Source organism: Dermacentor albipictus, chromosome 5 (genome assembly GCF_038994185.2).
Source record: "Dermacentor albipictus isolate Rhodes 1998 colony chromosome 5, USDA_Dalb.pri_finalv2, whole genome shotgun sequence".
Taxonomy (NCBI): Eukaryota; Metazoa; Arthropoda; class Arachnida; order Ixodida; family Ixodidae; genus Dermacentor; species Dermacentor albipictus.
The window spans coordinates 127,377,688-127,521,245 of NC_091825.1; the positions used below are offsets into that span (position 1 = coordinate 127,377,688).

Genomic DNA, 143,558 nt, shown 5'->3' on the forward strand with positions numbered 1-143,558 from the left:
GTTGTAACCCTGGAGCTAAATTACTCAACGAGATGGTCGTTACTGCTTCGAGAAATTGAAATGCCTAATTGAATCAACACATTTCTACTAATTAACTTATGTTACAGCACATGTTGCAATTTACCGATTGTAGCCAACGAGCTTGCATGCATGCAATTCTGGGTACTACACTTTTGATATATTGAAAGCTTCTGATGAAGTACACTGGTGTTCGTAACTGTTCTGCTTCAATGCATGAATCTGCATTTCCTTTAAAAAGTAGGTGGAACAACAGTGCATTTTTACTGCTAGTATAACTGTGCATATCTTGAAACCGATGCTATCTTCAATATTCATTCCAAATGCTAAATTACATTCTGGGGTTTTACATCCCAGAACGGTGTTGCGATTACGAGGGATGCCGTGGCGAGGGACTCGGGATTAATCTTGACCACCCGAGGTTCTTTAACGTGCCCCCAGTGCATGGTACCATGGGCACTTTTGCATTTCACCGCCATCGAAATGCCGCCGCCGTATCCGGGGTTTGATCCCGCAGCCTTGTGCTTTGTAGTGCAACACCATAACCGCTAAGCTACCGCGGCAGGTAATATCGATTCCAAGCTGATATGCCTTGTAAATTCACTAGCTGCAATTCGTAAACTGCAATATGTGCAGTAAACTAATTAGTAAAAACTTTGTGACATTTTGTTAGTCAACTCCACAAATGACTGCTCGCGGAAGCAATATCCACCTCATCGAGTAATATAGTGCATGTTTTAGGATTGTGCTATCTGCTACACGCAATATTTAAATATTTGGTCTAGCTAATTAAAAACCTACATAGTATATGAAGGAAAGATACGGGTCATGTAATTTGATGCAACACTTGGCCTCGTGCTTGTGTGTTCCAAAATATGACGCAACTATTACATGGGAGTTGTTGCGGATGCAAACCTATTTACTTTACCATGCAATGAGCGAATTGACAAGTTTGCAAGACCAGCAGGCACTGCGCATCCCTTGCGCTTGCGACGAAAATACAGTGTGTTGCCCACATGAAGCACGAAGGTGCGCCAACAATGTGCAAGCCTTACATCCACAAGTAGTAGTTGTAATATGTGAAGTTATTCCGTAGAAAGCATTGCAGATAACAGGATACTAATAAAAGAAACATACTGCACATTAAGCAGTTTTCTTGCCTAGGCCAAGCCTTTGGGTTTGACCAAACGTCGCGGCTATCGCTCCTCCGATGCACAGAGTGGAACAGATGGCAAACAGCTACAGTATTAGGTGGGCATCAAAATAATGAGACCACAAGCCAAAGAGAAAAGGCCAGCTTTATTACATAACATACATATACTCATATATATATATATATATTTATAAAGACGTGTCAAACAGTCTCGGCAGTCAGCCTCACGTGTTCCGAATCTTGCCGGGAACGTAATTGCGGTCAATCACTGGTTCCTGCAGAAACATGTGCAGGCAGCGCTCATTCTGAGCTAGTGGATGTCCAGCCACCCTGCATACAACCATCAAGAAACATCAGCAATTGCCTGACATACAGAGGAGTTGCTCCTAATGTACAGAGCTGAACAGGCAGCACTCCACAAGACCAGAAATTCCATTTCGGCTGCTTCAAGCGTTATGGGTGCACGCCATTTTCAAAAGTTACACGGGCAAGTCATGCTTGAAATACGGTCCACTTCCTTTAATTCAATCCTGATGGAAGCGACAAAATTGATAGAATTATCTTTCAGGTCAAATTCAAGAGACAGAAAAAAAAAATCAAAACGCACCATTCATGCATATCTGTATTTCATCGATTCAAACAATTGAGCAAAACAAACATGAATCTACTTTGTATGGGTTAAAAGTAGAAATTTAAAGCACACCTAATTTTTATAGGAAGAAAAATGTAGCATGCTTTTGATTCTGGCAATAAGAGAAAGATTAAACCAGCAAGCTTTATTGCCACAGAATGGAAATGTATTTACATCTAGTGTCCGTTGCCATCACTCAATGACAGCACTTTGTTGCTGTCTGTCAACCACAACAGGTCATCCTCTGTACCGTCCATAGTGCATGTGATATTCTGCATTTATCAGACGACTCCACAACAATCGCTGATGGGTGGAGGTGACTAGAATAACCACTTCACTAGTTAGTCTTGAAACCCATGCAATTCTCTAAGGCCAACAATATGTGACACAGCTTGTTGCTGCTAGCTTAGGACGTAACTTGTCTTTTGAATTAGCTTTCATAATCAAGCTGAAAGCAGTGCATCATGTCATACTACGTGAAAACTGTCACCATCTTGTGACGGAAATGGCAATGACGCTGGCTAGGGCGTGCTCTGAGATAGGCTGTTGCAAATGCAGTTTTGGTTTTGTATCTGATCGCATCACGCAGGTAATTTTCATACTAATTTTCTGTTATAAGAAAAGATCCGTGTTGAATAAAGTTAGTCATTCATTGGGAGCTATCATTTTCGCCTGAAGATCTTCCTAGGGCAGGTCAAAAATAGATGTTTTCAGTGGGAAATTACGCATGCTGAATGCGTACACTGTGCCCTAATACAGCCGAGAAAGATGCTGTCACTATTGCAGTCAAGCGTGTGCGTGCTGACCAATCAAGTTCAAGTTATTCAGTAAAAGCCAATTTCAGGATCGACATAATGAAACAGAGCTAGTAGAAATGTACGGGTGCTGGCTGGGACCTTCAGTCACGATAGCGTTTCCCCCAAAATTTCATTTACCGGGGCCGAATTACCAAAAGTCTACAGTCACCGTTTTTTTTTTTAATGGGGTTTTACGTGCCAAAACCACTTTCTGATTATGAGGCACGCCCTAGTGGAGGACTCCGGAAATTTCGACCACCTGGGGTTCTTTAACGTGCACCTAAATCTAAGTACACGGGTGTTTTCGCATTTCGCCCCCATCGAAATGCGGCCGCCGTGGCCGGGATTCGATCCCGTGACCTCGTGCTCAGTACAGTAACCGTTTATTAAGAGGCACCTAGCACACAATGTAGCTATTTAGTTATAAAGAACTTACGCACAAACTTCTGCTTGTTGCATTAATGCAGACAGATCTTAGTTGTAAAACGCAGATCTTCTCAATGCTACAGAAGACATCCATCTGTAGAGCTGCATTTGCAGCAGTTGTTGGCACATGCATGGAAATGTTTCCAAGAACCACAACAGCCTTACAAACTAAAAGAACTGGCACAAGTTCACAAAAATCTACAGATTACTTAAGACATGGTACAAATGCAGGAAATGAGAAACACAAGATAACTTCTGTCTGCAGCGTCAGGTGAGGAGAGTTAATTTTTTTCACGCCCTTGTCTTTTTTTACGTGCTGACATGCCAGGCAGGTGCACTTGTCATTTCTGATTAACTTGAATAGTGTTTGGTTACTAATGAAGCAGCTTGACTGATGTTTGCACTTCTGCCTGATGCCCAACCTTACAAAGCCGAGTGGAAGCTAACACAGATGAACTGACAACAGGTTCATGGTGTGCAGGTGGAACACTACCTCTTCCAAATCTCATCATTGAGTCATTAATTCATTCGCAGGTTTTAACATTCCAAAGAAACACAGGGGTTATGAATGACTAGTATTTTAATCTACCCGGAGTTCTTTAACATGCCTCCAAATTTCAGTACAAGAGTGTTCTTGCATTCTGCCACCACAGGAATGTGGCACAAACTTAATTCTGAAAATTATCAACCATGGTAAAACCATGTTTGACACCATAGGTGGGACAGTAGGCAATATGCCTGCAAACTAGTCTGTGCGACAAGCTATGTATTTAAAGGATGGCTATCTCTGTGCATTCCCGGTGGAAAAGGAAATGCTCTGATGCAAAATGTCAATCATCCCATCGGAACTTTGGTCCATGACAGCAATCAGTCACACCTCGATCATGCTTGTCCAACTGAACTTTTGTCAAGCCCGTAACTGTACCTGGCAAGCACTGTCTTGATTAGGTGACTAAAAGTACATTAATAGCCATATGTCTAACATGACCTGCATTGAAGCAGCCATGAAAGAGCATTATGCCCATAAGTTTGCTAACTAACGTGGCTGCCACACTGCTACAAAGACAACAGCTACGAAATGTTGCGAACTTCAAGCAATATAAAAAAAAGCACCAATGATAAAAAATTTGTTGCAATGTTGTTGTACCCAAAGGTGCATTAGCGGTTTTCTAACCAATTTCATATTGCAAAATATAGAACACTAACCAAGAATAGAAGACTACAAACAATACTTGTTAATTTTCATTACTTTTTTTTTTTTGAGAGGGAGGAAAGCCATATACGAGTGCCACACAGTGCATATTTGATCTCGATATAATTTCTGGATCGCGATTGGCTTTTTTGCGCAAGCTGCGAAAGGGAACTAATCGCTGTCGAGGAATTCAATCCTGATCAGCCTCGATCGAGACTGATAATGCACTGTGTGACACCAGTATTACTCTGCTGAGGAATACTGCAGTAGCTGCGCATTGCAAAGTGAACCTGTCATTGCCAGTCAGTATGCCAATGCTGCAAGAAGTGTCATGTTTAATGCTTCTGTTTTTACAGCTAATGTACTCTAAACGAGTTAGTGGAACTTACTGTTATAGCATGGTGTAAATATTCATGAATTAAATAGACACCAAAGATGAATATTAAAAGGGCACTGAAACGATTTTGTTGATATTGTACAAGCATACCAAGTCATTTCTGATCATTAGTAGGCAGGTCCTTCTGATCCATAAGTGGCACATTTAAGTGCTGCATATAAGCGCGCAACGGGAATACCGGACATGCTCGGTGCTGCAACAGAATGCTCTTAACATGTGCTACTTGGATAGCTCTAACTGGTTATCGACACCCAGGCGGCTAGTAGCGTGGTTGGAGAGCCTTTACGCGCTGGCTCCAAGAGACTGGAAGCAGACCTCACGATGTCACATGATGCAGAGCCAGTGAAGGTGGAGCTAAGCCCCAATCGCTCAGCGAATGAGTTGAGAAGAATCATAGCTAAGGAGGAGGGTAGCTTGCAATCGTCCGTAGCTCTCTTAATATGAGATTTCACTTAAATTGTGGCACTAATGTCTAAAAAATTTTTGCGAACCATCTCAGGGACCCTTCATGTTAAGCTAGATAGGTTGTTCGTCTAGAAGTACATCATCGTTTTTAGTATGCCAATATATACTGTATTAGCATAGAAAATTGACACCACTCGAAAGGTCCCACTCCTGCTCCTCAATTTCCACTTCCCACGTCAGAACAGACAAGTTGACGTAATATCTACGTGGCCTCCCTCAGCACCGCTCTGTGAATCAGCCAGTGCTCGCATTATATGAGGTGCCATAGTTCACAACAAGTGGCGCTACTCCAGTTTTTTCATTGCAGGACCTACAGAGTGGAAACGGAGACCACGAAGCATCTGATACTTCAATGTGCAAGCCTTTTCCCAACGCTGATAGATAGCACTACTCTTCCTCTTGCACTCAGCTTTGCACCTGCAAAGCCGAGCGCCTGTCGCCATATTGACTATGAAAGCCTGGCTCCAATTCTGGTGGCAGGCGATACAGCGGTGAAAATGTGGACTGTAATTTCGCAATTTCTTTTTTCGTCAATCGCTCGGCTTGGCTACAAGCTTTGTAATCATCCAATTCAAAGGGAACAGCCATATCAGCATCATTTGTCATTTTCTTGCTTACAAAGCGCTGTTCTCGCTATGAATAAAGAATTTGTTGTTACACAAGTCTAACCTTTTAATCTAGCTAGACAATAGTTGTCTTTAATGACTCTTTAAACGGAAGTACACCATAATGCAAGGTATAGCTTATAGAACAATGATAGTGAGGAAGACATGCAATGGACAATTTGCAAGATTTTGATGTTGAAACAATCTCTCTTGACTAAGAACTTTCATATATTTTAGGAAACAGAAGGAGGAATGCAATAACTGGACTGTTTCTTAATGGCTAGTGGTTCTTGCCTGTTTTGAGGACTGCACAAAGAAAGGGTGATGCCAAGTAACATTTTCTACGGCAAAACTCAGTCTTGGTTTTACAAGAGAAACATGAACAACTATGATTATAGCTGTGATATTGACCAGCATATTTGTATTTTTGCTTGCTTCCAGACTGTTGCACAGGAAATAAATATGTAGTCTATAGACTATTTGGTTGGAATAAAGCTTTGCAAGAAAGCCGACTTGAATCTTGCAAATCGTCCACTGATTGCTGCTAGCGGAGCAGTTGTTACATCACGGCTAAAATGTTGGCTTTTTTTTTAACATGTGACGCACAAAGCTGATGGTTGTTTCTGAAATAAACAGAGTAAACAAACTGCAGGGTGGCGACGACGTTATAGTGCTAAGTTCTTCAGCACAACACAGAAAGTAGGCCACACTGATAAAGCTTTGGTATCGCCATACACACAAAGAGGCTGCTAAACACACGGGCACAAGGCCCACATAGTATATCTCATTAATAAATGCTAGCAACAGGCCGGCACTAAAGAATTACAGTGCCAAGTTTCAAGTAGGGCTTAAGCTGCCCTTGTAGACAGCATTTTAACGCATTTCACAATTTCTTAAATGTGATTTGCTGTGTTTAGAGTACTACCGAAACCAATTACGTACTGGACACACACAAACGCCGCCGCGTTGACGCTTTCGATGTGGTATCTGCGAGTGATAAAACGTGGGGGGCGGGAATCGCCTGCCATTCGAGAGCGCGCCGTGAAAAAGAAATTCGCGCTGCTCACTTGTTGATGAATAGCTCGAGCCCCTTCTTGCGCTCCTCAATGAACTCCTCGTCAAAGATTCCTTCGTCGCTCCGAAAGGGCAGCTGCCGCTTCCACGCCTTGCCCGGCAGCGGAGGTACCACGATCTGCGCACAGCATAGCATCAATGCGACAGGAACAACGGAACTGCGTTTCCCACTCTCGACAGGCATGCGAGACGAGGGAAAACTGCATTCTTCAACTCGTCACTGAACCACCGGTGTGGGCCTGGTGACCCACGGGGCCAGTGCTCGCAATCGGCCTTCGCACCTTGCTGTCGCGCTCCAACTCGCTCCTCAGCCACTCGAAGTCGCTGTAGCGTCGCCGCACGGTCGATTCCTTGTTCTTGAAGACGGGAAGGTTGGTCTGTAAACGAGAACGACAATGTTGAGGCAGCCGACGTGAGGCCTAATCACCGTGGGGCGTTTCTGCTCACCCGCATGCGGACTTCGTAGTCAGTGTACCGCTTTCTGGCAACGCCGTGCGTCATCGGGTTACCGACGTCAATCTCCAGGTAGTTGGCCGGCGGGGCGTACGCATCGTCGAGGGTCTGCTTCTTGGTCTGCAGTCGCTTTGTAGCATCCTGCGGCGGCGCTGTGTCAGTCGCCATCGCACCCACCGTGCGCGGCCTCCACTGCGAGGCAGCTGCCTACTCTGCCGTTTCCGCTGGTGGTGCGCTGCTGCTGCTACCGCGAACGCTGCTAGTGCACAGGCGCACACACCACGCGTACGGTTTGCCTGACTTGCAATACACGTACCGTCCGCACGCTCTGGAAACTTCACAGATGTCGCTTCCGTAGCGTGCACCACCCGGTGCCGCCACAAGCGCCTGCACCGTAGAGTTTCCTACAATCAGTGTAATTAGTGTAGGAAAATCTATGCATTGCCCGAGCTAAATTGACACTGGGGCAATGAATTGTCTACGCCATAGAGTTTCCTACAAAATTTTTTGTAGGAAAGTCTATTGTCCACGCCACTTACAACATGAAAAAGAAAGGGGGGCGGAGGGGAACGGGAACTATAGATTGTACTAGAGCTGAAACCCATGCAGGTGTTTTATGCAGTGTGTCACACGGCGCAAAGTGGCCATGTAAGTTACTACTCCGTTTATGTTATCTACTCACATAGTCTACCCATTGTAGCTCATTCATAATTAGGCATCTTAAGCAAAGGAGGCATTGCTTAAACATCCGATAAGTCACGAGTCACGCCTTGGTACGCACAGATACATCTTGCGAAGTATTTCCTGTGCCGTACAGCCACCATAACCAAGAGCGCACTCGTTCATCTGCATCCGTCTCGTTTTCTCAACTACTCGCAGCGCGCGTCGCTGGGGCATTTCGCCATTGCGCCTGCATCTATATTTCTCGGCCTGTATCCTTCATAAACCAGCTTTGTTATTTATTTTGTCCCATTTCCACTATGCTCATTACTACAATGTTCAGAGCATACGCCAACGCAATCTCATCCCGTTGACATATATTCTCCATTCTTTAGTCGTCCCATTTTTATGCGAAGCATACTAGCCGCACAACCACGCTCTTCCTTGCTGCGCCGCGCGCGGCCGCGTAGCTACCATATGACGTCATAACAGCTGCAAAAGCGGAGGCTCAACTCGTGCGCTCGCTTGCGGCCGCGTAGCTACATAGCCGGGTCTCAGCTCGTGCGCTCGCCTGCATGAGTTGTTTCTTCGTCTAGCCGAACCAAATATAGCCAAGCAACAGCAGTTCACCAGGCTAAACAGTGGTTCAACAACTAAAATAAAGGCTAGTATGCTTCGCATCCTGGGCTTAACCTTAGCTAAGCCACAGCCATTTTTTCAAAGCGCCACCGGTCTTCGCCTCTCAGCATTTGCAAACTTGTACCTAATCGAGAAATTCATGCCAACCATTTTGGGCCTGGCTAATTTTCAATGTCTGTCCTCCTTGCCCATACCGGCGCGAGCGCGAACCCCCTCTAAACACCACTCACGTTCTCCTCAACGCACCAAACCCTCTCGTACACTCCGGCACGCGCGCTCGACCTCCTTTCCACTCACCTAGGAGTGGCAGAGGGGTTCGCGTTCCGATGCCTGCTACGGCCGCGTCGTCGCTTGGAAACAATCTGCAAGGATGTGACCGCAGTACACGTGCTAAACGACTATAGGGCGCACACATTGGCTACAATTACAACCCGACGCGAGTGGGAATCAGAAATCGGACTGACCGATCCCTAAGTGATCACGTATCCGTGAACTCGCTTCTGACGGGTCTGGACAGGGAGACGATCTTTACAATTAATACATGGCACCTGAGTTCCCTCTGCATGTGCTCCGCCCAGTCATGAACATGAATCTCAGTATGACCTCCAAATGGATATTTTACAATAAATCAACATATCAATAGCACATTGAATAAAAATATTGTGTAATTATTCATTGTTCTACAGCCACTACCCCTCTCCTCCCAACGTTGCACACCAGATTGCTTCTTCGCTCCCCTTGGCAGGTGCTCTCCGTGTCAGGCTTTGTAGTAAAGTATAGAAAAATAAACATTTACTGCATAAGTCAAGGGGAAAATGATATAAAGGTCTACTGCAGCAGCTTCCAATATCAGTGGGGTGTTAATGCCGATAGGTTAGTGGCGGCAATGGATACAAATGGCACATACTGTAAAGGTCACTTTCTGTCAGGACAATAGTGGAAAGCAGTATTGAACCGAGACATCAACGTGTCGGAATAGGGCTTTCGGTTCTCGCAGCCATTTGTAACAGCTTTATTATTTCATGGCTCTTACCGTTACAAAGAAGTTGCACTACACAGTGTTCGCCTTTGCTGTGTCCCTGTACAATTCCCATTGCCTGTCCATAAAACACTGATGTCTCAGTGGTCAGCTCAACGGGCTAGCATTTACACGAACTCAACAGGCCGATTCCAGCCTACTGAAGCCTACACTACTGAATTCTGATGCAGAGGGACATGGCAGCACCAGATTGTGTTCAATTGAACTACTGTAGATGCTTTGGGACTGGAACATGAACCAAAACATGCACGAATAAGGAATTCACATTTACAGGATAACACCTTTCATGGCACAGTGTCTGGTAGTTTTCTGCACCACTACCTGCATTGAAGTGCACTGTAGCATGCGCACAGATGCAAAAATGCAGTGTTACTTCTGCTTGTCAAACAAAGTAATTATCGGTGTGAGCAGGGGAGTTGACAGAACAGCTGTACACTAGTTTGAAAAGGTACTTATGTCTTCGGTTTTGTATGTCAAAGAATGAAAATGGCGACTATAGATATGCTAGTGTGTGTGTGTTGCACATGGTCGCTCTAGCTACAGTTTACATTAATAGATTTCAATACTTTCAGACTAAAGGAAATCTTCAATGCAGCTGTTTTGTGTGGCCTACATTACAATTAAAGCATGACATTTAGTCAACTTGCTTTGCCACCTCAAAAACATACTTGGTCAGACATAAATATACAGTGACTTGTTAAGTACCAGTACCTCCGGTACAGTGGTCAGTGCTGACAGTGCCAACACTGGTCTCAATGCACACGCACCACCAAGCAACAGCATTAGAATACAACAAGAAATGGAAATGCTGAGCCTCTGTCTATGCTAGAATACTATATGCAAAGGCAACATTGCTCAGCAGGTGAAGAAGTCAGTGCTTTCAAGAGGATTCGTATATCTTAAAAAACGAGGCAGTGGGGCCCCTTGCCACTCAGGTATGGTTTTTCTTTTTTAATCTGCAAGTATCAGCAGCATAAGAAAAGAAAAATGAGTAACAGCAATCACTCGCCCTCCGATGCATGGTCACTGATAAAATAAATAGTATACACAACTAAAAGTCAACAAATACAGAATCTGGTATTCAAATTGGTCTCCTTCACAGGAACAATAACCAGATTCACACTCCGCCACTGCACCGAGTTTCTCTTCATATATGGGACCTCACATTGTAGCCATCTCCTGAACCAGACTGAGGAGATGGCTTCCCAGGTCTTCATCCTGGAGAGTCCATGACACACATATTGCCCTACTCGCTGCATCATCTTCCTGTCCACCAACTTTGACCAGTGCTGAGGCAACAGCGATAGAGCCATCAGGCAGCAGCTGCACACCTGGTAATCGATCTCTGAGCCGCGTATACAGTGCATCAGCCAATGCAGCTCTTGGGGAGGCCACGGTAGTGGTAAATCGTATCTGGTGGCTCGTCAAACCTAGTTCCTGCATGGCCTGCCTTGAGTCCAGCAGCCGCACCCCACGATCGTGCATCACAAGAGCCCCATGGATAAGCTTGGGTCGCTTGCTGTCCGAGCCTAGGGCGTGCTTGAGTAATGGCACTGCTACATCAACAGGCACTGTGTCGGGCGTGTCAATAACTACAGTCTCGCCATTAGCTGGCATGGAGCAGTCGATAGAAAACTCTTGCCGGATCTTTTTGCGCAGGAAGTCCATCTTTCCTGCTTCACCATGGACCAGCAACACATTGGCTGGCTCGCACTGCTGGATGAGTTGCATAATGCCCTTAGCATCAGCATGTGCACTGAAGGACATGTACTGCACAGACATCTTGACCTCAACCACCTGCCGATTGTCCAGCTCTACCTTGCGTGCCCCACTGAGAATCTTGTGGCCCACAGTGCCTGCCACACAATATCCTGGCATAATGACCATGTTTCCCTCAAAGGGAGCCCACTTTTTAAATATTTGCAGTGAAAGCCCAGCATGCAACATCCCAGGGGTGGCAAACACTACCATGGGCCCTGGGTTGTCAATGAAGGCTCGATCAAAGGGCTTAATGTGCTTGAAATCGAACATGTTTCGCTGCACAAAGGTCTTGCGGATCTTCTGGTTTGTCCATGTGATAAACATCTTGTAGTAGTTGGTAGCCTTTTCAGTAAGCCCAACGGCGAAGTAGATCGGAACGCGAAGGTTCATTCGGTCCCAGTAAGTTTCAAGCAAGATGCAAAGTTCTTGGGCCCGACCTAAGGCAAACACAGGTATCAGTACCTTACCGCCTTTATCAATGCAGTCGTGTACTTTGGTCAAAAAGTCGCGCTCACGGCAACGCTTCGAGTCGCGGATAGTGGTGGCGTATGTTGACTCGGTGATGAGCAGGTCTGGCCGGCATTTATCCAACCAAGCTGCACCAAGATGTCTGTCGGGCGTCATGTTGTAATCGCCGGTGTAGACCACCGACTGAGAGCCCACTCGAATCCGGAACATCGCAGCTCCTAATACGTGTCCAGCGTAGTACGCTTTTATCTCCAGCTCATCGTCCACCTGAACTGCCTGATGCAGGTTCACAGCAACCACCTTGCGCATGCAGTCGCGGATCATAGCAGAGGTGAAGAAGTTGGTCTCGCCTTTGCGGTCGACGGTGATCTTACGGAAGTCTTCAAGCAAGATCGGACAGATGGCTTTAGTCGGGTGTGTCATGTAAACGGGACCCGAATAACCCACCATTTCGGTCATGTACGGCAGGGCACCGCAATGGTCCAGGTGGAAGTGGCTGATTATGACACAGTCTAGATGCTCGTTGAGGGGACCCTCTTGAGTGATGTAAGTGAAATCTGGGAACCGTCGCTCATCGTTGAAGCCCATGTGCATGCCGCAGTCCAACATCACGTTTTTGCCACCAATGCTGAGCAGAATGCAACTGCGCCCCACGTCCTGGCCAGCGCCTAGCGGAGTCACACTGATTTGAGGCATCTTCACCGGCGTTGTACGCTAGCTTAAGTATTTACACTTGTTTGACGGCGTACGACGGTGCTACGTGTATCCACACGAGGAATGAGCTAGCACAGGCTAGCATTTAAATTGCCATCAACGAGCGAGTTCGTCGTTCGCGTTGTAGCGTATTTACAAGAACCATGCGTCCTAGAATACATACTGTATGCATGGATGGATGTTATGAGCGTCCCCTTTGCAACGGGTCGGTGGGTTGCGCCACCAACCACTCCAGTGGCGAGATCATACACTCTAAGAACAGTTTACACCCTTTGGCTTGCCCCTTCTGCCACACAAAAATAATCGTCATCTGCCTTGATGCGTTTCCTTTCTTTATCGCTGCAAGCCCGGAACTTTCCAGTGACGAACGGCACGCGCGTTATCAGAAGGGGCACTCCAAAGGGTGTAAACTGTTCTATGCTAATAACGCGCGTGCCGTTCGTTACTGGAAAGTTCCGGGCTCGCATGCGATAAAGAAAGGAAATGCATCAAGGCAGATGACGATTATTTTTGTGTGGCAGAAGGGGCAAGCCAAAGGGTGTAAACTGTTCTTAGAGTGTAGAATAAAGCATACACTCTAAGAACAGTTTACACCCTTTGGCTTGCCCCTTCTGCCACACAAAAATAATCGTCATCTGCCTTGATGCGTTTCCTTTCTTTATCGCTGCGAGCCCGGAACTTTCCAGTAACGAACGGCACGCGCGTTATCAGCATAGAACAGTTTACACCCTTTGGGGTGCCTCTTCTGATAACGCGCGTGCCGTTCGTCACTGGAAAGTTCCGGGCTTGTATACAAGCTCGGAATCAGAAGAGGCACCCCAAAGGGTGTAAACTGTTCTATGCTGATGACGCGCGTGCCGTTCGTTACTGGAAAGTTCCGGGCTCGCAGCGATAAAGAAAGGAAACGCATCAAGGCAGATGACGATTATTTTTGTGTGGCAGAAGGGGCAAGCCAAAGGGTGTAAACTGTTCTTAGAGTGCAGGGTGGCTAGAAGCATAGAGTTTGTATACTCTATGGCTGCACTCTTAGAAAAATTTACACCCTTTGCGGCGTATCTTGTCCTACAACAATAATCGTCATCCATGCTGCCCGCGTTTCCTTTCTTTAACGCTGCGAGCCCTGTACTTCCCAGTCACGAACGGCACGCGCGTTATCAGTGTGACGCAGCATTCTTGACAGGAAAGTAGCGAGCGCCGAGTTTTCAGGAAAGGAAACGCAAGCAAGGCAGATGACGATTATTGTTGTGGGACAAATATACACCCCAAAGGGTGCAACCGTTTTAAGAGTGTAGAAGCTAGAAGCCACCCTAATAGCGGCGCTTGGTATTTGCGCGTATTTGACAATTTTTGCTTGCTCAACAATGGCCACTTGGTTTGTACAAAATAAATTTTTTACAGATAAGATGAAATTACTTTGTAACTGCGCAAATTGAACAGCCAATGACGTGAACCTAACCTGTTGTTTAAGCCTGTTAAAAATTAGCCACAAAATAAAAAAAACCAACAGACAATTTTGATTGTGATCATAACTATAATTTTATGAAGTTTTGGCACACCATGCACCAGTGCACAGATTCTTCGACGCAGTGGTCGGAGTCTGTCGCACGGAGTGTTCTGCGGACTATCTGGTAACATTGGCGGACGCGGAGGAAGCATAACAAAAATAGAAAAGCATGCCGCCTGTAGGAGTCAACAGCGAAAGTGGCTGCAACGGTGTGGAAAAACCTCGGCGTTCCGTAGTTGCGCGCGCCTAGGCAACTGCGGAAAAATGAGCGTGTTTTTGCGGGCAACGGACTGTGTCAGGGACGCAGCTGCCGAGCCTGAAGGCGCGTTCACCGTGTTCAAGGTGCAGAAAGGAATGCAACGTCTAATATGAGAGCCGACGCAGTTGTAGCATTCTCAACATCAGAGGATCACAGGCGTGCGACAGGTGACACAAGCTGCCATCAATGCTGTCTACGTGGCTGACGTGCTGCGCGCTGTGGGTCTGCGCCCACAGCAGCTCGCCCCCGCTGCTGCTGGTTCTGTCGCTTGATGGCTTCTGGTACAAGTACCGCTCTCTCTACAAGACACCGCACCTGGATCGGCTGGCTGCAGAAGGCGTGCAGGCCGAGTACCTGCGCAATGCGTACGTGACGAAGACCTTTCCAAACCACTTCACCATCGCTACGGGCCTTTACGAAGAGAGCCACGGTATCGTTGGTAACGTAATGTTCGACCCCGTGCTGAACGACACCTTCGACGAGTCGAGCCGCGATCCCAAGTGGTGGGACAACGGCCACTCCCTGCCCATCTGGGCGGCCAACCAGCTGCACGGTGGCCGCAGCGGCAGTATGATGTGGCCCGGCGGCGACGTGGCCATTCACGGCGTGACCGCGCACTACACGCAGAGCTACGACTCGTCGTTCAACTTCACCGACCGCGTCGACCGCGTCATCAGCTGGTTTCTGCATCCGCGGGAGCCGGCGAATTGCGTCTTTTTCTACTACGAGGAGCCAGATGCGACTGGTCACGAACACGGGCCGCTGTCGCCTGTCACGGGTGCGCGCGTCGAGCAAGTCGATGCCCTGGTGGGTGAGCTAGTGGCAGCGTTGAAGCGAGCGAAACTGTGGGACCGCATTCACCTGATCGTGGTCAGCGACCACGGCATGGCGCCTGTGACGCGGGTGTCTGCGCTGGATGAGGTGCTGCCGCCTGACTCCTTCCGTGCCTACGGCACGAGCCCCGTGTGGAACATACTTCCGGCACAGGGTCGCGAGCACGAGGTGTACACAAGGCTGTCGGAAGCGGCCGCGCGACTCCACATCCGAGTGTACAGGTCGAACGAGATTCCGCCCGAGTACCACTACCGACACAACGTGCGCATCCTTCCCATTCTGGCCGAAGCCGAACCAGGATGGGACTTGGTACTCTCGAAGACGTCGCAGAGAGAGAATCGCACCTGTAAGCACTGGGCGCACATAATTAGCCAGAATACTCGGGAAGTACATTCGTTATTGTCCTTAGCAGAAGGCCATCTCATGGTGTCGTACAGCTCGTGTACGCACCATATCACATTGTGGAAGCAAACCTCAGAAGCATTACGTCATTTCTATTGCACTTGCTTTGCTTTACATACAAGTGCGATGAAAAGCAATGGCTTAAATAGGAAGTGCCTCTTCATTTGAGCGATTATGGTATATAAGTCTCCCGCCATTTGAACCATTTGACAGTCACCAGTTTCAAACCCTCACAAGTGTTTTACTAACAAGCCTGTCTGCCGAAGTGGCACATTGCAAATTGCACTAGCAGTGCAGTCACTTCTAAAATGACAGCGAGCGTGTGTGCATTGACCAGTCAGGTAACATGGTTGAGCCACGAGTGCAGGCACTGCTTGGGTGAAAAGTTTCAGAGAGGATAGCCAACCTGAATCGAAAATGTCGTTCGTTTTTTAATGCGAAAGCATTATATGCCCCTTTACCAGAAAATCCAGCATTGTAGCTGGCGGCATAAAAAGTAAAGAGTAAAAACATATAAAAAATACTCGAATTGATGTCATGTTTCTCAGGGAGGTTCCTGTGAGCAAGGCAAATTAAAGCCTTTGAAAAGAAAACGAGGTAAATTTTTATCTGGGTGAGAATTGAACTCGAATTTCCGGGCTGCGAGACAAGCATGCTTCCCCGATGCCATGGCGGCTCCACGTTTCTGGTAGTCTAGAGGTGTACTTAGTGTGTGCATCATTGTGCACGTCATGTTGCAGCCATCTGGCTGACTAAACGTGTGGCCTAGTGCATGCGTCGGGTATGTGACGTGCACAGCTAATGTGTAGGAGGTGGCGCCATGTCGTGAGGGTATAAAATAAAAAGCGTTAAGGTCCACTTGAACGCCACTGAGTGGTCCTTCGAGTTATAAACTCCTCGCGGGCAAGCGAGAGTGTTGAGACGGGGCATTTTCATTTGACCTTACCGCGGCACAGTTAGAACACAGACGAGAGCTTGCGTGGACAAGGAATACGTGGAAAAAAACGTTTCACCAAAGGGACAATAACGCTTTCGCATTCCCACATGTAAGCAGTCTTAACTGTCTCTGCCGAATTTTTTATTTTGGTTTCGTTCCTTAGCGGGAAAAAAAAATGTAGCATTCAGTTAGGTTTCGGTTCATGCAAAAATTCAATTTTTTTCTGTTTTCGGTTCAGTTCCACTTTCATACCCTGGCACTGTGGCCTTTGAACATCAGTCCTTAACCTCTTGGTACGTATTTTGGCCAGGATTACTGCGAATTTATCAAACACGCTAAAATGGATGTGTCGACACTGTCAAAAGCATCATCCACATATCATTCATGTGGGTACCACTCAACGCCTGTGTCTAACCTGCACAAGAGGGAACAAAAGGAATGTCCTGTGTATTATGGTAGTAGCCGGATATCTCTGTCTAAAGGCACCTAGGCTGCTATGTCATGTCTTCTGAAATGTTCCTTCATAAGCTGGTCAACGTGCCATATTGAAACTGCTGCGTCTGCTGACTGTCTGTAAACATTTCTGCACAACATTGCTTCCAGACGGAAACCACGGCTACCGACCCAGCCTAGACTGGATGCGGCCACTGTTTATGGCTCGAGGCCCAGCGCTGAAGAAAGGTCAGCACGTGGGTCCACTGGCAAGCGTGCACCTCTATCCGCTCATGGGTCACCTGCTAGGCCTGCCGTCATGGCCGTCCAATGGGTCTTTGCATGCAGTGCGGCATATGTTCCAGCCGGCTCCTAGCAACCTGCCCCTTCTGCTGGCTGGTGCGTGCTTTCGCTTTTCTTATGTGTGCACAAGAATGGGTCAACAACTGTGATGCGTTTCATTCAGGATCACTTACGCCACGAAAAAGATAAATTAAACACTGCTCACCACATTGTTTGCCCATATTTGCTTGGTGAAAACTGGCACTGAACCACCAGCTAATGTACATGTACATGGGCACCAGGTCACAAGTACAGGGACCGGTATGTTGCTTTAATGGTGCTGTTAGTGAATGTTGACGTCCTGTTGTTTCACAGGCATGTACACCTTTTCCACATCCTTTTGCTTTTGCAATAGCGTACAGGCAGGCTGAAATGGGACACAGTCTGTTAAATGCAAGATAGTACCCCTTCCGTGTGTAATTACTTGAAATTGTGAGTTAGTGTTATGGTTTAGTGCACCACTAAAGGTGTCCTATCCTCAAAACTATTAATTGTCTGTGAATGGTCACAAACGTGAGCTGTTGTCACAAATATGATCTATGAGAAATGGGAGTTGGCCAGGGTGTAATTTGTTTTAGCTTTTCGGGTTTTGTAGTTGCAAAAGTGCATAAGCAGCATGTGAGCAGAATGTTATATTTATTTACATGCTCTTTTTTACATGCATACATACAGCACCTAAATGTAATTATGGTGTAGGGGGTGCAAAGAAAAAAAAAATAATTTAGTGCTTAGTGATTTTCCAGGCCAAACACATGCCGATATGAGCAGAAAGCGAACATGCATTACAAGGTGGGTACAAGTAATTCCCTTGCCTCTGTATTAAATGACAGCCAGAGGCCGTCGATTCCAATCTATGATGGCTTTTGGAAAGTGGTAGCACCCGGAAGAATAAATGACAATGAAGTACATGTACTTGGCTTGCAATTGAAGTAGGAAAGATAGGGCTAAATGGGCAGTTAGCTTGAAGCCGTTGAGATTTGATATATTATGCTAATTATCCTCCTGGCATAGTTCGCTTGGTAACGGTTTGGTTTAACTGAATGCGCCTTAATGCTTTCAACAGAAGTCTTGTCATCTGTGGTAAGCAGACACCATTTTTTCTATTTTTTTCGCTGTATATGCATGAAGATTCTTTTTTTTCTGGTGAACAGGGGACGTATTCTTGGAAGATCACTTTCAGTGATACTGCCACCTTCACGTGAATGACATAGTGCTAAGCCAACCAATAAGTGCGCATTGAAAATGATATCGTGGAAGGTGACTTTCAGAGAATACGTACCCTGATTGCATACATTGTACCAATCTTAACCCTTTCATTGTTAAGGTTCAGGGCAGCTTACAGTAATCTTACAGTAACAAGACTGTCCTAACAATCAGAAGCAAAGAAATATTTGCACCTTGACGTAATGAAATATTGAAGATAATGAAGTAAAATGTGCCTCACCGTTTCAGCATGTAACGAATACATGCTTATAATGAATATCAGATATAACAAAGGCATTTTCATGTTGAATGAAACTTTGTTACAACAAGGGTTGAATAACATTTAAAACATATTGCTTAAGCTTAATATACTTCTAATTTAAGTGTCACTACGAAAGCACTTATCATGCGTGAAGTGTATTACAAGAAACTGTGGGAACATTGATGTTGGGTGGCTGCAGACAGTCCCAGTAAGTGTTCATGTGGCAGATTCTGCTATTCTCTTGTTTTTGCCGTTAAAGGGACGCTAAAAAGTACCAATAAGTCAAGCTGGACTGATAAATAACACATTTGGAATATTGGAGAGATCAGTCTCACTATTAGCAGAAATGGGGTTAACTGAGGGGCCCGATTTTTATTAGTCATATCATAAGAAGCCGACAAACACTGACACCAAGGACAACATAGGGGAAATTACTTGTGCTTAATAAATTAAGTAAAGAAACGATAAATTAATGGAAATCAAAGTGGATGAAGAAACAACTTGCCGCAGGTGGGGAACGATCCCACAACCTTCGCATTACGCGGATGCAGAAAGGTTTGATATGCCAGAAAGAGCTAAGAAGCCACCTCGAAGTTCTTATGCCAGCTCTTTATAAAATTGCGGATCCAGCAATGCTTGTTCAGGATTGGTTAATTGTCTACCAAAGAAGAAGAATGGCATCATATTCAAAAAACACCAAAGCTCAACCTAACAACTTCTGCATAGTATCATGCATAGTAGTGGCCAATATGTGCAAATAATATCTTGGAATCCCCAATGTCATGCCAACAATCCTGCACTGCGATTTGGGCATGAATGTGCAAAACAAGGAAGTTTGACCTTCTCTCCACTAATAATCAACATTTCTGCATCAGAGAAATGCTAATAAAATATTGGGGAGTGGTGGGGGGGAGCAAAATTCTGTACCAGTCTGATTCAATTTGTAGTGCTGCTCTTTAGAGTCCATTTAATTAACTTCAGGCAAGTTTATGAAATGCTTGGATCTCCTGCAGGTACAGCAGTAAACAATGTGAGAAAGAGCACTGGATTCATTTTCTAGCATTGGTTAATCGTGACATGTGGATTCGAACCCTACATGTGATAATGTGCTTTGTAGCTTTACCATTGAATGTTTAGCCTCACTGTACATGCCAAGGAGATAAATTATGGAGTTTAACATCTCAAAGCCATACACAGGCCTTAGTGCCTGTGTGCTTTGGGTTCATTTCAACCGCCCGGGGTTCTTTAGCCCTTTAACTCCCAAGTTCTGCTGCAAGAAAGTGTACAATGTTTCCACGATATTTTTTTTATTGCAGCAAATCCTTGGGCAGTATATCTCGATTCGAAAATATATATTGCATGTGTCATTTACCTCCTATAGTATTCACCCAAAATATTAATCAAAGACTTCAGCTCTGGAAAAGGGACTTTCCCGCAGCATACGATTGGGGCTTGAGGGAAATTATCTGAACAGGTGATAGCAAAAGGGATCGAGAGCATGGAAGAATACCTTCGAGTACCGAAACTCAAATGCATAGCGAGAACCAAATGTGGCTTGTCTCTGGCAAGCCAAGCAGAAGACGTTGTGGCCTGGACAAGTACGGCTCATCCTTCGTGGCATTAGTACAAACAGCTAGGACAAGTATAGCTCGGGCTTGGCAGTTAATCGAAATTATGCGTTCTCTGCCGTATTGCTAGTGGGGGTAAACTACATTTTGGACAGCCAGAAGGCTTTGTTTCTGTACTAGGATCTGTATCCAAGCTAGTTGGTACAGCGGCATTTTAAAAGTGCAAATAAAACATGGGTAGCAGAAAGAATGAGGACATACAGAGTGCTACTTCCAACTAAATTTATTGCACTAGGAAACCTGTATTTATGCATTCACCATTCATAGCCACAGCGCATGTATCCGAAAACGTTCGATCTAGGTAATTGACCAACACCGTTGCCCATCGAGGCAATGCCCGAGCCGCGAAATTCACACAAATGTCTTATCGTCACATCCCCCTCCCTTCTTCTTTCTTGTGCAGCTGCCAGCGTGTTCCTGTGTACCACTGTGGGCCTGGTGGCGCTGGTTGTGTGCGGCCAGCCGCACAGCAATTCTAGCCAAGAAGATGAGGAGCCCCTGCTGCTGCTTTCTGCCTGAGGCTACCCTGCCCCGGCACATGTCTAGTCCAGCAACAATCCATTGTTGCCAGCACAGCCTCGTTTAAGGTGGGACGTGGCAGCTAAAATAATTTTGATTACCTACACACGAAATCTGGTGAAATTTGACACGAATGATTTCTTACAGAAGCGTTAGAATTGAGACTGGTCCTCTTGAGGACGCACTCCTATGCCCTTCGAGTTACCAGGTTCATTCAAGTTTTGAATACCTTGAATTTTGAACAGCACAGAAGATGACAAGGGCACAACCTTCACTTCTGTTGCGCTACTCAAAATTCCAGATCATCAACCAAAAAGCCCAAGTTCTGACATTATGAAGTTGCGAATATGACTTTGGCCAAGTTAACTGACTACATAAAATATTTATTTGTATGTTTATACCCACATTTTCATGCTTCGCAACAGTGTAAATGAACTCCCGAGGGCCACATGAAAAAAATTGAATTGGAAAATCAAGGATTTGGTAAAGCCACCAATCTTAATTGCCACGTCCCTCTCTTTGTGTGGCTTGCATTCACAGCATTAGTTCTCAGAGGAGCGCTTCGTTTGCTTGAGTTACCTTTGTGGTGTCAGAGTACAACGAATGTTCCCATCTATCATGGCACCGAGTCCTTGCAATTTTAGCTGAGGGTAGTACGAAGAAAGAAGACAGAAAGAAAAGAAAGGCATTGCTAAAAAGTGTCACCTTACCCGGTACATTGATCAGTTGAGTGCTGCGCTGCCTGAACTAGTTTGGGCTGCCAGCACAGACTGATTTCATGGAGCACTGCGAGTGTTTGTACATGGAGTCATTCACTGTCAAGGCAAACGTCTCATTAATATTCAAGGCAACATAACTTCAGCCTTTATTCTCTCCTTTAACAGAAGAAAGTGGCGGACTTTTCCCCATGCTTTGATGCAAGAAATTTTGTTGCTATCGCTGTTTGAATATTAGTGCAGTGTTTGCATTACAGTGAATGACCCTGTATGTGCTGGTGTCAGATACCACAACACGAGTATCGGTGACAGGTGAATCTGGTGAAGCTCATGTTGCAGAGACCTGCTTACATATCTGTACCATCACTAAAGCATTATCTGTGTTCGTTTTACTGAGCAGTACAGTTTAATGTGATTTTTTTTTTAATGCTGCGGCACAATTTTTTTTATACTGCAGCTCTTCACAGCAAATACCTGTTAACTTACAACGGTTTCCTTTCAAGGTGACTTCTTATTGTTTGCGCTTTTGTAGTGAAGGGCATTACTGTACTTTTTAACTTTTATCAACATTCTTTTGTCGCTTACTTTTGAAAAAAGTGTCCGGTGTCGCTCATTGCTCATAACTTTCTTAAGTATAGCTTCAAAGGAGATCTCAGGCCCGGTGCCTGCTTTGTTACATGTTGCACCTATTTTGCTAGATGTCATAGCAATGATACATGTGAGATGGCTGGGCCTAAGGCTGCTCAAGCTTGCCATCATCACCTCGAGATCTGTGACGACTCATTTGAAAATAAGGAGCTGCGAGGAAGCCAAGGCATGAATGATGGTAGCAATGCAAGAATAAGAGGCGATCCGCTGTCTGCAATGCGCAGTTTTCTAAAATTTTGCGCAGGTCTGAGTGGCATTATGAGCTGTGGGATGCGAGGATGAAATAGCTTTAACTGGACTCTCCTGATGCGTCTAAAATGTGGCGGGGCAGCACCAACTAACTGCATGATGTGTTGGATGACTGGATAGTGTTGCTGTGTGTTAGTGTGTGCATAAATCGTTTCAAATAACTTGTATTTTGTGGCCAAAGAAGTGGCTGATGACACTCGCTGTAGCCATGTTAGTCAAAGTATAGTGTTATTAGATTGCACATTATCTTCTCAGCCATACTCTATTCAAGCTGACAAGACTCAAAATTGATATTAGCAACTAAATTAGCCGACAGATCTGCTTCTCAGGTGCATCTTGAAGCTGTATTTCTCATGTTTATTTTTTTTAAATTCAATCTTATGAAAAGTGCTTGCTAACAGAACAGGTGCAAAATGTTGCGATCAGAAGTCTCGTGCGGAATGATGAAGTGTGTCTTATACATATACTTTGTTTAGGATTGTATATTTGTGGAGTACCAGATATGTCAGTGTGATTTACGTGTCCAGTTATGGTTATATAACACTTCTTGACTTCACTTCTGTGTGTCGTTTATTTTTAGGAAGGTCTGTCTGTTCTTTCTATATAAACTTTTTTCCTGTATAACTTTTGAGTTGACAGCAATGTTTCACAGATGTGGTGCAGACTGCTCATGTGCTAGATGTGGTGCAGACTGCTCATGTGCTCGTGAATGCGAGTCAACTTAATGTTTGAGCACCATTTCAAAAAGGCCATGGCATCATGTTTTCCAGCAAACCTTTAAATGCATCTTTTCTTTTATAACAAACGACTGCCGCGTAGAAATTGATGCAGGCTTGTGAACATTATGATGGCCTCGCATCACGTATATGTGTTGCATATTGTATGTATGCATTATTTATGCCATCCCTCAATTTTCAGTATGGTCATTTTTGTACAGCCTCATAGATGTCCATGTGCTTGAAGATGAGCACTTTTTGCCTATGTAAATACAGCAGCTGACTGCATGTAATGATTTCAGTGGCAGAGGATGGTAAGGCCAGTATCAATGTTACAGTACCATCTGCAGCTAAGAACTTTGTGAGAAACATGTTGGAGCTTTTGTTTTAAATCTAGAATTCTTAAACATTTTGGATCAGTTATATGCATACGAACCATGTTATTCATAAAGGGAATTATATAGTGCAATACAGTGCTTTCTAATGTCATGGCCCTTTTGATTAATGAGCCTTGATGCCCAGAAGTGGAAAGTCTCACTAAAGCAACTTGTTGATTTTGTGTTTTGTTAAGTTTTTGGTTGTCATTTGCTCAGAAATTTATTTTTAAAAGTTTGTTTCTACAGTCCAATTCAGTAGATGTCAGGAGAGGCAGAGGCCTGGCATGCACACAAATACCAGTTTGTCTGGTAGTTTTCTTAAGCAATTTTTTTCAGTTATACACTCATGCAGGGTGGCCCAGCAAATGTGTGCCACATTTTGAAAAAGTCAGGCCCTGCATATGAAATTGTTAGCAGCCACGTATAAATATGCTGCCAGTATCTTTTCTCCACATGGAGGGCATTGGATTTGTTATTTCTTAAATTGTGCACGTTTGCTGGGACATCCTGTAGAGATCTTAAAGTTGCACTTTTTTGCCACGCTGTTGGCTTTGTATTCCTGTTGTTTTATAAACACACGACAATATGGTATTGTTTTACAATGTTGTGATATTTATTAACAGAATGTGAATGTAAATTAAACAGCTGCATGCCATAAAAATAGTTCATGGCATTCACATCACTGTTTCGTGCACAGAATAAAATTGTTGAATTGCACTTGATGCCCAAGCTGAAATCGGAACACACTTTTTTTTTTTTTTCGTGGTAGCATTTTGAGCATACATACACCGCTATATTGATTTCAAGCTGCAAATGAACTGCAATACACAGGATTCAGATCTTTTGCCAAAATTTTATAGTTTCCAGCTATGTCAACACAATGTTTTAAAGTTCGACCTGAACATCTTGGGGAGATTCTCTCTGCTTGTTATGAACACATGCTGCATAAGTTCGTGTGCAAGTGTTTTCGCAGCTGCCATAGACACTTTTCATCAAGATGCAGGGTTTTATGCAAAAATAAATAGATGGAAACCTGCTGCTACTGTCAGTGAAAGCTGTCAGTACGACTGTTTACACAGAGTGGGAATGATGGAATGTACATGACCCTTAATAGGGGGAAAGCAACACTTTATCAACAGCTGTCACCTGAGTTGTGTTCTTGGTAGGGAGTACAAGTGGGTCATAGGTAAGGCCTCATGAGCTGGCTCCATGTGACTTCTGAACTCTTTGATGGCGATTTCGTAATTTGGAATGGTAAAGCACTAAATGAGACAAGCCAATGACAAGCTCTTGTTAACTAATCTTCATCCATGTCTAGTCACAGTAACATTTCAGATTATAGAAGCTCAGCTATCTCTTTTCATCATGTTGCTGATTCTGTCATTGTTAATTCATTGAGCATCAACTGCAAGTTTAATTTACTGTCTGAATGCAAGTACTCAACTGCTTTCTCAAAAAAAGCAAGTAATTTTCAATGTACAAGGAAGTTGTAAACAGGTGACATACAGCCAAAGCTCTACACAGTTTTGGCAGCACACACACCAAGCCACCAATTATTCCCACTGAAAATTCTAACATTTTCCTGCCATGAGGGAACGTTGCAATGGGAGCTCAGAGTAAAACAGCCTGATTTGGTAAGGTAACAAGTATGCTCTCAACCGTGGTAAGATCAATGTGCATCCCACCATTTCCACGGTAGTTGAAATGGTTGCTGTGTGAGAATGCCCTCTAGTTTAACTTATGTGAAATTCTGCACTTTAAAGACACTTAAATACTTTCGTTTGAGCACACACACAAAAAATATGACTAAAAAATACAAGGCTTCATTCGCATCGAGTTGTTGCGCAAGTTTTAAACATGCTATTAAAAAGGGAAGCTATGGCCCTGGAAAGTACTGTAGTTACCCCTTTAATTAACCAAACTTCTAACTAGTATGTGACACCATGCATCATTAATTGTTTTCCCAATTGTTTCTTGCATCTTTGATCGTCACTTCCCTTGCCACACTATCGGTAGCTGTGCCTTTTGCCCACTAAGCATGAGTGCACGAGTTTGTGAGTTCAGTTTGACTCTGGCCTAGGAGGCAGCATTCTAATGGGAACAAAATAGGAGAATGCACTTATATGTAGGTTTACATTAAGGAGCCCCAGATTCTCAAAACTAATCGGAGTCTTCTAAAAAATTATGGGGTTTTACATGCCAAAACCACTTTCCGATTATGAGGCACGCCATAGTGGGGGGACTACGGAAATTTCGGCCACCTGGGGTTTTTTAACGTGCACCTAAATTTAAGTACACAGGCGCTTTTGCATTTCACCCACATCGAAATGCGGCTGCCATGGCCGAGATTTGACAGAGCCTTCTACTATTGCATCTTTCATAACCCACGTTGCTTAGCAACATTACACACAATCAATCAATCAATCAATCAGTCAATTAAAGATCCTAGCCACTGCTTGTGCATTGTTTCACTAACCCAGAGGTATGACAAAGCTGCTTCTCACATTGTTTCATTTGCTTGTCCTCATGCAATTATCAACATCAACCCAATTAAGTCTACCAAAGGACAGTCCTGTCTTTTTCCAGCCTGGCCTACACTGAAAGATTTCCATGTTTCGTCACTTCGTCTAATCCTTTCTGGTGCCCGCGACTACATTTCTCTTCTCTTAACATCAATTGTTGGGCAACTAGACCACCAATTTCTTGCACTACCCATTATGTAGCCAACCCTGTTTCACTCCTTCCTGTTTAATATCCACTAGAACACAATCTATGCATGCCTCGTTCCTAAGACATGCTGCTGCATGTTAATCGCTTATTGTTCCACCTATTATTTTCTTCTCATTGAATATAATGATCATTAAAATAGCATGTAGGAATCTTATTTTACTTTGGTCTAAAGTTCTATTCAATGCGGTGACAATAATAAGAAGTTAACTCTTTGGCCAGTGAGTGTGACCTCCTACATGGCATATCCAAGAGCCCAACATTTCATGCAATTCAGTTCCCTTACCTCGACAAAATGAAAACGGTGTTTCATAGCCCTTGATAATATGTAAGCTGCTAGGCTATGCTATCAGCCCAACAGGGAATTGCAGGACTTGCTGAAGCATAGAGATTGTTCCGTTCTGCTTGCAGGGCAAAATACGTTACCAAGAGAGAACGGCTACGTTTTACAAGAAACATACACACAACAAAATGGAGCATGGTTAATTTGTTCTAAGCCAAGACTAGCACTTCCTGGCATGATCACAGCATATATGGGCTCACCTAAACAAATGCCCTGGATTGTTGAATGCGTCAAAGAGTTGTGTCCATTGCTCTGCAACACAATATTGCGACCAACCAGAGGGAACTGTCCAACCCAAATGTAAATGATGACTACCCTAGGTGCCCTAGACACATAAGACAAATGAGAAAGCACGCATGCACATTCATAACACATACACACGTGGCTGTCACAGTGACAGCGGTCTTCGATTATTAGAACTGGGGCATTCGAGACAAAAAGGCGGCATTTGCTTAATAAGGTTTGCACCAGTAGTGGGCATTAAAATTTGTGTGATAATGTCCAACACATCATATCGATTAATTAACCTTTGAAGTTGGCTAGAATGTAGAGCCTGACCATAACCACAAGCACCAGTATAAAGAATAACAGATTCATACTGTGTAATGAAATGCACCGCTGTTTCAGTTAAACATTTTGTACTTTGGAAAAGAAAAACAGTGCAGGAAAAATAGTAGGCAGAACACCAGTACAGCAGCAGTGGAATTCATGCTTGAGCAGCACTGTTCCCCCACGGTTTGTTGCAAGATTGCTTTTTCACTGCATGCGAGGTTCTAGAGACATTCTACCAGCCAGGAGGCTTCGTCAGCTGCCCTTCGTATAAAAGAAGCATTCAGGACTCTGCTGAAGAGTAGCCTGTCCCTGCTGCCGCAGTACATTCACACAGTATATATTGTCTACTGGACAAAACCAACGACTCGGAGTTTTAACATGCCACTCATACATTTCCTGTTCACCAATAGCTCATTTAGGCCTCCTAGGCCTCTAGTCGGCAGTCATCACAGTTTTTATCTGGTGCAAAAAACATGCCGGGGTCTCAAAACACATGGTCCACAGGCTGCGTGCCCCTCTATGTGCCCCGTGAGGCCCTCTGAAGTGTCCAACCTGCTTCACCTAACTTCCCTATGCACCAGATAACTATCTGACCTTACTATCTAGCCGATAGCCACTATATAATCCCTACATTGTACACGCCACAATGCGGCCTTTGAGGATCTCTGTACAATATGTATGGCCTCGTGTGTGACATGAGTTTGAAGCGCCCTGCAGTAGACTCCCAGACAACCTCTGTAGAACTAGATTCCCGATGACATTGATAATATTTGTAGAGTTTCTCAAGGGTACAATGCAGTTCTATCAATGTGAATTGCCAAGAAATGAATTTTTAAGGTGCCTTCAGATTGTTCTTGAATTGAGGCTACTGTACAGACTGGCGTGATTCACAACAACAGCATTGACCAACAAAGTACAAAGTGCACTTTTGGGGAAACACTTTCCGCAGGACTTAGATCAAGGCCAAGATTATTCATTTGCCTCTCCTTTGTTTGCAGTTATATCTACAGAAACAGCCAATCTTGCTCAGAAACAGGCAGCAAGGAATGAATAATGAATAACCTCAATCGTCACCAAGGAAAAAAGTGGCCCCTGACATGCTACTACTCGAGTGGTCAGTGCTTTCGCAATAACCTACATGCTGCACAAGACTGTACTTACTTGCTTGGACCACCGGCACCTTCTGCAAGGCCGCATTAACTTGGTGGCTGAAAGAGAACCACTAACAAACCACACTTTTAGGTAAATATCTGCAAAATAAATAGTTTCCACAGTGGGCAAGCTCCATGTAGCAGTGTGCCAAAACAGTATCTGTCTCTGCAGGCAAGCTTAACATGGCGGTATCACATGCCCTGTGGTCACGTGAATAAACAGCTGCCTGGGGGACGAGGAAACTTGCGGCACAAGATGCTTGTGCTAGTTGCCAGCATATGTTGATGTGACCGCTCCTATCATCTTGTAACCAGACTTCCAGTGTTGGCTACTTGTGATTTGACACGCTCTTTTTTTTTTAGTTTGTAGTTAACAGTACAAGTACTGGGCTGGAGGATCTTGTGCCAGTAACAGGCTGACTGTGCAAGGTAGCAGGTCATGACAGCGTACGGTAACGTGTCGGGAATGGAACGCAGGTGTTGTACCTGTTCAGATGACACACTGTTTTCCTTGCGCTTGTTTTCCATGCACGACTGAACATTCACCTCCTAGGGGCTGAGTGTAGCTTCACGATATTTCTGCTGTCAATGACTCGCAGTAATGATGTTGGCTTGGGCGCCTGAGGGGCTTTTTCCAGGTCCAGCAGTGCAAGATGGGTCTTGCGTTAGATGAGCATCAATTCTCTCCAGTCCACCTTCCTTCGTGCAATGGAAATATAGCACTGTAGTCTTCTGCACAAAGTGGATGTGAAATGTTCACTGTATCTGAAGCCAGTGGCATACAAGCTAACTTCAGATGTAAATTTATGGCAGACTCTCTTGCACGTGTGTACAGCGTGTCTAGCATCGTCAAGCATAGTGCACCACAATAAATCAAGAAGCATGGTGCAGTTTTCTTTAAGTAGTTCAGCTAGTGCAGGCAAATCAATGGGACAAGGAAATCTGGCAAGGAGCCGGAAGAGAAGGAAATCAGCACTAGGGCAGCACCCAGCCATCCGTACACCACAGCAGGGCGCAGAGCTGACTGGCCTCTCCCGTGGTTGCGCTTGGCAGGAAGCGAGCCAGCAGGCTGCGGTAGCCCCTCCCCAGGGCGGCCACACGCTCGCCCAAAGACAACACAGCGTCTACGGGTTCTTCAAAGGGCCGAAAGACGGTGAGAGGCCTCAGGGCGGTTGCCTCTGCAACCACCAGGCAGCCCCAGGCGGTGCCCACGTACAGAGCACCGCTGGCGTATGCCATGGCAGTCACCTGGCACCGGCCACGGCTTAAATGCTCTTCTATGCTCATGGACAGCAGGCTCTCGGAGCAGGGTGCAAGCTTGGAACAATCCAGCCGATGCAGAAGGGTGCGCGAACTGCATTCCCACTGGTACACCACGCAACCTACGTAGGCAACAATGCGCATGGCTAAATGACTCTTTGTATCAGTCACTGTAAGCTGTGCAATGGTGTAGTTTACTGTCGCAGCAGAACTGTGGCTTGGGCTAGTTGCTAGTAATAGAGATGCAATGGCAGGAAATAAACAAGGACACATGTAATGTCATTGCACCTATAGCAGTTACTGTACTTGCCTAAATGTAAGTGCCCATATTAATGGCATTACTTAGTATCTTCCGGGTGCCCATGTGCAACAAAAAAACCGTAAGTTTTTCGTGGTCAGTCCAGTGCACTCGGAGCTAGAGCTGCCTGTCAAAAACTAGTATGGCTTGTTCGAAAACATTTATTTTTGTGCAACTAAACAGTGGTGCCATCTGTCACCACTGCTGTGAAAGGTACATTCCATCATAGTGACAGATGGTGCTGCCATTTCGTTGTAGCAAAATCTTTATTTTTTGAGTGACACAGCTGTGAATGAGGCACACTTGGGTTTATTCTGAAGAAAACAGGCAATCAAGGCTCGCAAATGTGATAACACTCAGCCCAGTGCAAAATTCTATCTCTCTGCAACACTTCAGTGGAAATCAGCAAGTGGTTCAGCTGCAAGAGTCAAGTACATGCTGGTGGTCCTATTTGTGCAACACTCGGTAGAAACATGTCCTCTTTAAGCAACCGAACCTTCAGTTCTCTTTCAACATTTAATTGGTCAATTGCAACATGACTGTCTACAGAACTTTAACTCTTTCCTTACCAGCAGAAATGGGCTTAATTTTGGTGCTTTTATGTTTTAGCGTTCTATATTTATGATGTATTCTCTTTATATTATGATGTATATGGCAACATATACCACAATATAAATTTGTAGCCTAATCGTTGCAGCTTCTGCACTGCCTTTGTGCAAAATTGAAACGGGATTTGCTGATTCATTCAGTAAATAAGGGCATGTTGATGTAGTAAGCATTTGTTTATTGTTTTCTTGATACCCTCGACAATTCAACATTCGATTAATTTGGACATTTCTTTCGGACTTGTGGAATCCGAAACAAGGTTTTACTGTAATATGTGTCACATATGCTGTCGAAATGCTAATGGATAAAAGCAACTTATTGGCGGAAAAAATAAACTTGCATTTGATATTATTCAAGCACACTATTCAAAACAATGTGCTCTCCCGAACATGTGCTGATGTTTGAGGCATCTTTAAAGCAGCGTAATCATCGGCGCAAATTAGGCAACTTGAGAGAAGCTCCCAGGTTTTCACTGCCGTTGTCATATAAAAATGGTGTAACCGATTCAGCCAGAAGCTCAAATTTTGTGTTCTTTGATATCGAAAGCGCTAGGAGTACTGGAGGCTTGTTTCAGTGATACCTCCTGTCGAAAATTTATTTTTCAAGACCCCCCCAATATGCCAAAAATTGCGAAATCTGACCAAAAGTTAAAGTCAGTCTTCATTTCATACGGTGCATGGCGATGCTCATGGAAGCATTCTGACTGCAACATATAACAGTGTCGAAAAGCTGCCAATCTAATTGATTAACATTTTAGGACTGGTAAGGAAAAGGTTAATATTGTCCTAATATTTGAAAAATAATTTAGTATTGTGCATATGACTACTGCTATTGAGTGAGATGTACGAGCTTACCTAAAAGTGTGTCAGACATTCTGCAAAAGCATGAGCCTTTCCTAGAGCAAATTGTTTCCAGAAGCAGCTAATATACAGCACAGTGCTTTTATTTAATTACTTGTAGATTTGTATAGATTTGTAGACACAATATCTATAACTAACATGCTGTGAAGAGAAACAAAAGCAATCACAGAGACGTCAAACATTCAATTACCTGGGTATAGGTAGGACCAGGCGGTGTTGTTTTGGCCACAAAGCTGGGAGACTGTGCCGGTATCTGGGTGCTCCAGTGCCTCTCGACCAGAGACTGGTCCACTCTCGGGCACCAGGTAGATGGTAAGTATGCCCTCCAAACCACCGCACCAGAGCTCAGCTGCAGGCCTATGGAAAGGAAACACAGAGGAATGTTGACACTGCTTTACAAACATACTAGTACTCTTCACACTTTTTCCTTCATCATCATCATCATCATATTTTTGCCCACAGGAGAACAAAGGTCTCCCCCAGCAATGTCCATTTGTTCCTGTCTTGTGCCACCTGACCCCATCCTGTGCCTGCAAATTTCCTAACTTTCCTAACGAAGCCACCGCAAGAAGTCTCTCCAGCTTCCACAGCATTGACTGCTATGTATGGAATGGAGTATACAGATGTGCAATACTTTCAAAACAGTGCTGAGGTTTGCATATTATGGACAGTCCTTTGTAAAAGCATGCAATGATAGTTATTAAACCATCAATATCAGCTCAACTCTGTCAACCCTCAAGCACAATTCTGTTCTAACTTCAATGAAAAGAGCGTACTACACTGTGATAATAAGGTCCAGGTGACGAACACTTCAAGACACAAGAGCAATGTCATAACATTAGAAGACCTGCCAGTGTCAGTGTGACCACACGAAACATTGTCTCCACTGCAGAAGTCATATGACAGTGTCACTATCCATGTGCTCTCTTTTTGCTACCAACAGCGCCAGTTCCGAGGAGAGGGTGGGCAGAGGAGAGAGAGGAGAGAGAGAGGGCAAGTGCCCCTGCTAAAGAAAAGTTGCATTCTAGTGAGTCCCCTACATCTGCATCCTGTGGAAAACTGAAAAACAGCTCCGAAATCCATTTGCTGTGAGACAGGCAAACTCCTGCCGCCTCGAGTTTTGCGCCAACCATTTTCCCACTAGTACGGTCGCACTTTTATGCCGTTGCAAGCGTACCTGTCATCTGGCTGCGTGACACAGAGGCACAGTGGAGCAGCTTGCACGTCCAGCTCCTGCAGATTTTTAGTGACTTCATCGCACAGCCAGAGCCGAGAGCCAGCTGTCAAGGCAACGCGACCAGCTTGGGGAATGTGCTGCATGGCACGCACGGCAACCTCCTCGTCCCCTTCCTCCAGCAGGCTCACAGTGCACAGCTCTTGGCGGCTGTCCTGGCTGCAAAGTTTAGAAACATTTCACAGTCCATTTTGTAGGTGACCAGTTAAGCTGGTTCATGCTACTCTGGGTAAACCAGTTGAAAGAAGGCTAACTGACAGCCATGGTTCTAAGCTACATAGAGTGAAACACCACTCGATAAAGCAGAGCTCGGGGCAATTATTGATATCAATAAATTGTTAGAATGCAACCATAGATAGCAGGCTCATGCATTCACCTTTGACATGAATGAAGTTTTGCCTAATGATCGAAAACATCCCTGAAATCGTCTGAGGTTTTCAAGTGGAGTTTTACAGTGGTTATTTAGCTGATACATAGTACTACTACATGTACTACTACTACTGCTACTACAACTACTACTACTACTACTACTACTACTACTACTACTACTACTACTACTACTACTACTACTGCAATAACAATAAACACACTCAACAACCCAAAGTTTTTGGAGCTGTACAGAGGACAAAAATATGACCTCCATATAAACTGAAGCAAGCAATGCCAATGGAGTGAATGGCATGTGAGATTAGGTATACATTTTTGGGCACAGCCATAGAGCGAGGCATCTTTGCAGCCCAAGCCCTTTCTGTGCATCTTACAAAATGCCCCTTTGAACAACACCATCACTTTTCCTGCATCTCCAAAATTTATAAACTAGAAATATAATTGGGAGGTTTAACGCCCTTAAACTGCACAGTCGGTTATGAGGAACATTGTAGTGGAGGGCTCCGGATTAATTTTTACTAATTGGGACTTTATTTGAAGTGCACATAAATATAAGTACACAGCAATTCTAAATTTTGCCCCCATAGGAGTGCAGCCGGACTGGCCGGGAATCGAACCTGTGACCTCATGCTCAGCAGCAGACCATAGCCACTATAGCCGTAGCCATAGTCACCGCAGCGGGCTATATACAAAATGCCCTTTAACATAAGGTACCTAGAAGAGAGCCTTCACAGTACTACTAGCAGTGCAGAAAGTAGCGCATTAGTTACAGAATGAGACAGCTGACTTGCCTGTAGATCTGCACTCTTGCCTGCGAGCTGCCCAACCAGACGTCATTGTTGACAACACACAGGCAGGTGATAGCTGGCACAGATAGCACCTGGAGAAAAAATGAAAATTATTTTACTTGTCGCTCATTCTCAATACCTTTACGGCTGCCTCAAGGCAACGTGACTGCTGCAGCTGAAATCTGAGCCTGCATTATAGTCTAAAATTGTCATCAAAATCTTATCTGAAGATGTGAATTCACGACATGCTAACTAAGAAGACAGCTATGAGAATGTACTCAGAAACACTGAAACTTCAATTTGACAAAATTTTCTATGTTTTCGGTTATCAGATATGCCTTTATTACACTAATGTTTGACATTAAATAGTTATAGGACACCAAAAGCTCCATGCACTCTCTTTCTCACTTAGCTCTCCTTTTCGCATGAATGCAATTTAAGTGGATCATCATCATTCTTATTTTCTCAGAACTACTGCTGAATTCCTATGTGATTTCGCAGAATTTTCAAGTGAATGGAAAAACATTATCCGCAGTTTGGGCATTTCTTCTGAAGCGTTAGCAGGAAATATGATTGGTGCACCCCACCTTGAGTTCTTGCCAGTGGCTGCTGTCACAGGTCAGCAGATTCACCTGGTCATCTGTGCGGCTCAGCCACAGCTCAGATGATGGCTCCTCTGCATCCAGACACAAAAATAATTGAATGCTTCTATTACACACGCATATCTCGGCTATAAGTAAAGAGTACAAATCTCTGTAGACCGATGGAATACAACGGCCCGCAAGAGCTCACAGCAAACAAGAGTCCTGGCTATGATGGCTGGCTGCCAAGAGAATCGTCTACCATGCCAGATGCTTGCACCATAGAGAACTGAGAGAATGGAGAACCGAGGCCACATGCACGCCACAGACAACTGAGGCCGTATGTATGTAAGCATGCACAGGCATGCACTTGAGGACTACAATGTCCAACAAGTCCTAGCCTTTCGTGTAGCTTTGGTTAGAAAAACAATGTTAGTTAATGCTCCCAGTGCTTTTCCTCTTCCACTGAGTAGTTGAATCGGCTGCCAAAAAGATGGACCAATGCATCAGTATTAATTTTTTCCTGCACAGATGGAGGCCACCAATAGCAAGGGTGTCTCATGTTTTTCTGCAGGCATCTGTCAAGCACCGCTTGTTGTGGGTGCACACCTCTCCAATTAACCTATTCTTTCTATTTTGTCTCCATCTTTTGCTGTCAAAGAAAATTGATTAATACCTCTGTCAGATGGGCAAATTTAGTGTCATGTTGAGCGAGTGCACTTCACGTTAGTGTCATTAGCAGGCTGTCAGGAGGAAATGAATAAGTGGCAATTGTAAAATGCAATCACCTGCAACTGGATTCATCAAACTCGCTATGCTGCATCGACGGGCGTAGCCTTGATGGCAGCGCTTCAAAAATAAATACAGAATTACTTCATGAAGGGATGGCACTAATCGTGAAAACACGTTTTTCTTTTGTGATTTAGAATGTTATCTACAATGGAAACTGCATTTCTTTTGCTGCTCACATTTGTTGCAATGCTCTCTTCCCTTGGCTCGTGACGATTAATCATATTAATGCGGCTATAATACATTACTTCCACTAAAATTCATGTTATTTATCATTTTTTAGTTATAATGGCGTATTAGTTTGCAGACACTGCTGAAAATAACAAATATATAATGTGCCTACCGATTTCAACATCAACACGGCCATCAGTTCCAAATGACACTTTCCCTTCCAATGTAGCAGCGTGCCGCCATAGTCACACTTGCTCAAAGTGCCACTGAGTTTGCCTGTGTGATCGGGGTATCAGTCATGGGGTTCAACATTCTGAAGCAACATTGGAACTGAGAGACACCATGGTGGACGGCTACGAATCAATTTTTATCCAAGCGGGTTCCAAGTAAAGCATACACGAGGAGTCTTGCGTTCTTCCCCCATCAGGCTGTGGCTGTGGCAGCCAAGAATTGAACCCAAGACCTTGTGTTCAGGAGCAGAAAGCCATAACCACTGAGCCACCATGGTGGATAGTCAAAGAAATTCAGTTGCTAAAAGTGAATGCCCGTTCTGTGCATCTTGCATGTCTATCCCCTCGCGTTTACTTCTTCATGAGATCAGAACACCAAGCAGTCCGATGTGAAGTGCGGATAAATGAGACACAGTGAAAGTAAATCAGATTGCACGGTATCTCCATGTCTTATCTCACTGCATGTGAAGCTGATAAAGGAATCAACAGAGTGCACGACGCACTACAACCACTGACCTTCGGTGCCAGAGGTGAATGAGACGGCAGCGAGAAGGGGCTGTGATCCTGGGAGGGAGACAACGTCCAAAAGCTGTCCGAACTCTGCAGCACTGACAATGGACACAAGTTGGCTTGCTGATGGTCGATCACGTGGCTGCTGAGCCCAGCAACACACCATGAGGTCCAGCAGATAACCTGGGTAACTCAGTGCCTCCTGCAATACAGCGATTTCCAGCCCACATGACTCAAAAGAAAGACATGAAAAATTACCTCAATAACCCAAGCAAAGTGAACCTACGGGTGCAATGCTAAGCCATGGACAACTTCATCAAACAATGCCAATCCGTTCAATGTGTGCACTGCCTGCAATGTGTAATTACATGAAAATGCAATGTGCAGTCTCTCTGTAGTATGTTTGTAAGCATGGTATAGTCCTAAATGTACATTTCAAAGCCTTCAAATAATGCTACTGTTACAAAAGGCAAACATGGAAATGCAATGCATCCTAGTCATTTATAGCTTGTTCAGTTTTTGATTTACGAATCAACCAGAAGTCTATGATAGCCCAATGGTCGCGGAGATTTACGGCTGAGTGTGAAACTAGATGCAATTGTAGCACATTACTAACAAATAAACATGCACGATTATTATAAATTCTGAGTGGCTACGAACAAACCACACTATGCTGTGCAATAACACAACTGACATTAATTGGCGACGTATCACTGCGAGTCATTACAGAGACACAAGTGTATGGGATAAAAGGCAAGGGAGACATTCTGGGTTACTTCCTAACTGGCACTTGCAATGTTGTTCACCCCATGTCCTATATCACCAGGAAAGATTTCATGGTGAGCCTCCGATGAATGGCAAACTGTGATCTCTGAAGCATATTTGGTTGGCTCGCTAAGAGATGGTCAGAGCAAAAATAACGACCCGTTGTACTCACTCTGCGTGTGAGCACAGGTCGTCCTCCATCTAGGATGTGGTCCTTAACACAGTCCTGGCCTTCAAAGGGCAGTCGCAGTGTCAGCAGTTCATACATAAACATGCCATAGGAGAAGCAGTCAACCTGCACAAAAGCAGCAAAGGCAATCATCAGAAAGCTGCTCACAGTGTTGAAAGTATACTGTTCATCACTTGCTTGCAGCGCTTACACCTGACCAAAGCAACGTAGGTACTGATATAAGAATACGCGAGAAACTCCTCTGGGAGTTGTCTAAGTATGCAAAAGTACTGTGCCACATGCCACTGTGCCATCATCACCAAATTTTTCAACAAAGCCCTCATAGACTACACCATGTCGGCACAGACCATGGCTGTTATTCCGGGCAGCCTTACAGGCATGCTGAAACCACTAGATGTCAGCATAAATCGGCCTTTTAGGGTTGAATTCCGAAGGCAGTACACGGAATGGATGGCAAGCCGCAGCCATGAGTAGATGCCGACCAGACGGCTGAAGAGGGTATCGCTTGCGACATACTGAAGTATTAAAGCCAGCAGAATCTCGAACAGCTTGGATAGCGCAAAAGATGACTTCTTGTGGGATGAGTGTGCACCTCAACACAGCAACACAGCAACAGCTCGAAGTCTGAGGACTCGATAAGTCACAATGATTGAGCATATATGTCATATACTCTAATAAACGCTCTTCATAGGTTGTTTTCGCTTGAAAAAAAAAAAAAAAAAACTTGTTACACATCGCGGGTGTGGGCCACACCATGAAAACTGGCCCTCGTATCTTGAAAAACAAGCGCTACCCTTACACGCATTTATACGGTAGTCCCATTATACAGACCAAGAAATGGTGCTTGTGACACAGGCTTCTGCATAATTCGCTACTTTTGCACACAAGCCCCGACTCGCTAGTTGCGATAAGCAAGAGGGGAGAGAGAATGTCCTGCCTTTTCTGTGTACTCCTCCTCGCCATTGTGCCGCATGATCTCGGGGGCCATGAATCCCTCAGTGCCACCGAAACCCTTGGTACCCGTGGGCAGGGCAGCCCGGCTGATGCCGTAGTCGGCGAGACGCACCTGTACAGGGCCCCCATCTGGTTCCCCGGGCAGCGGCAGCGCCCACACCAGCACATTCTCGGACTTTAGGTCTCGGTATATTATGTGCTGCTGGTGAAGATATTCCAGGGCACGTGCCACCTGCAACGACAGGCAATGCACAAATATAGCTCACCTTAAAAGGCAGAAAACATAATTAAGCATTACATTGCAAAATGTCTTAAATACGTAGGGCCGCAGCTCCACAAGTATGAAATACAGTGCTTGTTAAGGGATCGCTTGTAGGTCTCTTTGCCAAGATCAAGGCTAAGACCTTCTGGAGGGTGGAGGAAAAGTGCAAACACTGTACTGGTGAGAGTTATCATGAACCTGAACTATTCCACAGCAGAAGACAAGCCACTGGCACTCAGTGTCCCTAGGTGAAGCAGGGTTTGGGTAAGGGCTAGTTGGTATTCCATTGCAAACTTGACTACAGCCCGTACATAGAAATGGCTAGGTAGGTGGTCTCCCTCACAGTTGCTGATTAGCAATGGTGATCTGATGAGAGCCAGCATGTTTAGAAAGACATGACAGGTGGCTGCCACGAGTACCCTACTTCAATTTTCATAAGTCGCATGGGTGACGATTTGAGCGAGCTGACATTGTATTTCACACAAAGTTTCACGGCTGGTTGAGTGACTGAATATTTGGTTTGATTGACGCATGGAGCTTAAAGAGGCTCTCAACAACCCCTCAGGCTTGGTGAAATCTCAGCTAGGTTTTGCTGTCGTACGCGGTGCATGAAGCTCGCAAGTGGATCGAGAAGTCAACTTTCTCTCAAATGCTCTCTCTTCAAAAAAAGGCTCTGTCCTCACTCTCTTCTAGACGCACTATTTCACTATCGGATGCACTACTTCATCATTTCCTTAGACGGCTGCTACTGGCCGATAGCTGACATCAAGCTGAGGTCGGCTACATAATGTAAATACCGCGGCCGTCGTGGGGTGCCGCCACAAGTCCACTGTCTAAGCGCACTGCAGCTTGTTGAGGACAACCACGCTTGGCTAATGTTTAGCACGTTGTACGCATCAAAGGTGGAAGTTGTGGCAACTGCGCGCTACAGTGACATTAAGAAGGCGGATCGTTGTGAGCATGCCCCACTGCACCTTAGCCTTTGCTGTGCAAGGCATTAAAGAACGAATGGGAGCGCAGCAGAGGCCGTGTTTGATTGCCAATAACTCCACTTCTGCTGAACGCATTGAAGTACTTCCTGCGGCAAAGTATTTCTGAAATAGCCTATTTTCACTTCAAATGCCTTTCTCCACTTCAATAAAAGTGGTTCAGGGCCCCTTTAACATCCAGAAACAACACTGGGGCTATGAGAGATGCCATAGTAAGGGGCTCCGGATTAATTTTGGCTACCTCAAGTTATCTTGACATACACCTAAATCTAAATACATGAGTGTTTTCACATTTCTCCCCCTCTGAAATATGGCCACCAAAGCTAGAAATGGAATCCGCGACCCCATGCTCAGCAGCAGAATGCCATAGCCACTGGGCTACTACGGCAGTTTAAAGTTTCACGACACAAGTAAACAGGAGGCATAAAGGCACTACTATTGTGGAAGGCAACTTTAATTCCTCACCTGCAACAGAACCCTCTGAAGTGCACCAGAAGGCAGGTGCACTCCCGAGCGCCGGAAGTCGGCTAGGAGGGCATCCAGCGCTCCGCGTGGAGCCAGCTGCAGCACGAGTGCCAGCGGCCGTGGACAGACCCCACGTAGCGCCACCACGTGTGGATGGCGCACACTCAGCAGGATGCTCAGCTCCTGCCGAGCTGTGCAGTACGCCTTGCAGGCATACTGCAGAGGTTCCCGCTGCCACTGGGCTCGTGCAGCCTTGTAGGCAACCGTGTCCGATGGCCGTGCCCCATAGCCGGGCTCCACTGGCTGGAGCATCTTCATGGCAACCTCTGTGAACTTTCCCGAGCCCTAGCAGAGGCGATGGAAAGGAGTAATGCGGTGAACATTTACCCAAAAATAGCTAAATAATGACACTGAAGTCATGAAATGGAGCCCACATTCCTGACATAAGTAAACAGGTGTGTGTGCTGCACAACCTTTTTTCCACAGCATTCAGCACAATCTTTTTGTGCTGAATGCTAAACGTTAGAAAAAAGAAAATTATAAACAGACATATTAAAAAATTCTGCAACTTTCAGTATCGGCATGTAGACGTACGCTCTTTGAAAGCTGTCAAACAATTTGTGGCTACGACCACCTAACATAGCCCAAGCGAACTCTCATCTTAGTTGTTCACAATATGTCTCTGCTACCCGCCAGTAGATTAATGCGATCCAAGGGCTGCAACTTTTGTTCACTATGATGCACACACATGCGACTATAGTCACTTTTTGATTGATTGGTTGATTGAGTTTAAGACCCCAAAGTAACATCTGGGCTGCGAAAGATGCTGCAGTGGAGGGCTCCAACTTAGGTCGTTTTGATTACATAGGATTCGTTCATATGCTTATAGGTACACAAGCGTTTTTGCTTTATGCATCGTCATAATGCAGCTGCTACATCCAGGAGTCGAACCTGCACTGCATGCTTAGTGCTTGAATACCACAGCCACTAGGTCACCACAGTGGGCTGTGAACACTTTTTTTCTTTCACAGCCTCAAGGTTCCATCTCTTTCCTTTCTCATGCCCGGGCCTGTTCAGTTATCAAGACTGCCTGTGTGAAGGAACATGCATCAGTATAGTAGCCAAGATGAAAGACTTGGTTGGAACAAGAAAATTAAGCTATTCAATGATTTAGTCCTGCCTGTGTAAATACAGTTGTTTGTGGAAGACAACATGCCTCGTCGCCCCTTCTGTGCTTCAACAACTGCTCCTTTTCTTCACCATGGGAGGCACCATGGGAGGCACCCGAAAGCACCTACTTTGTGATTCATTATCCGTAAAGTTATCCCTAATTCATTAACAAAGAAGTTGGGAACAACCTCATAATCCAATACTGCAGCACTAAGAAGCAAGGACAACAGAAAGTACACATACACCTACTGAACACATATACCTCCCTTTGTCTTTGAGCAGAGCAGTTTTGCGATGACAAGCCAACTAGAACCATATTTTATTCGCATATAACCCTCCACTGCTTATAACCTGCACCCCCAATTACAACAGCCGGAAAAAATATATATATCCACACGTTTAATTAGCGAAAATAATTGCATACAACAACTCTCAAATCTTTGAGAGAACAGCCTCCACTCACCAATGCACCCATCTTAACCACAGCCAGAAGCTTGGTTCTCCCATTCCTCGGCGATGCTGACAAAGCTGGATTAGCGCGCCAGACGTTATCACGGATGCATCAGTCACGTGATATGTGACGGGATATGTGATAGCGCGGCGCAGGTATCCGTGAAGCCACACTTCAAGGCAAAATTCACATATTCCATGCACCCCCATCTCACTGTAGAATTTTGTGAAATTTTGGTGCAGGTCATATGCACAAAAATACGGTAATTTAACGGTATATTCTTGCATGCCCTTACCCTCTGCTTCATAGTTGCCTTGAACACAAAGCCAAAGGCACCTCGGCCGAGCATGCGGCCCCGCCGTATCTGGTCTGGCTGCACAAGGTAGCGCTCACCTAGGTCTAGAAAAACCTGCAAATTGAACACGTGTACGAACACAACTTATAACAACAGGCTGGACATAATGATGAACAAACAGAACATCATTATCTTAACTACACAGATGGCAGTCAAACACACTGCTGCATAATTCCACCTTGTCTTTTGTCATTCTTGGCACTCATACTGATATTGTCTACAAGACCCTTGGTAACATGCATTGAATTCTTGATGAGGCACGCCGACAGGAATAAATCCTTCAACCAAAGGCATAATAAATCACAAAGTAATTAGTTGACTCACACTGTTTCAAACTAAACTCCACATGATCACGGATATTTGAATTACCTGAAGTCAAATAAAGTATGGCTTAAATTGAATTATGGCTTTTTATAAAAACAAACAGTAACGGTAAAAAAGTGTATACAACCAAAACGGTCATTCAGACACTAAGGGACACTAACGTGAAACAATAAATGAGTTTAGATTGATAAAGTACGCTTTAAACACTCTATTTTTGTTGATTTCATGGCAATCACGTTGATTATTTGAAGAGAAAATGACGACCAAAGTTTTACTTTTGAATTTCGTGCCTAAACACGGGGGGCGGTATGTCAGCATGACGTCATGGATTGCAAAGTATTTTTAACATTTCAGCCGTTGTGGCTCAGTAAAAGTTCTTGAAGCTTCCTGTGTTCATTTTTTGGCTCTTTTGAAATACAATGTAGTCCATCTTTATCGCTAAAGGCTTAACTAGGTTCGAGCAGACGGCACCCATGGCGTTATGACGAGCTGGTTTGGGAACTTCAAGGTGGTGTCACCATTCGTCTTTCGTTCTTGCATCTTTTCTGGCTTACAAAAGCATCTTCTTATGGCAAGAGTGGCCTTTTTGATATTGTGTAAAGGTAATTTGCCAACAAAGCTCAAATTATTTTTCTCTTTAGTGTCCCTTTAAGAACATTCTCTAATCAGCCATTCTGCTCCACTTTCTCCGATCTCTGGAAAGCCAGAACATTCAAATAGTCCAAAATTCTTGTTTGACTTGTTTCACTTAAGAGGAAGCTCAGGGCCTCTTATCTCAATACATGGGAAAGGAGAAATCGTTTTTCTCAGCAATAACTGCACCAAACTTGATAAGGCATTTAAAAGAAATTAAAATCTGGTGACTGTTGGAAGTGGATTTTTTATTTATGTCATCGATTTTTTAATAAAAATTGTTGAAAATAAAAAACAAGAACTACGAAGTTTCAGCTCTGTAACTCAGTAACAAAATATTTTAGAGCAATATTCTAAATTGCGCCTAATAGTAGATCTAAAGCAGACAAAATTGATGTATTATGCATGGCTCTTAGTACACCACTAAAAAATGTGAATAGAACTTTTGCAAAACCCTTGTAAACATGTAACAATTTTATTTAAGATAAAAAATGAATATGTGTAGTATATCAAGTTTGTATGCTTTGGATATTTTAACAGATGCAGTTTACAGAAATGTGATGTCTGTTCTTGGCATAGTGTTATGGATTTCCAAACTTTGTGCCTTTTCAATCTTACCGATTTTTGGCAATATCTTGTTAAAAAATTAACACCCTAAATCAATATTCAGCTTCAAATAACACTAGAATCAACCTTCTCTCTCAAATGCAACAAATTTCATTAAAATCGGCCCAGGGGCAACTTAAAAGGCATTTCTACATTTTACATATATTTGAATAGGTGGCATCAGATTTAGGCTGGTGCTAAAGTTTTTCCTTAAGTGAATCCATAATGCACTGGAAGTATATACTGGACCAACTGATATTTTTACATAATATTTAAACTGGTATTTCTTGACTATTGAATGACTGTTGAATGACTAATGAATGGTATGACTATTGAATGTCAACTGTCATGACTCTGCAGGGCTAGTGTGGTGTGTTTGCATTCACTGCTTTTTCCATGATTTCCTCAACTCCAACTCAGCGGGGCATTTGGCGATTTCAGCCATTACTTTCCATGCACTACAAAAAACCTACAAAAGGACTGCACCTTAACAGAGCCATACTGTTGGCAAAGTAAAAAACTTAGAGTGTATATTAGAAGTAGGTAGTTGGGATTCATAGATACGAACCGTGTCAGGTGCTAACTGTGCCAAACGCAAGTCTCCGTGTATCGGGCAGGTGACAGCACCTCGCTCATTGGCTGCAAGAATGCATTCTTCCACCAAGAAGGCGTAGGGGCCCGTGATCGCTTCCTCCAGTCCCTCAGCTGATGCAGGGCGGCTGTGTGAATGTCCACACAGTCTTTTATCAACACTGAGAGCACCACTGTCGCAAAACTTTAGGACTGCTGACTAAGACTGGTAAATGTTTTTTTTTCCCCAGTTACCCACCACTGTTCCTTAGACTGAGTGACCGAGTAGTAAGTGGATGCGTTTACTTAACCCTATACGTGCCAGGAAAAAATCCAAAAATGCACTCAGAAAATGACACTTCTTTTTATTGCACATCTGAACAACAAATTTTTTTTGCAGATTCAAAATATATATGACACGGGGGCAGTAAATTCACAACTTGTGTCTGAAACGCATATATTTAAAATGAGGAAGCACTAGCAGAAGGTTCCGCCTACCTAATTTCATTCACTGTCATGCCCTATCAACACTATCATCACAGTTGGCGACATCGGAATCAGTAGATGTATCTATTGCACAGAAAACACTGCCATTACTGTCAACGCTTTCATGCAGAAGCAACTCATCTTTGGAGCTTGTTGACTCGATCAAATGAAAGCCGCGCTTTCACGACGGATGCAGCAACACAACTGACAGCCTCCATTTTTTTATAGCTCTACCAGGCGAACATAGATGAAGGGAGTCTGTAGGCAACCTAGCGGACAAAGAAGGATCTCGACAGAATGTCAAAATAGATTGGACCAGCCCGGCTCATTACTGGTACCTAGAAAAGGCGCCAGAACACATGGACAAGACACAATAGTCCTAGGCACTAATTATATAAAATATGTTGTAGCTGAATAGGACTCTCCCATGGCACGGTTAACACATGGCATTTCAAGAAGCATCAAGATCACACATTTCGTATTGGCTATTTTTATTATGGAGTGATTGAGACTGTCTGGCTGGGGACCCAAACGTGTTTATCTAGACTTTCTGGCCGCAAAAACCTTTAACAGCAATTCCAGCCATGTTGAACTGTAGAAGTACTTCTTATTGGGGTAGTTGATTAAACATAGCTATTAGAAGGGGCGTGCAAGTTAACACATTGTCCTGCCTATACTTTATCTGTGTATGTATCTACACTACTGACATGTATCGAAGGAGGTGACCCTACACTACGAACCATTGCGAGGAATACCAGTAACATGACTGCACCAGAACATGAGCTGGGCACCATTGTATGACCTCCGTCATGAAATGGTGCTTGGTTCATGTGCTTCCAGTTAACTCACCAGACAAGAGCCTCATTGTGGTTGAAATTAAAACAACAGGAAGATGAATACTTCAGCTGATTAACCGTGGTCAAATAAGCGATGTATGTAGAGCCCCTGACAAAGACACGTTCACTAGTTGAAATGTTGGCTTTAGAGACATCCCTTGTTTGTCAACTGTTGCTCACTGTGGTCAGTGTACTAAAAAAATTATAATCTGGAAATAATAATTGGTCAATTAGATCATATCTCATTTGTAAATGATTTCACTTTTGTGTGACAGAACATCCATTGTGATGCGTCATTACAGTAATGGTCATTACCACACACTGTGACATTTACGCTGCTCAATGTGTCAATGCACCCATGAAAATAATACTGACAGTTAGTATACCAGTCCAATAGTTTCTTTCATCACATCTGCTACTTCTGGTTCACCAAAGCGAAACACCTCAAGTGAATTTTGATGCAGTCTGCCAAGATGAAAGCCCTGCCTCAAGAATTCTCATAGTTATTGGGGAACCACAGCAGCTTTCAGAAAGTGCGGTGGAGCTCCCTTTAACTCGTGCTCTTGTTTATCGACGCAAATGCCTTTCAGTGAACATCCACAATGAATCACTAACATTGTTATGCAATGTTTTTAAAGGGGGGATGAAACAAAAACAGCCCCTATATTAATGTGAAGAGCACATCTAGTTTCCTTTGAGCAGAGAGCCAATTTGCTGCCCCTTAGGACGCAAAGAGCCAATCTCAAATTCGTTGTCGAGCGTCTAGATAGTTTGAGCACTATGTTTGCCTAGGCCGATGCTTAGAATTTCTACCTATATGCATACCCCTTTTTGCAAAAAATTAAACACACATTTGCCACTAACCATAAGATAAAACCGTGGTTCAAAAACAGGCAAGTGCGCATGAACCAATTTGCATGCTTGCAGGAACTTGAAAACACAGCCCACAATGGCCTCAGTTTTCTGAGAACCCAGTTTGAGATATAGCAGAACCTCGCTGATATGATCCTGTTTCATATGGTTTCCCTGCGTCAATGTTCTCGATCGACAACACAAGAAATGACCTCAATACACTTATGCTTCTTTTTTTACCAGTCAGTATGTTCTTTGAAAACACAATATTTTGGCGTCAACGTTCAGTACATTGCAAAACTGCCAACGCATCGTATGTTTTCTGGTCACTAGATCCCTTGTGAACCAGGGAAGGCATGAGGCACGCGTGATCAAGGGCAGTGCGGGGATGCTAAGGCAGCTTCTCCGCAGTACTTGCCCACCTGTGTCGCTTAAAAATGCCAACACGGACTCAATTTCCTCTTCTGGAACCAGCAAATGTTCTTATGGGTCATCGAATGTCGCATTCACAGCTATCACCACCAAACCTGTTGCGATAAGCATCTTCACCTGTCTGTTTCACAGTGCATGTGACATAGTATGGTCGGAAGCGCACTGCACACTTTTCATAGGCGGTAACCCAAACGCGCCACTGTTCTCTGTTCGCGAAGTGAGCGTGACATTTCAGTCTGGCAGCATCGTTTCCCAGCACCCCGCCAGCTCGATTACATTTCGGTTTTCCAGTGCTATCAACACTATGGAAAACGACAAACAGCATCTACGGCTACTCAAGCTACACCAGCTACACACGTGTCCGTGTATCTGGCGGCAACAATTTTCACCAAGTGGGCACATGGAAACTTCTCACTGAAATGCCACATTTAATAAAACTGCTGACACAAGCCGAATTCAAAAAGCATGAACGTAAGCTTGGCCGAAGTCACAGAAGTGACAATGCATGTCTCAGGCTGTTCGGCCCTCCACACCAGCTTAGCACATATCTACATCTTGTGCTGCAATAATTTGCAAATGCTTTGCATTATGTAGATGTTAACTACAGTTGAGTCTGCCACATTCTTTAGTGAATTTGGTCGTATGTTTTTCCATTTAGTGGGTATTTTCTAAGGTTTTTTCAACACAAGGTTCTACTGTACAGTCAACTCCTGTTAATTCGACCTTGACGGGACTGTCGAAATTGATCGAATTATCCAGCGGGTCAAACTAAACAAGATGCAAAAAAGATTAAAAACAAACTGCTGATTCATTTGGCAGTATTTGCCAGATTATAACACACCCCCGAATCAAGCACATGCCAACTTTCAGTGTGCCCAAAGTAGAAAACTAACGTAGAAATGACATTGAGACCCCTAAAGAAAGTAGAAATCTAACGCGAACATGATTTTTTAGCAAGACAGATGAGTAATGGGCTAATATGTGTCGCACAATGACGGACGGTTTTCTAAAGTCAGCTTCGCCTCTGTACAATTGTGTTATGCGGTATAGCATACAAGCTTCATAAAGGTGTTCTTGGTTTTGGATCCGATTGCACCATGAAGGCAATCTTCGTCCAATTTTTTGGGAAAGAATAAAATGTGGGCATTACAATCGTGTAAGTGCAGTAATCAGAGAATGTGATCTACGGTTAATGCTTGAAAACCTTCCCAAGGCAGGCTGAAAATAGGTGTTTTCAGGGGGAGATTGACATATGTTCAGTGCACTCACTGTCTTCTAAGCTCCACTGAGGCAGACACTGCCATTAAAGGGGGCATTATTGGAGTCAACATAAGTGCCACATGCGTGCTTGCTGACTGGTCAAGTTCTAATTATCCAGCAAAGTCAAATCTTAGGAATGAAATAACGAAAGCTTGGGCCCTTAAAAATTTGTAGGGGCCGGCCAGGTTCTTCGGTGGGGACTGAATTAACGAAAAATTGAGTTAGCCAGAGTCAAATTAATGCAAGTCTACTGTACTGGTTCATTGCTCTAATAGACACATCAACAGCATGGAAAAATTATGACAGGAGTAAGAAACGGCAAATATAAAAGACACACACGGGTGCCTGTATGTGTTTTATATGAACATCCTGCTGCTTCTACCCCCGTCCTTTTTCCATGCTGTTGACTTACCAGTTTAGGAACTCCACCCTACCTGTCAACAACACCACTGTCAGTGCTCGCACGAGAAGGTGGTCCAGAAGAAGGGGCCATGCTGCAACCCTGTCCAGTGGCACACGAAGGACATGGTACCAGGCGAGTGACCAGGAAGCGCCCCTGGGAAGTGTGCACAAAACGTGTGCCCAGAGCCGGGTACCAGTCTTCAAGTAGAGTGTCGACATGGTCAGCAGCCAGGGAAAGCAGCTGGGTTGCACTCTCCATGCGCGGAAGCAGCTGCACAGGGCCCCACTGCCGACGCTCCAGCGGAAGCTCCAGCAGAAGGGCAACTGCACCTTGAGTTTCCACAGGACTCCAGTGGCCTTCCAGGCGTACGCGTGGACGTGCTCCAAGCAGGTCGCAGGATGCACCACCAGACACCACTTCACGCAGGCGCAGGACTACAGCCTGCAGGTCAAAGGTTTACTTACACAGTACAGTGACATCTGTTCTTGTAAGTGGTGTACACATCCACGCACCTGCCACGGTTCCCTCTGAGCAAAGGCTGGGCTACATGAAGCAAAGTTTCACGGCAAACTTTTCACAGCTGAAATAGACGTGGAAGCACAATGCCAACTGTTTGCTGGCTTGGCTACATGGAGTGAAAAAGAGGCCTACACTGCTGCGTGCTTGTCGCCTCGCTGTTGATTTTGCCAGATTCAATAAACATGTTTTTCTTAAGCAGAAAAGAAAAAGATAGAAAGAGTTTTCATTCTGTTATCTATTGTTAATGGCTAAGCAATATAGGGAAAAATGTTTAATAGATGCTTTTAAAAACGATTTCTACCCATTCTGCAGAGCTGTAAGCATTTTAGCGGACTGGCATTGCGCTGTCTGACTACGTTATGCGGTGGCATGAGCTTGAAGCCTCATGCGTGTGTAGAAGCTTCTAGCCCATCTAGTGCTGTACCGTGTGCTGTAGTGCACGCATATCCTGTATAGTGCGTATGTGGGTATTGCGCCTTCTGTTTTACGTGCAAGCCTGAAAGCGACTGCATGGTGGTGGTCGCAGCGTCTAGTACTGCAGCTGGAGAGGATAGCATTATCGAAATTCGCCATGACACGAGCCTGTCAGTGGACCTCGTTCTTGATGCCACCAGCCACTCCGTGTACCATCAAAGCCACACAAATGCAAACAGCCTGGAAACCACGCACAGTCGGTTTCTAACTATAATGTCACATTCCATTTTTCCCTCAAGGCACTCGAGCACTCAAAACCGTCGGCCATGTGATGGATGCTTCAATGGTGGCACTAGGAAAAAAAGAAAAACATAAGAACTTGCGGCAGCTCACAACCAGCCACCAGAAGTCAGTGGGAGATGGCTTGTTGTGACGACTGGCAAACAGCACACGAGGCCCGCTCGCGGTTTCAGGCGGCAAACTTCACCAGGCAAAGTTTTTAGAATTTATTTGGGTTGGCAGTGGGCGTCAACGGGCGTTTGACGCTGGGCAAGGTTGGACTCTTTGACACCAGTTTTTTGCTAGCCATAACAGAAACACATCTTGAGGGGTGTGCTTCTGCAGGCTGGATGTGTCACATGGGACTGCAGAGCTAGAAATGCTTCATGGCTACCGTGTTTTAGACCTCACTATACATTAGGAAAAAATTACGCTTACTGCTTGCTATGTTGCACCAATATTTCACTGTAATATAGCATTTCTTTTTGGTCTACATCGTTCAAATCACTTAGAATCTCTGCTTACATGCTTCATCGGGGTAAAAAAGCTTTTAAAGGGATACGGACACAAAATCTGAACATTTTACGATAATACAGAAAATGGGTCCTCAGTGTGTGAGTACACCGAAAACAAGTAGTCACTTCGTTCATTTTTCAGCGGATGGCTTTATTTTTAGTGTTTTTGTGAGCGCGCGCAACGCCGCCCAGCCCAAGCGAGTTGGAAGGCGTGACGTCACGACACCCTCAACGGATAGCCAGCCGGCCGGCCGCGGTCATTCGAGGCGCGCCGCCGCCGCTATCGCGAGTATGCATTCAGGTTCTGGTGCCTCTACCAGCGATGAGTACATGTCTGTAGATGATGACCGTTCCAACTTAGCAGGAAATATAACCGCTTGCGCTTACGAGCCTTCCACGTCAAGCGGCGAAGAGCAGGCAGGCTTGAACAGGCAGTCCGGGCCAGCAACATGGTAATTTTTTTTTTCTAGTAAACTTGAAGTGCAGCGGCAGCAGTTCATAAAGTTATGTTACGTAGGATGCAAAATGCCTAGTTTCGTGGCCCGCGTTGAGGCAGAAAGGCAGCTACTATGGCTGAATCGTTGGTTGCGTAGCTCATCGCTTTGTGCTTACCTACGCTGTCGGCTTTCGACCGCTGCACACTTCGCTTTTACGCGACGAGGCACGGCGTTTGTAGAATTTTCCAACCGTTTCATAGCGCTGTATTTACAGCTACCGTCACATCCACGCCATTAGAAGCCATTTACTGGTTGAACTCGCTGAGATGGGCGGCTGCGCTAGGGACCCGTCGACCAGATCACTTAGCTACATCGATTCTGTGGCCATAGAGAAAGGAAAGTATTTGGCTGTGACATTTACTAGGGAAATGATGCGCGAACAACCAAGTCATGAAACCCGACGCATGATCATGCAGAGACCTATGAAAATCCGTAAATTTTTGCTTGAGGTTGAAAAGCAACGTGTGAAAAGGCAATGTAGGTAAATGTGCTGCGCCTTTTAGGTTACTACACATGCATGCTGTTGTCTGGCGTTCATTCACTGGCTGTGTTTTGTATATTTGATCAATTAATAGAGCGCTCGTATGCTGTCGTTCAATATTAGACGCAGCGAAAGTGCATACAACATGACTATTTTGTTTTGTGACAAAAACATGCATCCGCAGGGTAAACAATTTCTGTCACAACCCGACAATATCTGTTCTTGCACAGCCAGTTAAAGGGTAATTTCCCTTCTTTCAAAAAACGCTCCTGCGGTCACTGCTGCGGCTACATGCATACAGAAAGAGAGAGGGTCTGTTGCCAGAACAACAAAAGGTGGCGAAGACCACTGAGAGTTACGGATGCATCACTAAGCACCCGCTCTTTGAATTGTATTGCCTGAACAGGAGCCTCTTGAGCGGCATGCCAAGGCTTTTGAGCACAGCCGGGCTGGTCGCATAATCATCGTCGATGAAGTGGTCCGCGCAAATGACGCCATTTTTTAGAAGTCTCCATGCTGGGTGTGGTGGCTGACAGGCACGTATGCAAAGTATACGCATCTTCTCGTGTCTGGGAAACGTGCGCAACGGCGTGTCACGACCGATAATGCTGTTATAATAGCCGTGGGCGCAGTAATGCTTGGGCATTTTCTTCTGCCGCGACGCATGCGTCAATACCGATCGACGACCGCGCGAGCACGCGTGTAAGACTCACCACCTGCATGGAGCGCTGATGGGGATAATCAGACGGACCACGTGCGAACATAGCCGACGGCGAAAAACAAATCCTGCAAGGGACCGACACTCCGGAAACACTGCGCAGGCTGTAGCTGACCTTGGCCGCGCGCGCGGGGGGTGTCATGACGTCAAATTTCAGCTTCTCCCGGCGGCCGCTTGGAGGCAAGGCGCAACAGAAAATCGCAAAATAAAGGTGTTTCTCGTTCTTTTTTTCTAAGCAGCTTGTTGTATTCGTCATTTTCATCAGTTCAACTTTTGTTCTGACGCAAAAAACCACCCACCAACTTTTGTGTCCGTATCCCTTTAAGCATGATTGTATAAGCGTGGGCAGGCTGCTGCATCAATGCAGACTGGTTTTATCGCCTGTCAGCGACTTAGGAACCTGGATAATGGGCACAGTAGGGCGTTTCTTTTCATGATCCTCTTTTGCTTCTACAATGTACTGCGCTCCACCAAGCACCATCTGAGCAACAGAAGAAAGCCAACTCATGATTTCATCCAATGCGTCGTGAGCTGACTTCAGTGCACATCGGAGCTGTAAAATAGCAAGGCACGGAGCGACAGCAGCGACAAGTGTAGGTTCGTGACGCAGTAACTCCTTTGTTAGTTTTTGTTACTCACAGGCAACAAAAAGGAGCGGGGCTGCTAAATACAATTCCACCTTACTAGCATTTATTTACTGGTAGTACTTGCAGGAGAAGGCAGTTTCCCATCTTCTTAAGAAAATTTATAAGTGTATCATTAAAAATATATATATTGAGCGAAACACCCAGCAAAACGAAATCTATAAGTTAGCTTCGTTCACTCACTACTAAGACAGCAGTAAACATGACTTAATTTTAAAATGTTGTTACTCCAAACTTACACAAGGCACTTGAACTCGAATAACGAAATTTATTTGCGATGTGCACTGTTATTGAGGTACGATCAGTCCTACTAGCTTATTGGAAACAATATTTGCAATAACGATGTGTTCCCGTGAGGCCTGGGTACATAGCCTCTCGAATTCAGTTTTTGCATGAGGTAGCCTTTGTGAGCTGCACACTGATTCATCAAGTTGGAAGTGGCATGCCTTGAGAGAGCATAAATTCACATTTGTCATGGAATCCGGGTCCTGCAAACTTTCGTGATCGGCTGGACATGACCTACTGCTGTGCTCGCCAACTGAAGAAGAAAATAATGTGAGCTTATTGGTGAAGGTCGGTGTAAATGTCTTGTCTTTCGCTGAGCACCAGTTAAAATTCTTAGCATTTAGTACTCCACATTCAGCTTCTTTATTCACAACATTTAGCAACATGTGAAACTGTTTTGAGCTAAACTTCGTTGTGTATATATCAAATGCTATTAGCCATCTGTACTTACGATGAACAAGCTGTAAGAAAAGTAATACATTTATTAAATATTATGACCACGCAAGTAAAAAAAAACAAGAAAACAGAAACAGGTATACTGATATAGCTGATAGAGCCTGTTACGTATCATTTCTCAGCACTAACATTCACGATAAAGAACACTAAAAATGACCTAATACAGTTACGCCTTTTTACTGAAACACGATCTTTCGGCACCAACGTTCAGTACATTTTCATACTGCAATCGTATGATATGTTATACGGCCACTAAATCCCATGTAAACAAGGAATGGCGCAAGGCGCCCGTGATCGATAACAGTAGCCACCTGCTGCAGCAGTTTCCTCACAATACTCGCTTGCCCATGGCATACAAACACGCTGGCACACACTCAGTTTCTTATTTTGGTATCAGCAAAACTCCTTCAAGGTTGCTGCATGCCACATTCACAGCTATCGCCACCAACCATATCGCAATAAGCATCTTCACCTATCTGCTTCACAGTGCGTGGGTTGTAGTACTGTTGAACATGTACTGCATGCTTTTAATAGGCAATAACCCAAACGCACTGCCGTTCGCTGCTGCTCGCGGCACAAAGTGAGTGTCACGTTTAGCTCTGGCGGCATGGTAGGCATCGTATTCCAGCACTGCCCACCAGCTCAATTTGGTTATGGTTTTCCATTGCCAACACAACAACAAAGTGACAATGTGCGTCTTAGGTCGCTCAGATCCCATTAGCTCAATATGCTGTCAGAGTTTAGTGCCACAACGATTCATGCAGAGTGGACACGTCAAAACTTCCCACCAAAGTTCCCTCCTCGAAGAAGTTGCTGTTCCAGGCTGGGAGCACAAACGTAAGCTTGCTGAAGCCACAAAAATGACAATGTGCGTCTCAAGCTGCTTGGGCACCACTAGTTTGGCGAGTGTTACCATCTCGTGCAGCAACAATTTATGCAACGCTTCGCCTTGCGTAGATGTCAACTACAGTTGAGTCTGCCAAATTTTTGTGTGACTTCGGATCGTACATTTACCCGGTTAGTATGTATTTTCCTCACAATATTTTCCAAAATGTATGAACAAGGTTCTAATGTATTTCTTCGAACACTGATCCACTGAAGGATGCCATTTTGATATGCAGGTTTGCGTATGCATTCAAGTAATGTTAAAAAACAATGAGGTATGGTCGAGATATCTACTAAATTACAGTTTTGATTGACATGCTGCACGCACAGGCACGTGAACTGTCAGCACCATCCATGTAAGACTGAAACAAATGTTTTGACTGCTGAAGGAGATGTGAATTACAGACAGATCTAGCTGAATAGAGTAACAGCGAAGGAACAGAAAAATAAAAGAAGTGTCTCTGCTGCCTCTTCAGCAGGAAGCCTGTATATTGGAATCCCCAAATAGCAACTGCTTCATTTGCTGGCAAGCTCACCTGAACCTATTGCAGCAAGCCCCATCGCGCAAAAGTAAAATGTTGTTCTTCTGCTATCATTACCAATCTAGCTCTTCCAAAGCCACTTAATCTTCCACTTTCACTTTCGTGGTATGTTTTTGTTTTCTTTCCCCTGAGCTGTAACAATACCAACAGGTAGCTACAGCGAAACACATAGATGAATAGTGACAGCAGAAAAACACTAACATTGCAATTCACTAGCGCCTTGCGATGTGAAAACTACGAGTTTATGCGCTAGATAGATGCTAGTTACGTACCTGGGCATGCCGTAGTTCAAGCCCAGTCTGCCAGCAGAGCCACTCGGCGCGCTGCGACAGAGCAGCAGCAAGACCTGGATCCTTCTCCCAGCCACGAGGTGGGGCCAGGTAGCCACGGAGTGCTTCCACCACCTATGTTAAGTATAACTGGGTTAGAAAGGCATAACAAAGAAAGTGGAGCTACAAAAGATGCCAACAGTTACAGAAACTACAGGCAAATGGGGGGGTATTGAAGGAGGAAATTACTTATACAGCCTCGGGCGTACTTGTCCAAAGCATGGAAAGGTACAATGCAAAGAAAGCAACTTTGTGCTGCTGCTGCTGATTTAAAATATCTGTGCGTGAATGTGGCTGTGCAGGTGTATATGTTAGACAGAAAAATGTATCTAAACCTAGTGTCTGTAGCAAGATGCTGACTTCATTCAACCTCAGCATGACACTCACATGTGCTATGCAAGTGTGCCAGAGGTTGCACTTGCAAATTGGAAGACATCATTAAACAACAGACTTTTTGAAGGAATTTCATGATTTGAGAGCCAAGAATGAAAGCTCACAGTCCGTCACATAATTTGAGCCAAGAAAACTTTCATAACAGATCAGTTACTAAATTACTCTTTTTCCGAAACAGCTGCCTTGGCTGTGGTTCTGCCAACACACACACACACACACACACACACACACACACACACACACACACACACACACACACACACACACACACACACACACACACACACACACGCACGCACGCACGCACACAAACACACACACACACGCACGCACGTGTGCGCACGTCTGTCCGTGCATGCGTGCGTGTGCAGCTTATGTAACCATAACATTTACCGGGAAACGCTGCCTGCAAACGCTATGCACGAAGGTGAGCTTTCTGGTAGAAGCGCGGTATGCGTGGTTCGGAATTTGGTTTTAAATTCTTTTTGCCGAGGCGATGTCCGCCGCCACGTTTTCTGCGCCATGGGCTCCTTAACGCTATCGCTTTAATATAATGAAGTGTGCAATCACACAATTTCAATACAACGAAACTTCACTGTCGCCACAAAGGAATATCGAGACAATAAAATGGAACAGACAAACATGGTAAAACACTTGAATTACAAATGGCTGCTTGTGAATGCACCTCTTCAATCACACACCGGGCAACAATGACTTGTGACTGTTGAAGCGGAGCAGTGCCATGTTCCATATTATGTCCAAGTGTGCTAAGATCCTGTAGCACCCAGCACACTGTACGCTTTTGGTGAGAGTGAAAGCTTGCGGGGGTCAGCCGGGAAGGATGGTGGCTTGGTGAGTGCTGTCTTCCCACACGCACAAGAGAAAAGGAGGGAAGGGTGCAAGCTCGCAGTAACGTGATCAAGTGTGCACGAGAATACGCCAGGGAGGAGGGGGGTAAGTGGGGGGGAAGGTTGGCACGCATCTCCTTTTCGAGCGCGGCCCTGGCTTTGCATGGCTGTCAGTGCGACTAAGCGCACGCACAGCCGATGCACCCTGTTAAGTAATCTGTCGCCTGTGGAAAGAGCGGGACGTCGAGATGGCACGACATCATGCGCGCTGTCTTCCTGCGCATTTAGTACTGGAGGTTGCATAATCGTGAGTTTCGGGGACACGCTGAAAAGAGAAGACCTAGCATTCAGTCCTCACAGGGTGCACTTTTCATAATAGCGTCATCCCACTTTGGGCTACACAATCAGCCGCAGGGGCGGAGTAGATGCAAAAGTGTGGCTGGCTTCGCTTTGTATCACTGATGTGAAGTTACTGTCGGCAAGGCACGAAACTGTATGTATTTCGCTGCCAAATCTCAGACCCAACAATATAAATTTCTTTTTCTCATTGAAGTTTGCTTATCCGAATTGCTTGATAATTAAGGAAGTTTGGCCGCCACTTCCTTGTAGGAAAAATCCACTGGTGACTGTACTTACTTGCATAAAAGGTAGAATTTCAATATAACAAGATTTCCACATAATGAAGCAAATTTCCACTTTACCAACTTCATTGTATAGAGGTTTAACTGCATCTTATTTCTTTGGCAGGTCAACTTCTAGCACTGGCCCCATTTACACTAACTAAATTGATTTACTGTTACATTACATAGCAATGCAGGCTGAGATAAAAGCATCTATGCTTTATTTTCCTGACCTCGTAGCATTTTTCTATCCATTTGTGCTTGCTAATACAGTAAAGAGGTCTATACTACCAGGACCGAACCACTGATCTTGCAGCCGTAAGGTGAGCACGAGCCTAACTGGGCCACGAGTGGTCCTTTGGGGGCAATAGGGATACAGAGAGCTACGCACACACGCGCGCGCAAGTGAAATGCTGCGGAAAAGTGGTACCTGGTCATCAGCCAGCAGGCGAGTGATGAGGCGTGCCCAGAAGCCACTGGGCAGGTATGACAGCAGCACGAGCCGCTGCACGGTGGGCTGTTCACGGCTTGCAGGCAGCACCCGCAGGGTGCATCCGCCACTTCCTGGCGTCTGCCCAGTGCCAGCCGAGTTCGCCCGGTTCATTGCGGAGCGGAGGCCCCAGCCACGGGACCGCACGGGTACCTGCAACACGGCACACTGCTCTGCAGTCAACTGGTCCTTCTTTGCCAGCAATACAGCATGAGTACTACTGAAAAAAAGAGCATGGTGCTTGGTGCTACTCTGGTGCACCTACCATAAATATAATGCACAAATGCCCAAGATGCTTACAAGGACAATAATCAAATGATGATGCTACTTTATTAATGTATAAAAAGTGTAATACAGTAGAACCTCATTTATTTAAACTCCATAGGGACTGGTAATTTATTCGAATAAAACGGAATTCAAGCTATAGAGAACCCCTTTAAATATAGTGTCCGACCAATTGCGCAGCACAGCGTGCAAAACCAAAACCGTCATTAGGCTTGCATTGAAACAGTCTTTTCCTCCATCAATGCCCTGCCACGGATGTCGTTAGAAGCATAGGTTACGTATAAAGTCAAAGTGCAATAAGATCACACCTCGAGCAGCGCTGTTTACTGCAGGCGCAAGAGAAAATGTGTGAGAATGGGCTGAGAAGGCTGGTGGCTTGATGAGTTAGAAATCTCTTAATTCAAATGGACAGATAATTTGAACTGCTCTGTATGTCCTGGCAATGTTCTATGTAATTGAATAGAGAAAAACTCTCGCAAATTCGAACTCCAAGAAAGGTGCAACAGTCATGTTGAACAAAATGTTTCACTCCCATTAATGGCTTTTCTAACAAACTCAAGCCAAAGGTGTGCGGGGGAGTCAAGACTGCACAGGAGTGGCATGCATCCTCTTTTCTTATGCAGCTTAAAAAGAATAGGAAAGAGCCCTCTTAGGGTGGGCTTGATCAGATTACTCCGAACTCACCTACGACCACCCCCTACAGGTGCACGCTCGATCGTGTCATCTCCAACACAGGGCACGCAGGAGGATGGTGTGCAACCAAGCCACTATCCTTCTCAGCTCACAATTGCATGCTATCCCTCGCACAAACAGCAAACGGTGCTCAAGGAGCAATTCTATTGCGCTTGTACATTATATTAGGGGTGTGCGAATACCGAATAATAGGTTTTGAATCGAATAGCAAATTAAATCAAATCAAGAAAAGAAAAGCTGAATATCAAATTGAGTATCAGAAAATTTACCACAAACTTTTACGCCTCCAACTTTGTGCAAAAAACACAGTGCGGCACATTTTCAGGAGGCTAATCACATTAACAAGAATCTTGTTAGCTATCAGTAACCTATGAATCTAGATGCATATTATGCTCTACTCTTATTAAAGGGAGCACCAAATTAGTATGCCAGCACTAATAACAACTCAGTTCATATACAAAGGTCAGGAAAATATTATTTTATTGATGGAATGTCTGTCAAATAGAATAAAGTGCTTTTTCCCTTTGAAGCTGAAGAAATAGCGAAGTTGTCTTAAATACCAATGGGGGTTTTTAGTTTTAATAATGGGCCATGCTGTGCTTAACGCTAACTTCTATTGCTTAGGAAGTATTGCTTTTCAGTTTTCTTCCAGAAGACAGGAGGGTTCTTCCGTCTTTATGCAGGTGGTTTCATTTATTCTGCACAACAGACAAGAGTGGGGAATGCGCATGCGCATCACGCAGCCGTGGGTCAGCGCGTTGTTGCATGATATTTTTGAGCCTGCCATCTAAATCCAAAGCTAGTCTTGTGATGGATCTCTCAAAGCTACAAAAGGAGACCTTTGTTCGCCTACGAATGGTGTTCAGAACAAGAAGTCATCACACGGTATTTTGCAAAGATGGCGGATGTGAACATGCAACAGTCATCCTGTGCATTCACTTTAGTTGGCAAGTCAGTTTGGCAGCTTCAAGAGGGTCGTGCGACCACTATGAATGTGTCTGCATTGATTAGGTAGCCATAACGTTAGCCGCCAACACTTGACGATGAATCTCCGACTGGGCCTCACGGGCTAGACGGTGTGACCTTGATGAAAATTCGCTGCCGGCCGATGTGATAATGAGCCGCAAAGCGCTGCGCAGAGATTGTTGCTAATATTAGTACAGGTGGCTCATTAATGATCGATCGCGAAATCACGCATACAGGTTAGACTGATGGCCGCTGCAACAGCATTCGGGTCTGCGGTCAACCAGCCAGCAACTATCGTGAACATGTGTGCCGAGTTCGTCTATATGCTTCGCATGCGGGTAGAGAGCTCCAAACAGCATGAATTGCATGCATGAACTCTGAACACGCATTCAATGCAATCAGCGTGCCTGCCGGTGGCTAATCAGACCAATCTTCACACACCCTCTCATGCTTTCTATGCACGCTGCTGTTGTAGTTCCTGCTGTCCGCGTCACATTAATTGTTTTGATCGGTATTGTTGACCTGGATGAACCGTGTACCAATAGAAATCACGCGCTGTGGGAACTCTGCACATGTCAAGGTACCGACCATGGCCGGGTCATTCACTGAAGGTACCGATATTCTAGAAATCGAATATTAGACATTCGATTTGGGAATCGAATTATTAGAACATTTTCTATTCAATTTGAAATTGAATATTTGAGTATTTGCACATCCTTACTTTATATATTGAACCTAGGCTTTTCCGGCACATGTCGTCGCACACAGATAGAGGAAAGACAAGACTTTTATATGCGAGCCCAGTGACAGTTTTGGTTTTGTATGCTGTACCGTACAATTGATTGGGTGCTATATTTAAAGGGGCTCTCATTAGTTAGAACTCTGTTTTATTCTAATAAACTTCCAGCCCCCTTGGAGTTCAAATTAACAAGTTTCTACTATACTACCACTGCTACTGCTTTGTGGAAGGCATATCAACCTACTACAGGTAATGGGGTTAGGAAATCAGGAGATGTCGACAGAGCCAGGCATAACCCTGACAAGACGCCGAAACACAACTTACCCGGACATCGGCTCCTGGCAGGCCACAGCGAAGCAGTTCCTCTGAAGGCAACAAGGACGGAATGAGCAGGCTGCGCCCGTCCCAAGTCAACGCCACCTCAAACTTGTTCAGCAAGCTCAGCAAGTAGCTCCGTGTTTCGGCACTTCGAAACAGGTGCTGCAAGTCCTCCAAACGCATGATGCCTGTAAAAGTAGCCACCTGTATAAATAGCACTTCTCAAAGAGACGAAGCCTTGCTTACTACAACAGTTGTGCAATGTATTTACTTGATGCCTTAAGAACACTTTTTCTCCGTGTTACCTCTGTTGTAATGACACTGCACAAATGAATTGTGGAATATGTTAACAGGCACAGGAACAACACTTCTTTTTTTAATCTTTCATAACTGTTAGCTCCCTACTCTATAGATGGTAGGTTCATGCACCTGAAACTATTAAGAACACCATTGTTTCATAGGTCAACATAAAGCATGCATAACAAAAGCCTTGCTTGATGTTATAGTTGCATGATGCATTCTGCACATGCCTTGAGAGCCCCGCTTTTGTTGTTCATTTCCCTTAGTGATGACTCTTGGAAAACAGATTTAAAAGTATGTCAACAGGCCCAAATAAAACACTTTCTCATGCATCTATCATAAATGTCACCTCTCAACTCCGAAGGAACTTGTTATATCAACAATGCCGTTAAAACATATACTATACTATATTTTAATATAAAGATGCAAAAATTTGTGGCAACAAATCATGCAAGAAATAAAGTTCTGCAAGGTTGCAGTTTGACTTTGTATTTATTGATGCTTGGGGTTTAATGTCCAAAAACAACCCCGGGATCCCAAGAGATGCCTAATCAAGAGATCTGGATTAATTTTAACTATTTTTTTACGTGTACCTAAGGCCATAAGCACACACACAAGTAATGTTGGATTCCACCCCCCCATTAGAATGCAGCCACTACAGCAAAGAATTGAACCAGAGAATTGAATACCATAGCTACTGAGCAGCAGTGGGGGTTATTTTCTGCACATTTAATCACTACAACACCAAATTATTCAGTGAAGACAGCCTTTGTAAAATACATGTCCACACATCTTTGCTTAGCCAACTAACAGGAAAGAATTCTTACAGGCACATCTCTCGTGAGTGCGAGACGGGGAAATGTTTAAAGATGCACCACGGTCTACTGGGATATGTGGTGGGGGGCCTTACAGAGTGCTTGTTTGAGCTGTTGCTGACAATGATTTAGGTATACTGCCACATGTCTCAAACAATGATTGTGTCAATCCTCATTACATGTACAACCAGCACATGGCAATAAAACACCGCAAGAGTTCTGAAAACAAACACATCCAAGAAGTTCCCCAAGGTGAGGTTGGCCATGACAAAATGGTTAATCATGACCAGCAAAGTTTACTGTAATTGTTATCCCGACCAATCTACAGCAAGCTCGGTGTTTGCATAGTCACTTATTATTTTTGGCCCCTATGAATGTCACGGAATTCCACATTTTTCTTGACAGAAGCTTTACAGCTGGCAGCAATCAGAGGACAGACCGGCTGCTGGTGCAGCATTATTCCAAGTTGGTCGATAATCAACGATATTGCCGTGTTGATGGCAACCAGCAAGTATATTACCACGTTGGTGGTGATCACACAGCATTCATAACACGTCAGACATCTCCGTAACCCCGAATACACTGCTTTACTCACCATTGCGTGCAAAAGGGTTGATCTCACGCACAGTGACTACATGGGCCAGCACGTCGCAAAGCCACTGTGGATCCAAGAAATACAGGTCCTTAAGTGTGGCATCTTCGTAATGCAGAAGTACACCTGTAAGAGTCAATGCAGCTTATGAGATGATCACTTGTGGAGCACTTAGTAAGACGTACACAACTTAGTACACACATTACGCACAGTACAAATAAGATGTAAGATGTACATAGATGTAAGACACATGCAGTTTTTAAGATTCTCACTAGACATGATAAGCGTGATTATGGTTTAGGAACATGTCGACCCCCAATGTTTGTTCTGGACTACGAGAGACCCTCACCAAGATTTGGATGCCAAAGCAATTACACAGCCTGCAAATAAGCAGCCATGCTAGTATAACAGATAAAATGTGTACAATCCACGAAGCACTCTTCTAAAGCCCACCTTAAGAAGAATGAGGCAGAACGAAATCTATATGGCCAAACATAATGCACTACAAGCACTGCTTTTGCATCGTCTGTTCATATGGTGTGGCCAAGACTGACACAATTTGCTTTTCCAATTAGGTTGAAAAGCTACTTGACATTGACTTTAATGCATATCGTACAGGTTTAGGAGCATCTTTGATCTTTCAAGCAGTGGAACCACACATTAACTAAGCTTCCCTTCTACTATCAGCATTGCCATTTGTTGGCCGTGTTGGTAAGCTGACTTGGAAAGCATATTTAGCGCCAGCGAACAAGGACAGAAGCGAATTCTGGTGTCGTCTCCCTTCTGTCCTTGTTTGCTGGCGCTAAATATACTTTCCAACTTCTAACACCCTTTCACACATGCAGTTTTGGTCACACATCATCATGCGTCATGGTCGCGCATGCTTGAAAATGATGCTTTGCAGTGTTCAATCTGCACTGAATTTGATATGAAAGGGAAAAGTGTCATCCACTCGAGCATACAACAAAGCTACAAAGGAAACTCAGGCAGGCTTCTCAGAATTAAAGCTTCACTGCTGGTACTTAGTTCGATCCTTGGAAAAGGATAAATTTTTATTTAACTTCCGTTGTAGGTTTGTGCCAGTCTCAGATGGATGACAATTTCCCCCTTTGTCAAGCTTCCTCCATGTTGTGGTTTTCTGCAGAACCAATATGCCATATCAAGTTTGACATGACATGACTCAAGCTTGCTATATGAACAGGATATAACAGTGCATGAGTGAAAACATTAAGTGATTTGACAAGTATATATTGCATGCCAGAGTCTACTCAATGCCTGCACCCTGGCAGCTATCACCGCTATGGTGCACGCCAAACCAACCATTGTCATGCAGGAACGAGGTGGCCTGGTTAAGCTCTGCCATGTCCCGAAAGCAGCAGTCAAACTTCTGCTGCAGTTCGTGCATAACCAGCATCCTGCATGAACAAAAAGATTTCTCACCATTTCAAAGAAACTGAGTGATGAAGGTCTTTAAAGAGTGCACCAGTATAGAGCAGGGGTTCTATATATCTTTTGGCTTGCAGGTACCTCTCCAACTTTTGTAAAAGAACACAAAAGCCTCACATTCTTTTTCCTTCCACCAGAAATTCACACAGTATGCAAAGGTAAAAACTAGAGATAAAAGCATGACCTTTTATTAAATTGAGAAACAGAGAGAGAAACGCATGCAAACAATTTATCAAAGGTTTACACAAGCTTCATAATGCAAAAATTAAATAAAACTAAAAACATTGTGAAACAGTGTCTCCTTGTACTAATGATTTGTGGTGGATTATTTTCCCTTATTTAAAAAAAGAAAAGAAGCAAGGGATGAAAAACTATATCATAGGGCGGCTTCGAAATACTTTGAAAAGCTTATCATATGGTTACCTCATAAATGAATGGGAAGGAGCTGAATAAAGAAACACCTTGACCAAACTGCACTGGTCAAAACATGCAAATGAATGTGCTCGCAGGGATGCACCATAAGCAGAAACGTACCGGTACTGCTCAGCATGCAGAACGGGTTCCTTTCCCTGAAGCCGCCGCTCAAGAGCCAGGCTGCCTACAACGTCTTCCAGGGCTAAGTAGGTGGCTGGGATGCGCTGTTCCAAAAGGCGCTCTTTGCTGCCTGCATTAAAGAAGAGCAAATAGTACCAAACACAGTTGCCCATGAAACCACAACAAGCGGTAAAAGTTGGACAGAATTTTGCACTAGGACAATATATAGGCAGATCCACTGACGCTCTCTAAATCTGGGGCCACTTGCTCAAAGGATTCCACCTGTGGATAAATGTATTCATGGGTAATAACTCATGCAAGTGACAATAAGTTGCTGAGAAGGAAGGGTAATAAAATCGTAGGCGACTCAGGTAATGAACCATTTGACAACTAATGCAGACGTATACCAATATACAAGAGACATAGATGCGAGCTGCAATGCTAGTAGGTCTATCTCTACAAGCATTAAAAAATAATTGAATTCTAGGACGTTATGAGCCAAAACCACAATTTGATTATGAGGCCTGCCATAGTAGGAGACTTCGGAATAATTTTGACCACTTGGGGTTTTTTAATGCAAACCCAATGAGCGGTACACGAGTGTTCTTGCATTCTGCTCCAATCAGAACACAGCCACTGTCGCCAGGATCGAACCTGCAACTACAAGGGTGTTCCTTTAATGTTCCTATCTGATGTACCATTAACCCCTGCAACAGCATGTTCCCCGAGAATGAATGAGTGAATGATTCAATCAATCTTTATTGCTCCACATGAGCGAGAAGCAATGAAGTTTTCTAGGAAGAGATGAGACAGTGTGTGCCAAACCATTATTGCTCCTCTGACAAGCAACTTCAATTACAGGCTACCAGTTCCGGAATGTCCCAAGCAAGCAAGGAAGTAACATGCCAAGCCTTGTTTATTTATTTGGTTTGCACACATAAAATCAGCCACAGAGAAGAAGTGAGCTAGCTGGTAACTACCACCAGGAGGGGCATAACTCCTGCCGGCTCTAGAATCCTTCCTCACAGTAACGTTTCAATACACATGTGCACAGTTGCCAAAAAGATTGGCTGCGTCTTCAAACACCTTTCCAATAAGCAGGCAATTTGCTTCTTCATTTGACAGTGCTGGTTGATGTGATGATGCAATACTTAAATGAAGATTTTTTTCCCACTTGCTGAAAGAAATATGCTGCATTGCAGCACTTCATTCATATAAACTGAAGACTAAAGCAGTCACTTTCGCGAAGTCAGCAACTGCACATACTGGACTGATAAAAGTGGTATCGTGTACAGTATGATCCCTTTTCAAAGAGAGCACCTAACTGCTAACAAAGACATCTTCAGCTTTAGTGAGAGAAAATAATAGCTGATACGATGCATCAGGCAGACATCTACAGATTAAAGAAAGTTTGCATGCCTTCATGCACTAATTCAGCCATGTTTAGAAGCCAAATAGTGGACTGTACCATAATACATAGGCCCTCAGGTGCTCATATTATTTTTTAAAATCTGAAGGCTGCAACATCTCTGGAAAGTAATAAATTGAACTACAGTTGACTCTCATTACAAGTGACCCTGATAATCTCACAAAAAGCATCAATTTTATCTTAAGTCCGTAATATCCGAGACACCTCACTTCTGAAACTTTCGTCGCGATGTCTAACAACTTTATTGCAGAGTGAGTGATGACTGTCCAAAGTAAAAAACAAACAAAAAAGTCGCAGTTTCGCCTGAAAGGCAACACATCGATTGCCGTAGCAAATTAAGCAAGATAAGGGCGGCAGCAGCAGTGAGCGAATTGACCTTCGTGCTGTCTCTCACTTCCCCAACACGAACTAAACTTCGAAAGCCCAGCACATACGAAGCTACCGACACTGGGCACATTTTGTCCACATCGCAGATTGGTTTCAAGATACAGCACCAGCGCAGGTGCGTCCTTTGTCCACATTGCAGATCACTTTCAAGATATGGCGCTTGCGTGGCAGCACCGTTAACAGCAGCCACCAGAGTAGAACCCCCCTCTTTCTCTCGCTCCACCCCCTCACGTGCCTCGCGCGCGATAGATGGCGCGCTTTCACCCGCTTTCCTCCCTCCCTCGAGTGCAAGATGTTGAGCCGCAATCATCAGCTGACCCTCGCAAGTTGGTCGTCAGCCCATGTCAACACGGCAAAAGTCTATTTTATATGCCCCATTTTGAGAACAATTGCCGCTAACTTTGTCCGCTGTAGCTGATAGTTCGTTGTAGCATGTTTATTAATGCACTGAAGTTGCATGAATAAAATAGGCAGACCAAAATAAGGTAGAAATATGGTCTGTTATATCCGAAAGTCTGTTGTATGCTAGTCCGTTGCAACGAGCGTAGACTGTATGCCAAAGGAAGGACATGGGGTTACCTGGGCAGCGCATGTCGAAGGCCACGTCATAGATGAGCTGGCAGAGGTGTCGGATGTTGTGCCGTGTGCGGCAGCTCACTTCCAGAGAGTCGAGCACGCGCGGGAGGCCACACTTGTCCGCATCCACCACGCCCAGGAAGCGGCTGCGGATCAGTGCCTGCAGCTCCTCCGCGTAGCCATCTGGCAGGCACTCTTTCACAAGGTCCTGGTGTGTGCCCACTACCAACACAGGGGCATTTGGAGCACGGGCCTGCAAGTTGAATCTCATTAGACTGCTTATTAAGGGCGCCTGAAAAAAAAAGCGGCTTTTGAACATTGTAAATAGATCTGTCTAGACATTAGGCAATGATGTCAAGAACACCTGAGCCAAATATTACTTCTATACATGCAGCACAACTTTTTTTCGTAGAAACCATGTTTTTGTTCCAGGCCATAAATAAATTATGACTATGTGGAATTATTACAGTGAAGCTATTAGGGCAAGTTTCACAGCGGTTTTCGTGGTGTGGTAAGGTGTGCTGGCATCGTTGGTATTGAACGTCAGTCAGAGAAATAGCAACACAGACAGCAATGCAACCCTACCAGGCTAAACACCGGTGTCAGTAGAACCAGTGCAACATATAGAAACATGTGCCAGATATAACGGAGAGTATGTAGTTCTAAGCTCAGATATAGTGAAGCTTTTTCAAAGTCTTGGGTAAATTATGGACAGTGGTAAACCAGGTCCCTGGAATTCCTGAAGGGTGTGAGAACTCACTTACGCAACTTCGCTGTCTTTGATGTATCAGTTGCTCAGATTTGCATACATCTGCGATGGTTTTTCTTTTTAGTAGTGCATTGCCCAGGGAAGCAGGAACTTTGAACTGAATAAAAGCCCTACATGAACAAAGTAGTTCTAAAATGCAATAAAAACATGACACCAAACATCTGAGATTTGCTGGAATTAACAAGAATTTCAATCTATATAAGCTCAAATTACCATAAATTTAGTGTATTTCATCACAGGGCAATGTAACCAAGAATGCACTCACCTGAATGTTGATGAGCCACTGGTGGATGCCTTGGACACCTCGCTCGCCATCTGTTATCCTCCACACTACCAAGTACAGGGAGCGCTTGGACAAGAAGTACTGGTGGGTGGCATAGTACTCTTTCTGCAACAGCAATGATGTTATTGGTTCAGTGCTTTATTTGCAAACAGGCGATCCATAATGGTCCAAACTTGATGGTGTTACGAGTTTACTTGTTTCAAGCACTTACAAATAAAGAAAAAATAAATAGGAAGAAAGATATATATATTATAGCACAAAATAAGGACAAAAATGGGTAACAAATAATCACAGCATTGCCCTTTGCTAAGTTGTACTCAAGCTAAGTATGGTAATGGTAATGCTAGTATGGTAATGCAATGAATGAATACAATATGATACAATATGTCTGCATAATTTACGAAGCAAAATAAACACATGCCAGTTGTCAACTTCTGGCTTTTTGTACCGTAGTTTACGCACATGAAGATCTGTGACCAACCATCTCAATTTGCGCTTGCTGCGGTAGGAGCACGTGTGCTCAAAAACTGTTGCATATACACAAAATTTTGACCATTCATCGACTTGACTTTAAATTTTTTTATAGCAACACACTCTATGAGACAACTCAGAATATACCAGAAATCTACAGCCTATATGTGGTAACTTGTTTTAGAACATTCTTAGCATGAACAGCTATACACAGCCGTTAACAGTGATCTGACTTTTTCACTTATGTCATACTCTCTGCAACTGTTGAACACAAGTCACAGCGCACTGCCTCACCTGGCCACCAAAGTCCCACGTGCGGAACGTAACAGGACCGTGTCGTCCCTTCAGTGTCCAATCACCCAGGTCAACACCGACAGTGGACAGCATCACTCCCCTGGGCGTCTTCAGACCAAGGCCGCGGTGGCCTACCCGCTTACCCCAGTGTTCAGGAGGCCGCTTCCTGTATGAGCCTGTGCCTTCCTGCCGCAACTGCTCCAGCAGGGATGTCTTCCCGATGCCTTGCACGCCCACTATCATCAACTTCATCCTGGCGTACGGTCGAGCACTGCACGTTGAGCGGAAAAGGTAGTTGTCACCTAACTTTTACCATTGCTGGGGGGCCTACGTTCACAGTCTCACAGAACAAAAGAAAGAAGGCAATTCAGTGCTAGTGCATGATTAAACTGCACGAGAAGACACAGAATGAGGCTAACAGTCTCGCTGCGCAAGGCTGTTAGTGTGGCTGAGCGCCATACGCAACCTGCGCACCTCACTTTAGAAGTAATTTCCCGCATGTGCAAAGAGTGGGAGAGATGAGATGGCGTGGCATCGTGCGGTGTCTTCCCGAGCATCAAGCGCTGGAAGTTGCATAACATCGATTTTCGGAGATGTGTTGAAGCAAGATGCAAACAAAGCATTCACTCCCCACTACCGGCGCCTCATTATGGGCGACACTATCAGCCTCAGGGGTGGAGTGAATGTGAAAGCGTGGCTGGCTTCGCATCCTACCACTGATAATTATTAAGATATTGCGAACATGGCGTGAAACCACATCTTTTGTTGCCGACTCTCAAATTCAACAAAGAGATTTTTGTTCATTCAAATTTGCTATTTCCAATTTTCTGATAATTTGGAAAACATTTGCGGCCCCTTCAGTGTAAGGAAAAGACGGCTGAGAACTACTCATTTGTCATAAAAATATTGAATTTCAATATAATAAAATTTTGCTATAACGAAGCAAATTGCCAATTTTACCGACTTCGTTATATAGTTAAACCTCAATATAACGAAGTAGGCAAAATCGGCAATTTGCTTCGTTACATCGAAATTTCATTGTATCGAAATTCGATCTGTTATGCAAATAAGCAGTCGTCGATCGGTTTTTCTTACATGGAAAGGGGACGCATAATCTTCAGAATTATCGGGCAATCGAAAAAAGCAAATTTGAATGAGAAAGCAATTTATTTTGATGAATTTGAGAGTTGGCGATGAATGACACGGTTTTATGCCACGCTGACAATATCTTCACATAGGCGGTACGAATTAAGTGAAGCCAGCCACACATCCACATGCACTCCTCCACTGGGGCTGATAGCATAGCCTGCACTGGAATGACGCTATAATGAAAAGCGCCAGCAGCGGGTAGCGAATGCTTCGTCTGTCTCTCGCTGCAGCTGTTCGCTGAAACTTGAGATTACGCAACCTGCAATACTAAATGCGCAGGAAGACAGCTTGTATGATGCCACGCCGTCTCGGCATGCCCACTCCTTGCACACGCCACAGATTACTCCTAAAGCAGGGTGCACGCCTGTGTTTGTGCTCAGCCGTGCTTACAGCCATGCGCCGCCACGGCTGAGACGCGCCCCAACTTACCTCCCCCCCCCCCCCCCGCCCCTCCCATGCACTTGATCACGTCACCGCAAGCTCACTCCACTCACGCGGGGAGGCAGCATACGTGCATGAAGCCACCATCCTTCTTTCTCACCCTTGCACACTTTCACTTGCACCAAAACACAAAGTGAGCTGGGTGCGATAGGATCTTATCGCACTTGGACTTTATACGGAACATGATGCGGCTTCACTGTGGCGGTCGCTATAGTCGCGAGGCGTGCGATTCAAGAGGTCCGTTTGCAAGCACCCACTTAAGATTAAATCATTTGACCATCTGCCTCCGTGGTAGTTTCCATTTATTGTCTCGGCATACCTTTGCTGCGGAAGCGAAATTTCGTTATACTGAAATCGTATACAAACACATTTCGTTATATTGAGCTTCTAATTACATGGTGTTCTATGAACAAGAGGTTATGAAAAGTTAAACACTTCCTTATATCGAGAATTTCATTATACTGAAGATCGTTATATCGAGGTTTAACATATCTTGGTTTAAATGTATTACCAACTAGCTCAATAAGCCATCTATCAATGTTAGTGCTCGTGAAAGCCTACAATGGGGTTTGTCAACAGCCACAAAAGCAACAATCACACAAACCAAACTGTGTCAAAAGTGTCTGAAAAAAAAAAACTGTACAGGCGTCATTGGCAATAAAAATTATGCAGATCTGACACATTGTGGGAATCGGTGTAAATGAAGCTTTCTGTGCTTTTTTTGCTTTGATTGACGACAATTAGCGGTGATGTTGACGGCGAATATTTAATTTCTTAAACGTTTTCTTAAACGAGAGTAGTGAGTTGATGTTAAATGTTAACTTGCATGCACCACTGCTGTTTGTCTGCGTAGTACACAAAACACAGAGGGAGAGGTGTTTAACTGAGGCGTTGTTGTGCAAAATATATTTCATAACCTCTGAGATGGTTGAGCATTGTCATTGCCTGACGTGGCACATCGCACTGTGGCAGAAGCATTAGACTTGAATTGGATTATGCGGCTGTTCGTACCAAAACCACAATCGGATTATGAGGCAGGCTGTAGTGGCACACTCTAGATTAATTTTGGCACCGTGGTGTTCTTTAACGTACCCCTAAATCAAAGTGCATCAGCGTTTTTTATTTCAGCCCCGTTGAAGTGCGACTGCCTCGGTTGCGATCAAATCCGTGACCTCGAGCAATGCCACAGCGGCAAAGCTACCACAGTGAGCACAGACATATTTGCATGGTTTTATTTTTCAGAAATAGCAGAAACACATCGTACTATACCTTGAACTTAAGTTTATCCAGTGTTTCCTTGCCTTCTCATGTCACCTTTTCCCTATCCCCCTCTCCCCCCTTGTATTTTTATGGTAACTGTGAGCGAAGAGTGGCAAGGCTGTTATTGACTCATTTCACGACTGCGTCGATTCTACCCATTCTCTGCCTCCTCTCCCCCTCCTCTCTTTTATTCCATCTAGCTTTTCTCTGGACTTGCACATTGGTAAAAAGGTAAGCACTTTCGGGGGGTCATGGATAATTACAGCGGTCAAGAGGCTAATGTGGTGATGACCCGGGAGATCCAGAGGGCATCGTGTACATAGAATGCGGTGCTGTGTTTGCTGTTCTTACCCTCGTTGCTAATCGTATGTTCTATATTTTTATACATGTTATAACACGAGGTCCCCCTGACAGTTTTTACTTTGGGACTTCCTTCTGTATTACATTTCCTTTGTAATTGTAGTAATGTCTAATAATAATAAATTTGATTTAAATTGATTGATTGATTGATTGAAAAGGCAAAGAAAGCTTTGCTTTAAAACGCAGTCACACTTGCAATACTGAATGCAGTGTGTACTGATTGATTGTTTTGTGGGGCTTAACATTTCAAAGGGACACTTGGGCATCACCATAGTGGATTTCTTCAGATAAATTATGACCACCTGGGCTTCGTAACATGCACAAAATCTAGCACAGGAGCCTTTTTGCATTTCACCTCTATCAAATGCAGCTGCTGCGGCTGGGAACCAAATCCGCAACCTCAGCAGCAGAAGTACCGTGCACTCACTCTTGGAGAATAGACTTGAGGTATCCGACGAGGTCAGTGGTACGGTAGCGCGTCGAGCGCACCATGGACGCGAGGGGCTCGTGCAAGCTGCAGCCACGCAGGTTCAGGTTCCACAGCTTCGACAGAAGGCCGAGCTGTGGAGGCAGCTCGATGATGCCCGGATTCCCGCTCAAGTTCAACACCGAGAGGGAGCCAAGCTCAGCCAGTGTTGCTGGCACATCGCTCAGGAGGTTGTTGCTTACATCCAGCATGGACAGATTCGGGAAAAGCGGAACCTCCTGCACACCGCCATTGGAGAGGGGGAAAAAAATCTGTCAAACTCGAATCAAATCACATCATGGGGTTTAACATCAGAAAGCGACTCATGTGCTATCAGAGAAGTTGTACTTGGAGGCTCTGGATTAATTTCAGGCACTTGAGGGGAGAGAGGGTGGGGCAAATCAGTTCTGCTAAAGACCATAAGGAGGAGGAGGAAGTCGGTTCCTGCAGAATTGATCTGCCATATTCGGTGTCCTTATGCTTTGAGTTGTCACTCAATTTGGCCTGGCCCTGCAATCTTCAAGCATGCTGGTTAGCTCAGATGGTAGAGCAACTGCACTGGAAAGGCACCAGTCTTGGGTTCGGCCAACGAACCAGGATGCATTTTTCTTCAACTCCAAAGCTTCTTTTCGGAGAAACCCATACGGGTTTCCTTCATGGCTTTATGCTACAGTCCAGATGGATGGCAATTTTGCCTTTTCACCTAGAATTCTGAGTAGTCAAGCATTTTTTTCATTCTGCCCCATTCAAATACGACCACCATGGCGGGGTGGCTGCTAAGCACAAGGTCACGGGATCGAATCCCAGCGATGGCGCCCGCATTTTGATGGGGGTGAAATGTGAAAACAGTCATGTACTTAGATTTGGGTGCACGTTAAAGAGCCCCAGGTTGTCCAAATTTCCGGAGTCCCCCACTATGGCATGCCTCATAATCATAAAGTGGTTTTGGCAAGTAAAACCCCATAATTCTTTTTTACCAAGGTGGGGTATCAAACCTTCAAACCTGCAGCCTCATGCAGAGTGGCAGGAGACCACAGTGAGCCAGCACAACTAGAGAGGAAAAAAAAATTGCCGCATATGCATAAATATAAGAAAATAACAAGGTTTACCATGTCACATAATGTGGATGGCAACATAGTGTTGTGCTAAATGATAAATAAATAAAGCATGATGCAGCTACAAGGAGACACCACGCAGGCACAGCACAAATGGAAAGCACATATGATGCGCTTACCATCAACCAAAATTAATTGCATCCAAAGAAAATAAATAAAGGTGCCAAAAGGGAGAAACGAGGGAATGAGGTAATGAAAAGATACAAAAGAAAATCTAAGTGCCAATAATATATGCGAAAGGCCATTTCCAACATCAACCAAACTAGCAAGAGCATCTATGAGCATCTGAAGCAATACGCTAAATTATTGAAATGCTTCGTTGGCTAGAGTGTCCTGCGAATCAATGACTGTGTCAGGGAACATGCCTATTTATTCACACTACACCAGAGGCTTCCCTTTGTCTGGTCCTGGCACTACGTCTCTATTTTGTTATGACACATACCAACCAGCCTATCTCTTCACTCTCCCAAAGCATGATAACTACAGAACTTCGCACATATGGCAATCTTTCCAAGTTTTCCACATGGGCTTCTTTGTAGCTTCATGCTACTTTCAGTTGGATGCTAACTTTTCCCTGCGTGTCCCATATCTTGCCACTCAAACTGCAGTTTTTCCATAGAGCCTGCAAGAACACAGTAACATCAGAGTAATTACAACAATTGTTACCCTTAGTAAACAATGGGCTCAGGGAACGACAATGGCGAGTACAGTTACTATTAAAATAACTATATCTAAGCTTCCTATAAGCTATAGTCAAATGTTGTGGGATTATAACACGAAATAAAGTGCATTATTTCCAGTTTAACTTAAATTTCTCATTGAACATTGCACTACATCTTCACACATCTAACACATCTAACATCATACATCTAACATTTCCAATAGGAGTATGGCACACTTTCTATGTGGACCTCTGATTTACAGCAGGCAGTAGGCATCCACAAAGCATGGCCTCTGAGTTTGTCGGTGCAGCTTAAAGAGACAAGGAGAGACAGTTCAGTGGTAAGAAAGGGCAGAGGGGTTGCATCTATGCCACAGATCATGTTCGTTGCAGATGATTTGAAGTGTAGAAATGTAAGGCTGATTGCTATTTGTCTCTGCAACTGAGTCATCTATCAGCACAGAACAAACATTACGAGGTTACCAGAAGAGTAATCAAACACTCTTGATTGATTCAATGTTTGCCTTTTGTGCTCCTTTAAAGACAGCATGCCATGTCACCTTGGAGTCGTTCCCGTCTTGCTGCCCCACTAGGCCTTGGAGCCCTGGCAGCTGATTACTGGCCAGCAGCAGCGTGCGCAGGTTCTCCAGCCGCCAATGGCTTTGGTGCAGGCAGCTGCCCCCTGTGCCGACACCATTAGACACCATTCAGCTGGCATTCAAAAAATATAAGATGGATGCATACGTGGCAATGCCACGAGACCACAGGACAGCTTGAAGGAGAACTGACACATACTTTCAAAGTTTTCACAAATATACTATGTGCTTCTTGCACATAAAAGCATTACACTTGGCAAATGTGAAGGTCAGGAAATGCTTAAAGATACCTTTGATATGAACGTCAGTCACCGGATACCAGACCTGGCATCATTGAAAATATCATGAAATCATGGCACAGAGCAAATTGCTGGCGCTGAGCAATAAGGGTAGGTATGACAATGTTGTTCCTTAAAAAAAAAAAAATAGTGCTGCGCTTGTTTCTGTTGGTTGCTCCTGTATCTCGCAGCTGCAGCAATCACTGGAATAAAGCAAGCCAGTATGTCGCATATATACTTGCTGGGTATGGAGAGTGAAACTGGTTCATATAAACGAGTATTATAATAAATTATTTTGGGAAACCCTGATTATTGCCAGAATGTCTTTCTAAGAGTTTGAGGGCTTGGAGCTTCACTTAACATAAACATAGTAATGTGACAAGACAAAAATGTCATGTTAGTACTCCTTTAAAACACCCTGTGCCACAAAGAAACTGACGATACTGCATTATGTTAAAAAAAAATACACATACACAAAGTCAATGCAGATCTATCCCAATGTGTCTTGCCAGAAACAAGAGAGCCTGTCAGCTTTAAAGTATTCTAAACATTGAAAATAATTGGTGAAAGAGCACGTCAGATACAGGGTGCTCATTTTGCCTACCCGTCATGCACTCGCAAAAACCGGATATCACAGTGCATGGACTCATTGGTTACATGTGCAGGGTTGTCCACTCTCACTCACTCACTGACATTCAAGCCCTCATAGGCTCTTCAATTCAGGATGAAGGATCGCAGAATAATCTTATCACTAACACATGTCTGCCTAAGGCATTATATGAGCCAGAAGTCGTATCATACCATCGTATCGTCTCACGCTAGCCAAAAGTCATATCATATCGAATACTGATCAAGTGTCCCCCCAAGCAGTGGTTGACACTTTAGATTACACAATGTCATCATTGGTGTAATTTTTCTGCCTTGCGGGTTGCTCCATAAATGCTTTCTATGGCTTTAATAAGACAAGAACTCCTAAAAGGGGTTGCAAATATTGTCTTTGGAGATTTGAGAGCCTACCGGTTGCAGCACAGGTGGTGTCAGTTGTTGCCGGCGTCCACCACACAGCTAATCGATTGGAGGACAGGTCGAGGTGACGCAGACTAACAGGGTAGAACCTCAGCTCGCCGGGTGAAGCCAGCCCGTTGTAGCTCAGGTTCACTCGAGCCAGGTGGGGTGCCCTGCAGGCCAGCATGGGAGGCAGCCTCTCGAAGGCATTGTGAGACAGGTTGAGGCTGCTCAGCGGGCAGCCTGAGCCAGGCCCTTCAGGCGCGTATGTCTCTTGCACCTGCAAGAGAAACAGTGCAATCGGGGCTTGCTGGTTCTCATACATATAGCTGGTGTCAACATCAAGATCCTCAAACAATGGCTCCCTCTGAGTAATGGAAAAAAATCTCGAAGGCCATGCTTTTGTGTAACGCAGGTGCTGGGAGCAACATCACGGCCACCACATTTCGAACACTGTTTTGAGAGGTGGGTACAGTACACCCACAGCACCCATGAAATGCCCATATATTATTTTTACAAAAAGTACACCAAATGTAACCTCTGTGTAATGACGAGAAAATGAAATGAAATACAACAAAGTATTGTTGAGTTTCTTTGTCAAGACACCGAGGGCGAGCTGCAGTTTGCAGTTTGCTTTTTTCCCTGTTTGCTTTTGATTTCCCTGTTGGCATGTTTGAGGTTATCTTGAAAGTGTGATTTGCTGTGTCCCTGGAGATTGTAGCTAAATGTGTCAAGGTGGTGAGAACTTCAAATACCACAGATCGCATCCAAGATCGAGTGATAAGGATAGGCTAGTGTTAGTGACACTAATGATGACAATAGTGACGCTGATGACGACAATAGTGACACTGATGGCGATGCAGCAAAAGTAGGAATTGGAATATCCTCTGTGGCACGAGTACATTAAAACACGCGAATGGGTAACAGAAAGATTGAGGCTTGAGTGATCAACAATGGCCGAACAAGGAAAGCAAGCTTCAGCATGATTCCATTGTTTCAACGAGTAGACTTGTCCTCAGCAGGACAAAATTTGTTTATTAAAAATGACAGCGAAGCCCATCTCGGAATGAATGTCGACATCAGTGTAATTACAGCTCTGAACACCTATAACATAGGCACTTATAGTGCAGGACTGGATATAATGCGGACTTTTCTGACTCCCATTTATCTTCCTATAGAACGCAATGTATGCCTACCACTTAAGAGTGCAGCCGCGTGAGACAAAATATTGGTTATAATGCAGAGGCTGGAAAATCCTGCAGACACGTCAGGCCAGCGAATGCACTTCTCAATGAGGAGCAATTTTGACCACCTGGGGTTTTTCGACGTTCACCCTATGCATGGTACGCAAGCATTTTTGCATTCTGCCCTCATCAGAATGTGGCCACCACAGTTGTAATCAAACCTGCAACGTTGAGCCCAGTAGCATAATGTTATAGCTACTGGGATACCATAGCGGGTGTCAGCGCAACAGCAAGAGTGACATGTGTAAAGTGTCCTACTTAAGCACAAACATAAAACTGAACTGGAAAACACTTTCTCTGTACCAGAACAGCAACCGATAAAGGTTGCAGCAAAAGTAAAGCCCTAACAAGTTTTCTTGCATATGATCTGCCACCGCATGTAACCAGCCCCCCAAATTATAACAGCCTGAAAAGAAAAAGAGAATCCGCATGTATAACCAGTGTAAACGACTGTGTACAACAATGCTGACATCTTTGAAGAAAACGGTCTCCATTCATGGATGCACAACTCATCCACGTCGTATCTTTGGCCAGTGGCACTGTTCCACCCCTCCTTGGTGATGCTGCACTGTTGAGGACGGTCACTGAGAGCAGCTCATCGAGGTCCGAGTTCTAGCTTGCCCATGCTGCGTGCACTATTCGCTAACTACGAGGGTGAATCGGAAAGTCCTTGCCTCTATTTTTTATTAGCCAAAATAAGGTATGTACAGGTAGCTACAAATATACTATGTACCTAACACCTGTACCTGTACATGTACCTAATTCTATGTACCTAACACTGCTTTTTCACACAGTCCCCACACAGGTTCAAACATTTGTGCCGCTGCAGAAGTAAATTTGAGAAATGTTGTTAGTCAGCGAGGCATGTGGCCTCAAACTTTTGCGAACTCCCAACACCACCACCTCACACTTCTCAGTGCGAGACACATTTCGCCATAAGTGGGCTGTATTTGCCAATGGATATCAAGAGGCATTTGTCTCTTGCTTCATAGAAAAAGAATAACACTTCGTTGCTTGTACGCCGTGGACGTGCGAAGCACAACTGCCATCTTCAACAAGTGACAGTAGCACCGAGCTGTGGAGCTACAGGGAGATAAAGCAGGGCCGGTCCAAGAAAGGTCCATCGCTGGGAATGGACATGGTGACTTCGCATTTACAGCCTGTGATGAGCATGTGATGCTTCCTTGGCGCAATCTTTGTCAGCCCGCCATGCTCGGTGGGGTGCCAGGCTCGGTGGGCAACATTGATCATCACACCAAATAAATGCTAAGCCCAGCTGCTCATGGTCAGTCATCATTCACCGTCACCACGCTGCAGAGCGTCACTCTGACAAAGGGAGTCTCGAGCCCCCCCCCCCCCCCCCCCCCCCCCCCCCCCCCTCTTGCTCACGAACCCAGGCGGTTTGTGATACCGGCGACGAGGATGGGCTCTGGTCTCTCCACGGCCAGGCTCCACGTCGTGGCTTAGGACCCGCCGATCTTCAACATGTGGCACACAGGCCTTGTTCCATTGTCTGTGCCACCATACATGCTGACCGTTGAAGTCTGCAGGCACCAAATTTCCATGGAGCTGGACACAGGGGCCAGTATGTCAGTCATGATTGGGAAACTGCTCAAGCATATCTCCCCGGCGTGTCCATCGAGGCTTTGGGCGTCATGCTGCACAGCTACTCCAGACAGCTCTCCCAAGTGCCTGGGTCGGTCAGGCCTGGGTCAGCATTCGCTTTGCCAACGGGGAGGCAGTCCTTCCCCTTTACTTAACCAAGGGGTCGTCGCCAACGCTGATGGGCCAAAACTGGATTCACACACTGGGAGTTCGTCTGCCAGAGTACCAGGAAGCTGTCCTGCATGCGGTGAAAGATGTCCCATGCCTCCAGACTAATTTCAAGTCCCTGTTCCAGCCAGGAGTGGGCACATTCGCTGGCACGATGGCCAGCATCTGTGTACCTGAGGGAGCCAGGCCTCCTTTTTTTACGCCTCACCCACTGCCGTTCGACCTGAATGATGGGGTCATCCAGGAGCTGCAACGTTTACAGCGAGACAGAATCCTGGTGCCCGTCATGACATCTGAATGGGCCGCCCCCATGATTCCAGTCCTCAAGCGAGACGGCAGTGTCAGGATCTGTGATGATTTCAAGGTTACCATCAACCTCGTCCCTACCATTGCGAAGTACCTGCTGTCCCGGATTGAAAATCTCTGGTCAGCATTGTCCGAGGGACAAAAGTTCACCAAGCTCAACCTCAGAGGTGCTTACTAGCAGCTGGAGCTCCCGGATGCCTCTCTGAAGTACGTCACAATAACGACCAACTTTGGGGCTCTTCTAGCACACGCACTTACCGTTTAGCTTGGCCTCAGCCCCAGCCATATTTCAGAGGAAGATGGACAACCTTTTCAGGGGTATGAGGCACATGGCAGTGTACTTGAACGACATCCTGGTTACCGGCACCGACACAAGGGCCACTTACAGAACCTGCACAATGTCCTGGCATGACTGCAAGACGCCGGTCTCAAGCTCAAGCTAGAAAAGTGCCTTTTCCTGGCCCCCAGAGTTGAGTACCTGGGACATGTCACTTCCCAGGACGGCCTGACCCAGCCCATTGCATAGTTGATGCCATGCCCAAGGCGCCTAAGACCCACAATAAGAAGGAGCTCCAGTGCTACTTCAGCCTCATCAACTTCTACAGCAGTTTCCTGCCGAACCTGTTGGTGCATCTACAGCCGCTCCATCTTCTGCTTCGAGATGGTCAGCAGTGGGTCTGGAAGAAGGAGTAGGACGTGGCCTTCCAGCCCAGCTAGGAGCTAATCACCAAAGTTCCAATACTGGTACACTTCAATCCAGCCAAGCCTGTCGTCTTTACCACAGATACGTCGCTGCATGGCGTGGCAGCCATCCTGGCGCCCTGAGACAAGGATAGCCAGGAATGCCCTATGTTGTTTGCTTCCCTTCGGCTTCATGCTGCAGAGCAACGTTACAGCCAGCCGGACAACTAAGGCCTGGCCCTCATTTTCTGGGTCGAGTGCTTTCACCAGTGTCTGTGGGGACGGAAATTCGAAGCTGTCATGGACCAGAAGCCACTGTTGGGGCTGCTGGGGCCTGACAAGGCAGTTCCCATGCAGGCATCACCTCGAGTGGTACGCTGGGACTTGAGGCTGGCAGCCTAGAGCTACCAGCTGTTCTACCCCCTGGGAAAGGACCTGGGACCTGCTGATGCCCTTAGCTGCCTGCCCCTGCCAGAGTTGCCTGCTGCTGTTCCACAGCCTGCTGAAGTGTTCATGCTGGAGCAGGCGTACCCGGAGGTACTCTCCAGATCTGCGATGTCGCAGGCAAACAGCCGGGACACAGTTCTATCCCAGGTGGTCAAAGTGGCGTCCAGAGGGGAAGAGTTGAAGCAGGCCTACTGAGCCTGCAGCTGCGCCCACAGCAGGGCTGCCTCCTGTGGGGTTCCACGGTGGTGATCCTACAGAGTCTCGGGTTCAGGGTCCTGCAGTTGCTGCATGCAGGTTGTCTTGGCTTGCAAAGATGGTGGCACAGTCGCACGTTTGGTGGCCTGGACCAGGACACCACTCACATGGTGCAGAGCTGCCAAGTCTGCCAGGAGCATCAGCGGGCCTCATGTCATGTGTAAATCACCCCCTGGCCATACCCATAGAGACCCTGGTACCGCCTGCATGTGGATTTAGGGGGGCCCTTCAAGGGCAATTACTTCCTCATGGAGGCAGATGCCTTTTCGAAGTAGGTGGAGGTCCTACCTATCACCAGTCCATCAGCAGGCATGACCATTGCGGTGCTGCAGCAGGTCTTCGCCACCCAGATGTTGCCAGACGTCATCGTGTGCAACAATGATCCTGCTTTCGACAACACAGAATGTCTGGCCTGGCTGATGAAGAACTGATTCCACCGGATGATGGTTCGGCCGTACCACCCAGCTTCAAACAATACAGCCGAGCAGGTGGTACAGACCAACAAGGACAAGCTCTAGAAGAGTCGGGCTGGGGATTTTCAAACGCAGGTTGCCCGGGTACTGTTCCAGTACAAGACCACGCCCCACGATGTCACTGGCCATGCCCCCTGTGAGCTCCTGCTTGGCCAGATGGTCAAGACACCCTCGAACATCACGCATCCAGCCATCTCGTCCACAGCGCTCCTGAAGCAGAAGCTGGCTGCTGACCGAAGTGGTTGTCCCGGGCCTTTGGTCTTCCTTAGGAACTTTTCTCCTGGCCCACCCTGGTCCGCCAGACAGGTACTATCTCCTGCCAGCGCCTCATCGCTGCTAGTCCGCATGCCGGACGGGACCATGTGGCACCAGCACACTGACCATGTTAGGCCTCACCTCGGGAACCAGCTGGCACTCTCGGCAGCCATTTCAGAAGTTCAACCCGCAGAGGGGCCAATGGCAGCACCAGTCGATGCCAGCGAAGCACTGCCCACCTCGGAGGCAGCAAGCATCGCAAGTTGTGCGGTGCCCGTAGGGCCGATGTCAAGTCCAGCACCACTCTACCAGACAGCCCGTAGTGGCCCGCCACTACGGGCTGTCTGGACGGAGTGAAGCTGGCTCAGGCAGCAACCGGCATTGCCACGGCCGGCCCACTGACACCGGTGTCCAGATGGAGTACTTGAGTGCAAAGGCCGCCAGATACTCGCCTGGATAACAGGCGCCGTCGACCCAGCTGGGACGGCAGCAGAGCCTCGACCAGGTGTGAACCTGTCATTAGTTTGTGCTGAACAAACAAACTAGGGGTAAGGGGTGCGACAAGCATGGGATGCACCTTCGGCATAATCTTCGTCAGCACACCAGCCTCGGTGGACAACACTGACCATTCCACCAAATAAACACCGAGCACAGCTGCTCATGGCCAGTCATCGTACACCACCATCACACTGCAGAGCGTCACACTGATGGAGGATGCCTTGAGACACCCCCTCCCCCCCCCCCCTCATCAATGAACCCGGGCTGATCTAACACAGCCGGAATATGGCTAGAAAAAAAAAAAAGAGGGACAAATACTTTCTGACTCACCCTCATACTAAGCACAAAATGGCGACCCGTAAAGAGGAGGAGAATGGCCAACCATAAAGGAGAGGAGAAGGGAGCTTCAACACGCAGGAATAGGGAGAGGGTCGGGTTCCTTAAGAGATAACGAAACTTTGAATGGTGGAGGATCTTGCCTTGAAGTGTTGCTCCACAGCAGCACAAGCCACGCTGCCGTGCAGCTACCCCTCAAGACGAAATTCGCATATAAGCTGCATCCCAATTTTTAAAATCTTTAGTGCGGGTTATACGCGCAAAAGTACGGTACATTCAGGGAAGGCAGCCAGAGGATCCACATTACCAAAGAAAAGTGCACCTGCCTCAAGTGCGTGCCTCCAGAGGCAGTGATGTTCAAGTGGCCAAGTTGGTGATGGGGCACGAGGTGCAACAGGTGCTGGCTCGGGCTCCTGTGGAGTAGAGTTGCCTCCTGGTTCGCTGGGCAGCCTTGACAGCATGTTCATTGACAGGTTTAAGTCACGTAGCCGGGGTGCTCCCCACAGCTCTTCAGGCAGCACCTGTGGGAGTATACATATCGTGAAGTGCTGCTGCAGTGAAAAAGTAATTTTCTTTCATCCTACCACTATGACAGACTCCTTTCCTAGAATGCTTGTCTTTCCATGTTCATGACACCAGTTAATCGGAGCCTTTCTTCAAAGTGACTGTGTTCAAAACAAAGGACTGAGAAGCTCATAAATAAAAATGAACTCCTATGGTAATGGTATGTTAAGGTGGCTAGATGCAGCGTGGTATGCACGGCTACTTATCAGTGCCACATAAGAACAAAAGAAAGTGAGGACAGAAAGTGATGTGTTCAGCGGGAATCAAGTTCACTGAAGACCACATAAAAGTGTGTGCTTTTTGTGGAGAGCACGGTAAACTCATTCGGGACAACTTCAGGCGACATTTAGCTACCGGTATGACTGCGGATTGGCAGGTCATGCAAAGGTATGCATGTTAATTAAGGTGCTTGACACAGTCATTGACTTCTCTCCTGTGAAGTGCCAAGAAGCTCTGTGATAGCTTTCTGGTATTTATGTTTGTTCCTTTCATGAGCAGTCTCTGTTCCTTAACTGTGTCTTGTGGAAGGATGGCTAGAAGGTAGTGAATTATTCTATATGCTTTCACTCAGTTGATGAACAAAAACCACAATGACCCATAAACATTTTGTTCACAAATCCTAAAACAACCACAGATGCCCATTTGAGAACCATGATGTCAGGTAAGGAATACACAGACATAGCGTGTCCCATTAGTACTCTTTCATTTTCTGTTTTACCAGCCCGACTGCCACTTGCGGCTCTCCCTATGTCCCTTGCAACTCTTGGTGCAATCTCTTGGCCTTCTTACCAACGACAGTCGAACTTCGGTATAACTTCGGACATAATGCAGCATCGGATACAAAGAAGTAAATATAGCATGTCTCACTCACTTGCATCAGCTTGGAACAAATATATGCCTATAATGAATATTGGTTATATCAAAGGTATCTTTGTGTCGAATCTAACTTTGGTATAACAAGGCTTGACTGTAGTCAAAGTCTGGCACTTGTGGTCTTTGTTATCATCACACCAGTACTTACAATGCTTGGCAGTTAGGTTGCACATTGACAGTGACATCCCCAAGAAATATCAAATCAGAAAACAAGCCTTCCTAGATCACTAGTTCGGCACCTGTAACTTGTTGTTGGACAGGTCGAGCGTGTGAAGGGCGGGCAACTGGAACAGGCTCCCGGGAACCGTCTCCAGCCGGTTGTCCTGCAGCTGCAGCTCCTCCAGAAGTGGAGCAGAGACCACCGCAGGCAAAGTGGCCAGTTTGTTCTGTCCAGCTGCCAGCAGGTGCAGTGATGGCAGCGACGAAAATACGCAGCCCGGAAGCTCGGACAAGGCGTTCCCCGACACATCCAGGCGGGTGATGGCGGCCAGTGCAGGGCCCGTGAGCTGTGGCTGCAGCTTGAGCTTGAGGTTGAGTGCCATGGCAGCATCGGCCAGCCAACGCTCGGATAACTGCTCCAGGCATTGCTGGCCATGCCAGTTGATCATCACAGGTACGCTCGGTGCCAGGGCCAGGCCGTCTAGGGCACCCTGCACAGAACAAAGCAAGGCAGTGTCCACCACTACAGGATTTTCTTATTGATTCCAACTGATCACCCTGTAAATGGGGCCCTGAAACACTTTTCTAACTAATCACACAATGGCTTTACTATTAAAGGATGTCGCCTCATGGATCTCTTGGCACAAACATTTTATGAATCTTTGAACTATAAGTGGAGTTACCACATCGATAACCTGCCTTCTCTATGTCTAGGCTAGCGCACTGGAAGCTATATAGCAGAGAAGCCAAAAGAGCAAAGCCTCGGCCGAAAGTTGAGTATCGTGGTAGCGAAAGGGCTCGTCGCAGCACCTCGTGGTGGCCGCAGTAGACTTCTTCCCTGCTTCCATCTCAGAAGCTATGCGTAACTGACGCAGTTACGTACAGCGCAGAGATGAAATTATTTTTCTGCCATTCTGAGATAGCAGACACATATACGTTTAATTTGTTTAACTCAAAATTAGCAATCATGTATTACACAGAATGTGCTCGCGATCATGAAATCAGCCAATAGTGTTGGCAGGCCAGCTGCTTTTGATGACGCTGCATGACGGTATTTCAGTAACGGAAGCTGCTCTAGTGGAGGGCTTAGAATTGTTTTGGCCACCTGGAGCCCTTTATCATGTAGCAAAAGCCCAGTACACTGGCATTTTTGCATTCCACCTGTAGCCACTACGGCCTGGAAATCAAACACATAACATAAAACTCCAGAGCAGAACACTATAGCCACAGAGTCACCGCTGCAGCTAACAATTTTGAAAGGCAATCTCTACATTTCACATCTGTGACTTTTTTGTTTTGTTTACCTGGCTGTAAACTCTCCTGCCCAATTGCTCGACATAATGCCTGCATAAGTGAAGCAGGAAACAAACAAACAAATAGACATAGAAGCAAACAAATTAGCAGTAAATCTATAAACAAGTAAATAATTAAAAGTGGCATGCCCACCTGGTTGACAGTGTGTTCCGGGTCACGATATGCACGCAGCGACAGCAGGCGTGACACAAGCCGCCCGCCGTGTGGAAGCAGTGTGGCCAGTGCCGCTCCATCCTCGTCTCGTGCCCCGTGGCGCAGCAGCAACTCCACCATCTGAGCATCCCTCCGCCGGCATGCCTCCAGGAGAGCACTTGACGGGCTGCACCATCGCGTGTCATGCATGTGCTGCTATTACACACAGAGGGTGGTTAAGTTTCTACAGTCATCACAAACACAAATGCACGGAGTCTATTGAACAGTTTAACAGAACCTAACAGAAAGAAGTGTTACGTATGTACTGTGGGAGCACACACAAGAATAAGCCAAAGCTGGATGACAAGGTAGCAAACATAATGAAAAAAAAATTGGCTGAATGATTAAACTTGAAGAAGACGAATAAAAGAGATAGAGATTCAATTAACAGAAAGCCAGCTTAATAATAATATTTGGGGTTTTACGTGCCAAAACCACTTTCTGATTATGAGGCACGCCGTAGTGGAGGACTCCGGAAATTTTGACCACCTGGGGTTCTTTAACGTGCACCTAAATCTAAGCACACTGGTGTTTTCGCATTTCGCCCCCATCGAGATGCGGCCACCGTGGCCGGGATTCGATCCCGCGACCTCGTGCTCAGCAGCCCCACACCATAGCCACTGAGCAACCACGGCGGGTAGAAAGCCAGCTTAGCGAGTACTTCAGTTAGGTATGTTGGGAAACATAAACATTTGTTAGATATTGCATTTCTGTGCAAATGACTTGCTCTAAAGCTTAGAGAAACTTAAAGGGCTCCTCACCAGGCCTGGTCATTTTGAGCTGACAAGTGCAGTGCATACCATGCGCGCTACCGATCGTATCTGCGAATATTACATCCCTGCGCGTCCTGGAAATAGCTTAAATTTTAAACCGAACCCCGTTTGCCTTTCTCCTTACGGGTGCCGCGCTCCCAGCCAGAGAGGCGACGTATATCGCACAAGTGTGCCTGCGTACATGGCAGTGTTGTGACGTCACTCGTAGTGGCACATGACTTTGAGAATTATTCGAGGCAACATCAGTTATTTGCTTGATCTTTCACTTCAATAGATGAATTAACGTTGCGAGAAATAATAAAACCTACAAACCGAATGTCTGTGTGTCATTCTTTTACTTTGTACTGCAGCAAGAGAGATGTAGTTCCATTTCGTCTGCTTGTTCCCATGTCATACAGTTGCACGTGCAGAGAGCAAAACTATGTCATTTTCTACTGTGTTCTCGCGCGCGATAATGCTCTGTGATCTGCTTCCCTCTGCCTCAGTGTTCTTGTAGCACTGACTTACACCGCTAGTCAGGTGTTCTTGTACACAGTGTGCGAAATTGTGCACTGCGAGAAACGAAACAAATGCAACAGTTTGCATGAGAGACCGTCAGCAGAAGTGCGTCATACAGCAAAAAAAGTGAGAAAAAAAAAAGAAAGGGGATCTTGTGACGCATGCGTCATGCCATCCTCCGGCTCCGGTATGGGAGAACGCAGGGAAGGAATTTCTCTTGCGGAGGCTACACGGGGGCAAGTGGAGAAATGGTTATGTTGGTGGCGACCTTAGCCTCCTGAAATCAAAAATAACATACAGCGTGAAGGACAAGGACAGCGATAGATGACATACACAGCGCTGTGTATGTCGTCTATCGCTGTCCTTGTCCTTCGCGCTGTACGTTATTTTTGATCACGAATTACCAACTAGCCCAAGCAACCACCCTAGTTCACTCCTGAAATCATGGACTTGCGGCACTGAGATATTTCTATCTCGGCTATTAATGAACCAATTAAAAAAGTTCTTGCGGTAGAACACTCCCTAGAGGGCACGTAACAAGTTCCAGCGTATAACGAAAATTTCCTGTGTGGCCTGGTGAGAGGCCCTTTAAAACAGCCAGTGCCTCTGCAAAGCTTGTTTGGTGGTGTCATAGTTTCCTTACGTGTCTCCCCGCATGGGAAGGTTAGGTGCCGCTCCAGCACGCAGCAGAGCAGCTGCTAGCGCATAATGTCCTTTGCGTACAGCCACATGCAGTGCTGTTTCACTGCCCTGGTTGCAGTACAGGTCGAGCCGCACGGGGCAGAGCTGCATCTCACGTGGTGCAGCCCCTCCAGAGGCCATGTTGAGGCGTGTCACTATGGACTGCACATGGCCTGTGTCTGCGTAGATGTAGGCACCGATTTGCTCTTTAATTAGTAGTGCATCTCAAATATGGAGAGAAGACAAATACAAGGAATCGCTTTACAGAAGAGAAGACCGAGAAGACAGCGGTTAATTTCAAACAAATATAATCAAGCAATTACTTCAGTTATGTTGTGAAACATAAATATTTGTCAGATATCGCATTTCCGCATACATGACCCACACCAAAAGATTAAAAAATTCAAGTACAAACTGAGAATGCAAATTATACTTAAATTGTGCCTTCAAATGTGGCTTCACTGCGACAAAGATATCCTTGCCGTGAAGCCCCATTTGAAGACAAAACTCACATAAAAAGGTGCAACCTGCATTGCTGTGGAGCAAATGGAAGCTTCAGCAGATAGCAGTCATTACTGAATGCAAAGAAGGACTTTTAGGCCTATTACAATGATGTGAATGAATGTCCTTGCACTTTGTTATTTATAAAGGTTATTTACATGGACATTCTGTTTTAAATGGTTGGAATTTGGGATGTGAATTGTTATAATTAGGAGTGGGCTGCCTGAGAATATGGTAATTTCTAAAGCATACTTCGTGCTACTAAGTTTCAGAGATGCACAGATTTTGCTGAAGAAAGCTTGTGCACGTTCAGCACATAACATTCTATTAAAGGCTGACAATGGAGAGATAAAGCTAACTAAAGCTTTTAGGCAAAACGAGATGGTTTGAATTCTGGGTGCATACCCCACAGGCCACCCAGTTACAAGTGTTCCACATCCATGTCCAAAAGTGACTGGTCGAGACTATGACTACTAGTGAAAGCATACCTGCAATTGGGCTTTCATCAGCGGTGAGGAGCCGCTTGGCCCAAACACGCCACTTCAGCAGTGCTTCCAGAAAGCGTCGATGGCCGAGGCAGGCAGCCATGTACAGGGCTGTCTGGCCCGTGGCATCCTGTGCATTCACATCAAAGGCCAGCGGGTACTCCCATTTGCCATTTGGGTCCTCCCACAGCCTCAGAAGGTGGGACGGGTAGGCGTGACCCAGCAGCTGCTCTAGTACAGTCACGTGACCCCCGAGCGCAGCTGCGTGCAATGGCAGCCACCGCTCCACCGTTGGCTCCCGCACCAGCTCAGGAAAGTGCTGTGGCGCAAGACAACAAGACAGCCCAAGCCAGGTAAATTAACTTATGCTCAACAAGCTAAAACAGAAAGGTTGTAGTGCATTTTATATTCATTATGCTAACACACCAGGCTATGCATTCTAATCATTAAGTTTAAAGAAACAAAGGAACCTGTGTGTTATGAGCAGAGGTGGGCAAATGCACTAGTGTCATGAGTCGACTCACTCAGACTCAGACCTACCCATGAGTCTGATTCTGAGCGAGCCCGGTTGAGTAGAATTTTGCTGAGCCTGAGTCTGAGTCAGCCCCACTGAGCAAAATTTTCAGGAGCCTGAGTTCGAGTGATGTCGGCTGCGTAGAATTTTGACGAGTCTTAGTCCAACTGAGCCCTAAGCAAAAGATATATAATGCAAGCGAGTTCTGCTTATTATGGAGATTAACAAGAAATACTGCCAAAGTCGCATCGACAATAGCAACGTGACGCTGTGCGTAGCGTACATCCCCCGAGCACAGGGAAAAATCAACAGACAGAGCACAGGAAAATCCGGCCGTCGTTCACATTGTTGTCCAGCTGTGTCCCAAGACTGCATCCCCCCCCCCCCCCTCTGTCCCCATGAATGCACACCACTAGTTTTATGCCCGTCCTTATCACAGCAATGACAACGCAAGTTGTCGTCGCTAAATACAGACTGTCATAGTGCCATGCTTCGACACAGCCCCCTCCCGCCTCACTGTATCTCCTCTGCTTTGTGTTTTCCTACAATGTGCACCTCCATTGCACACTGGAGGCAGGTTTGAAGGCAGGGAAGGCGCACTGCAGAGCACGAGACATCTGGGTACAAATGAATAGTGTAGCCTGTGTAAGCTTCCCTTTCACCCTTCCGGCCAAGGTCAGATAAGGCTACACGCTAGAGCACTGTAGGCTGTGCTGTTGCGAGAAGTGAGAGAGATTGACACCGTTTAACTTTCTCAAGTTTGTCTAGCTCAGTTGCTGTTTTCATTCAGCACTCACTCGACATCTCCCCTGTTTTTTTTCTGGACACTGAGTGTTGGTGCTCTTGCTTTTGTGAGAAAGCAGTGCTGGATGGCATTCAACGCGACTGACTACTGACATCATGGCACCGGCCATTTACTGGTCGTGGTGCGCATTTATGCTTTTGGCAATTTCTGTGATGAGAGGTACTCCTGTTGCTTCTGTGGTGCAACCAGACTTGCCAAATGCTCGGTGTACAGCACAACCTTCGAGAACGACGAGGCAAGCTGGACTTTGAGCAGTGCTCTCCACAATTGAAGTTTGATTGAACGTTGGTGATTTAGCTTTCGTATGGACTGGTACCATGGAGGTAAGGGGACAAATTAGGGGGGAGCATGATGCCAAGCAGCTAGTCTTGGCAAGCCAGCCTCCTCTGATGCCGCCCTACCAACTTCTCTCCAGGTCCTAACTGATCAATAATTCTTGGGTAGTAGGCCCTCCATGGTTGCCAGACTTTTTCAACAAGCTATATGGTATGCTAACTGGCGCCCTCATTACAATCGACCCTTGCCACACGCTTTCCGGTCTACTCCCTCATGCACACTCAGCGGCTAGAAATTACTGCTTGCACATATCGTGGTGAGGTCCTATTGCCCATGAGCCTTTCCTTTATATTTTAAGACAAAAGCCTTATATGCCCCATGAAGCGAAAACTCCGGCGTTCATTGGGCATTAATATCTGATGGTTCTAAAACCCACGTGACCACGTGATGATGTCACGTTCCCGGTGCTGGACCTGCTGTGGCTCGCACTGCAAAATCCCATGGTGAAGTAAAGTGAGTGAAGGTGAATTAAAGTGCATTAAGGTAGGCTAAAGTGGATCAAGGTAGGTGCATATTAGAGCAAGGTTGATGAAGATGGAGTTTTAATTCAAGGCGATAACTTAGACAAGTCCTCATGCTTTCACCTTCAAATCACATAAGGATACTTAGGCAACTATCAATTTCTTATGACGAAGCTTCAAGATGGTCACTTGATGCACCCTTCTAATCCTTTTTGTTCCTCCGTGTTTGGTGCTCGTGTTCAGAGCGACTGACAGCAAATATGGATGTCAGCAGTATAACGCTTTGTCTCATGGACGCATCTACCGTAGATCCTGTGGACCGACCAGGACTTACAAAATTCTCAGTGCCTGGGAGTATGTCTGACAACTCAAAAAGCAAAACAGTGAGCTGTACCTCCTGCAGAGCTATCATGCATCGCAGTTGGGAATAGGCTATACTTAAAGTCAAGTTTTCTTTGTGCACAATTTTAGCAGCATCCACTTTTGTTTACGAGGCAGGCCTTCATATTAAACAGTGCCAGAAAGAAAGGATCGGGTTCTGTATGAACTGCCAAAAACGCATGTGCGCATTGCTTGAACAAAGGTCCGTGAAAGCATGAACAAACCCACTAATAAGAATTTCCATATTCGTAAAAGATCCCTTTAGCACATTTTATCCTTTGGCAAAATACTTCCGGCACTGCCAAGATTGCAGGTCATACTTATTTATTTAATACAAGGCATTGTGATGCACGAGAAATAAGAAACTTTCTTGTATTATTAAGATTCTTGTGCGTACTTTTTCCTAAATGTTTAGCATTTGCAATACCTCTGCCAGTGCTATTATTAGACTCATACGAAAGTGTTCAAGTCACGAGAAAGCCTGAGTGTGTGAGAGTCTGTAGGCCAAGTAGAACCGCCTGAGTCTGTTTTTGATGAGTGAGTCCAAGTTAATTCTGCTGAGTGTAATTCTTGCGAGTTTGAGTCTCAGTGAGTCAGACTGAGTAGAATTTTGGCGAGTCAGTCCAAGTGAGCTCTAAGCAAAAAATATAATTTTTGGGTGATTCTGAGTGAGTTCTATTTATTTTGCCAACCTATGGCTACAGGAGATGCTTTAGTGGAAGTTGTTTAACATCCTGGGGTTCTTCAACACGCACCAAAAGCACGGCATATAAGCGTTTTTGCATTCTGACTCCATCAAAGTGTGACCACAGTGGCCAAAAGTCAAACCCATGACCTTGTCCTTAGTAGCAGCATATATTAGCCCATTTAGTCACAACAGCAGGTGGTAAGCAATCTCACCTCAAGTAGTAAGGGCACGATATCAGTACGTCCCTTGTAGCAGGCCACATACAGAGGCGAGTAGTGAGTGACCAGGTGGGCTCGACCATCTGCACCATGCTCCAGGAGTAGCCGAGCGATTTCCAGTTGACCATCCTCACATGCCCTGTACAGCAGGGAGCCGCCCCCTGGGCCTCCTTCACTGTTTACCACAGCCTCAGCACGGGGTCCAAGCTCTGTCAACAGGGCTTGCACTTCCTCCACATGACCCAAGGCACACGCTGCGGCCAGCCGAGTGTAGCTCTCCTGGTGCTTCTGATCCAGCTCTTCTGTCATGGGGAAAAGCACACCACTTGTCAAAACTGACAGCTCTGTGGAACTATGAGACATGTTGTGCCAAGCTCTTTAGTGAACACAAGCAATGCTAATGCATTTCAACATCCTTAGACCTATGTTTACAACTTTTGTTCAGCATCTTGAGGTGTTTTTGCATCTAGTTTATATGTTGTTTCCTCTCGCTTGTTTACCTGCCCTGTAAGGACCCTCATTATAGGGATGTCAGTATCGCAGAATGAATGAATGAGTACTGGTTTATAATCATGGTGCAATGTTCAATATGTGCTAAACCTAGCCATTATTTGCCAAGTTAAATTTTTCTAATGGTTATTCATATTCTCCTGGTCATTCAGTCCATATGAAGAATCTGAAACATTGCCATTACAACCTGCCAGACATATTTTTGGATCCAGCAATCACCATAACTACTTGTCAGGATTATGTATTCGTAAAGCAGGACATGTTATGCTTTGCATTACACATGGCCAACTTCACATCACAGTAAACCTTGCAAATCATCCATCATACAGTCGTTATTGTAAAATTGTTCTTGTCTGCCCAAATCAATTCGTCTTATTGAAAACACACCGGTGGCCATTCGAAGCATTTCCGCCACTTGGGCATGCCCAGCGAGCTCAGCAACGTCAGTGGCTGTCTGGCCCTGGGCATCGCGGGCCAACAAGTCGGCGCCTGAATCGAGCAGCAGTCGCACCGTTGACACATGGCCCAGCTCGGCAGCCACGTGCAGTGGTGTCTGCAACGGTGTACGTGGAAGGTGCATGAGAAACGTGGCACACCGCAGATTTGTCATTGCAACAAACTAAATCATTAAAGTACAGGAGAAATAAAATAGCAGAATAGATAACTGAGCTTGTAAGTACATGTTAGTATTATGTGGGACCTGACTGAAAAACAGGACAAGGAAGACAGGCAGCACATGTGCAGAAATATTGTGAGCGCATGATCAAGGGTGGCTAGAAACTGGACTTCGATGGTTGAGAAAGTTTGCTCCGATTCATACGAAAAACAAAGATAAAAAATGTTTCAGAGAATGACGATGGGAAAGCCAGAAGAAACAGCGCTTATTGACATGACACTCTGTCTCCATGAAAAGAACATTTACACATGCAGCACACAATGCAAGCACGCAGTGCCATAAAAAAGAGTCACATTTTGAAATTGCATTTACAGATACAAAGTTTTTTGTCTTCAACGCCCCATGGTCATTCATAATGCTGATTGAGCTAAAAGTAATAACGAATGAGATCACCACAGCCTATTTTCGGATGCAAGGTATGCCTTCCTTTACTAGCACTACTAATGCATATGTATAAGGCGACCTGGAATGGCATAATATAACGACCTTTTTCAACTAACTATATTTCATTCTAGTCAATCACTGCTTGGGACAGGCAAATATTTGTCATAGACCAGAAACGGAGGGGTAGAGGGGAGCTGGGAAAGTCGCATACTAACAGAGACATTTGAGAAAAAAAGGGTGGGAGGTTGGGGGGGTGGGCTGATGTGCCACTTCCTGGCTATGCCACTACCATACAGTGCAGTGCAAGCAGTGGCAGTTAACGTTTGCACACAAGCTCTACTATATGGATATGTAGTTTAGAAGAACTTGTTGTTGGGCGAGTTGGTAGATATTAGCGAACATTGTTTAACTGCGCGAACAAACGAACCACAAAGACAGCAAGGGACAGGGACGGGCGCAGACTTGCAACTAAAGTTTATTCCACAATGTCCACATATAAGTACGCCCCCAACATACACCACTGCGCGTGCGCGAAAAAAGGTAAGATAAAAGAAAAGTAAAACCTTGTATAAGCAAAACGCGACGTACCTACGCTCGTCAATAAACCTCATCTCACTGTTATGTAAATAAACTGAGGTGTCACTGACATATTCTTGTCCCTTCTTTCTAATATGGTGCGCCTCGAGTAGCTCTATGGCTCGGCTATCTCGGCAGCGACACAAAATCTTTACTTCCTTCATGATCGGCTTCCACGTGCACGCCAGGCAGTGGACAGGCAGGTGCCCATTCATTTTATTTCTAATAGACAATTCATGCTCCCGCAAGCGCACATTCACACACCTTCCTGTTTGGCCTATGTAAACTTTGCCGCATGATAGAGGTATCTGATATACTACTCCAACACTGCAATCTACGTGGGAAATGGAGTGCTTTGTTCCGCACCCTTGGACGTTATTTTTACTTCTTCCTATGCGCGAGCATAGCCCAGCGAGTTTGCCATAGCCCAGCATAGCCCAGCGAGGTTGACTGTTAATAGGTTTTTAGCGTTGCTTGAGTTTTACCTCAAATATACCTTCATCCAGTTTAAAGAAGACTATTACGTGCAGAAACAAGGTGTATGTATAGGATCTTGCGTTGCTCCTATCTTGTGCAATGTTTACTTATCGGAATTTGACAGTGCGGTAAACGAAGGGATCGACCGTGACCAGGTTCCGTGTTACCGTGTTCCGTTATGTTGACGATTTTCTTGTACTTTTAAAAAAGCAAGCCAGTTACACATATGACGACGCCATCGCAGGTGTACTACACATTTTTCAGTGCCTTGGCAAAGGTTTAACATTCACCCATGAACTAACAAAGGATAATAATATTCAGTCTTTTAGACAACGCTATAAGCTTCTGTGACGACCATGTGTGCTGGAAATATAACCGAAGATCCCAAAAGAAATTGTTGCCCTACGATTCGGCTCATTCGAAAACGGTAAAGCAGGGAATAGCCACCCAGTGTATCACATCAGCCTTAAGAAAGTCCTGCACGCACAAAATACAGGAGAGCTTTGACAGGCAGATTGTAAGGCTGGAAGAAGCCGGTTACCCGCAATCAGTCATTTCAGCAGTAGTGGAGGCAGTGCTTAAGAAGATAAAGGCGGAAGGCAATGTTGCTGAAGACGCAAGGGAGCGCGAAAATAAGAAACGTACAGTTGTGCCTTATGTTCGCAAGACTTCCCACAACTTAAAGAAGGTTGTGAAACGGTATGGAGTTGAGATGGCGTTGTCGGCTTCCGGCAAACTCGCTGGGCTATGCTCGCGCATAGGAAGAAGTAAAAATAACTTCCAAGGGTGCGGAACAAAGCACTCCATTTCCCACGTAGATTGCAGTGTTGGAGTAGTATATCAGATACCTCTATCATGTGGCAAAGTTTACAGAGGCCAAACAAGAAGGTGTGTGAACGTGCGCTTGCGTGAGCACAAATTGTCTATTAGAAATAAAACGAATGGGCACCTGCCTGTCCACTGCCTGGCGTGCACGTGCAAGCCGATCATGAAGGAAGTAAAGATTTTGTGCCGCTGCCGAGATAGCCGAGCCAGAGAGCTACTCGAGGCGCACCATATTAGAAAGAAGGGACAAGAATGTGTCAGTGACACCTCAGTTTATTTACATAACAGTGAGATGAGGTTTATTGACGAGCGCAGGTAGGTCGCGTTTTGCTTATACAAGGGTTTACTTTTCTTTTATCTTACCTTTTTTCGCGCACGCGCAGTGGTGTATGTTGGGGGCGTACTTATATGTGGACGTTGTGGAATAAACTTTAGTTGCAAGTCTGCGCCCGTCCCTGTCCCTTGCTGTCTTTGTGGTTCGTTTGTTCGCGCAGTTAAACAATGTTCACTATATGGATATGTTCTATATTAAATGCACTAGAGCTAGATCTTGTGACATCAGTTTCTGTGATGCTATGTGCTCACCTTGTGCTGGTCATGAATTCCACAAGCAGCACTCGGATTTGCTGGAAAGAGAGAGCAGTATATCATTCACCTTGATCATCAAGTGAAGCAACATAAGCTGTACGTGCTTCGGAGTGTTAGGTAGTACAAGACTGACACACATAAATCTTTTCATCCATTTTAAGAAGTTCACGCCTACGCATGAATACAGATGCTTACAAAGTATGCAGGTAATGGTAAAGTCATAACAGATGTCTGGTAAGGCATATAAGGCTGGTCATTTAATTTATTTGTATGATCAGCTCAATGTATGGGGCAGATATATGATCTAACAAGCAATAAAATCTGAAACCTTGTAACTTAATTGAGGATGCAGGAAAATGCGTGCCCCACAGGACAAACAATGTGCAGCATGTGTGTTTCTTTCTTCTGGGTCTTCTTTATAATTGTACTGTTTCAGCTGACATATTGAGGATTAATCGACTAATGCATGCTTACCAAGATACCTCACGGCCCTATAACCTTGGTGTTCCACCTAGCTCAATATGTAAAGGCCCTGTGGGCTAAAACCAAGCCTTCTCGTTGTGAATATGAAAGGCAAATACCATAAGAAATGACATTCAACAATACCACCAGCTTTTCTAGTAAGTACATCAATGTGTACAAGCATGGAAGTTTCAACTAACTTTCTTCATGCAGTAAAGAATAACAACATGATGCAGCAGGGCCATAACAAGAAGCGCACATGGTATTTGAGCAAGCTCCACTGGGTTCAGAATGTAGCACTGTGGAGCTTGTTACTGACTAAATTCACATGATGGCTTTCACTGCAGAAAGAATATATGAAAAGGGCTGCTAAGCTTCATCTTTCAAATCGGTGCGTTCACTGACAGAAACTCATGGCGATCATTCTGCCATATTATCTGCTTGTAACTGTAACTACATTAGTTCCTTGTGCGAGAGAGGTGCTCAGACAAGAGGAACAAGGAAGAATATGTTGATACTGGGGTCAAGGATGGGAATTTAACTAAATGCAACACAACTCATAAACACAAAGGCGGATTGCATCTGTACTGACGAGGCACCCCTGATTGTGTTAAGCTCTTTACGAGGCGGAACCTCACATGTTAATATTGCTAATAAACGCCCAGAATGAAAATCCCTTGGCGCGAACGTAACGAACCGTTACAATATAGTACCGCAACCATGATCAGCCTAGAGCAGCTCTTAAAATATCAAATGAGAAGGCAATAATAATAGACTTTCAAAGAGTACCGAATTTGATTGGTTATGTTTACTAGCCGTTTCTGTGTCGTGCACAAGAGTGATCGTGCATGCCCTCTCCTTGCATACATCACGCGACTCACCACCCGACTGTAGCAAGATGCGGGCACACGTCTCATCACTGTTGGTTGCGGCTGCGTGAAGAGCTGTTCTTCCGTGCATATCCGGAGCATCGATGAGCCGCACCTGCATTCAGACGTTAAATACATATCTGCTGCCCACTCGAATTTTGATCGGGTAGCGCGCGTATACCTGGTCGCCGTTGAGCAAGTCTTCCAGGAGCTCGGCGTTCCCCCACAGAGCAGCCTGGTGAAGCAGCTCGCCTGGGTACTCTTCACGATCGTCGGCCATCGAGTAGCTTCTTACACCGGCACGAAAATTGGCAAAGGGCAGCAGGCATGCTTCCGCCACGGAAGCGGTCCAGGACCGCGGTCATTGCTTCTTGCGATGCGTCAAGAACGAGACATGGCTGCACAAAGCGGCTACAAAACCACTTATACGGTGTTTCCTACACACATAGTGATTACGGAGACCAACCACTGTCCCAGCGGTTTCACTCGGATCAGCTTGCAGGCCGGATGCAGAAGCGAAAGGAAAATACAGGAGCGACAGCCCGCATGTGAATGAGTAGACGTCGAAATAGCACAGAGCATGTGAGACCTGCGCAAGAGAGGCCGTGGAGAAGGCGGGCACAGGCGTGCAAAGAATTCTGTTGACGGTGCTATTTTGACGTCACCAAGTTCTCCACTGCGGAGAGTTTCAGTTGGTTTCGCCCCTTGCATCTGAGAAGCTATTATGGGAGAGGTAAAGGAAGGGTATCTTTGTCCCATCTGTGTGGAAGATCTGGGAAACTTCGAGGAGCTAACTGCTCATTTCGAAGCCAACCATGCTGCCGGCGAGCGAGATGTTCTGCACTCGCTGAAGGGCTTCATCGGTATGCTCGCTGTAGTACACCGCCCCACTGGTAGCAGTGAGCTTATGAAGTGTCCACGCAGGACGCGCCAGACGAAAGATCCTCGCGGACTCTCCCGTCGTTGAGGAAGAACAAACGCCTGATTGGGGACAACAGGAAATTGGTGCGTATTCAATTACTCCATAAATCACGATGCAATAGCTGTACGTAATTCGTGCGCATCACTTCGCAGGAGTTGTCCAGGCTCACACAGGTACTGTCCGGCTAATTCGCGGTCGTCGAGTGGATCGGTACGTAGGGCAGAGCAACAAGCTGCTCATTCGATTGACCAAACTTGTAGTGGACGCCCCCAGCGACCCCGAGATGCGGAAAGGTGCGTGTGAGGTTTAAAATAACCCTTTCATTCTCGCTTCACGCTGCTTATTTTTCGTCAGTGCAAGTAGAATTGTTTGCGAGTCATTCCATGTCATAATCGTTGCGGTATCTTTGAATATGCTATCGCAGGTCGTTGCTCTAACCTTCTTATCTGTCTTTCATTGCCTAGAAAATTCATTCTGAATCTCATTTTATTGATTTCAAGACACAATTAAGCCACCATTGTAGTTTTCCCGCACATACATGATAATATGAGGGTTTGCATGGTTCATTGCATTAATTGTGCAAGATGCACCACTGTTGGCCTTATCCATATGCATGCATGCATGCTAGTATGATTTCGCCATGGAACTCGGGCTATACGACATACATATATGGCATGTGACATAGGAGCACTGTGAAAGCATGTTTGCCATGGTTGGAAAAAAGAACATATCTCTGTGGCATGTTCATTTGTTATCATTATCCTATCGTGAGAGCACTGAATGCTGTGTACTTATTTGCTCCAACTAATTGCAGACCAATGTGGTGCAGGTCATATGCGGTACACTTGAGCTGTTACACATGTATGCAAGGTCACTCGTGTGTGAATATGTGGGGATGAAGTATTCTGGACCGTGGTAGTGCATGGCATTATGCCAACTAGCAACTTCTAACGGCAGGCACATTGTGTTGCAACTGGCATTTGTGTCCCATCTAGCTCGCAAAGGTAGCAGTTATTTAACTTCTGGTAGCCACTTTTCAAGCCTCAGAAATCGCCTCAAGGTACACTCAGAAGGCCACATCAGTAGGATGTCTTTTAAAAGGCCCCTCATCAGGCCCCATTCCAAATTTCCGTTATACACTAGAAGCTGTAGGTCATTGTCTAGGGAGCATTTTACTGCAAGAATTTTTCAAATAGCCTCATTATTAAAGATAGGAGAAATTGAAATGTTGTGTTGGCATGCTGCCAGGAGGCAAGCTTCACTGCCAATGTAGACACTCTCTCTCCTTGCCATGACTAGCGTTTTCAAGCACCATTCCTTCCCTACATTCTTCTCAACGTAGCTGAGGGACTAGGACTTGAGACTGACTCCAACCAAATAACTGAATTTTATTAGCCCGACGTTTCGGAGCCCATTCGGCTCCTTCTTCAGGGGGGTTGTTCTTCGGGGGTGGTGGTGTGCCGCTTTTAAAGCATCTTTTTTGAAGAAAGGAGGGGGGGGAACACGGGAGGTGGGGAGACACTTCACAGACGGAAAGGGGGGGTGTGTTGTTGAGCGCTTCCATGGTGCTGGGATGACCGGTGCTGGGGGGAGTGCTCGCGACGGTGCCCTTGATGGGGGGGGGGGGGGAGGTTACAGGGTCGCGCCAACGTTCTGTGTTGGTGAAACAAGCGGAAGTCTATCTGGCTGTGCGTCCTTTTCTTCTTTTCGTCAGGTCGCCTAGGCCATGGACATACACCGAGGGTAGGTTGCCCTTCACGCGGTTTATGTTATTCCCCGTATTCTGAATGTGCCATGACTCCAGTAGTAGTCTCTTTCGCCAGTTCGTTTCTGTTTGAAGGATTTCAGTTTCCTTGAAAGCGATTTTGTGGTCGGCGTCTTCAGAGTGTTCAGCGACGGCGCTGCGAATACGGTTGAATGTCCTGACGTTCTCGTGCTGTCTGATCCTTTCTTTTAGATTTTTGGTTTCCCCGATGTACGACGCCGGACAGTCGGCACAACTGATTTTGTAGACGACGCCTTGAGCTTTTTCTTTAGGTGGACGATCTTTTGGTTTAGGGAGGAGGATATTGAAAGTGTTTATTGGTTTGTGCGCCACTTTGAGGCCTTCTTTTTTTAATATTCGGCTGAGCGCTTCGCTGGTACCTCTGATGTACGGGATGGACACTCGCTTCTGGGGTTGGGGAGAAGTCGACGGCTGAAGGTCCCGCATTTTGCTTCTTCTTTTTTGTTGTCTGGTTGTTTTTCGAATGAAGTCATCTGTGTAGCCATTCCTCTTAAGTTCGTTGAGAACCGTTCTCTTTTCTTTCTTTAGATCCGATTCCGATGAGGAATGAGTTTCGGCTCGTTTGAATAAAGAATTTACAACAGATGCCTTGTGGTTTGCCGGATGGTCGGATTGGAAATGAAGATAGCGGCCTGTGTGGGTTGGTTTTCGGTAGACTGAAAATTTTAAAATGCCGTCTTTTCGTGTAACTTGTACATCTAAGAATGGGAGTGATCCGTTCTGTTTGCGCTCATATGTGAACTGTATATCCGGGTCTATGGAGTTTAAGTGTTTCTGCAAGTTTTCGACTTGGCTCGTCTTCACGATGCAAAAACAATCATCCACGTACCTGAGGAAGACTTTTGGTTTCGGGGAAAAAGTATTTAAAGCTCTCTCCTCGATGCTCTCCATAGTCAAGTTAGCCATAGCAACGGAAATTGAGGCCCCCATAGGAGTTCCTTTAACCTGTTTGTAGTAGCTGCCTCGGAAGGTGAAATAGGTATTGGACAGGCACAGTTCGAGAAGGCGGCAGATCTCGTCTACACTCAAAGGGGGTTCTCTCACTGAGCATATCGTCACATTCCAGTGCATCTCTGGTTGCGGACACAGCCAACTTAATGGGTACTCTTGTGAACAGAGAGATTACATCAAAAGAGACCAGACATTCATCATCTTCGATACGGACTTTTGATGTGAGTTTGATGAAATTCTCGGAGTCGCGCACGTGCGATGCTGTCCTTCCGGTGAGTGGTGATATGATCTGATGCAAGTAACTGGATAGTGATCGTAGTGGGGAACACGAAAAGTCTACGATTGGTCGTAAGGGGATTCCGGGTTTATGGAGTTTTGGCAAGCCGTAGAAAGCTGGGGCGGATCCGTTCCTACAGATTAAAACGTCGGGCTAATAAAATTCAGTTATTTGGTTGGAGTCAGTCTCAAGTCCTAATCAATTTCCCAACCAGACAGGCAATTCTGTCGAAATGTTTAGCTTCAAGCTGAGGGACTGTGTCACATTTGTATCACGAGCACCGTCTCCTCTTCTTTTTTTCTCTTCCGTTTTTGCTACGTGGCCCACTTCCTTCAGCATTAGGCAATTTACCGAAGTCACATGTCATAATCGGTTACATTGTAGATAATGCGTTTTACGTAGATGCATTTGTGCATGTGACCTTGACTCTCTGGCTCGGAAGTGCAGTTCGCCCAAGAAGGAAAGCACACAAGCTTCTGTTTGATATTTCAACCAATTTCGTGCTGTGTATCTGTTGGATACTTTGCAGACAGGGCTGTCACCAAATGACGTATGCACCACACTTGTTTGCAAGCCCAAATTTGGTGAGGGACCCTTTAAACAGCTGAATGATAAATAGATGGTATTACTTTTCATGACGCACAGATTCGAGGGTATTTTGGTTGAATCCAGGACGAAAATTTCTTGGAATGCATGCGTCATAGGAAGTGGTAGCACCCGTTTATCATTCCTCAAATGTTTAAAAGACACTCCACCGTTGCAGGAGCGTGCTTTGCAGCACTTTCCAAGGCTTGAAAGGCCAGATGTTTGATAATTGCCACCCTTGCAAGTTAGATAGAATGCTAGCGCCAGTTGCGGCACCAGGCACCTGCCATTAGACACCACTGGCTGGCATTATGCCATGTGCTTCCACAGTCCGCAATATTTTGTCCTTACCTGTACATACAAATACATGCTAAGACCAACACGCAAGGTACCTTCTATTCTGTAAACTACTGTTGGCGCTAATAGATCTTTGTCAGCATTTCTGTCTAGCATATTTGCTACAAAGTTCTTGTTTTTTAAGAAAATTTGACTTCTTTCTGGGTAGGTATATTGAACAGGTAGTTTGATGGTGTAGCGCTTTAAACATAGGCACAACAGCCGCTTTTCAGTGAAATCATGCCGAGGAGTGGTGCTGTGCCGAATCCTAGGTTGAACACTGTATGTACTTTTCAGCCCGTGAAAGGTCCCTTGTGCCTTGGGTAGATGATGCTGACGTCAAACTGTGCCCCAGCTGTGCAAAGGCTTTCAGCATTTCCCGTCGACGACATCACTGCCGTTTGTGTGGAGGCATTATGTGCCAGCTATGCTCAGAGTTCCTGGACTCTGCCACTGTTCGTAAGTAGCTCAATACTTGTATCTTGCTGGACTTGGGTAAGCTTTTTGATACCACGGTACCATGTACACACAAGTAATCGCTGAAAAAAAAAATGTGAGTGTATGTGGTCTAAATATGCCGAAAACCTTGAAGAATGTGGCACATTGGAATGTAATATTATGAACTGACGTGTTTACAAGATCTCATGCTCAGAGAGCATGTTGGTATAGGGTACTGAGAAAAAAACATTGGCCAGCCATTTTGAATGCCATCAGATGAAAAGCCCCATCAAGAGGTGCATGCCAGCCTCACACTTAGCTTTGTCCTGGCAAACATTTGGTGACAATATAGTCAGACACCATGCTTTCAGTTCTTTGGTGCTTGACTTCCACAACCATAAAGGTTTTTTTTTATGTTGATGGAATAAGGGCTTGTGTATATTTAAGTTAATTCATAAATGTGACAACAATGACACCATTATATTCTTCTTGCACAGATAAGTGGGGGAAGTGGTCACCGTACCTTTTTAATGACTTTTGCAGTTGGAAATACACTGCTTTAATAATCTACTGAACAATATCCTAAGAAAAATCAATCATGCCAGCCCATTGTACCAAAGTTGCTTTGTACTAACTTGTGTCGGATCTGTGCTTGTAGCATCTGTATCGTAGCTTCTCCTGTGCAGTGTGCACTATGCTAGAAATTGGCATTTCATTTAAAATCATTTAAGTTCATATAGCAAAGGTAAACGGAGAGTTCTTGCATGAATCAGGGCTAGCTGTATTCACTAAAGCACCCTTTCATTAAAAAAATTTCCTTATTGCCCTGTGTACCTCTCACCACTCATAAATAGCATTTGACATGACATGAGACCATCATCACAGTGTAGGCTAATTGCAGACAGCGCCTACATAAGAGAAGTTTAATGAATATGTGCCTTGGTCGTTTTGCCTAAACTTGAAAGTACAACTTGCTTCACAGTGGCTGCTTTGTTTAAAAACATGCAGCCTGTCTGTATGTACTAAGGCCTTCTGCGAGAGGCAGCACATGCCTGCCTCTAGACGTTAGCCTGCACGGTGTGCATACAGGAAGCGTGTTTGCAGAGCAGCTGGTGGCGTCTGCTGGGAGTCCAGCTGCCAACGTTGGGGACGAGCCGCTGCGCCTGTGCCGGGACTGCCGCGTGCTCTTGGACCGGCGCCTATTGCTTCCCGAGCAGCCACCTCCACTGTTGGCTCAATACGAGGTTCTGTCACAATTTCTTGATTGTAGACCTCTCCAACAAGCTCTCCTTGAGTAATGCCATAATCCACATTGAACTGTCGCGTGAACAGATGCATGAAAATGCACTAAAGTGCAATGCCTGCCTTCTACACTTCTTTTTTGTTATTTCTGCGACTTCGTAGTATTTCGGCGCGTCTGCCTCTTTTCTGAGTAACGTTGTCACTGTTGTGTGTGACATAGCGGCATGCATGTGAGCACTGGTAGGACACAAGTGCGGCCTTAGAGCATGTTCACACCGAGACATTTAGCATCCAGAGTGGCGCGTAATTCAATTTGGAGGCTGCAAATACCACTGAAAAGGCCCTTTTCATGCCAATTGGTTCCAGACCGATTGGTGCCGTCACTGCTGCGAGAAACATTCACCAATCAGAATGTGAGATAGTTACTGAGTCATCCCTCACGGCACTCTGCAAATGCAAAATGGCGCCTCCACACGAGAAAACTGCAGATATATATGTATTAAGTGCTCTCTCCTTGTTTTCGCGATACTTCAAGAAGTGACAGTGGTGCAAAAGGCAAGCAGTGTGAATGATGCAGCATTTGGGCAGCAGAACATTCTACATCGCTCCAGACTTTGAATGTCGTTTTACACTGCATTCAATATGCTGAAAAATTGAAACGCTCCTCTGACTGCAGCGCATGCGGAAACTAATGGATGAAGCTGAGAAATTGCTGCCTGGCTACTACCGCCTGATTGATGGAATGAGGTGAGCAACTACTGCAACTACTGCATTTGATGAAAGTGCTGGAAAGACCATGCTACCGTAGTTTTTTTTTTTTTTTATGAATGTGAAAATAATGGAACACCACATTTTGTCGACCCAACTGTGAGATTTTAAAAGTATTACTCGACATTCATGGAAAAACAAGAGGCTGCCATTTCTAAAAGTTGGTTTCAATTCCAAGTACAGTCAAACTTTGTTCTAAAGTCGCATTTAACACCGTTGGTAATCTGCTATTTGTTATAAACATGCAGGCAATACATCTTGATATCAGGCAGAAACATTTTAGAGTTGTTCTTATATTATTTGTCTTATTATTCGTTATATCCATGTTCTGTATATGAAAATTTGACTTGATCTCTTTTTCTTGTTGAGGTTCATATTTTAGAGAACTGTGAGATGTGCCTAAAGGTAGAGTTGCTCATATTCACCATGGCTTATTTTACCCGGACAGTGAAAATGCAGGGTTGACAAGCACTTCAGTGACACACATGATACTCAAAAATATGAAATAACTATTGAATAAGCCTCGTTTGCTTGAGAGGTATAGCTTATTGCTGCATATTTAGCGAGCATGAAGCTAACACTCGCACGTGACGGCAGAGAAGGCTACAAGGTTGAGCCCTGTCCCCGCAAATATAAGTGGCTCACGCAAGATATGGCCATATACTTGCACGCATTTAGAAACTGAACTCAATATTGCACTGTGCATGCTTTGATGCAGGGAGGGCCGGTCAGGACTTGAAGAGGAAGCCAAAGCAACAAGGGCACGCCTTTGCCGAATCGCTGAACAGCTGGACTTAGTCAGGTGAGCATCGCTGCTGCTTTGAAAAGGTTGGGCTCACCTACCATAATTGACCTCAAATGTAGCTAGAATGTGTGAATTATAATTTAGCGACGTTTACTTTCAAAAAGCAATTTACCTACTTTCCAGCTGGTTCTTAAGTACGCTCTTCCTTTTGTTCGAATGTTCACACATGAGATAAGAAAGGAGTAAAGTTGAGCAGGTTGTGTAATGCATAGAGTGGATTACTGGTGGTCTATTAGAGTAACTGTCAAGGGTGGCAGGTAGATAGGGTGATAATATAAAGACATTTGCAGGCATGTGATGGCTTTCACTAGTGCAGGACAGGGATAAGTAAATATCCTGCAGTGAAGTTTAATAATAATACGGTTTATTCTCGCATGTGTACATATACAACAATGTATCATGCCAACGAGATGAGGCAAAAGGAAACAGACAAAGCATACTTGCTGTCTAGGCCTACAGCCCAGTTCGTAAAGATACAGGTCAGCAGTGAGGTCGGCAAAGACGCATTCAAAAACATTTACCGATTACATGCAAACCTTCGCAATAAATGTAATAAAGTATAAACAATTCCATCTTGTGTTAACAATATAATCAATGAACACAAGCAAATCAAAAGGTGAATGCTTCAAGCAAGATTTCAAGTAAGACTAAACGATGGGCATAATGTTACATGTGGAGTTTAATGAACTACACTTAAGCAAACAGAGGTAGACATCACAGCTGGTAGGACACGAGTGCACACAGAATAAAACTAGGGGGGAAAAAAAAAACACAATAACGCTTCAACCTGGGTCAAAAAGTAATCTTGCTTTCTTTCTAAAATGGTATACAGATCTGGGGAGGTATTCTGTAAGAGTACACCTAGTGGGCTGTCCATTTCGGCCGTTCCTGATTGGTTAGGGCCGCTCGTCTCCTCCTTGCTCGTACAGCTGCATCCAATCAGCAGCGGCCGAAATGGACAGTCCCACTAGGTGGACTCTTACAGAATACACCCCTCGCTCAATTGTGCAATTTCCACTACAGAAGGAATACTATTACATATATTTATTATTTGATGATCTAGTGATTCAGTGCCATAATTTGTCTTCGGTCTAATCGAAACAAGTGAGATTGTTCATAAGTTATAGTGAATATCACGGCTGAGGTACATATTGCTGAATTAAAAAAAAAGGTCTTGTTTAATACAATGATAGATAAGGACCACTAGTTTAAAGTTATAGCACTCCGTAAAACGCATTACGTGAAAAACAGATAATAAGTTATTATGGCCACCTTGCCTTCTCGTTAATAGTTTCAATGCTTTTTGTTGCATGATTATCAATTCTTTTGCATTGGTCTTATTACACATGCCCCAAACAAATTTGCAGTATACGAGGTGCGAATGAACAAAAGTATAGCTGCTTTGCTACAGAAGATGGTTAATGCAGCCGATAACACCTATGAATCGAGCCATTTTCATTTTGACATGAGTGATGTGATCAGACTAGCTCATATCGTTGTGGAAGTGTACACCCAGAAACTTGCAACTACTATTACATGCAATTTCTGAATAATCGAAATGGAGCTTTGGGTTGTGTTTTATTGCTTTGTATTTTGTGTGGAATAGTATGAATTAGTTTTTTTTTACATTTAATGTCAATTGATTTACAATCAGTCAAGCATGTAATTTGTCAAGCCACATATTTGCTTGCTGCTGAAGTTCTTTTAGGTATAAGCCAGCAAAGATGTTAGTATTGTAAGCGTATAGGATAATGTTCAAAGTTGAAGAAATGTTTATGATGTCACTTATATATGTAGTGTATAGGAGAGGTCCTAATACGGACCCCTGAGATACACCATATTTTAATGTTCCATGGTCAGAGCAAGTGTTCTTACGTAGCCTTGTGTACTGTTGTCTTCCAGTTAGGTAGCTTTCCATTAGGTCTTTAGCGAGGCCACGAATTCTGTAAATTTCTAATTTTGATTGTAGAATATCATGTTGGACCAAATCAAACACTTTGCTCAAGTCAAGAAAGAGACCAATAGTAAAAAGTTTAATTTCAATGTTTTGAATTAAGACATTTTTTATATAAAGTAATGCGGTCTCAGTCGGCTTGCCAGGTTGGAAGCCACATTGACGATCACTTATCACATTGTTGGAGGAAAAAGAACCAAAAAGACACATGTAAATTATTTTTTCAGCAGCCTTAAAAAAAACTGGCAGAACTGAAATTGGCCTGTAATTGCTGAATTCTGTTTTCTTTCCGCCTTTGAAAACAACAGTAACACAGGCTACATTTAGTCTGTCTGGGAACACTCCAGTAACCAACATCTGATTAAATATGTAAGTCAACAGTCCTATAATGTGTCCAATAGAATGTTTAATTGGCAGTGGTAAAAGGTAATCATCCCCGTGAGCACAAGTATTTCTTAGAGAACCACTAATGGTTGTCATTTCTGCTTCTGTTGTTGGTGTCAGAAATATTAAGTCAGAATTTAATGTGTGCATGTATGACATAAGGGAGCTATTACTTGGGAGGGGATTTAAAGCTGTATATTCGCCCACTTCCAGGAAATGTGCATTAAATTTGCCTGCTAATGCAACTCCAGTATAAAGAAAACCATTTATCAACATTTCAAGAGGTGTTGTGTTAGTTTTGCTACAGAAGAGAGTTTTAATTTCTTTCCCGATCTGCATATTGGAAAGTAATAGGAAATTTAAGTATACTAACAGTAATATTGCATAAGCTGGGTGGTTTATGTAATCGTATACAAACTCTAGTACACTGTGCATTATGAAGCCTGTCACTGGTGGCTCAGTGGCTGTTGTATTTTGTTGCTGATTCTAAAGGGCACGGAATGCAAAATATGCGTACCAACATTTGGTGCATAAATGCCGCGTGGTCAAAGTATTCCGAAAAGCCCTGTGCCTCCATATTGTAGGTGTAGCTTTCAGACACAAAGCTCCATGAATGCCTTGCTCTCGGCATTCTCAGCTCAAGGGATTTGTGGTACATTCGGCTGGTTCCCATCAAGCTCCGACTTGGGTTGAAACAATTTGACGCCCGCTTTAGATTGGAGCCAGAAAAAGTGCGCCTGAGCCAAATATGCTGCCACTCGCCAGAGCAGTCGGAGGTCAGAAGGGGAAACACGTCAGCTTCTTGTGTAGTTGTCAAACAAGGCGCCAGGCGCTAAGGCAACCGTGAACTATTGCTGGGGCAGACGCCATGTCAACAACAGAAGGTGCGAAAGCCACGTGACCAGAACCAACGTTACTAGACTAGGTTCAGTTGTCAAACTCTCCGTAGGCGCCGTACATTGCGAGTGGCCCCTTGTATTGGTTTGCCGCCAGAGGGCGGGAGCACCGCAAGTAGCTCTACGCGGGCGCAGCTCTGCGTTGGCGAAGGGGCTTGAGTCCTCAGACTTCACAACTTACGTACTCAGCAAGTGTTTTCACCGATGCGTCTTTAAATGTTTGTATAGTCTCGCGTTTAGGAGATTGATTAAAAAACTTTATGTAGCTGTGAAAATGCTGCTGCGCTGCCCCAGAGTGCGCTGTGGAGTCCTTAGTCCAGGGCCGCAGCAGCCCCGGCCGTCCACTGCGCTCTATATTAATCAGCTGTTGCTGATGAAAAGCTGTAAGTAGCTGATTAGTAGTTGTAATCAGCTGTTGCTGCTTAGTACTAATTAATTATTAATGTGAACGCATGAGGCGATGTTAGCGCGACCACACGATGGTCCAAAAAAGTCACGGGAGCCCAAGCGAACCAATCGAGGCAGTTCACGACGCCACTCAAGGCAGAGTGAATTAGGTGAAGTTAATTAAGGCACAGTTAATTACAATAGAGTTAAGGCACTCGAACCCACGGTCGTTGAAACCTCGACTTTTGGTGGTGGCAACAAATTACATAAATAGATGAACCAATTTATTAATGAGTGAATTAAGAAGTATACTAACAATTATTGGATAATTATTTATTAATAATGAATTAACTACGCATTACCTAGCTAGGCGGACTTATAATAATTTGAATATCTCAAAGCTACGGCAAACATTACCTTGGTTGTGCCCAGCTACGCGGCATTCGCATATTTTAAAACTGGCTGAAGTTAGCTGGGACGCACAGTATATACACACTCTCAGCACTTCATTTCGGGATAAAAAAAATGAAGCTAGCACTATTTCTTTCATCAGAGCACCGCATTCACAAGTTCAATGTTGAAACCTGCGTGAGCTTTGCTCCCTTGCGAGCAGACTTGCCCATTCAAAGTAAGTTATCGCTGCAGGAACGGAGCATAAATATGCATTCGCGTCACCAAATAAAATTGGATGATACGGCCCGTAAACTGTTCAAAACGCACACGGCATTTAAAACGCATAAGAGTGTTGCAAAAGTACACCGAGACTGCTGCAAAACACGCATGTATACAACGCGCCAAAACACATAAACAACGGACAGTAGTGCTTCGTCGCCCTGTCCGCACCGTGCTGACCGAGCAAAGTGCGACAGCAGCGCCACGAGATGCGAGGATCGGTGGTGGGTCTACGCAGTCACGGGAGTTTGAAAACTGAACCTAGTCTAGTAACGTTGACCAGAACTCCGCCAGATCTCTATCACACTCCCAAGTCGAAGGCGAGAGTGCCTTTGAGCTTGAGCACAGTACTCTGAAAGAACCGGCCATATACGGCACATTCCGTCCGCTTGATTTTGACCAGCCGAAAGTAACGCACACTGCCAAAGTAATCTGGTGTGCTTGAAAACGACTAGCCGAACCTACTATCAGTAATGAGTTAATCAAGTAAATCAGTGCTGCTCTTGCAACATTGCTACTCAGCCCACAGCAGTACAAGCTGTGCCTTGTCTTGCAGCCGACAGATTGGCAGCGGAGGCACCACGCCTCGCCAGCTTCAGTTACGGGGTGCCCTACGGCTAGCGGCCAGCCACTTCCTACGCCAGGGACTGTTGGGGTTGCCCGGCCTGCCCAAACCACAGCCACAGCCGGAGCAAGGCTGGAGCCCCAACAGCGTGAAGGCGCCACCAGAAGAGGAAGACCCCCTGGCACAACAGATGGCCATAATTCGTGGCTACATTCAGCAGGCACGGCAAAGCCAACGCTACGAGGAGCTGGCTTCCCTCGAGGCCAACCTGTTGGAGCTTAAGCAGGAGTACCTGCGACGCACCCTTGGCACACCAGGAAAATAAACACTAAATTATACAGATGCAGTCTTTGTATCAATAGTGTATGGCTAAGACAGTGTGCCTCGTGCACTGTTGCATTTGATAACGTCTCCTCTTTTCCTTAATTTTAGTGATAAAGACTACCTGCAAAGCACTGTGAGCATGTGCATATGCATATGCGACTATCTGGCATAGGTATTGCTGCATGGAAGCTTGTTTTCTTAAAGATATTGAACATAAGCTAATTAACGAAATGGAAAGAGATCAAGTAGCCATGAACTAACCTAGTAACAGAAGGATTTTGTCAGGCTTTATGACAACTTCACAGGAAGTACCTGTTGTGCACTTTTATGGTACCAGAAACCAGACGTTACAAAGCATAATTGAGTCCATGCAAGTTCAAAACTTTACAAGGCACATGAGCACCGTGCACCATCCCATGCGTGCCGTGCAAACTAGACTTTGCGGCACGTGCGATGACTCGTCAGTTGTGTGGGCACCTAGCATGTGGGCGAGTTAATTAACTCTTGCTTACAGCTTTCAAGAGCATGAGCTGTTCAAGGGCAGCACCAGCACTGAATACTGGCAGATACAATTCCAGGTGTTACACAGAACTTTCATTTTGTTGTGCAAGCTGTACTGCATACAAGCTGGACGCTCAACTTTTGCAGCAGGAAGTGTGGGTTACACTTCCTGGTATGCCTCCTGGCGAGATTACAGGCTTTCGAGTGCACCACTTGCTGTACACCTGAGCTGCGTACAGGTGAGCATGCGTATAACACGCTGGCACATACAGCAATGACCCAAAATCTAGTACTTCTTAGTCTTTGATGCGAAGTGTCAAATGGTCCTTTGAGTGAAAAAGCCAGCGATGTCTGTAACAGCAAAAATGCACCTAAGCTCCAAGTGGCTGCGACGCCATGTCCCAAGGGCCTTCATATGCTTGCTGTCCCGTGCCTCAAACGGAGCAGAGCGGGCGAAAGGGAACACCTGCTGCTGCGGTATTGTGTGAGAAGAGAGCGCATTGCCATGTCACCCTTGCTCTTGGAAACCCGTGTTATCCACACGTGCCTTGTCCTTGCAAGCTCTCGCCTATGTTTCAACTACACCTTGATAAGGCCAAATCAACATGCACCAAGTGTCTCAACGTGCTCGCTTGCCCGCAAGAAGTTGATAACTCGAAGAATTGCTCAGTGTTGTTCAATTAGACATTAATGCTTTCACATTCACAGAACTCGTAAGAAGCACTTAGGTGTCCTCGGATTTTTTTAGCTAACAGCTAGAAACTCTGGGAAGCAATGATCTATGCCTTCCACCTCTAGTAAAGGCAGCAATGGGCAAAATAAGGCAATGAATTACAAGTCCAAAATGCAAATAGTAGTTTTTGGGACAAAACTTAATAGTGCCAAATGAACAACGAATTGAATGTAGCATGTGCTACCTCAGCCCCCCAGTTCTTCCCTCTTCCTTTCATGAGCTAGTATTAATATCCTTAACAGACATCAAAACTGCAATAGATGCTGGTAGTTTTGTTGCTGCGTTATTCATTGACTTTCAAAGGCATTCGATTCCATTTTTCACTGCATATTGTTTCAGAAGCTATAATTGATTGGAATAACTGGCCCAGCTTTAACATTACTCTGCACTTAGAAGATCGAGAGCAAATGGTATACAAATCTGGTACTTACTCATTACCTAATGTAACTAATATTGGCATGCCATATTGTAATCTATATCGATGACCTTCCATTATGCCTAAGCTCATTTAATTGTATACTCTATGCTGACGATACTACCATAATAAGTGCAGATAAATGTATAGACTTACCCTTATCCAAATTAACATTGATGCTGCCAATGTATTTAACCGGTGCCGGAGTAATGGATGAAGTATTAACACTAAGAAGTCTAATTTTATTAACTTTTCCTCACACAATAGGTACATTTCCAGCACTCCAACGATTCACATTGGTAATGACTTATTTGCTTCTGACAATACAACCTTCCTGTGGGTAAAATTGGATAGGCATCTCACTCACTAATGAAGAAATCGGCATGCAGCATTAGAATTCTACTAAAGGCTAGGTCATACTTTGATATTAAAACCCTGTGATCACATTATTACGCATTTATTCACAGTCACTTTAAATATGGTATCTCTAACACCTTAACACCTAATGTGTGGGGTAACACCTTGCCTCACACATTTGTCCCCATTGCAGTACGTTCAAAATCGGGCTATACACATGACATTTAACAGTCCTACAGCTAATGCTTCCTTGTTACTTCATGATCACAACATACTACCACTCTATAAATTAAACGAATACTCCCTCAGCATTTTATTTTACAAATTTATCCATGGAAAACTTCTACGTGTCCCTTATTAACCCACATCAGTTCCCCAATGTCACTTCTACAGGATTCAATTCACAGAATAACTTTTTGTTGTCCAAACCAGGAACTAGTTATCGGAAATTCATAGCTAATTTTGCCTCAACTTCACTATGAGATACCTTACCCACTAAGCTTAAAAGAATATTCTGCCATTAGTACAATAAATTCGAGTAGCACACATTCTTGCAATATGTGTAAAGTTAACTTATTAGCTATTTTATGCCTCTCTTGTTTTCTTTCACAGCTATGTTTTATTTATTATGTATTTACGCTCGTACGTTAATCATGTATACACCAATTTTCCGTTTGCTGTAACAACAAATCTTATCTTACTGTTGTGTGTATTAACAGTAAGATAACCTTTACAGTCTTTATGACTATGAGACCTCCTCCTGTACGTATATATTTCATACCCAAATGTTCTTGTATGCAATAACAATTTTAGCTGCAGTTTCCAAGTCAAGTGGGTGCCCCCATCCCCTCGAGAAAAGTTCCTGGCTGCACCACAGTCACTAATATACACGTATAAAATAATGTTGACACCCCAGCATTGACTACACTACAAAGTTTAGTCATTATACTGCACATTATGCGGTAAGCTTTATCAGAAACTCGAATAGAGCATTATAAACAAATCAGGATTCTTCAGAGAATGTGTGGTTGCGCATATGAAGAAGCAGTCTTATGAGCTTAATAGCACCCATTTACTGTCCACGTGAGGCCGAAACGGAAATACATGTTGACTACAGTGAGGGCAAAGCAAAGCATTTCTTCTCTAATTGGTGATCATTGCAGATGGACCCACTACTGGTGTATCAAATAATGTTGCAAGTGAGCATATTCAGAGACCACACAGTTACAACACCGATATATAGTGCCAAACATTGTCAAATGCCATGTCTGAGCAAAATATGAGTGTGAACGATCGCAATTTAGTGGCCGGAAAAAATGTGGTTCCTTTGAGTGATGCGGCTTCCTCTATGATCTTCCCGTTCTTTGTGAACTGTGACATGGGTGAAGTTTGCTCCAGGTTTGAATTTGCATAGCTGGCAATGTGAAGTGTTAGAATATTCGCACTTGTGAATAGTGACTATTTGATTCGAATATTGGACAGCCTTCTTTACCACTAACACATGTATAAAACAAGGTTGATATCCTAGCATTGGCTAGATTACTAAGTTTGTCATTATGCCGCACATTATGCAGCAAGCTTAACCAAAAGCTAAAATGGGGCATTATAAACAAATAAGCCAATATAACATGAATCTGTTTCTGATTTGAGGACCGAATAGAATAAGACAATATCCAACTCGTGATTTGAAAGTTTCAAATATTTGCACAGCCTTATAAATTTCTCAAATAATTATTACATATACAAATACTTTGTTCTGTGGCTGTGCCGCATAACGTGCCGTGATTGAAAAATAATAAGAGGTAAACGTCAAAATGGTAAATTTTGGTAAAACTAGCCATCCACATCACAGAAGTGAACTTTATGTACACTTGTAATTACCACAATTCCCTGTAAGATACCCTAATATGCTTAAATGAAAGGAAAGGGGGCTAACCAAGTGGCCTGATTTTTTATTAGTCATATCATAAGAAGCCAACCAGCACTGACACCAAGGACAACATGGGAAAATTACTTGCGTTTAATAAATGAAACAAAGAAACGATAAATTAATGGAAATGAAAGTGGATGAAAAACAACTTGCCGCAGGTGAGGAACAATCCCACAACCTTCGCATTTCGGCTGCGATGCTCTACCAATTTAGCTACTGCGGTGCCATTTCCCTTTATTCTCGTTTATTACCTAATGAAGGTCCTAAATCTGGCAACATTGATGCTTTCAGGTAGCATGTGTGGGTTTATTGACCGGTTGCCTTCACCCAAAAAGATCACGTTTTCGTGACGCCTGCGGCAGAAAGGATGTTCCACATCTGCCGACACGGTCTGCGAGTGGTGGCGCTGGCTAACACTCCCAGGGTTCTGCTAGGAAACTTAAATACCCAAGAAAGTGGATGGGGAAACAGCGCCGCGGTAGCTGAATTGGTAGAGCACCCTATGTTGTCCTTGGTGTCAGTGTTTGTTGGGTTCTTATGATATGCCTAAATATGCTTGGAATTTTTTAATATGATAACCTGAGCGTTTGTATTGTTTGACTTAAACCCAGAGCCTAGCCTGAAAAGCTTAGTGGCAAGGTATGGAGAAAAACACTGGTCTGCCATTTTCACCACTATCGAAGAGGGAGCTCCACCACAAGGTGCATGCCAGCCTTGGACATAGCTTTGTCCTGGCACACAATCCATGACAAAAATTTGGAGGACGCTTAAGTGTCGCCTTTAGGAGTGGAACATGATAATATTCAATGATCCCCGACTGCTTCTCACATTTACCGGCACCTGCAGCTTATGTAACCGTAACGTTTGACAGGAATCGCTGGCAACGAATGCTGTGAACAAAGGGAAGCTTTGTGGTAGAAACTCTTGCGTGGGCCGCACTGCGGCGGAGGCGAGCGCCATCTGGAGGTGTTGCAAGGAACTGGGCATGCAGCACTGTGGCCTCCGAGATTTGCACGCGCTGGCATGCGCAAATCTCAAACACCATGGTTGGTCCATGAATGCTAGAAATGCTTGAAGGCGCGTGTGTCCGAGTTTCCACATAACAATTACGTTTTCTTGTATATTCAAATTACAATCAGATGCTATCATGTCTATAGGTTGTGTGCAAGTTGCGCTTTACGATTTTACTGATGTACTTTACTTTTAGAGATTCAATTAGTTCAGTGACTTCTTTGCACTACAAGGAGGGCCTGTGTGGTTGGTTACGCATAGTTTGGAATGATTTTTGCCGAAACGACAGTCAACGCTGGACACTGGTTGCCGATGCTGGATTTTCTACGACACGGGGCCTTTAACACTATCGCGCTAATATAGCTGGGCACCATGTTCCCAGTTCTCTGGTGCTTGACTTCCACTACAAAGATACAAGTTTCCTGATACATCCAAAGACAAGGTAACAGCTATGGTGTCTTCAGATCGCTTATGCACCACATCTCATGTACTTTTCTGCAAAACTAACTTGAAAAGCTTCGACCAGTAGCATCATGGCACAAGTGTAAAGTGGCTATTGCTTATGTGTAGGAACGATGCTACGTGAAAGTGTCAGCACAATACACTTTGAAGGGGCAAATTACAAAAACACGCTTAAGACATTCAACATGAAGCACTGATGCAGGCAGCTAATGTCCAAGAAACTGCCAAGGATTTTTCTTTTTTCTTTTTTTTTTCAAAACCATCAACTTGATACAACTGCTGCCCATGAGGTGCACTCCCGATGCATCAGCTCTCTTACTGCCATGGTGGCATAACATGATGAACTCAGGTTGAACTCCAGCTTCAGAGCCCTCTTTGCGTTGTCATCACCTGCGGGCATGAATGTTGTGATACAGTTTTGGCTCCACACAACAGACAATTTGCAATCAAGCTTGTATTGAGAAGCAATGAATACTCCATGCACTGTATGCATGCATCATTTTGACATGTCATATTTCAATACATATGAAGACTTCATCACTGGAGAATCAAATGCATTCAAAAGAAGCAAACATAAAATCCAAAATTAAACTGAGTAACATAAGCAGTATGCTAGAGGCATTCATAAAATGATACAAAATTGTACGTAAACCGTCCACAAATGACTGTTAATGTAAGCGAATAGCTAAACGCTCCAATAAGGGTATTTGCTTTAATAAACAAATGGTGCGCTTGATGGCGCTTGAGAGCTGTTAACGAGCACATCTATGGTAGTAGTATAGGTGGACAGTGGATTTGTCTCAGAGAGCCAGAATAGTTGGCATTCAGCAAGCAATCTGCCCTTTGCGTCAGTGCCTCTGAATCAATAGGGAAAGCCTGACCACCGACCACAAAAACAGGCAAATGAGCCCAAGAAAGCTATTACCTTTAAGAAGGCTAGCCACTCAGTGCATGGAACAATGAAACTGCCATTATGGCTGTAAACGGTGCTTGCTAGCGCTACCAGGGCTAAGCCTATTACACAAATACTCGTGAAAGTAGAAGGGGAAACAACTGCCACCATAGCTCATTTGGCAGAGCATAGCACGTGTAATGCCAAGACTGTAGGTATGGCTCCCACCGGTGGCACGTGGTTTTCGTCCAGTTCCAGTTACCTTATATGTAATTTCTACATTTCAATTAAAGAAACAGTTAATTTTTCACATGCTTTCATTGGCTTCATTGTTCGGTGGCTTCACATGTTTCATAGGATCCTTATTCTTCTCACCCAGGTGTATGTTTTGCCTAAAAATTATGCCTTCTGAATAGAATTATTTCTAACCTTTTAGACATTCATACTATTCTTACAACTATTGCCATTGAACTGCGTCACTTTGTTGTGCACCTGCTTCACAAGCATATGTATCCATTTTGCAGAGTTTACCCAACCTCAATAGCAGTGCATTGGCCTAGTTATGTATCTTTAGAACTTTGATTTTATGATTTCTCATTTCTCTCACCCCACAATTACCCTTTCCATTTGCCTAATACATAGGGCAAAAATTACAATTTTCGTCGGCTCCATCCGCTTGGACAATACCAGGATGACTACGTCTCTTTTAACAAAGTTGAACCCACGTGTCAAAAAGTTGGCAGTAAGCTTAATCATATACCATACTTGTGTTTTTATCATGGTAACCTTTAAGAAAAATGCACATTTTCACATTTAGGCCCCTAATAATGCTGACAGTATGCTGGTTTCTGTGTTTTAGCTATTACATAATATGATCTGTATGATGAACGATCTTACAGCAAAGCTGTTAAGTCGCCCCTCACCAGGCCACACAGCAAACTTCGATTATATGCTGGAAGTTTTTACGTGTCCCCTAGGGAGCATTCTGCCGCAAACATTTTTGAAATTGGCTCATTAATAGCTGAGATAGAAATATTTCACTGCCACAAACCCATGACTTCAGGAGGCAAGCTTCACTGCAAAACACAGACACTCTCTCCACTATCCCCACAAGGCCTCCTCAGTTTCTATTTTCGGGTTTCCCCAGTAAGGCATTGTTAGAATGATAACACTCTCTGAACTACGCTCTTGCTATGTTCTTCATTGGTGATTACTAGCAGGTAGCTGGCCTCCTCTATCATGAGCAATAATAAACTTTATTATGTTAATTTGACGTACTATGTGCTTGAATGCTATATTTATTTTGCATGAAAAACTTGCTTTTTAGAAGGAAAACGTTCAATATCAAAATTTTAAGAAATGAGCAGTTTGGGCATAGCAACTTTCAAAATAATGAAACACACTTATACAGCTTTGCTGTCTTTGATGTACCAGTTGCTTGGATTGGCATATATCTGCAAAATATTCTTTTCATAACTGACTGTAACACTGACAGGAGTATAAAACTTGCAGCAGCAATTTATAGCTAGTTCCAGTGCCCGGCATCATGTTACAATGAGATAAATGTTTAAAGGCAACAGTACAGCTATAAGCTTTAAATGAGAAAATGTGAACCTTTATAAAGGTTACTGTGACAGGTTTACTCACCATTAGCAGTGACAGAAACAAAAAGGCTTCAAATGCTTACTTTCGCAGCTTTGGGGCTCCGGCAGGCCCTGTAGTCTGTCAAGGTCACTGAGCAGTAGTGCGGCTAGGGGGTCTGTGTAGCTCACTTCCTCCCACTGCACCTCTCGTGGGACAGCCACCAGGTGGCGGTAGCAGCCACTCATAGACAACTCCCTGTAACACAACATTCCACTTTTCTGCACTCTATCAAAGAAGCTGGTTCAGAATGGCATTCTTTTTTTCGTTGTAGTTACTGTTCACGTATGCTATGATAGTAAATTATGTCAACTACAAAGTCTAGTTAACTTCCCTACCTCTCCCCCTTCCTTATCTCTCTCTCTCTCTCTACATCATGGCCACGGCGTACCACACAGGTTGCACACAACTATGTTTACACCATAATAATTATCATAATCCCACAAACGTTCACTGCAGGATGAAACAACACAGCAATCTGCAGTCATCCCTATTCTGTCAACTGACTCTACTTTATGCCAGCAAATTTCATAATCTCATCAATTGATCAAATCCAGTTGTCGTAACCCTTCGAGACCAAAGAGTGAAAACAAACGTTTCAAATTGCCATCTTTAATCATCAGCAGCAAAAACTAAGCAAAGGTCTCCAACATGGACATCCAGACACACAGCAACTTTGATGCTAAAGCATCTAATAATTTTCAGTTTGTGCTCATGTAACCAAAAGGTGTAAGGTCAAAACAGGGGATAAAAAAGGAGATCTTGACTAAGCCTGCATGTTTTGCCTAGTTCAACTCGCTTAATTTCTACATTTATCATAAGAGTAACTGTGGGGAGCAGAGATAAAAAGCTTGTCAGGTGACAGCTATTAAACAGCCATACCTTCCACACTTGTAGCACTTATAAACAACTATACAATTGTAAACAAATAGAAATAAACAAACCTGTGCCTCTGTTCGTTGAAAGAATCCAGGGTGAGTCCATCCTCAGCCAGTATTTCCTTGTACCAATCAGCAACTGCATATAAGATAGCTTTGCAGCACCAGCAAATGCCATCCAGACTAACTAGAAGTCTGCATCATGATGATGCAATGTTTACAAAACCGCCATACTTAAGAATTGACCAATGAGAGCACAGGTGCTACACCTTGCTTCTTTTGATATTGTGTTTTCTACAGTACAGACCACAGATTACAATTCACTACAGTCCACACTAAGCTAAACAATGCTGCCTAGAGCTTATGCATGGCTCTTCTACATGTTGTGGGAATGCTCTCTTGCACCTCCTTATGTTGTTTTCCCCGCATGGCTCTCGCTTATCCTGTAATCCGGCTTTGCCGCATAGCTAAGCGCCTCCGGCGGTCAGTGTAGTTGCAGAATACTGTGAGAGATGGCACAACTGTTGCGCTGCTAACGCCACCTAACAGTGAGGTTACTCGGGCACAAAAGGGAGTAGCCTCCTCCTCTTTGGCTTAAGAGTTTGCCAGCTGCGCGAACGTTTCGCGTGTTTGCTGGCCATTCACAGGACTGTCCTGCAAAAGGCTTAGGAGCAGGACACTGGAATGGACGAATGTGATCGTTCGAACTCGTCACCGTTCGCGTGACTGTACACATGATCAATTAGGTGTTGATGTCCAGCACGGGGGCGAATATATTCGTTCGCCATCCTGTCACGGTGAGTCAAACTTCCTCGATTCGTCAGAATCCATAGGCATGCTCTATTGGTGGTAATTAAGCTGGCTACATTGGTGTATAAGAGTTGAAATAAATGCCCTTGTGATTGTCTACACTACTGTGTTGTCGTTCCTTTGTTCCAAGAGCACGTTTAAGACCCCACAATGTGGCCGTACTTATTGGAGGCAGACACTGACAGAAACCGCATTACTCACAACCCATTCTTTCAGGCACCGCGTAAGCACACAGCATAACTGCAGAGAGCTCCCGCCCCCCTAAGTGATATGCTAGCAGCACCCTTTCTGTGCATTCGTCCTTGGCACTGGGGTCTTTGCTTTTCGTGCCTCTTGAGACCAGGCTTTTGTACAGTGCTGGTTGCCACCAGAGAGTGAGAGTAAATAAGCCTCTCTTTCGTCAACTTCGGCATACTGTGTTTTTCGTGGCACAATGCTTGCGTGCCCTTCAGAGACCATGCACGGTGCTCCGGGTGGCACGCCCGTCAATGCAATGCAACGACTAGTGCCTGTGACTGAGCTAAGCTCAAACATGCTGTGGTTGCTTACTCCTCTGAGCAGAGCAGAGAGATTGCATTTAGTACGATTCCTTGAATCACCGAGAAAGCACCACATACACACACAGCTATCCGACCATGTTATGTAGTACCTTGTGCCCCTATATAGAGATGACCACTAATGCTTTCGGTTACTCACCTTCATTTTGTGGGTACCGCACACTGTGGCCGGGAAGGGGCAGCACTAGCGTTTGCACACTGGCAGATGCCACATCATCTGGACCCGCTACTCTCGGTTCCTCCTCGGTGCCACCTGCAATTGCCACAGTCATGACCTTTCAACGAGCAATCAAACTTGAGATTTATTTTCTTTCTTTTTTTTCTGCAAGGAGCCATCAATTGAAAGCTCTGTTTGTGTTTAAAAAAAACAAGGTAACAAATTTAAAGGTATACAGGAGATGGTCGACTAGCTGACAGACTCCACCAGAATCCCCTATCAACAGGTATAACATGGGAGTAAATAAAAGAACATACAGCAAAGAAAGGCAGAAAAAAGAGGTTTACAAAAGTACAGGAATTGAACAGGAACCACAAATAGACCAATCTCAGACATAAATACACTCAGAATGTGAATAGAAAACTAAATACAACATTGCTGAAAAATTTAAACAGACAATAAGACCTGCATTCACACGGGAAAATGCAGGGTGCTATGTTTGCTTTTTTTTTCTTTAGTTCTTGGACAACAAGCACGAAGATCTGTATGAAACCTCTTCCATTTAACGCACCTTTGAAAAGCCTGACGCTTGCTCAGGGGGCTGCTTGTATATTATAAATCGTTGGGTGTCTGGCAGTGGGGTTTGAACCTCGCGCCTCCCACAGTCAAGCCAGGAGCGCTATGTACTGGGCCACGGCTTTATATAGAATTCACACAGCTGCTAATTCAAACAACAGCTTTTTAGCGATTTCTTCAGAGAATAGAGTAATACTGATGATAATACAGGACATGGTACAATGCCACACACATTGAGAGCTGAGGAAGACATAAATCAATCTTCTGTAATTGCTGCTTCTGCAATGAAGAGTCCTTGTAAAATAAGAAAAGTCAATGGAGTCAGCATTTTTTGGAGAGTTCAGATCCAACTCCTGTCGGTTCATTGTCAGTTGTAAGAAGCAGTACCAATGCAGTGGCCGTGAAAATCAATCCCACAAGAAAGTAAATTGTGGATCTGCTGCATATGAAGGCACCTTTCTTTTGCATGTAATATGCCCAATGCCTTTTGCAGAAATATTTATACCTTTATCGATTTATACCTTGTGGTTGGCGCATGATGGCCTTAGTTGCTTATGCGCCATTAAACTCAACAACAACAAGAAATATTCATGGGAGCAGACATCACACTGGTACCAGCATTAAAAAAAAACAATCATATTGTAGGGAGATTTAGAAAGTTTCCACGGTGCTGATAAGTGCTAAGTGGAACATCAATACATATCTCCACAGATATTGATGTACATGTATTTCTCAAAACTTCTGCTAATCAAAGGATCTCTGCTAAATGGATACAACATCATTATCGCTTGGCTTAAATTTTTGAACGGGGACATGTGGCCTAATATGAATAACTACAAAGTTAGAGAGACATTGCTAATTAGCTGCCATCACACAGCAATTTGTCCCACAAGTTGTGTTTGCCTTTTCAAGTATCCGGTGGTTGTGACATAATTCTGACTTATTCCAGAGAAGATTTTTAATAAGACTGTTTTATAAATAATAATAATAATAATAATAATAATAATAATAATAATAATAATAATAAAATAGTCATCAACAGTGCATGAAGTACGCTATGGACCATTCTGAAGTCGGTTCTACGAGGAAAGCATGCAGCTGCAGCATCTAAAGCCTCCTCCACTCAATCATTAAAGTAAATGTTACAGCTTAATAAAGCCATGATATAGCTATTATACAGCTTTCGTAAAGCCATATTAGTAGAATTACATCCATAGCATAATAGTACATGGCAAGCTGCTATGGGTACACTGCCATCTGAACAAGCACGTGCTCAAATGGCAATACTAGATGTACACACCACAAAAAGCAAAACTACTGACTGTGTTCTGCACACACAAACTTTTCTGCAAGGAATTCAATTCTGCGAACCACGCTTTATGAAAACCTTCTATTGTATCAGGTGTATAGTCGAACACAGGTATTCTACATTTTTCTCTTTACAAGATTCTAGAATACAAGTCTTGAGCAGTGGAACAAACAGCATTTCTTCCAAAAGTCAGCACCACGGGATAGAGTGCATTTACAATACAATCATCCTTATTGAAAATTGTTACTGTTATATTCATTTTTTTGTTGTTGTTGTTCTGCTGACTGATATCATTTTACGAAGTTTTAATGGCCAGTCAGTGTGGGTGTCAAGACTACACTAGTAGTTGACATTTTTCGGGATCAAGACTTGTTCAAAGCTCAGAGCTACTACAATGTAATCCCTCCTTTCCCCTCGGTTTTCACGATCCCCTGAATCATGAATGAGTAGCCCACAAAGCAGTAAAATGCAGCAGATGGCCAGGCAAGACCGAGTGGCAAGAAAGCACACAAACCGAGTGTCATGAGCAGGTCCCCAGGGAGCACAGTGAGGCCAAATCGCTGCACCCGTCGTGACACGAGCCGGTTCCACACGTAACTCTGGTATCCATGCAGATACAGCAGGCGCACATTTCTTGGAAGAGCAAGCAAGGCACCAAGGTAGTTTGTGGCGCCCCCCTTGGTCAGCGCACGCAACAGCAGCCCCTCGATGCAACCCCGGTGGGGCAGCTTTGCTAGAGCCTGTGCAGCGTCCTTCGATCTTGCCCACTCTTCTCGGCACTCTGCAAGAGCTCCTGCACAGAATCATTTAGAGAGGTTGCAGGGACACTCGACTCTCTTGTGTCCCCTGACATTCATCTTCCTCGCACGGCCACCATATATCTTAACATTCGGCTTCCCCCCCCCGTGACACATACATGATGATGGGAGCCAGTAGACAGCTATGGTGAGACTGTTTTGATGCAAGCGCCACCTGACAGCATGGATACTTGTGCGTGAGATCAACTAACTTTGCTCTACTGGACTGCGGAGTGTCGGCATGCATGGACTGACTGCATTCGTGGGTATTTTGCACAGGGCTAACCCTTGGTAGGCTTCACACGTGACTTCAAAGTGCAGCATCAGCATAGATGAACACAATTTCTCTAACGTGCTTCTGTTTATACCCATAAATGACTTGTGCATAGGCATCCAGCATGTTGCATGGGGGGGTAAACAAAAAGCAGTTACACCCGAAATGCGAAGCATCAACTGCAATAGCAAATTATTAGACAGTTATATGAAGTAAAGGTAGTAGTTTTATTGGCCGTATAAACTTGGAGACATTTGCTTACTAATAAAATTAACAAGCACAGTGTCACATGCTCGCAAGCAAACATTAACACATCTTACTCGATGGCTGAGGACACTCGCTGTCAAAATGGTGGTGTGAGGAAACGCAGCAGCAGGAGCACGTGTATTGACGTTTTGCTGCCTCTCGCTTCAACGCGAACTTTTTACAAGTACTTTTGTTAGCAGATGAAGAGGCAGACACCACAGAAAAAGTTTGCAAAATGTAGTCAAAGCTTGGCTCATTATGAGGTCATAACAGCTCATACTTTCACAGATGACAGTACTGCACTTACCGCCATCCCGTGGTTGAAGCACCAAGTCAACTGCTTCCTCGAAGCAGCCTTTCAAAAGAGCCCTGCAAAAAAAAGATAGTACACTCAGCACAAATCAGAATTTAACGTATGCTGGCAGATGGCCAGTGAGACATTATGAGCAGGCATGACACTCCCATTCGTCTGCAGGAAAGAATGCTAGATGCATACTCTCACAACAGCAGAATACAGACGTACTGCTTTGCACTCAATGACTCCAGGTCAACATGACAATGTTGGGCAATCAATAATTTAGCCCTTACTAAAATGCAAACAGAGAAAAATAATTCAAAATCATAACGACACCAATTCAGGCATGTGAACTTTCCATTAGAATCAACATGTGCACCAGTTTCTGCTAAGCATGCATCTTTGTGCAAGAACACTGTGGGCCTTGTGAAAATTCATGCAGCTGCTGTTGCACTTACAAAGCATGTTGATTAACATGTGTAGACACAAAGCTGCAATGTCAGGTATATGTAAGGCTACAATGAAGAACTAATTTCAACCTGCCCACCTTACAAGGCATCCCTCACCTGTAAACATTTCAATGCTTCAAAAGTGTCAAGCTCCACTATCTCAGCCAACGGGCATATTATTTTCACGAATAATAAACTGGTGCTAAAGAAGCACCAATTCGGTTCTGCATACACCTTTCCATATTCTTCCCTTATTAATGGATGGCTATCCCAGCCAAGAAATAAATCCACAGCACAGTGTTCAACAGTAGTATGTCAGAGTTGCTGTTATTGCAGTCGGCACTAAGTGTCAGGTGAACAAAACCTTGACTTATGCAGAATGACAGCAAAATTTAATGCTATATTTTAACCGTTTGTGATTGCTTACAACATGCATGCACACATACAGCAATACAGTTGCTGGCTGGGCCTGTTGGTGTAACGACATCGGGCAAACAGCACAAACACGGGTGGAGCACATCTGCAGTTTTTGTGCTACTTGCCATATTATGACACGTACAACTTCAAACATACTGCTGGCATTTGCAGCATATCATAAAGATCAGCAACACGATGTTTTCATTGTTTTCCACCCTCACAGCACCAACAATGCATACTCATTACTGTCTCACTGAAATCTCTTGTGTTCCATAAGGGACGAAAGTTCAAGAATGAAGTGCAAACGCACCCTAATATGGAATGCATAAATGTGCCAGCCAACTCTCATCGCTTATTTATTTGGCTTTCCACAGTGCAAGCATTCCCTGTTTGGCCTCTCACACATCACTCAATCATCACTGCTCATTTGCCATTTCCTAATTAGTGGAGGGCCACAATTTTGAAGCGATGCCTTTTCCCAATGCTAACGCCTTTCGGCGCTTTTCACGTTCGTGAGTGGCCATGTTCAACGCTCCACCCAGGGCGGAACGTCTCTTGACCACTCACGAACACGAAAAGCGCTGAAAGGCATTAGCATAGGGAAAAGGCACTGCTAAAAATTCGTGGCCCAGGCGTGCATTTAAGTACAGTTGCAAATACATCACCTGATCACCCTTTACCCTATAAGGCTATAACACAGCCAAGCATGCTTCTGGATCAGAGCTGTGCCACTTCAACATGGGGGGGGGGCTCATCACCATGTACCACTGTTTTGTGCACTCTATTCAGTAATAACTGTGTGTGCTGCTTCGGCAACATGCCAAGACATACACCTCTTTGTGAGCTACACTCACTGCTGCGCCAGTTCTCCATACCATGTACAGTCAACCACAAGAGTTTATGGGACGCAGGATCTGCCAAGAAGCAGAATTCTCGCAAAGCGCGGTCACAAAGCCTCGACTTGAATGTTCCAGCATGTAGTAGCCTTCGCCACCGACACAGTGATTCATTCGATACAAAGTGTCATGCCTTAACGGTGCAGGAATGCACATTTGAAGGGGAAACTGCATCCCGTAAACTTTTGCTGTTGACTGTACATATGGCCATGTGTGAAATGTTCTCTTACTGTCTATTGTCAACCACAGTAACAGACAGCAGAAATAAACTTTCAGTTGCTCACCACCACAGTCAGGCCAATTCCCCTTTAAGGCCTGCACACAGATTACAAGGATTAGCACCGACTCCAAAACCTTCCATTTCAAGAAGCCTCAACCTCAGCTGTGATACTACAAAAGTGCAGTGGCAATAATTTCAATCCAGCTGATCATATATCTTTGCCTGGCCTTCCAGTCGCAGAGTATTACAGGAAAAAGGTGCCTTACAGCAGATTTTTTTAACAGTACAACATGGGATGGAGAAAAGAGGCACAGAACAGAGCACTATTTGACAAGATGTACCAACTAGCTCAAATGAACATGCAAGAAAAGGGTGTTTTTTCCCTGTCCAAGGACTCAGTAAATTACAACTAATGCCAATAGTCATTACTGCCTTTCAAACTGTGCATGTCTGACAGCCTGACCATGGTTTTTCTTTATTTATATGGTATGAAATCATCTTCTCCGTGTCTATGCAAGATGTAAGGAACAACAAGAAATATTTATGGGGGCAGACATCCCACTGGTACCAGCAATAAAAAAAACAATCATATTGTAGGGAGATTTAGAAAGTTTCCATGGTGCTGATAAGTGCTAAGTGGAACATCAATACATATCTCCACAGATACTGATGTACATGTATTTCTCAAAACTTCTGCTAATCAAGGGATCTCTGCTAAATGGATACAACATCATTATCGCTTGGCTTAAATTTTTGAACGGGGACATGTAGCCTAATATGAATAACTACAAAGTTAGAGAGACATTTCTAATTAGTTGCCATCACACAGCAATTTGTCCCACAAGTTGTGTTTGCCTTTCCAAGTATCCAGTGGTTGTGACATAATTCTGACATATACCAAAGAAGATTTTTAATAAGACTATTTTATAATAATAATAATAATAATAGTAATAATAATAATAATAATAACTCCTTTTTTAAGCACAGAGAAATGAAAAGCAGGTGCAACACACACTTTTGTGTGAGGAGTTTTTGCGTTCCTTAACTTATCGCCAACTATAGATTACTGCACGCAGAATGGTGAAGAGAGGCAACACTCGCCGACCAATCTGGTGAGTCGCCACTGCTGTAGTGCCAAAGCGCTGTGTGCCGAAGTAGTTGAGAAAGCCATTCTCCGACAGTGACTTCATTGCCTCCTCATGGTCAGCTCTGGTGCCATCCACATCCCTGAATGGCAGTTGTGCAGGACCAGGATTAGAGTGCATGGTACAATGCGGCAAGTTACGCGTGCACATCATTGATGCAAACACCGAAATTTTAACAGTAGTAACAGTAGTTAGTGCAGTAGTAGCAGCACAGTAAAAGCTCGTTAATTCGAACTTGAAGGGGACTATAAAATTGTTCGAATTAAGCGGAGTTCGAATTAGCAGGCACTAGAATGATCGACCATGGTGCCATGCTACGTGGGTAGAAACCAAAGAAGCCACCTCTGGACTCATCACCCGATTCATTGCACCTCCCCCCCTTGAGTGATGTACACTCACTCTAAATGGTTCAGCGGACATTTAACATAGTATAAATCATGTTAGTATCTGAGTCATCAGAGATATACTGCAAAATACAAGATGTATGAGTCTGAAAAGTGGCCACAGCTATTGCTACAATATACAGTGGATTGACACAACTTACAGAGATCTTTTTTTATTTATTTTACTACAAAAGATGACCACCAAAATTTTTCTAGCATGTTAATTTCAGTCAATATCACTCGCCAAAGGCCCATTTCGCCTAATCAACTGTTGGCAGAATAGTGAAACCTCACTGTAACAAAGACGCATATGACACAAAATTGTCTTTGTTATATTCAATTTTCGTTACAAGCATATATTTGTTTATTATCACCATCAGTCTACTTATGCCACTGCAGGACGAAAGCTTCCCCCAGTGATCTCTAATTACCTGTCTTGTGCCACCTGACACAATTTTATGACTGCAAATTTCCTCATTTCACCACGCAACCTAGTTCTGTCCTCCCCGACTATGCTTCCCTACTCTTGGACCCCATTCTGTAGCTCCAATAGACCACGAGTAATCTACCTTACACATTACATGTCCTGCCCAACTTCGTTTTAAAAAATCTCAACTACAATATTGGCCACCCTCATTTACTCGTTAATCAACAGAGCTGTCTCCCTGGAGCTTAACGTTACCTTTCATTACACTGTTCTTTGTGCAGCCCTCTAACTTCTTCTCAAGCTCCTTTGCTGACCTCTAAGTTCCTGCCCCATATGTCAGTACTGGTAGAATGCAACGATTGCACACTTTTTTAGGAGTGGTAATCTGCCGGTCATGACCTGATAATGCACTCCAACCCATATTTGTTCTTCTGTACATTTCCTTCTCACGATCCCCTGTGATCCTGCCATGAGCCCCTGCGGCTAATTGGCCTAGATAAGTGTACTTTTGCACAGATTCTGCGGCCGACTTTTTTTTTCCCTGCCAATCGTTATTTGTTACAAGCTGCTATTGGTGAGAAACATTTCAGGTTTACTTCCTTATATCTTATAATTTGTCATATGGAGGTTTGATTGCAATTACAGAGGCAAAGCACAACTCCACTGGAAGGGCTCAAATGAGGCTCAAGTGTAACAAAATCACAATGCACGGACACTGCTCTATTAGCTGTAGGGCACCCAAAGGGTGCGGACGACTCAAAAGTTTTTCAATACACAACTTTAACTTGCAACCATCATAAAAAACCACACTTGCGGCCGCAACAACACATTACCTGAGGACAATGGTAAACCGGTTTCCCTGCAGATCACCTAGCTTGATGGCTGTACTTTCAAACCTGCACAGAACAGCCACAGTCAGGCAGCAGCTTTCTAAAATGCTCCTAAATGACGTTCACTTTGTGACTGTTTTATGTGGTGCTTCTGAAAGACTGGCCGAGAAACATTCTAAGTCAAGAATTTTTTTTACAGCAACGGAAAAGATGAAGCCTAGATCTTTGAGGAAACAAAACTTGTTTCACACTCACAACTGCCCTTCTCATCACTCTCACCCTGACAAGTGTAGTGTCTGTCAGACCTTGAGGAATGATTAAGTGACTGATGAAGCTTCAGATCCCAAAGCTGCTGTGTGTGCGACGATGCTTGCCGTAACAGTCCCAAGTTTCAGTTGTTCATACCCTAACTGTAATGCAGCCTCAACGTTTCGCTGTGATACACTTCCAGGCCACACGCCACAGGCACCTTAATTTTATCTGGCAGTGAAAAAAAAAAACTAATCCTGCACATCTGTAACAAGCACCATGCAGCAGTCACCTAGATTGTCATCACAAATGAAAAAGCAACAGGCTATGCATTGGACAACACACTGAGCTGTAAATTTTTTAACAGAGGTTCATAATACTTACACATCATTCAATTTTGGGGTTTTGCATGCCAAAACTGCTATTCATTACGAGGCATGCCATAGTGATTCATTCGGACATCTGGGGTTATTTAATGTGCGCCTAAATGTAAGTACACAAGTAGACAAGCATTTTTGCATTTCACCGCAATCAGCAACCAAAACTGAACCTATAATCTTGAACTCAGCATCGCAATGCTGTAGCCACTGTACTATCATGGTGGGCAAAGACCACTGAATGTGTCAGTACAGCTTCAATTTCCATATTGTTGAAAGACAGATATTGCTAAAGGCATGTAATTCGCTTGTTCACAAATTCTGTCTGTCTTTCGTCTCTACTTTGTCAGCAGCTTCTACAGTGGCAAGCGTGATAGTGTGTAACAATGCATGTAGGGTAAGCATCTGTTTGTCTCTCCTCTGTCTCCAGACCTTTTGTGCTTTCTTCCAATTCCTCTAGTATATTGTTAACCACTGATTTAGTGCATCTTGTCTTGCTTTCTTTTTTCCTTATTTGCCATCTCTGTATTTCCTACTCCCCATTCCTGTGATAGCCCTACGGGGTTGCAGTATGTTGAAATAAATAAATAAATAAAAGTTCAGGTCACCGCAGGTTGACCAGAACATCCTAGTGATGCCTCTGTCCATCTCACCAACTTTGTGCAGTATAGCCAAGGCCAACGTTACTAGACTAGCTTCAGTTGTAAAACTCCCCGCCCGCGCGCTTACAGCCGCTGTCGCCACTTCTGTGACAGCCGCCAGAGGGCAACGCTGTTCCATCGGGCTCCACTGCAGACGCCTCGTCACACGCTTGAGCTCGTGCGGACGGGCAGTTTTCGCGTGTTTCACGCTCGCTGGCATTCTCCCTTCTCCGAAATAGTGATACCACGAGAAAGCGGTCTACCTACAGCAATAAGATTTATCATGCCGGTTTGTTAGTACTGAAAGAAGTTAATACAAAAGGAAGAAACGCATACAGCGAAGCGCAGAAGCTGCGTTTCTAAATGTCGTGTGTTTCTTCCTGTCGTCTTAACATTTCGCGCAGTTTAGGCTCACGAGCCTGAATATCTGGCCATCATCATCCCCACCGAAGCTTCTCGCCACGCCAAAGAAGCGCTACAAAAAGAAAGATGAGGTCGGTCTTTGAACACAAAAGCCAAAAAAAAAAGTCGGATTTTTCATTCCGCGAAAATGCTTTATCTGCGAAGCTGAAACGTACGGCCCCTGTTTTTATCACTGGGTTAATCCCGAGGGTTCATTAAAGTATTTCTCAGTTATGAGGTTACACACAAAATCGGCTGCGACGGAGAGAACGACGTCACTGACGGTATGCCCACCGTCCGCAGTTGTCGCTTGCGTTAGATGTCTCGAGTTTGCTCGGCGGCATGGTTAGCAGCCTTCGCCTGCGATTAGCTGCTTGATTCTTCGAAATTAAATTTCTTCAAAATTAAATCTTTCCGTTACGTAAGACGATGAGTGGTTCATACTCCCTTAAGCAATGGCTTGTACCCCCGTAAACGCGGCCTCCCCATTACGACGACAGAAGTGAAGTGAAATTCAACGCTGGAAAGATTAACGGCCATGCAGCCAGCTGTGGAAGACGAGGACGAAAGCGGGAGGAGTGGTACGAGCGCGTGCCGTGGATTTCGCAGAAAGTCCAAAATGACCCATTAGCTGTTATTGTGACCGACTCGCTATCTGTATGGACAGCACTAACTGCATCTTTAAATTCAGCAATTCAAGGAACATTTCGTTCGATGGTGCCTCCGTACTTACGAAAAGTATGTTTGCTTTGGGTACCGGGACATCATGGGTTGCACTTGAATGAAATGGCTGATTCACTCGCACGAGCTTCCCTACATGTTTTGATCTAGCTGTTTTGCCGACACCAGCTTATGTCACCGCGGCTAGGTACAGAAATTTCGCTATATATCAAAACTCTGCAATATCCATTCTAACACCGTCTTCTGATTTCCACCACCTTGGCTTCCCATGGAATACTAATTGGTGTCCTTCAAGGCAATTGGAAGTTTCTTTTACAAAATTGAGAGGTCGCATACGGCATACCTCCTCTAAATTTTTACTTACACAGGTCTGGTCTCGCAGTGTCCCCTCTATGTTCTTTTTGCAGTAAACCTGAAACTATCGAACATTACTTTCTCTCGTGCCGTCGCTTTCTAAGACAAAGAAAACTATTAGAATACTCATTTACCAAACTTGGCCTCTCGCTAACCTCGCCAACCATTCTTTCTTTTGGGGCGACTTCACTGGGATCCAGCCACAGGGATGCTTTTCTGGCCGTTTACAATTTTATTAGAGACACAAAAAGAGTACCTTGCTGAATTTCTAAAATTATCCATAATTTAATTTATTTCATTTCTTTAGGTTTACTTATTTTATCGGAATTCCTAAAAATATTTAATTACACTTCTAAAATACAGTACTATCATCCCACGCTCCACTATACAAGTCTAGTTTCTCTCTACTTCTAACCATACGGAAAACCGCCTGCTTCTTGGCCAATCCCCCATAGTGGGTACGCGCCACTGTCTGGGACACAAGACAAGACAAGTTCCCCGTCGGCACGAGGAATCACTCTGTTTCACGCCGAGCGAAGCGTCGCGTTCCTGGGAGCACAGAAAAAGTGGTGCGCCGAACTGTCGACATCGCTCAGATAGCGGCCTATGCAGCCAGGTACGCAGCACGTCGGCATCGTCTGCTGAACTCGGCGAAGGCTACAGTACCACGGATGACATGCTAGCTGAAATTCGCTGTCAACAACGAACCACAGAATACGCCAACGCTGCACCGCGTGCTTAATCCGGCCCGCCCACGTAGCTGGCTAGTGAGGAAGTGAAGCCGGGCGCAACTGCAGCGCCACGAAGGCGCGGACGGGTGGCGGTTCCGCGCAACAGCGCCGAGTTTTAAAACTGAAACTAGTCTAGTAACGTTGAGCCAAGGCTAGGGTCCATCCATCACCAATAATTTAGCAGATGGGAGCAGAACTTTCCCATTGTATGCCAGTACTTCCATGACACTTCCATTCAGCTGGCATCATGCAGAAGACCATCAGAGAGGGGCAATGGGGGAGCCCCTTCTGCTTCTTTCTCCTTATTGGCTGAGGTGACCCACAGCTTCTGCTACACTACATGGAGTTGATGAGGGATGGAATATACTGACAAAAATAACACAAGTAGTGAAAAGCGTCCAGCCTACGTGATGTTGCCCACCCAAAGACCCTGTCTGCGGTTCAGATCCAACAGCTTCTTCGCTGGCAACCGGTGACAAGAGACCCGCTGGCAGGTTTTCGCCCGTTTGTCCTTGGTGCCTGCATATCCCAGGAATGAGGGACGCATCCTGCAATGAAATCTGTGTCAATTGCTGCGCACCCAAGAGAAATCACTCAACACTGCATGCTACACGTGCACTTGGACTCTTTAAGATATCTTACTTTGACACATGCAAATTCAGCAATACAGCACCTTGCAGGTAGAAGAGTTGTACTACAGTATCGCTGATCTAAGCACTTCAAAATAGCAAGCTTGTTTCTTATGTCTACAAATGATGACAAGCTAAGAATGCAGCAGCTAATGCCCCGCCGTCTGACTAAAACAATTTGTATAGGTACAGTAGCTAATTAAATTAGCTTTTTTTTTTTGACGTCAGGGTAGACACGAACTTTCAAAATTAGGGTCTCTTGGGAGCTATGTTTTGGAGCATGATCACACAGAGGGTGCAGTTTTGTAGGTGGAGCTTGCACTGGATTCAAAAATTGTCACTGACTATAGGTAAGCTGGCTCAAAAGAAATTTCAAATGTCCAGCAAGGCTCTGCGGAAAAGAATGTGATGCTCCCATTATAAGAATTGCGTAGCATATTCTGCTAAATGTCACATGGTCTCAATGCACAGCTAACAGCACATCTATTTTGGTCTTTGTGGGAGACTCACGAGATGCCAGTCAAAAGGAACATTGAACCTTGCCCCTGCATTGTCTGCAATCTAAAGCAGCATGGCACGTGCATGCAGCTACTTCAAGAAAGCTAATGCAGTTAGCATAAAAAGAGGCATTCAAAGCCAACGAGTTTCTTTGGGCTAGTTGGTGTGACAGCACAGGCACACACAGTTGAGCACATGGAGACAGGGCAGACAGCAGTCCATCCTGTCGCATTCCTTGCTCCGTCTCCATCTGCTCGTGCTGTGCATTCTTTCATTCAAAGTGATGCCCATTACCTCGAAGCTTCAAGAAAGATTTGGATTGCAAAGCAAGATGGTTTAGGTGCCGCACAGCAACAACATTGTACAAAGCGAGCGGGCTCCTCCGCTGGCACCTCCAGCAACTCTAAAGGACTCGATGATAGCAGGATAAATTTATGTCTGGTTGGTACAGACATCCACACATCTGACATGCTGCAAAGCTAAGACAGTGACATTCTAGCACTGCTGCTTACTTTCAGAAACAATTCTTGTAAGCACAGCAGCAGCAGCCATACATGATAATAATGCAATATTCATTCCTGCAGCTGCAGTAGTAGTACTCTTTATTTGCTGTGCATTGCTACACAAGTCAAACTCTAGATGGAAGAGTGGTTACTTGTGCAAGCTCCAAAATGTTATTCTACTGTGCCACCGTGGCAGTGAAAGATAGGTTTTATCGAAAGGGTTCAGCAAAGGTGGCTGTCCACTCAGCGTTATCCTACCCAAGAAAAGTGGCTATCCGGTTGACGGCTTCGATGGTGTCCATGTTCTCCTTGTACAGCACGAAAGTGGTGTAGCTTGGTCGGCCCGAAGGCCACGGCGCAGCGCGCCGCCGCTGCGCCTTGGAGCGGCTCACGCGCACGGTGCCATCCGTCGTGTGGCTGTCCAGGTGAGGCCAGTGGGCGCGGACCCAGGCGTGCAGCTGGCCGCGCTGCTCCTTGCTCATTCCCGTCACCGGAATGACTACAGGTTCGGCGCGCTGGCCGCCGGCCAGCAGCTCCAGGTGCTCCTTTACCTCGGCACTCACATTATCGTCCGCCCAGCTCGTTTCCGGTTGCGGCTCGGGTGGAGGTTCCAGCGTTTCCAGTCGCACTATGCGACCCGACGGGTCGATCTCGTTAACTAGGAAGTCTGAATACCTGCACGTGGCACGATCAAAAAAGGGTGTTTAAGATGAGCTCTCTTTCAGTGCTTTTAAAACGATACTTTATCAATGTGCATCGACAAGTAGTCAAGTGCGCCATGTAGTTTAAAGGCGTCCGAACCGAAACTCCACTCTAATGAAGCCAGCGCAGAAATTAATTGAAAGCAGATACGACGTCCTGTTTTTCGACACTAAACTTGTTTGCGAGGAGCTAAAGTGCTACAAAACTAAGATATCGTGCACTACATATGACTGCGATGAAACGCAGTGTATATCGTAAGCCCGACAGTTTCTGTCATGCGGCTATTCCGTGTTTGATTTTTGCTAACATAGCGCAGTCTTTTGCAAACTTTCCGTACCCACACTCCACAAACAAGTTGATGGCTCATACCGAGCCACATCTATTTCGAAACATTTCACCTTTGTTTCAACACGCCATTGAAGCCTTTGTGCTTTCCAACGAATTCTGTAATGCCAACTTCCTCTTCAAAGCCCACACGCCGCTTTTTTGAAACGCTCACGTCCTCATTATCGGCTGACATGGTAAACGACAGAGCGACAGCAACGGCAGACAGTCAGATCCGAGGCAGACAGCATGCGTTTCTAAGTGGCTTGGCTTGTTGCTTGGCTCAACTTTTGCGCATAATGAACAATTGGCTGTGATTTGTGTTGGCTTTAATCGGCTCTGTTACGACTTTTGATGAGGTGATAGTAAACCAAAGTGCGCCTAACGCCTGACCTTATAAATATCTGCTAAAAACACGGGTATTCGTGTTAAGTCATAGCATGTGTTAAAAGACAAGACAGACTTGTTTCTCATACAGTCGAATGACCGAAATTGTCGTCTGCTAAACCACGGCAACCACGGCCCTGCGATAAAAAGAAACACACAAACTGTGCGTGGTTCTTTGAGGGGCCGTGACTGAACACTGCTTCGACCACGGGTGTGATGCAGTATATTACTGTGCTTAGTTAACAGTACCCTTTCTAGTATTGCGCTTCATTTGCTACCGCAATCCCGTGGTCCTGCTGCCAAGGTTGTCATAGAACACGGTGGAAATATATCCCACATGGCACAGCTCCCGCTGAAAGAACATCATATACAATACGGCAAGCCTCCCCCGCGATATCTAAAGCTACAAACAAGCCGGTTCCTTATTTTATGCTATAGCAGTCAAGTCGCCGTACGGTAGAGCGGTCGGTTGGAAAAAAAGTTGTCAACGCTCGCGGTCCGTCCGTATCTCGGTACGCACGGAACAGACGGACCGAGAGGTACGGACGTTTTGTCATGACAAAACCGACGCACAACTGGAATTCCTGCCGAAATTATGTACATACACATTGATTTCTAAATTATTGTCCCAGATGTTTATATTTTTCATATTTTTAATTACTTGTTGAATAAGGGGCCGACATACCAGTGGCCCGGGTAGCTCAGTCGGTAGAGCGTTAGGCTTTTAACCTAACGGTCCAGGGTTCGAGTCCCTGCTCGGGCGCGTGTCTTTTTTTTTGTTTCTTTTTTATTATTATTATGATTATTTGTGTATGTTTGCTAGAGGAGGGACAGGGTTTCGTACAATACCGGGCCGGCGAGGCATTCGACGAGAATTAAGGTTGTGTGTCCTCGTAAAGTATGCAGGAGCTAGGTTATACGTAGGCACGAAGAGCGATCAACACAACTTCGAAAGCATAGTGAGCAGGATATGTATCAACGGCGTGGTGTTTCAAAACTTTTTATGTTCTTCAAGGGAGCTCTACATAACAGCACTAAAATATTGTCTACATCTTCCTTCGCTGACAAACAAGTCACGATGTGAATTAAAATGACTGAACGTTTTCCTTTTGAGTTGTTCCCCTACGTGCCGGCGTTTGTGGTAACTTGGAGATCCGCAAAATCGTATTTATATAAACGTTTAACAAAAAGTAGTGAGTACCCATTCACATCATCGTCTCAAGCGAAATGTTCAAAACATACGCCAAATGCAGCACGTGACTTCGAGCATCCCTGCAATGGGAAATGGCGTAGCGCACACATTCTAAAGGGTGATTGAATTATTTATCACGCACTAGAATAATCCAGGTTTCGTAGAAATCGATTGTTACGCTAAATAAAGCAAGGAAGTCAGAACCAAAGTTTTGGTGTCATATGCTTTAAAGAGATATGCGTGGGCTTCCAGATAAGATTCAATATGTATATATATATATATATATATATATATATATATATATATATATATATATATATATATATATATATATATATATATATATATATATATATATATATACACCACGACCTACTGGAACTCCAGACCTGCACAGATATGCGGCTTCTATGGGAGCAGCTTGCGCCCACTTTCGTTCAACCGACTGCCGTAGGTGGCGCTTTTATAACCTGTTCGTCTGCTAAGCGGTGGGCGGTTGTGCGGCGTTGTAAGTAGTACGGAAGCTGTTGTGTTGCGACGAACTGCTTCTCTAGTTGACGATTTTTGCTAACACAGTGACAGAGATGTCACAAGGCTTTGGTCGGTCACTTGGCTCCAAAAGTTGACTCCCCGAACCTAAAAAATGTCGGAGCGTGTAGTCCGCTGCTCTCTAAAACAGCGTTAAATAGCCGCTCCCACTGCCTTTTCCAAGGAGATTATTATAAATCGCATTGTGTATAGAGTTCGCAACGTACCCAACAGTTTCATTGTACACGTTGTAAAATTCGCGTCTGCGCTCTTTAGAAACTTGAAGCCACCGTAATGTTCGACGACAGAACGATTACCACTCATTTTAACTCTTAAAAGTTGTCCGTGAATGCGTCACGAGTTCAAAAAGTGAATTACGCACACAGCTTCACTGCGTACGTATCTTCAGCACCACCGTTATGCTGCCGCCGTACTACGCGGAAAAGCTAGCTTTACAGTTTTAAAAGAGTTCCGTGACACGATTTTTAGGCCTGCACTGCAGCACGTTTTAAAGCACTGGGATCGCTTAATTTTTTGCAAGCTTTCTACTGAGCTAGACATCCAACGATATTAAAAACAAGATATGCTCACCTTCCCTTGAAACAGAATCGATCAGACTATTGCACATATCGGTTGGAGGACTTACTAGTGAATACTTTTACTATACTTTTACGAGATCATCTTCCTTTCAATACGGCACACAGTAGTAAATCCTAATGTCATCTACGACATTAGGCTGTCTGTAATCAACTAAAGAAAGCTAGATTATCCTATGAATCTTCTTAAGACAATTTTTCCAGTCTCTTAAGGAGGCTAGGAAAGGGAAATTTATGCCGTTGATCTAGCATTGCAGCGGCCACCTATGCTCGTTGTTTACATTTCTTGCACCGCTCATCGTCTTCTAGTTTCATTATTCAAACGCAAAGCATTCGCAAATATGTCTTCTTTTGTATATTTGTGAATTTATTCATTTACCGCAAAAACAAGCGCTTTGTGCCTGCCGAAATGGCAAGACAAGCGCTGAACAGATCGCAGAAGCAGACGACAGCGAACAGGTTATGACTAGCGCCACTCTGCTCGTACGTTCTTTCCCTAGCGGCAAAAGGGGCGAACTAGACCAGGCGTGTTGGAGGAGGGAGATCTGTGCAGGTCTGTAGTTCAGTAGGTCGTGATATACACACACACTCACATGCTTCAGGATAGCACTTACATTTATTTGTTCTCGCGTTGCGTGTTTGTGTGTGCGTGTTTGCGACACGTAGACGGATAGCGTCTACCACCTAAAGTTCGACCCCTTGAGGAGGAGTCGAGTGCGTTAACCGTCAAATCGCGATTTAATATGTATTACCGAACTGCAACCCAACTTTGTACTTTGACAAAGTTAGACTGCATGCCACATTTTTACACTTCCAATGTTTACCAACATTCGTCGTCAGGTTGGGCTATATGCTTTTCACATCGTACCGCACTGTACGAGGAAGAGTAAAGGGGATATGAATTAGCTATAGTGGAAGGTTGACGTGTTTCACCGTCATATATATGTCACATATGCAATCTTTAATATGTGCGCGACATATAAAGAAAGAAGGCACACCTGCCTTCGAGGAAAGCAAGTGCAGCGGTATAATCCGATGACAATAGCGCATGTTGGAATTTATTTGGCAAATGTCAATATGAGCAAACATCCGAGGACGTAAAATTCTGACCTTTAGTGCGATCTGCTTGGAAGGAGAGAAAGCTGAGCTAGTTGGTAAGGATTCATTATGCAAAAAAGATGAGGCGTGAGGAGAAGACAAGAGAAGAAACGGGGACAACACAAAGGTTTTTTTTTTTGCATAATGTGCGATCGGCATAACTTTAACTGGGCACTTTACTGCAAGAATATTCTCCCGCGAGAAATGCAACAGGACATACATTTTTCATGTAGCCTAATTTACGAGGGAATCCCTTGCGAATTAATTACATAGTAGGGTCCTTCGTTCTCGGGTTTAATATATATATATTTTTTTTGGATTCGAAGTGGTAGAGGTGGGGGTTAAAGTTCGGGTGTTATTCTTTAAAGAGGAAAACCGGGAAGTAATGGGGGAATTTTGTAGTCTTGCGTGAAGACCGGTGGAGGACCGGGGGTTTTGTTGTCCGGCAGCCCAAAATTCAGGATCTTTAATTTTTTTTTTGCTATATCCTACAAACAATTAACGCAACTAACGGTCTGTACACAAGCGAATTCACCAAAGAGCTGAGCTGCTCGCAAATCGTCTGACAGACTGATGGATCCCTACAAATCCGCATTGTCAGGCATTATTAATACGTCTAAAAGAAACCGCGCATTAACAAAAACAGATAGAGACGGGTTCGATGATTCCTACTTTACATTTTTCTTGCATTTTCTTAACATGTATTAATGTGCTTAGTTAACCATACCCTTTCTAGTGTTACACTTCGCTTATTACCGCGATCCCGTGGTCGTGCTACCAAGGTTGTCACAAACCACGGTAGAAATATATCCCACATGGCACAGCTTCCCGCTGAAAGAACATCATATACAATACGGCAAGCCTCCCCGTGATATATAAAGCTACAAACAAGCCGATCCCTTATTTTATGGTAGCAGCAGGTGTAAATAATTACTGGTGGTCAAGTCACCGTACGGTGGAGCGGTCGGTTGGAAAAAAGGTAGTCAACGCTCGCGTTCGGTCCGTATCTCTCGGTACAGACGAAACGGACGGACCGTGAGGTACGGACGTTTTGTCACGACAAAAACAACGCAGACCTGGAATTCCTGCCGAAATTATGTACATACACATTGATTACTAAATTATTGTCTCAGATGTTTGTATTTTTTTATATTTTTAATTACTTGTTGAATAAGGGACCGAATTCCTAGCGGCCCGGGTAGCTCAGTCGGTAGAGCGTTAGGCTTTTAACCTAACGGTCCAGGGTTCGAGCCCCTGCTCGGGCGCGTGTTTTTTTTTTAATGTTTTTTTTATTATTATTCTTATTGTGATAATTTGTGTACGTTTGCTACAGGAGGGACAGGGTTTCGTACAATACCGGGCCGGCGAGGCGTTCGAAGAGAATGTTCGATGAGTGTCCTCGTAAAATATGCAGGATATGAGTCAACGACACGATGTTTCAAAACATTTTATGCTCTTCAAAGGAGCACTATATAATAGCCCTAAAATTTTGTCTATATCTTCCTTCGCTGACAAAATAGTCACGATATGAATTAAAATGATTGAACGCTTTCCTTTTATTCCCCTACCTGCCGGCGTTTGTGGTAATATATATATATATATATATATATATATATATATATATATATATATATATATATATATATATATATATATATATATATATATATATATATATATATCTTCCATCTTGCTGAGTACGTTCTTTGTATGCCTTTATTTTCTTCATTCCATTTTCCCCCGATCCATTTACTTTCGATATCAGCTTGAATATATAGTCAGCTTTTTATTGACCTGTACACCCTGTAATTTATATCCGATTCTTGGCCAATTTCCAAGAGTCGTATAGCTACTACTGCTACAACGCTACTATGTGCGGTACGTTCCCGTGAGTATATTCGTGAGAGAAGGCCAAACAAGGCAGAGGTTCACAGGAGGACGGAGACATGAAATGATCAGCGGTGGACGGAAACCGAAGAGAAAAGTGCAGTGCCGTATAACAGTCTCTCGTTGGGAGGACACCTGAACAGCCCTGCACAGGGGAGGGGTAAGGCGAATAAAAGAAGGGGAGAGGAAGGAGGCCGCCCCAGTCGAGCAGCAAGGCCGACCGCCCTAAACTACGTTTAGATACCCTCGTGTGTGTGTCAGAGAGAGAGAGAGAGATGTGAGAGTGGGAAAGGCAGGGAGGTTAACCGGAAAATATTCCGGTTTGCTACCCTGCGCTGGCGGGAGACACCCTTGTCGCAGCACAGAAGCAGTAGATACTGTTACCTACCATTATCAGCTTCACCGTAACCATAACCTCTTTCATTTTCATATCCTGTCTCTGTCGTTGAGCCAAGCGCCTTCCACACAGCGAAGTAGCAGGTCAGCGGCATGCACAGCCGTGAGCGAAATTCCGAAGATCACAGATGTCGCGAAAAGAAAAAAAAAAGGCGGGGGAGGGGGGGGGGGTTCTTCACTGTCTAGGCGCGCAGGCTAAGATCAAGTTGCACAACCTACGGGCACCACTCTTCGAATAGTGTAATGTATTAGTACACTACCATGTTGCGGCTTTGCTATAGAAGAAATTTGTGTTCTTGGCTGATGCTGTGGTCTCTGGAATTTTACACTAGACATGTGCGTTACCCAGGCCAACCCCTTCGATTTTCTCGTATTACATTCCCCCCCCCCCCTCACCCTTGCTGAAGCGCTGGCTCCAGCCTGGCACATACCTTGTTCGACCAGTAATGAGAGAAGAAGAAGACGCCCACGCGAACTCACGCTGCATCGCCCAGGATCCGAGCGAGAAGGACAAGAGCAAGGACAAGAAACAAGAAGCACGTCAGGACGTCAATCCTCTGCGTCGCCGTCGCCCACCAGTGCTATGAGCACGAAGCTGACATATGGCGAAGTAAGCAGCGTCGGTGGCTATGCGTCATGCACACACGCAAGGTCCCGACGACAAGGGCGTAAGATGCGCAGGCGAGGGCGGCCTGCCCCTAATCGGGTGGTGCGATGGCATTAGAAATTTGCGGATGGGATATCTCCTTGAGCGTTAGCGTTTTTTACACTTTTTGTATGTGTTTATGCACGAGCTTTGTATCAGCCTCCTGATCGCGTATGTGCGGCCCTCCCCTTCCCGGAAAACCTTTGATTAAACTTCAATTGTCAGTGAGCGTCTGCCCTGTCCACTCCTTTTTTGTTCCCGCCCCTATTTCCGCTCAACGACACTGTACACGGATTAGGCTAACGCAATACAGAGTTGGAGATCGCTGACCTTCCGTACTGCAGTGGCCACAAATTTAGGCTGTGTACATGACTGCTGTTCGCTGTTTTGAGAAAGGTGTTGAGCAATTGACAAATGTTACTCTTGCCTTGAGACAACAGTAGGGATTGGTTGGGGGATCCAGGGTGGGGGGAAGGCTTCCCCCGAGGAACTTCAACCTTGACAATACTGAACGTGCAACAATAAGCTTCCCCTCCCCACCCTCAACTCTTAATTTTTTTTTCTTCCCCCCAGAGGCTACAGCTACCCTGGAACCGCATGGTTCATGGTTCAGGCAGAAGTTTCCGCCGACCATCCACCATCAGAACACTCAACTGTTCTGAGAAGAGAGTAGCAGGGAGTCAGTTCATCTTGAGGAACGACCCATACTCTTCAAAGCTGCGTGCGTAGGGCCGGTGTGGTGCGTAGACGCGCAAGGCGCAGCGCGTGCTGTCAAGGGATGTATCGCGAAAGAAGGTTGCACACTGGGATGCAAGCATGCATATGGTAAAGGCAACGTACGTAGAATCCATGTTCGAACGCGTGACAGACGAACGCGAATATATATGCGATGCACCTGCAGTGCTTCGTACCATGGATGGCTACGCGCTGTAATCGCGGCTGAATCATACGGAACATTTGGTCTGGCGTTCAACTACACTCTTGACTCAAAGATTGTAATTAATGAGGAGCTGCGACAGCGGTTGTTTATCACGTACACCAAGCCTCCGCGGTACGTGCGCAGGTCGAGACACCGCCTCTGGCAGACGAAAGCTCAGTTGCTCCCCAAGCGGACTACACTGACCACACCTTTATCCTCACCCAAACCAGCCACTACACCAGCACTGAGGAGGTAAGCACCACAGTAAATTTTAATATCTCCGGATGTCCCTTCCGTTGATCATCATGAGCAGTTGGCTGCAAAGCAGCGGAAACCAACTGACCATGTAAACCGGAATATAGGTCGCCCTGTAATTACGTAGGTGGACCTAAACTTGACTTGGCCAGACGGCGACTCACAATGTGCTAAAGACCGATATATGAATAGGACGATGAGCGACTTCAGCTTTCTTTTCTGGAAAAAATATCGACCTATATTCCGGTTTATACGTAAAGGCACACACATACACGCTGTCGATACCCATTAATTTTATATCGGTTAATTCGACTTCTCGCTTAATTGAACGCACTGGAAAGTTTGGGCGGAAAACTTACATTGCTACGGAATTAAAACTCGTTTAGTTCGAACTTAAAAGCATATCGTCTTGGTTAATTCGACGCCCACCGTCTCCCCCTCATGCGCACAGCGGTTAAAACAAGAAATTCAGCAGACTGTGCCACGTACTGCTTCCCTAAGCGCGAAATTGTTTTAGTTAAATTTATTTTTTATCTATTGGTGGCCGACGTTCCATCCGAACCTAAAGTGTCGTATCACACTGAAACAGCCTTTAAACATGTTAGCTCGCTTCTTAAGTCGCCGCTTCAAGACGAAGAAAGAAAAAAAAAAGGCTTTACAGGCTGCTTCGGAATTCATTTTTACCATCTTTCTTTACTTTGACCTTTATATATGTTGTCATATACACCTGTCCAAGTTTTTCACGCCTCTCATGTTCTACGCATTGAACGGTCTACAAATCGCGAGCTCCTTAACCATAACGTTCCAAAGTCAATGTGCGAAGGAGAGTAAAAAGCGCTGGCCACTCTCGATCACTTTGACTCCAGAGCTAGGACTGTACGACAAACGATTCGCACCCTGAACTCTGGTCTGGTCTTTGAAAGTGGCTTGGAACCTTTCGACTAATATGGCGTACATAAGTTTCTTGCACACCGTGCTTGACACGAGGGCCTTATTATTAGCCACGCGGCTCCCTTCGACAAGGATACGTGTCGCTGACGAAATCGCCTCTTGCTTCCGCTCGCACCAAGGCGTCTTTCTTTTGTTTTCCCCCTTCCCACGTCTGGCCTCAGTCGTCCAACGACCAGCGCCCCAGGCGCAAGCCAGCCGTCAAGTGCAGCTGGGCTTCCCTCGCGCTGGCCGGCTTCGTGGCGACCGTGGTGGGGACGCTCATCGCGCTTGCCATCGGGCTCATGCACGCCCACAGGCAGGCGCTCTCCCTGGGATCCAACAAGCTGGACCCAGGACCAAATCACAACCCCAACATGACGCAGGATGATCCAAGTACCTCGACGGACCCCGGCAACGCGCAAATCAACGACACGGACCAAGCCATTATGTTCGTGCTCAACGTAGACTAGTAGACGTTTTTATCCGTCCACGTAAACGCATT

At 44.8% G+C, this 143,558-nt stretch overlaps 7 protein-coding genes and 2 non-coding genes across 11 annotated transcripts in view; 5 read left to right on the plus strand and 4 right to left on the minus strand.

Annotated features, from left to right (window-relative positions):
* Positions 1-1,297: 1,297 nt before the first annotated feature.
* On the minus strand, positions 1,298-7,554 carry Snx3 (sorting nexin 3). The gene is made up of 4 exons (XM_070538871.1): positions 7,206-7,554; positions 7,040-7,135; positions 6,752-6,876; positions 1,298-1,501 (listed from the first exon to the last, which is right to left on the minus strand). Exons 1-4 carry the CDS (start codon positions 7,377-7,379, stop codon positions 1,396-1,398), a joined length of 501 nt encoding a protein of 166 aa, XP_070394972.1. The 5' UTR covers positions 7,380-7,554; the 3' UTR covers positions 1,298-1,395.
* A 2,930-nt stretch (positions 7,555-10,484) lies between these two features.
* IntS11 (integrator complex subunit 11) lies at positions 10,485-12,668 on the minus strand. The gene has a single exon (XM_070538872.1). It carries the CDS (start codon positions 12,472-12,474, stop codon positions 10,711-10,713), a length of 1,764 nt encoding a protein of 587 aa, XP_070394973.1. The 5' UTR covers positions 12,475-12,668; the 3' UTR covers positions 10,485-10,710.
* A 1,335-nt stretch (positions 12,669-14,003) lies between these two features.
* LOC139060080 (bis(5'-adenosyl)-triphosphatase enpp4-like) lies at positions 14,004-24,237 on the plus strand. Its single transcript, XM_070538876.1, has 3 exons — positions 14,004-15,435; positions 17,032-17,259; positions 20,699-24,237. Exons 1-3 carry the CDS (start codon positions 14,442-14,444, stop codon positions 20,812-20,814), a joined length of 1,338 nt encoding a protein of 445 aa, XP_070394977.1. The 5' UTR covers positions 14,004-14,441; the 3' UTR covers positions 20,815-24,237.
* A 1,707-nt stretch (positions 24,238-25,944) lies between these two features.
* Lrrk (Leucine-rich repeat kinase) lies at positions 25,945-96,798 on the minus strand. 3 transcript variants are annotated; one of them, XM_070538875.1, is made up of 34 exons: positions 96,413-96,798; positions 96,244-96,346; positions 94,898-94,938; positions 91,762-91,927; positions 90,859-91,166; positions 87,465-87,780; positions 86,438-86,654; positions 84,464-84,650; positions 83,098-83,508; positions 81,748-81,942; positions 75,166-75,433; positions 73,835-73,956; positions 71,460-71,737; positions 67,823-68,093; positions 67,040-67,162; positions 66,009-66,258; positions 63,614-63,743; positions 62,954-63,048; positions 61,637-61,759; positions 59,933-60,114; positions 56,866-57,093; positions 54,518-54,649; positions 48,042-48,451; positions 43,740-43,890; positions 41,549-41,662; positions 39,633-39,977; positions 37,900-38,148; positions 36,945-37,067; positions 36,014-36,209; positions 34,314-34,402; positions 33,730-33,818; positions 32,495-32,710; positions 31,508-31,674; positions 25,945-29,675 (listed from the first exon to the last, which is right to left on the minus strand). In XM_070538875.1, exons 1-34 carry the CDS (start codon positions 96,509-96,511, stop codon positions 29,269-29,271), a joined length of 6,801 nt encoding a protein of 2,266 aa, XP_070394976.1. In that variant the 5' UTR covers positions 96,512-96,798; the 3' UTR covers positions 25,945-29,268. The 3 variants fall into 3 exon arrangements, with proteins under 3 accessions (XP_070394976.1, XP_070394975.1, XP_070394974.1); XM_070538874.1 differs by having other exon boundaries at positions 56,866-57,078; positions 73,799-73,956; XM_070538873.1 differs by having other exon boundaries at positions 73,799-73,956.
* Positions 96,799-96,830: 32 nt separating this feature from the next.
* Rbsn-5 (Rabenosyn-5) lies at positions 96,831-109,545 on the plus strand. Its single transcript, XM_070538877.1, has 8 exons — positions 96,831-97,094; positions 97,156-97,236; positions 97,306-97,446; positions 101,386-101,547; positions 102,631-102,770; positions 103,445-103,515; positions 104,255-104,338; positions 109,191-109,545. The coding sequence occupies exons 1-8, from the start codon at positions 96,956-96,958 to the stop codon at positions 109,522-109,524; spliced, it is 1,152 nt and encodes a 383-aa protein (XP_070394978.1). The 5' UTR covers positions 96,831-96,955; the 3' UTR covers positions 109,525-109,545.
* A 5,597-nt stretch (positions 109,546-115,142) lies between these two features.
* On the minus strand, positions 115,143-134,512 carry Pus7 (pseudouridine synthase 7). Its single transcript, XM_070538878.1, has 11 exons — positions 134,297-134,512; positions 133,455-133,871; positions 131,974-132,114; positions 128,135-128,197; positions 126,448-126,573; positions 123,377-123,438; positions 122,267-122,545; positions 119,850-119,963; positions 118,410-118,482; positions 117,512-117,663; positions 115,143-115,322 (listed from the first exon to the last, which is right to left on the minus strand). The coding sequence occupies exons 1-11, from the start codon at positions 134,416-134,418 to the stop codon at positions 115,195-115,197; spliced, it is 1,677 nt and encodes a 558-aa protein (XP_070394979.1). The 5' UTR covers positions 134,419-134,512; the 3' UTR covers positions 115,143-115,194.
* A 787-nt stretch (positions 134,513-135,299) lies between these two features.
* On the plus strand, positions 135,300-135,372 carry TRNAK-UUU (transfer RNA lysine (anticodon UUU)). Its single transcript has one exon. It is a non-coding gene; the product is annotated as a tRNA-Lys (tRNA).
* Positions 135,373-139,215: 3,843 nt separating this feature from the next.
* Positions 139,216-139,288, plus strand: TRNAK-UUU (transfer RNA lysine (anticodon UUU)). Its single transcript has one exon. It is a non-coding gene; the product is annotated as a tRNA-Lys (tRNA).
* A 1,479-nt stretch (positions 139,289-140,767) lies between these two features.
* Positions 140,768-143,558, plus strand: part of LOC139060578 (uncharacterized) — a 3,438-nt gene continuing 647 nt past the window's right edge. The window contains exons 1-3 of the mRNA XM_070539726.1: positions 140,768-140,916; positions 142,016-142,123; positions 143,239-143,558. The exon at positions 143,239-143,558 is cut by the window's right edge and continues 647 nt beyond it. Of these exons, the coding sequence (XP_070395827.1) occupies positions 140,890-140,916; positions 142,016-142,123; positions 143,239-143,526 (423 nt within the window). The 5' untranslated portion in view covers positions 140,768-140,889 and the 3' untranslated portion in view covers positions 143,527-143,558. The remainder of the gene's footprint in view (positions 140,917-142,015; positions 142,124-143,238) is intronic.

What these genes read in the sequence shown, in the direction of transcription:
- Snx3 (XM_070538871.1), bottom strand. Translation starts at nt 7,379, where the DNA reads ATGGCGACTGACACAGCGCCGCCGCAGGATGCTACAAAGCGACTGCAG. An exon ending in ACTACGAAGTCCGCATGCGG is followed by an intron (nt 7,136 to 7,205) that starts GTGAGCAGAAAC and finishes TCTCGTTTACAG; the next exon opens with ACCAACCTTCCCGTCTTCAA. An exon ending in AGTTGGAGCGCGACAGCAAG is followed by an intron (nt 6,877 to 7,039) that starts GTGCGAAGGCCG and finishes TGCTGTGCGCAG; the next exon opens with ATCGTGGTACCTCCGCTGCC.
- IntS11 (XM_070538872.1), bottom strand. Translation starts at nt 12,474, where the DNA reads ATGCCTCAAATCAGTGTGACTCCGCTAGGCGCTGGCCAGGACGTGGGG.
- LOC139060080 (XM_070538876.1), top strand. Translation starts at nt 14,442, where the DNA reads ATGCTGTCTACGTGGCTGACGTGCTGCGCGCTGTGGGTCTGCGCCCAC. An exon ending in GCAGAGAGAGAATCGCACCT is followed by an intron (nt 15,436 to 17,031) that starts GTAAGCACTGGG and finishes CATTGCTTCCAG; the next exon opens with ACGGAAACCACGGCTACCGA. An exon ending in CCTGCCCCTTCTGCTGGCTG is followed by an intron (nt 17,260 to 20,698) that starts GTGCGTGCTTTC and finishes TTTCTTGTGCAG; the next exon opens with CTGCCAGCGTGTTCCTGTGT.
- Lrrk (XM_070538873.1), bottom strand. Translation starts at nt 96,511, where the DNA reads ATGGCCGACGATCGTGAAGAGTACCCAGGCGAGCTGCTTCACCAGGCT. An exon ending in CTCAAGTCTATTCTCCAAGA is followed by an intron (nt 68,094 to 71,459) that starts GTGAGTGCACGG and finishes CTCAACGTGCAG; the next exon opens with TGCTCGACCGTACGCCAGGA. An exon ending in CTCGTTCCTGCATGACAATG is followed by an intron (nt 61,760 to 62,953) that starts GTTGGTTTGGCG and finishes TGACTCTTACAG; the next exon opens with GTGTACTTCTGCATTACGAA.
- Rbsn-5 (XM_070538877.1), top strand. Translation starts at nt 96,956, where the DNA reads ATGGGAGAGGTAAAGGAAGGGTATCTTTGTCCCATCTGTGTGGAAGAT. An exon ending in CTCGCTGAAGGGCTTCATCG is followed by an intron (nt 97,095 to 97,155) that starts GTATGCTCGCTG and finishes GTGTCCACGCAG; the next exon opens with GACGCGCCAGACGAAAGATC. An exon ending in GAACAGCTGGACTTAGTCAG is followed by an intron (nt 104,339 to 109,190) that starts GTGAGCATCGCT and finishes CTTGTCTTGCAG; the next exon opens with CCGACAGATTGGCAGCGGAG.
- Pus7 (XM_070538878.1), bottom strand. Translation starts at nt 134,418, where the DNA reads ATGTCAGCCGATAATGAGGACGTGAGCGTTTCAAAAAAGCGGCGTGTG. An exon ending in CGGTTTACCATTGTCCTCAG is followed by an intron (nt 126,574 to 128,134) that starts GTAATGTGTTGT and finishes ACTGCCATTCAG; the next exon opens with GGATGTGGATGGCACCAGAG. An exon ending in TTCAACGAACAGAGGCACAG is followed by an intron (nt 117,664 to 118,409) that starts GTTTGTTTATTT and finishes GTTGTGTTACAG; the next exon opens with GGAGTTGTCTATGAGTGGCT.